The sequence below is a fragment of the Coregonus lavaretus genome (assembly GCF_964263955.1).
Source record: "Coregonus lavaretus genome assembly, chromosome: 20".
Taxonomy (NCBI): domain Eukaryota; kingdom Metazoa; phylum Chordata; class Actinopteri; order Salmoniformes; family Salmonidae; genus Coregonus; species Coregonus lavaretus.
Genome location: NC_140007.1, coordinates 14,160,072 through 14,304,250, shown reverse-complemented (window position 1 = coordinate 14,304,250; position 144,179 = coordinate 14,160,072). Strand labels below are relative to the sequence as shown.

General features: G+C 42.8%; 2 protein-coding genes across 3 annotated transcripts in view; both read left to right on the top strand.

The window, feature by feature from the left end:
* LOC311147832 (ERBB receptor feedback inhibitor 1-like) overlaps window positions 1-1,104 on the top strand; it is a 9,496-nt gene extending 8,392 nt beyond the window's left edge. For both annotated transcript variants that reach the window (XM_084184636.1, XM_084184637.1), the window contains exon 4: window positions 1-1,104. This exon is cut by the window's left edge and continues 2,627 nt beyond it. The gene's annotated coding sequence lies outside the window, so the exon portion shown is untranslated.
* A 51,675-nt stretch (window positions 1,105-52,779) lies between these two features.
* On the top strand, window positions 52,780-118,794 carry LOC311147370 (paired box protein Pax-7-like). Its single transcript, XM_084184061.1, has 9 exons — window positions 52,780-53,237; window positions 54,433-54,668; window positions 55,274-55,418; window positions 55,698-55,826; window positions 81,928-82,127; window positions 95,315-95,480; window positions 95,840-96,039; window positions 114,392-114,647; window positions 117,395-118,794. The coding sequence occupies exons 1-9, from the start codon at window positions 53,150-53,152 to the stop codon at window positions 117,508-117,510; spliced, it is 1,536 nt and encodes a 511-aa protein (XP_084040187.1). The 5' UTR covers window positions 52,780-53,149; the 3' UTR covers window positions 117,511-118,794.
* Window positions 118,795-144,179: the final 25,385 nt, after the last annotated feature.

Sequence of the window (144,179 nt, the reverse complement as noted above, 5' to 3'; positions counted from 1 at the left end):
ACTTTAATAATCCAATACGTTTTTCACGTTGATTCAACGTCATCACATATTTAAAAAATATACAACTTTGATTCAACAAGTTTTTGCCCAGTGGGAACTCCCGCCCATGCAAACCTGCTGATTAGAAGCTCCTGTGTAGGTTACATTTTCAACCAGCAACTATCAGGAAATAACACTGATCACATTTTTTACAGCGTTAGTTTCATCAGCTGTTGTACAATATGATATAAAACACAGGAAAAACACTGGGCCTTTAACAATAAATGGAGATTGGGTCACTCCTCTATTTTGAACAGCTGGTCTGTTCTATAAATAAGTCTCTCTTTCTCTTTCTCTCACTCTCATAATTGTATTTCTTTACTTTTTTTCATTTAACATTATTTATATTATCATAATTTGGCCAAGTTTAACTCTTGATTTCACATCACAGTATTTTTTTTGTAAATGTATTTGAAAAGTGCCACATTGAAGGGATATAGAATGAGGGTGTGATATTAGTTGTATAGGTTACACTTCCCTATACAGTGATTTCCCGCCCGATGATAACCAGGTAAATACTATGGATCTAAATCTGTACTTAAATTGTTATGAGTTGGTAGGGCTACTTAATATGATCAATGCAATTAATATGGAATATCATTAATTATATTATTCTTTAAGGACTGAATGTATGGTGACTTTGTAATTTGTAAGATTGTGTATTGCAGCATGCATTTATTTTAAGGGATAGAGCATTTAGATTGATAACCATTTAGATTAGCCAATCTCATGACTTAATTACCAAACTATATTATTTCAAATGGATATGGGGTATTTACCTAGTTATTTTTTGGCTATGAAGGCGCTGTAAATGGGAGTTTTACCTTTCATTCTGAAGTTCAGAAGACTGTTTACATGATATGATATTTGTTACATCAACAGACGTTGAAGTTTTTTTTAATGAAGGTTTGTCCCATAAGCAGACATGGTTAGATTCTCCTTTAAAAAGTGTTGTCATTTCATGGGTATTATCTCTACAGTATTTAAAAGTGCTTGTGTTGGACAGAAATGTTGAGTAATGTATTCTTAATCTATTTAAATAAATAAAATAACTTATTTATGAAATGTTTTTTGTGTGTTTCATTTTCAGGCTATCATATGGTATTCAATACAATAATGCTTTATGGTAAATTAGTCAACTAACCCATTAAAATCATCATAACATGCACAGTGGTTAACCCCATTCATACACAGATGGTTATTACAAACACATTTTGCTAACATTTGTACTATAGTAATGGTTAAACTTACCAGTGTTGAACATTGCTAAACAACTGGATTGTCACAGGACACTCTTTTCAATCTATACTTTTTATTAGTTTCAGTATGAGCTGAAACAGGAAAGAGAATATGTTATCACGGCCAGTGGTGGAAAAAGTACTAAATTGTCATACTTGAGTAAAAGTAAAGATACCTTAATAAAATATAATAATAATATAATATGCCATTTAGCAGACGCTTTTATCCAAAGCGACTTACAGTCATGTGTGCATACATTTTTACGTATGGGTGGTCCTGGGGATCGAACCCACTACCCTGGCGTTACAAGCACCATGCTCTACCAATTGAGCTACAGAGGACCACAAGTAAAAGTGAAAGTCACCTAGTAAAATACTACTTGAGTAAAAGTCTAAAAGTATTTGGTTTTAAATATACTTAAGTATCAAAGTAAATGTAATTGCTAAAATATACTTAAGTATCAAAAGTAAAAATATAAATAATTTCAAATTGCTTTTATTAAGCAAACCAGATGGCACAATTTATTAAACTTTTTTAATTTATGGATAGCCAGGGGCACACTCCAACACTCAGACATCATTTACAAATGAAGCATTTGTGTTTAGTGAGTCCGCCAGATCAGAGGCAGTAGGGATGACCAGAGATGTTCTCTTGATAAGTGCGTGAATGTGAAAAATCTTCTGTCCTGCTAAGCATTCAAAATGTAAAGAGTACTTTTGGGTGTCAGGGAAAATGTATGGAGTAAAAAGTACATTATTTTCATTAGGAATGTAGTCAAGTAAAAGTAGTCAAAAATATAAATAGTAAAGTACAGATATCCCAAAAAACGACTTAAGTAGTACTTTAAAGTACATTTACCTAAGTACTTTACACCACTGATCACGGCACTAAGCGAAACAGAGACACCATTGTCCAGAAAAGAGACACAGAGTTAAATGTTTGTGTTGATGTATCAACAGGACTAGTTCTCATAGGGCTATCATTGTTTAGTGGAAGACCACATCTCCTATCGTTGTTGTTATTACGAGCTGTAGCCTAATCTGGCTAAGTCAAGTGATAGTGAATATTATGAAAGTGTGTTTTGTAAGAGAGCAACACTTCCTTTCGGCACTAAGGCAACTAGCCATACAAAATGATATCAGCTTTCAAAAAACAAATAAAGCAACACCTCATGCCACAATGCCTCTCCCAAGTGACCTACTTGTTGTGTGTACTGACATGTATGTGCGACTGATAGATGCACACACACGCACACTACATGTTCATGTTTTTAAATGTATGTAAACTGTAAAGTATTTTGTCTGTAATGTCTTTTTCGTTATGTGTCTGACCCCAGTAAGACTAGCTGTCGCCATGGGGCTAATGGGGATCCAATTTTTTTTTTATACAGTTTAAATATATGCTGCAGTAGGTTACACACAATATGTAATATAGGTAATCCATACTACAATCCATTCCAACCTATAGGTTCTACTGTTTTTTCAAGAGTTACTACAACTTCTAAACGTGTGTGCAGTTCAACAACATGAGACATAACAAAACCATATTACACTAACTGCACTTGATCCCTGCTATTTAACAGGCTACTGGCTACAGTTCACTTATAGGAAAAAGCAGGGTTGAGGGGTCAATTTGTTTTCAATTCTGTCCACATCAAGCTTCCAAGCCTAATGTGGTCGATTTGGACTGTATAGGTCTTAGGCACCATCTAGTGGACAATAGTTTGCAGTGACAACCATAGAAAAACAATCTCGTTAGATCTAGAATCTAATCTAGATAGATTATATTTCAATGGTGACAATGCTGTGAAGCTACTGAAGTGGCGCATGTACACTGACGTCTCTGGTTGCCCCCTAGTGTGCATTTGTGATATGGCAAGTAAAGTGACTTTGGAACAACCATTGAAAACCTTTATTGTGTTCCATACACCAAACTCAGAGCAAACCAATCTTGAAACAAGCTAAAGACATTGAGTAAAAAGACAGCAAATAAGGAGAAATTTACCCTCTGGGGCGGCTGAACTTTCTGATTTAGCCTCTGTTTCAATTCTCCTTAGTAGGAAATGCGACAGAATCAGTGGCGGCTCCTGAAAAAATTCTCAGGGGGGGCAATTTTTCTGATGATTTAGGTGACCTACACACATTTAAAAAAAGATATGTCCAGCAACAACATGAAGACAGGGGCAGCATATAAGTCAATGCCAGAAGCATTTATTGACTGATCTCAAAAGTGTTGGCTTACAAAAGCAAAATAAGTTATCACTGTAAAAATAATCAAGGGTGTTCTTTCACATTCCTCAACACTGCATAAACAATATGCATTTCCATAAACAAATTAAATATCAGCTGAAAATACAGCATCTTGGTATTTGTTCAGATTGCAGGATCAACAAGAGCTTTTACCACATTTTTTGCCTCATGGTTGAATTGGAAATATGTGCACCTGAGCATAATTCACAACAAGCAAGCAGGAGCTTTTGATAGAGGCTACTGAAAACATTGATGCAAGTTATTGGTAATAAGAAATTTTTATAGACTTCCATATTCTGCCCTCTTGTATAGATTTGTGAAAATGAACAGTGAGACATTTTGCCTGAAAACAGAATTTGAAAATAATTTATAGAAAAGGTAAACACAGCTATCTGTATGGCTTTGTAAAAATGAACAACCATATTCTGGCCAATTGTATAGATTTGTAAATATGAACAACCATATTCTGGCCAATTGTATAGATTTGTAAAAATGAACATGAACAGATTATTATTTTTTAAAAACTTTAAAAAAAATGAAAAATAACTATTTTAAACAACATCAACTGTGAACTGATTTGGGCGTGTGTGTGTTAAAGAGACAGACAGGGAGGGACAAAGAGAGAGAGAGGCTACATTACTTGTACTGAAACTGTTCTCTTCTCTCTTTCAACGCAGCAAAGCGGTCAATGACTTTCTCATTGAAATCAGGCATGCTGAGGACTAGTTCACTCTCCATGGAAAGCATGGCCAGTGCATTCAGACGTTCCTGGCCCATTGAATGGCAAAAAGACTGTTCAGTCTCTCCAAAAGCACACTGGCGATTGAGACTGAGGTTGATTCCGAGATGGGAAGGAACTCAAAAAAGCGCTCCTGGACTTTGTGGTTGCTATCTATGTACCTCAGCACAAGCACCAGCTGTGTCTGTGTAGAAACGTCCGTGGTCTCGTCAGCTTGGATAGCTACGAAGTTCGCCGACTTCACCTCCTCCACAATATGTTCCCTCATGACCGCTAGCATACACTCCAGTTACAGTAGCTCGTTTTGAATGGTCTTTGATGTGAACTTCTTTCAAAGAGACAATCGAGTTGCACTGAAGGCTAGCCATCTTGATAGTAGTACGTGAATTGATTGACGCTGCTACCCGCTCTTTTCTTAGTTACGTTCATGGTTATGTTACGTATGACGAAAGCGCGTAAGTGCAAGCCCTCAGAAACCCATAGAGATTGTATTGAAAGCTCTGATATTTGAAAAAAAAAGATTTTACATGACAGGCTATGAGAGACTTCTGGGCGATTTTCAACCTGACTGAAATCGCCCCAAAGGGGGCGGGGCCATTTGAAGCACGACTTTAGCCTGATTGGACATTTAGTGGCAGATCAGACGTCTAGATTAGAACACTGATAACTACTGTTGCTGTGATATAATTGATTAGAAAAAAAATCCCTTCCTTTTCCCGTTTGGCAGTGCGTCGCCCATATCGCCCTAATGAACACACCGCCCCTGGACAGAATGAGATTTGGGTTTTGGAGGCGTGCTTTGATGTGGGTGTCTCTTGTGTGTGTGTTGGAATGTGGGAAACGTTTGTACTTTCACCCTGCCAAAACAGTACACAGTTACAGTCACTCACCCTTCTAGATAACTTGAAACAGTCTAACCAGGTCTTGTATCTGGAAGAAGCCTAGAAAAGCTAGCAAGCTAGCCAACTTCTTTCACCATTTAGCTTCAGCCAGCTGGTGTGCGACCTTGGCAAAATTGAATTGACTTTGGATAGCCTATTTGTGGGGGTAGTTAGGGACCGTCAAAAAGTTACACAATATAAATGGGAAAATATTTTCATGTTGCATACCTTTTAGTTGTCTTATTAAATGCTTCCAATATTTGTATATGAATTTCTACAATTTATAGTTGATTTTAGGTTTTTAAGTAATTGAAATGTGGAGCTATTGACATTTGAAAATATTGTCCCATGTACATTGTGTAAATTACTGATGGTCCCTAACTAGCCCCATAGGGATATCAAATGTCAAACCAAATTGACTATGGGCATTATGATCAGATCACGTGCAGCTGGGCTCCAAAGTGATGATTACTTGGGTTCTGCCAGCTGTGGGCAGGATTGAAATAAACCCAACCCAAGGAAAACTGTTACGGGACACAGATCGACGAGTGCCCGTAGTCATTTGGAGGTGGTCGATAAGTTAGAACAAGCTGTATCTTTGTTTGTTTGTTTTTTGGCGGATTTGGCACAACTGTACTGTGACTGGGGTCAGCATGGCGGATAGTTCAGATGGTAGCATTAGGGCAATTGACAATGATAATGATAATGATAATAAAACCAGTGATGATCAGCTATTTACCCCTTTTGTAAACAGGAGGAACAGGAGTAAGAGAAATCGCAATGAGGGTGATGGAGGGATGTATACTGCTGGGGAAACAATGAGTAGTGTTGAGAGTAGACCTGTGAAGTGCAGGACCTCTCTAGACAAAGAGGTTGGAGTATAAAGTTATAAAGTTATGGTAGTGTTCCCAGAACCAGCAAGTAAGTACTTCCATCCGTTGCATTTGACAAAGGCAATTAGGGAAGAGATTGGGGGTGATTAAGGATGCCAAACCGATGGGTTATGGGAAGGTCCTGATCATTGCAAATAGTAAAATTCAGCAGGAAAACGTTTTAATATTGAACTCACTAAATTTGGTTTGGGTGAAATGTCACATTCCCAGTACTATGTCAAAAATGAGAGGAGTAATTGCTGGGATGCCATTGGAAATTACCATGGAAGAAGAGAAGGCTTCCCTGAAAGGAGAAAAAGCAAAAAGAGTGGAGTGGAGTGGACACTACAACTGTTACACTATTATACTGTACTGTTACACTACAACTGTTACATTATTATACTGTACTGTTACATTACAACTGTTACACTATTATACTGTACTTTAACACTGCAACTGTTACAGTATTATACTGTACTGTTACACTGTTATACTGTACTGTTACACTACAACTGTTCCACTACTATACTGTACTGTTACAGTACAACTGTTACACTATTATACTGTACTGTTACACTACAACTGTTACATTATTACACTGTACTGTTACACTGTTATACTGTACTGTTACATTACAACTGAACTGTTACAACTTGAGGGGAACCTGCCAAATAGGGTGCAGCTAGGATCACTCAGTTATCCGGTTAGAGAGTGTGTGCCAACTCCACTTCGGTGCTTTAAGTGCCAATGGATGGGGCATGTTGCTAATGTGTGCACAGGTAAAATGAGATGTGCAAAGTGTAGTGGGGATCACGAGTATGGGAAATGTTGGCCTGATAAAGTTAAATGTTGTAACTGTGACGGAGAACATAGTGCAGCATATGGAGGATGTGAAGTACAACAGAAATCCATGGAAGCGCAGAGGTACAAAATTAAATAGGATTTTGTCAAGGCACAGATCTGGGGAAGGGTACCAAAACATTTCGGCAGCATTGAAGGTCCCTAAGAACACAGTGGGCTCCATCATTCTTAAATGGAAGAAGTTTGGAACCCCCAAGACTCTTCCTAGAGCTGGCCACCCGGCCAAGTATTGGTCTTCACAAAGTTTGCTGCTTCAGTGTTATGATATATTTTTGTCAGATGTTACTATGGTATACTGAAGTATAATTACAAGCATTCCATAAGTGTCAAAGGCTTTTATTGACAATTACATTAAGTTTATGCAAAGAGTCAATATTTGCAGTGTTGACCCTTCTTTTTCAAGACCTCTGCAATCTGCCCTGGCATGCTGTCAATTAACTTCTGGGCCACATCCTGACTGATGGCAGCCCATTCTTGCATAATCAATGCTTGGCGTTTGTCAGAATCTGTGGGTTTTTGTTTGTCCACCCGCCTCTTGAGGATCGACCACAAGTTCTCAATGGGATTAAGGTCTGGGGAGTTTCCTGGCCATGGACCCAAAATGTTGATGTTTTGTTCCCCGAGCCACTTAGTTATCACTTTTGCCTTATGGCAAGGTGCTCCATCATGCTGGAAAAGGCATTGGTCGTCATCAAACTGTTCTTGGATGGTTGGGAGAAGTTGCTCTCGGAGGATGTGTTGGTACCATTCTTTATTAATGTCTGTGTTCTTAGGCAAAATTGTGAGTGAGCCCACTCCCTTGGCTGAGAAGCTACCCCACACATGAATGGTCTCAGGATGCTTTACTGTTGGCATGACACAGGACTGATGGTAGGGCTCACCTTGTCTTCTCTGGACAAGGTGTTTTCCGGATGCCCCAAACAATCGGAAAGGGGAATCATCAGAGAAAATGACTTTACCCCAGTCCTCAGCAGTCCAATCCCTGTACCTTTTGCAGAGTATCAGTCTGTCCCTGAAGTTTTTTCTGGTGAGAAGTGGCTTCTTTGCTGCCCTTCTTGACACCAGACCATCCTCCAAAAGTATTCGCCTCACTGTGTGTGCAGATGCACTGCCTGCTGCCATTCCTGAGCAAGCTCTGCACTGGTGGTGCCCCGATCCAGCAGCTGAATCAACTTTAGGAGATGGTCCTGGCGCTTGCTGGACTTTCTTGGGCGCCCTGACGCCTTCTTCACAACAATTGAACCTCTCTCCTTGAAGTTCTTGATGATCCGATAAATGGTTGATTTAGGTGCAATCTTACTAGCAGCAATATCCTTGCCTGTGAAGCCCTTTTGTGCAAAGCAATGATGACGGCACGTGTTTCCTTGCAGGTAACCATGGTTAACAGAGGAAAAACAATGATTTCAAGCACCACCCTCCTTTTAAAGCTTCCAGTCTGTTATTCTAACTCAATCAGCATGACAGAGTGATCTCCAGCCTTGTCCTCGTCAACACTCTCACCTGTGTTAACGAGAGAATCACTGACATGATGGTAGCTGGTACTTTTGTGGCAGGGCTGAAATGCAGTGGAAATGTTATTTTGGGATTAAGTTCATTTTCATGGCAAAGAGGGACTTTGCAATTAACTGCAATTTATCTGATCACTCTTCATGACATTCTGGAGTATATGCAAATTGCCATCATCAAAACTGAGGCAGCAGACTTTGTGAAAATTAGTCTTTGTGTCATTCTCAAAACATTTGACCATGACTGTAGTGGTATACTGTAGATAGGTCGTGACCAGCCTCACACACCAGTACAGTAGGTGGCGGTGTATGCACCTGTCAGTTGGTTGCGATTTGCCAATAAAACATGAAGAAGAAACTGTTACATTACTTGACATACCATTTTTTCCTAATTATCTTGCAAATCTTATCCTCAAAATTATCCTATTTACACTTTGTAGTCAATTTTGACACTAGATCAAATGTTTCTGACTCATCGATGCCACATAGACAGGTTGCTTGTTTAGCAACAAAACTGATGTATGCGCAACTATGGGGCAAAACAGACAGGGTTGGCTTAGACTGTTTATATTTGTATTTGAATTTATTATGGATCCCCATTCCTGGGGTCCAGCTAAATTAAGGCAGTTATACATTTTAAAAACATTACAATACATTCATAACAGATTTCACAACATATTAAGTGTGTTCCCTCAGGCCTCTACTCTACTACCACATATCTATACCACAAAATCCATGTGTACGTGTGTATAGTGCGTATGTTATCGTGTGTTTGTATGCATGTGTTTATGTTTGTGTTGCTTCACAGTCCCCGCTGTTCCATAAGGTGTATTTGTATCTGTTTTTTAAATCAAATTTTACTGCTGGCATGAGTTACTTGATGTGGAATAAAGTTCCATGTAGTCATGGCTTTATGTAGTACTGTGCGCCTCCCATAGTCTGTTCTTGACTTGGGGACAGTGAAGAGACCTCTGGTGGAATGTCTTGTGGGGTATGCATGGGTGTCCGAGCTGTGTGCCAGTAGTTCAAACAGACAGCTTGGTGCATTCAACATGTTAATACCTCTCACAAATACAAGTAGTGATGAAGTCAATCTCTCCTCCACTTTGAGCCAGGAGAGATTGACATGCATATTATTAATGTTAGCTCTCTGTGTACAACGAAGGGCCATCCGTGCTGCCCTGTTTTGAGCCAATTGCAATTTTCCTAAGTCCCTCTTTGTGGCACCTGGCCACATGACTGAACAGTAGTCCAGGTGCGACAAAACTAGGGCCTGTAGGACCTGTCTTGTTGATAGTGCTGTTAAGAATGCAGAGCAGCACTTTATTATAGACAGACTTCTCCCCATCCTAGCTACTGTTGTATCAATATGTTTTGACCATGACAGTTTACAATCCAGAGTTACTCCAAGCAATTTAGTCTCCTCAACTTGCTCAATTCCCACATTATTCATTACAAGATTTAGTTGAGGTTTAGGGTTTAGTAAATGATTTGTCCCAAATACAATGCTTTTAGTTTTTGAAATATTTAGGACTAACTTTTTCCTTGCCACCTATTCTGAAACTAACTGCAGCTCTTTGTTAAGTGTTGCTGTCATTTCAGTCATCCGAATACATAGACACACTGGCTTTACTCAAAGCCAGTGGCATGTCGTTAGTAAAGATTGAAAAAAGTAAGGGGTCTAGACAGCTGCCCAGCGGAATTCCTGATTCTACCTGGATTCAGCTGCCCTGGGGAATTCCTGATTCTACCTGGATTTTGTTGGAGAGGATTCCATTAAAGAACACCCTCTGTGTTCTGTTAGACAGGCAACTCTTTCTCCACAATATAGCAGGGGTGTAAAGCCATAACACATACGTTTTTCCAGCAACAGACTATGATCGATAATGTCAAAAGACACACTTAGGTCTAACAAAACAGCCCCCATAATATTTTTATCATCAATTTCTCTCAGCCAATAATCAGTCATTTGTGTCAGTGCTGTGCTTGTTGAATGTCCTTCCCTATAAGCGTGCTGAAAGTCTGTTGTCAATTTGTTTACTGTAAAATAGCATTTTATCTGGTCAAACACCATTGTTTCCTAAAGTTTACTAAGGGTTGGTAACAGGCTGATTGGTCGGCTATTTGAGCCAGTTAAGGGGGCTTTACTATTCTTAGGTAGGGGAATAACTTTTGCTTCCCTCCAGGCCTGAGGGCACACACTTTCTAGTAGGCTTAAATTGAAGATATGGCAAATAGGAGTGGCAATATCGTCCGCTATTATCCTCAGTAATTTTCCATCCAAGTTGTCAGACCCCGGTGGCTTGTCATTGTTGATCGACAATAATACTTTTTTCACCTCTTCCACACTTACTTTACGGAATTCAAAATTACAATGTTTGTCTTTCATAATTTGGTCAGATACACTTGGATGTGTATTGTCAGCCTTTGTTGCTGGCATGTCATGCCTAAGTTTGCTAATCTTGTCAATGAAAAATGCATTAAAGTAGTTGGCAATATCAGTGGGTTTTGTGATGAATGAGCCATCTGATTCAATGAATGATGGAGCGGAGTTTGCCTTTTTGCCCAAAATTTCATTTAAGGTGCTCCAAAGCTTTTTACTATCATTCTTTATGTCATTTATCTTTGTTTCATAGTGTAGTTTCTTCTTCCTTTTATTCAATTTAGTCACATGATTTCTCAATTTGCAGTACGTTTGCCAATCGGTTGTTCAGCCAGACCTATTTGCCGTCTCTTTTGCCTCATCCCTTTCAACCATAACATTTTTCAATTCCTCATCAACCCATGGGGATTTACCTGTTTTTACAGTCATTTTCTTAATGGGTGCATGCTTATTAGTAACTGGGATAAGCAATTTCATAAATGTGTCAAGTGCAGTGTCTGGTTGCGCGTCATTACACACTACAGACCAACAAATATTCTTCACATCACCAACATAGGAATCATTACAAAACGTATTGTATGACCTCTTATACACAATATTAGGCCCAGCCTTTGGAACTTTGGTTTTCCTAGATATGGCTACTATATTGTGATCACTACATCCGAAGGATTTGGATACTGCTTTCAAACTAATTTCTGCAGCATTAGTAAAGATATGATCAATACATGTTGATGATTTCATTCCTGTACTGTTTGTAACTACCCTGGTAGGTTGATTGATAACCTGAACCAGGTTGCAGGCACTAGTTACAGTTTGAAGCTTTCTCTTGAGTGGGCAGCCTTATGAAAGACAGTCAATATTTAAATGACCCAGAAAGTATACCATTCTATTGATATCACATATATTATCAAGCATTTCACATGTTATCCAGATACTGACTGTTAGCACTTGGTGGTCTATAGCAGCTTCCCACCAGAACGAGCTTTAGGTGAGGCAGGTGAACCTGTAGCCATATCACTTCAACAGTATTTAACATGAGATCCTTTCTAAGCTTTACAGGAATGTGGTTCTGAGTATAGACTGCAACACTACCCCCGTTGGCATTTCTGTCTTTTCTGTAAATGTTATAACCTTTTATTGCTACCATTGTATCATCAAATGTATTATCTAAGTGAATTTCAGAGATTGTCAGAATATGAATGTCATCTGTTTCTAGCAAATTATTGATTTCATGAACCTTGTTTCTTAAGCTACTTATGTTAACGTGGGCTATTTTTTAACACTTTCTGGGATGCTTGATTATTTTTCTTGCTTTACTGGGAAGCTTAGCAGAGGTAGACATACTCTGGTTATTTTTATTAGTGCAGGTTGAGCTGCACACAGTGGACTTCCTACTAGGGCACACCACCTCAGTGCTAACAGTATTAATCTGGTTCATAGGCATATAAGTACTGCATACAATAGCTGTAGGATCAGCAGAGGCATTCCGGGCAGTAAGAGGGACTTAAATTAGGTTATTTACATTGTGTCTTCCAACGCCCCTAGGATAATGCACATTTGCTGAATCATTATGACAACTCAGCGACACAATTGTAGGGATTAAATGAGCTGGACTTGGGTCATTGATAAGTCTTTGTCTCAATGCAATCATGTAAACATTATTTAGTCTCAATTGTGATTGAAAATATTAATACGTTTGCAAAACGAGCACTTGTTGTCTCTCAAATACATTGTTACAGTCGTTGGTTAGATAGCTAGCGATTTTAATCATATTAGCATAGACATGAAAACACCTCAAAAACAAGAATTGGTATCAATAACAAGATGCAATGAGCTGAAAGTCCCCACATCGCAGCTTCTTGTCATTGTTCCTAGCTATCTGACCGTTCAGAGTCATAACAACACACGCCTTTTGGCCACATCGATGCACGCACATCATTTACATCATTTTTGTGACGTCAGCCAACCTGTCTGTCTATAGGCCGTTTTCCAAAGTTTAATTTGCTTATTATGTTCAGTTGCTCTTTAATGTAGTCAATTTCTTCATCTTCTACTTGACTATGTAAACAAACTGAAAGGGTGCATACTGCCACCTGGATTGTGTTTTCTGAACAGGTATAAAACCACGTTTGTTGATTTACTGCCACCTGCAGTTATGGAATATTTGCTCAGGAGTATAATTAATTGACTGATCTTTCCTTATGACCTGTATGGAATTATGTAACCCTTCCTTAACCCATAGAAAGTCCCACCCAATTGACTACTTAAAAAAGTCCTCAATGGCACTGCCCATGATAAATCAAGCTGTGGCGCGCTAGAGCTGTCATAAACCTTTGTAATCTCCATATGAAATCTAATTTCAGCCTTATAGTCGGGTTGGTTGTTCAGCGACACAACGGCGCGTGCACAACTATTGGGCAAAACAGACAAGGTTGGCTCAACTACACTGAACAAAAATATCAACACAACATGCATCAATTTCAAAGATGTTACTGAGTGTGAGAGTGTGATTTGAAGGAGTCAGGCGCAGGAGGGTAAATCACTGAATACAGAGTTCAATCCGTAGGACACAGTTACGCTGGATAGCGTCAACAAAATACAGGCACACAGGGAACAATATCCCCGGAAGTACAAGGTACGGGTAGCTCAACCGAGCTACACTCAACTCACAAATAACAATCACCCACAAGGACAAGAGGGGCAGAGGGAACACGTATACATGTACTAATGAGGGGATATGAACCAGGTGTGTGTAATTGACAAGACAAGACAAATGGAATTATGAGATATGGAGCGGCAGTGGCTAGTAGGCCGGTGACGACGAACGCCGAAGCCTGCCCGAACAAGGAGGGGAGGCAGCTTCGGAGGAAGTAGTGACACTGAGTTACAGTTCATATAAGGAAATCAGTCAGGCCCTAATCAATGGAGTACAGATATGCATCTGATGGTCACAGATACCTTAAAAAAAAAGTAGGGGCATGGATCAGAAAACCAGTCAGTATCTGGTGTGTCCACCATTTGCCTCATGCAGCGCGGCATCTCCTTTGCATAGAGTTGATCAGGCTGTTGATTGTGGCCTGTGGAATGTTGTCCCACTCCTCTTCAATGGCTGTGCGAAGTTGCTGGACATTGGCGGGAACTGGAACACGCTATCATACACGTCGATCCAGAGAATCCCAAACATGCTCAAGGGGTGACATGTCTGGTGAGTATGCAGACCATGGAAGAACTGGGACACTTTCAGATTCCAGGAATTGTGTACAGATCCTTGCGACATGGGGCTGTGCATTATCATGCTGAAACATGAGGTGATGGCGGCAGATGAATGGCACGACAATGGGACTCAGGATCTCGTCACAGTATTTCTGTGCATTCAAATTGCCATCGATAAAATGCCTGCCCATACCATAGCCCCACCGCCACCATGGGGAACTCCATTCACAACATTGACATCAGCAAACTGCTCGCCCACACAATGCCATACACGTGGTCTGCGGTTGTGAGGCCGGTTGGACGTACTGCCAAATTCTCTAAAATGACGTTGAAGGCGGCTTATGGTAAAGAAATTAACATTACATTCTCTAGCAACAGTGCTGGTGGACATTCCTGCAGTCAGCATGCCAATTGCAAGCTCCCTCAAAACTTGAGACATCTGTGGCATTGTGTTGTGTGACAAAACTGCACATTTTAGAGTGGCCTTTTATTTCCCCCAGCACAAGGTGCACCTGTGTAATGATCATGCTGTTTAATCAGTTTATTGATATGCCACACCTGTCAGGTGGATGGATATGCCCCTAAAAACCAATGAGGAGATGGGAGAGGCAGAACTTGCAGTGCTACGCAGACGCTCAGTGATGCGCGCGAGCAGTTTGGATTAAATGATTCAATAACATATGTGTACATTTATTTAGCAACGCTCATGCATGCAACGCGGCCGGTATGGCCAGCATGTAATTGGAAGCGCATGACGCTTTTGACGCCGTTGACGCTCACAGCCCGTCTGTTTTCTGTCATTCAGTACTGTGCATACTAATTCCAGCGTGTACACGCTCGTTTGCGTTTCGTTTGATTTGGCCTTGAGACCTTGAGATTCGCTTTATGTTAGGAATAGGTAGGTAAGTCCTGCAGGTTGTACAGCTAGACAGTAGACTTATCAAATCCCTCTTAGGTTGGCTATTTGTTGGCTAATGGCTAGTCACAGTGCCTTCTATAAAAGATCCTTGCGTCAATCAAGTAGATACTTTCAAATTGTGAACAGCAGATGGCAGTATAATATCAGAAATCGAATTACAAGCAACAAGCCAGTTAAATTGACCTGTCTGATACATCCAAATAGTCTTACATGATTTCCTCCTTTTTACCTTTTTCTTATGAGATTACTTATCTGAGAAAAAGTGGATATTTAGAATCTATGAACGTTTAGATTGTATCATGCCCATCTAGTCTCAATTGCAATATCATGCCATTTCAGATCACTAGTCACACATAAAATGAGGCTGGAAAAAGAGGCCATATAAATAAAAAATTTCAACATAGCCTTTCACAGCTGAGAGATTAACAATGTCTTCATTTCTCTCCAATCATGTATAGAATATTTGTCCTAATTAAAATGTATTGCTTTTACATTGAGTCCATTAAAAGATTTTCGGTAAGAAAGGTGCAAAGTAGCAATTATTTGTAGCAAGTCAACCAAGTAAAAAGTAATGCCATCTTCCTTACAATACGAGACATTGGCATAAACATGACCAATGATTTGCAACCTTCCCGACTCTATACAGCATATACAAGTGAAGTGTTCCGGACTGCCATCAACACCAAAAAGTATCATGTTTCCAGACTGCCATCAACACAAAAGATGATCATCCTTTGCTTTGAACCTTGATAACTAACTGACATACTGTCCCAACAGTCCCAACTGTCACAACAGTCCCAAGCTGTTGCTTTTATGATCATTATCATTTTGAAATACAACATTAAAATGTTTCTGTGTAGATTATGAATACATGACTCCACAGAGCCAGCAATCTATTTTGGTTTACTTTTTTGGTAAGGAGAGTGACTGGTTAGTGTGTTTGTTTTGGGACAAGAAGATCAGGAGTTTGGTTCTATATGCACCGTCAACACCCCAAATTCACTTCAACATGATAGATTATCAATGCATGTGTAGCAGAGATGGGTTTTGTCAACTATGCTCTAATGCCTAAACTTTAGCTCAGTGGTCTAGCATGGTCCTGAGCTGTCTGGATGACCCAGGTTCGAAATCCGGTCAGTGAAACTTGGTGACCTGTCTCGGATAACACAGGTAATGTGCCAATTTCCACAAAAGGAATTGATTGTGTGTCTGTTGTAATGTGCTTAACACCAGTGGTGGAAAAAGTACCCAATTGTCTTACTTGAGTAAAAGTAAAGATACCTTAATAGAAAATGACTCAAGTAAAAGTGAAAGTCACAAAGTAAAATACTACTTGAGTAAAAGTATAAAAGTATTTGGTTTTAAATATACTTAAGTCTCAAAAGTAAAAGTAAAAGTATAAATCATTTCAAATTCCTTATATTAAGCAAACCAGACAGCACAATGTTCTTGTTTTTGTAACTTAATGATCGCCAGTGGCACACTCCAACACTCAGACATAATTTATAAATGAACAATGTGTGTTTAGTGAGTCCGCAAGATCAGAGGCAGTAGGGATGACCAGGGATGTTTTCTTGATAAGTGCATGAATTGGACAATTTTCCTGACCTGCTAAGCATTCAAAATGTAACGAGTACATTTGGGTGTCAGGGAAAATGTATGGAGTAAAAAGCAGTTGTGGAAAAAGTACCCAACTGTCATATTTGAGTAAAGTAAAGATACCATAATAGAAAATGACTCAAGTAAAAGTAAAAGTCAACCAGTAAAATCCTACTTGAGTAAAAGTCTAAAAGTATTTGGTTTTAAATGTACTTAAGTATCAAAAGTAAATGTAATAGCTAAAATATACTTAAGTATCAAAAGTAAAAGTATAAATCATTTCAAATTCCTTATATTATGCAAACCAGACGGCACCATTTTCTTGATTTTTAAATTTATGGATAGCCAGGGGCATACTCCAACACTCAGACATAATTTACAAACAAAGCATGTGTTTAGTGAGTCCGCCAGATCAGAGGCAGTAGAGATGACCAGGGATGTTTTCTTGATAAGTGTGTGAATTAGACCATTTTCCTGTCCTGCTAAGCATAAAAAATATAATGACTACTTTTGGGTGTCAGGGAAAATGTATGGAGTAAAAAGTATATAATTTTCTTTTGGAATATAGTGAAGTAAAAGTAAAAGTAGTCAAAAATATAAATAGTAAAGTAAAGTACAGATATCCCAAAAAACTACTTAAGTAGTACTTTAAAGTATTTTTACTTAAGGTCTTTACACCACTGCTTAACACCCCTGATACAGGGTAAACTAAACATTTGGAGTGAACCTGCAGTGCGCTTTCCTTTATTTTACATTTTAGTCATATAGCAGACACTCTTATCCAGAGCAACTTACAGTTAGTTATATGCAATTGATTGAAATTACGCCATAGTCTAAAAACACTTTTTAAAAATGACATTAAAAATGTAAATCAAAATACAATACATATTTTACCCAGGTCTGATTGAAACTTAATAACCCAAAGTAGGCCTAACATTGTCGGCCACACCATTGCATAGCAAACTTTGGTTCCCAAAAGAAATGGCTCTCTAGATTGACAAATCTAAGTATTGCCTGCATCCTCTAGTTTAAGAGAACAAAAAACAGAAAAAGCTATATCTGTTTTTGTGCTACAACGATAGCAGTCAATAGACTAAAGAACTTTAATAACCTTCTTGTTTGCTCACTGACACCAAATTGGTGGTGTCCATGCAGACTTGGGCCTACTGACTGGACACACCCTTAAAGTAGATCAGTTGAGGAGAGGAAGAATACCACAGCAGTCCGTCCACAGCAATAATATAATATAACATTGTGCCAAATAAAGACTAGAAACGTTATTCAACCAAACAGTGTCATCATCACGCTGTCCACTTTTTCCTGTGAAAAATCGCCCAATGAATAGGCACTTAAGATAATTACTTAGCAAACGAAATGCATCTTGCATGGTGGATCTGCGTTGGTTGATCAACAAAATGGCTACCATTGATCCCAGAGGTGCCTCGCGCCCCTCATGGAGGTCCCATGCTCTTCTGGACTCTGAGACAGCCTGTTCCAGCAGTAATCGCCTGTGAAAAACAAGTTAGCGATGCTTGGATGGGGCCGATAACAAACCGGAGAATGGTAAAAAATACCCCACCATAAGAAATTAGCTATGTTTACGATGCTGGCTTTCTGCGAACATGAACTTTGTGTTGGGTTTAGAGTGCTCTTGATATGGCAATGGGATGTTTTTGTTGAGTGTCTAACTGAAATGTGCACAAATTCAATTTTACTCCTGTGGCATTGCATGAATCTACCAGGTCTAAAGGCAGAATATAAAATAGGTATTTTCCTTGTTTGAGAGACTGATTGATTTGGAAAATGTATCTAAATGCTATTACATGTGCTTCTAAGGATTGCACATACTGTAGACCTACTGCCGGTTCCATACTTTTATACACGTTTAGAACCAGATGACTAGCTCAACAATGAGAATGTGACAGTGGCTGTAGAGGAGATGGAAGTTGCAGAAGAAGTAGTAGTAGTGGTAAAAGCAGCAGTAGTAGTAGTAGTAGTAGTAGTAGTAGTAGTAGTAGTAGTAGTAGTAGTAGTAGTAGTAGTAGTAGTAGTAGTAGTAGTAGTAGTAGTAGTCATGGTCATGCATTGAGTGCTTCCATCATGAAGCACGGTTGCAAAATGACTGAGATGTATAACACACAAAGAATGGTTGGGCTGTCGCTGAGGTAGAAGTTGATGTCCAAATTGCTTGAAAGGGGGTATGGCAGGGTTTATGCACCATTTCTGTATCCAATACCCCACTCCTAATTGAGATTACTGGGGTTGGCTATGGTGGCCATAGGCACAGTGGCCCCTAAATCTAGCAAACGCCTCATTTAACTGTTCTCTCCATTTTCAATTGGATTATCGGTTTGCACTAACATTTGTGTTTCAGGTCGTTTACTGAGACCTCCACGCTCTCTGAAACCAAACGGTCATGACGAGACAGCCGAAAGATTGAGAAGAGCGATTTTGCCGAGTAATTTGGTCAGACTCAATGGATTACTTCCTGTCCAATGGCTTCCAACGCATTTGGACAAATGGGGGAGAAAAGTGGGGATTGAAGTCAATGTTTTGCCTCTCTAAATGTCTTGGTCTCTTGCTGAACCAGTGTTATAATTGCAATGTCAGTCTGGCCTACCATACTCACTATAAAGGAAACTATCCAGCTTTCTCAATCTAGGACCCTCGACAGAGAACAATTAACTACAATGTGACCATGTCCAGGCTCTCAATTCACAGTCAAACAAGCATAGCTATTGTGCATGTCATTTTAAACTAAGCATTTAGTGGTTGTTGAAAAAGCTTCATTTTTGCATTTATTGCTGTTTATACATATTAGTGCAAGTTGTGGCAATTTGAGTCACTTTCAACACACACTCTATAGTCCCATAAGAGAATAATGTAGAAATGAGGAAGAGCCTAGTAAATACTAATAGGTTTCAGAAGTGAAAGTTGGGTTGGGGGTGAGTGGGAGGCATTTGGGGCATCAACTGATTCACTTTTCATGGGTTAGTCACCCAGATTGATTTAGTGAAACCAATTGAGACAGCATGTAAAATTGAGGCTGTAACTTTCATCTTTGTTAAACAGAATCTTTTCTTTCTGACATTTTCAAAGGCAGCCTGTGCTAACTGATTATAGCAAAACAACCAACCAGTCTATCACATGCCAGGGACCGGTTTGTCAGGAGGGGGTCTTCAACTTTCCTCTCGTCTTGGGACATGCAAGAACTCGGATGACTTAAGATTTCATATCATGTTGAAAAGACATGAAGAAGAGTACATGTTAAATATCTATGTTCGTCGCTGTACCTGCATTTATAGTTGACACTTTTGAGAGTGCTCCATAAATAAAATCATTTTATTCATGATTAATTACTATATGCATGAGTGTGCTGTGTCTTATAAAGAGTGTAGTACAATAGATTAAATAAAATAGGTGTTGGCCCCACAGGGCTGCCCATTCAAATCCCAGTACATAGATATATGTTCTTTTTGAATTGGGGAACCTAACTTGAGTGACTTGAGTATTAATGCAAATTCAGATATTCAGTAATGATAATCATAATCAGACATGTAATATTTGCTTGAGATAAATCTGTATGCAGTAAGTGAGGATAATTAATATTCGTTTGCCTTGACAGTGTCCCATTAGCAACATTTAACTTTGTTTTACAGAAATTAATTTACAGGGATGCCCAGCCGTCCTGTGTGTTGACACAAAGGAGACACTACAGTCCTCACCATATACAGTACCAGTCAAAGGTTTGGACACACCTACTCATTCAAGGGTTTTTCTTTATTTTGACTATTTTTTACATTGTAGAATAATAGTGAAGACATCAAAACTATGAAATAACACATATGGAATCATGTAGTAACCAAAAAAGTGTTAAACAAATATATATATATTTTATATTTGAGATTCTTCAAATAGCCACCCTTTGCCTTGATGACAGCTTTGTACACTCTTCGCATTCTGTATCCAAACTTTTGACTGGTACTGTATATATATATATGTTTTACCATTTAGACATTAAAGCATTTTATGTATTTAGTCACCCCATTTGAGAAAATTGTATCATCCAAATACATATGGTGAGGACTGTAAATGTTGAGCTTCCCACCAATTCAGCTAAGTAGATCCTTGATCAAAACCTGCTCCAAGATCTGCAGAGAAGAATGGGTGAAACTCCCCAAATACAGGTGTGCCAAGCTTGTAGCGTCATACCCAAGAAGACCCGAGGCTGTGATCGCTGCCAAAGGTGCTTCAACAAAGTACTGAGTAAACGGTCTGAATACTTATGTAAATGTGATATTTCAGTTTTTATTTTTAATACATTTCTAAACATGTCTAAAAACCTGTTATTGCTTTGTGATTATGGGGTATTGTGTGTAGATTGATGATGAAAAAAAACAATTGAATCCATTTTAGAATAAGGCTATAATGTAACAAAATGTGGAGAAAGTGAAGGGGTATGAATACTTTCCGAATGTACTGTATCTATAAGGTCCCTGAGCCGAGCAGTGAATTTCAAACACAGACTCAACAGCAAAGACCAGGGAGGTTTTTCCAATGTCTCACAAAGAATGGCTCCTATTGGTAGATGGGAAAACATTTAAAAAGCAGACATTTAATATCCCTTTGAGCATGGTGAAGTTATTAATTACACTTTGGATGGTGTATTAATACACCCAGTCACTACAAAGATATAGGTGTCCTTCCTAACTCAGTTGCCAGAGAGGAAAGAAACCACTCAGGGATTTCACCATGAGGCCAATGGTGACTTTAAAATCGTTACAGAGTTTAATGGCTGTAATAGGATAAAACTGAGGATGGATCAACAACATTGTAGTTACTCCACAATACTAACCTAATTGACAGAGTGAAAAGAAGGAAGTCTGTACAGAATACAAATATTCCAAAACATACATCCTGTTTGCAACAAGGCACTAAAGTAATACTTAAAAAAAAGTGGCAAAGCAATTAACATTTTGTCCTGAATACAACGGGCTATGTTTGGGACAAATCCAATACAACACATTACTGAGTACCACTCTGCATATTTTCAAGCATAGTGGTGGCTGCATCATGCTATGGGTATGCTTGTAATTGTTAAGGACTGGGTAGCACAGTCAAAATCCTAGAGAAAAACCTGGTTCAGTCTACTTTCCACCAGACACTGGGAGATGAATTCACCTTTCAGCAGGACTCTAACCTAAAACACATGGCCAAATTTACACTGGAGTTGCTTCCCAGAAGACAGTGAATGTTCCTGAGTGGCCGAGTTACAGTTTTGACCTAAATCTATATACTTGAAAATCTATGTCAAGACCTGAAAATTGTTGTCTAGCAATGATTAACAACCAATTTGTCAGATCTTGAAGATTTTTGAAAAGAATAATGGGCAAATGTTGCACAGTCCAGGTGTGGAAAGCTCTTGGGAGTGAATACTTACAGTATGTAAGAGATATTTCTTTTAAAATTTTCAATAAATGTGCAAACATTTCTAAAAACATGTTTCCACTTTGTCATTATGGGGTTTTGTGTGTAGATGGGTGAGGAAAACAAATCTATTTAATCCATTTTGAATTCAGGCTGTAACACATTATTTTTTTGAATAAGTCAAGGGGTATGGATACTTTCTGAAGGCACTGTATGCTGTCAGATGTCAGTTGCTGTGAGTGCAGGGTAACATATGCTTATTGTCTTTACATTATATGTGTTCTTTATAGTATGAGCAAAATACATGATCTTAAATGTTTAATAGCTATTCATAAAGTGGTTATATTATTGTATATTTTATGAAACTATTTGTGTGTGTGTGTTAGCCTGGCCACTTCACCTCCTGCCCATAGGGTCTTGACCCCTCACACCCACACATCGCCTCATATCTTTTAAATGGATGGGAGGGGAGATGAAAAAGGGGCAGAATTAGACAGAGGAGTGTGATAGGATGACACACCAGGGGTCAGGGGTCAGCACGCTGAATGTTACCCCTCATCCACATGACCAGGGCCTGTATTCATAAAGCATGACAGACATCCATATAATCTTATTAATCATGATCTTAAAGGCAAAACTGATCCTAGCTCTGTGACTCTTTAGCCTTGTTCACACTGGCAGTTTGAAGTGACTCAAATCCTTTTTTCCCCTTTTTTTTTGCATATCCGATTTGAATCTGATATTTTTCCTGCAGTATGAACAGCCAAAAAGCACATGGAATTACATATTTTCAAAGCAGATTGAAACCGCATTCATAGGGGTTTTGAAATCAGATACAATTCTGATTCCTGGCAATGCGACTTGGGTCTGTGCTATCCTTGGGACTACCCTACCTCTTTGAAGTTGAAATTGAAAATGGTTAAGGTAGGGGTAAAGGTTAGAGTTTAGGGTAGGGACTTCCCAAGGATTCCGGACAGCACTGACCATGCAACTTGTATCTGAACAGTCAAATTATATATTTTTTTACTGTTATAGAGTACCACAGTATGAGTCATAATACCTATAAATCCTATCGGTCAAACATGGAAATGGTTCCAATTGTTTGTCCACCGTTCATTTTTCCCATAGGGGATTTTAGAAACACTTCAAATAAGGGCTGTGTTTCGTGTAGGCTTAACCTGGCGTGACGTTTTGATAACCGTGTAAATCTCTCGGACAAGGTGACTTTTATTAATATATTCGCCTGTATTTACCCCCCAAAAATGAAATACTAATTAGCTGTTACAGAAGAATGGCGCCGGAGGAGATGGCTGCTGTTTTACGGGCTCCTAACCAATTGTGCTATTTTGTGTGTATTGTGTGTGTTTTTCCGCATTGTTTGTAACTTATTTTGTACATAATGTTGATGATACCATCCATTGGTGGAAAAAGTACCCAATTGTCATACTTTAGTAAAAGTATAGATACCTTAATAGAAAGTTACTCAAGGAAAAGTGAAAGTCACCCAGTAAAATACTACTTGAGTAAAAGTCTAAAAGTATTTGGTTTTAAATATACTTAAGTATCAAAAGTACATTTAATTGCTAAAATATACTTAAGTATCAAAAGTAAAAGTAAAAGTATAAAAATGTCAAATACCTTATATTAAGCAAACCAGACGGCACCATTTTCTAGTTTTGAAAATGTACGGATAGCCAGGGTCACACTCCAACACTCAGACATTATTTACAAAAGATTAATTTGTGTTTAGTGAGTCCGCCAGAACATAGGCAGTAGGGATGACCACGTGTTCTCTTGATAAGTTTCAAAATTTTCCTGTTCTGCTAAGCATTCAAAATGTAACAAGTACTTTTGGGTGTCAGGGAGAATGGATGGAGTAAAAAGTACAATATTTTCTTTAGGAATGTAGTGAAGTAAAAGTAAAAGTTGTCAAAAATATAAATAGTAAAGTAAAGTACAGATACCCCACAAAATGACTTAAGTAGTACTTTAAAGTATTTTACTTAAGTACTTTAGACCACTGCTACCGTCTCTTATGACCGAAAAGAGCTTCTGGATATCAGAACAGCGATTACTCACCTTGAACTGGAAGAAGATTTAATGTTGCGAAGGATATAATGTTGCTCCCAGGCAAGGCCCAAATCCTCGTCATTTGCATGAAGAAAATAATGAAATACAGGGGGCGGAGATCAGGGTGCCTTGTGAGAATTTGTCGGCAAGTGGGTAACCCGCCTCTACCATCCGTTCTATTAGCCAACGTGCAATCACTGGAGAATAAACTGGATGAGCTCCGTTCGAGACTGTCCTACCAACGGGACATTCAAAACTGTAATATCTTATGTTTCACCAAGTTTTCTGTGCACCGGCAGGACAGAACAGCTACGTCCGGTAAGACGAGGAGTGTGGGTGTGTGTCTATTTGTCAATAACAGCTGGTGCGCGATGTCTAATATTAAGGTATAGTACCTCATGATAAGCTGTAGACCACACTATCTATCAAGAGAGTTTTCATCTATATTTTTCGTAGCCTTCTATTTACCACCACAAACCGATGCTGGCACTAAGACTGCACTCAACGAACTGTATAAGGCCATAAGCAAACAAGAAAATGCTCATCCAGAAGCGACGGTCCTAGTGGCCGGGGACCGTCTGGTCAAATGTGCAACCAGAGGAAAAAAAACTCTAGACCACCTTTACTCCACACACAGAGACGCGTACAAAGCTCTCCCTCGCCCTACATTTGGAAAATCGGACCATAATTCTATCCTCTTGATTCCTGCTTACAAGCAAAAACTAAAGCAGGAAGTACCAATGACTCGCTCAATACGGAAGTGGTCAGATGATGCGGATGCTACGCTACAGGACTGTTTCGCTAGCACAGACTGGAATATGTTCTGGGATTCATCCAATGGCATTGAGGAGTACGCCACCTCAGTCACCAGCTTCATCAATAAGAGCATCGACGACGTCGTGCCCACAGTGACCGTACGTATATATCCCAACCAGAACCCATGGATTACAGGCAACATCCGCACCGAGCTAAAGGCTAGAGCTGCCGGTTTCAAGGAGCGGCACACAAATCCAAACACTTATAAGAAATCCCGCTATGCCCTCAGACGAACCATCAAACAGGCAAAGCGTCAATACAGGACTAAGATTGAATCCTACTACACCGGCTCTGACGCTCGTCAGATGTGACAGGGCTTGCAAACTATTACGGACTACAAAGGGAAAACCAGCCGCAAGCTGCCCAGTGACGCAAGCCTACCAGATAGGCTAAATGCCTTTTATGCTCACTTCGAGGCAAACAACACTGAAGCATGCATGAGAGCACCAGCTGTTCTGGATGACTGTGTGATCACGCTCTCCGTAGCCGATGTGAGCAAGACCTTTAAACAGGTAAACATTCACAAGGCCGCGGGGCCAGACGGATTACCAGGACGTGTACTCAGATCAACTGGCAAGTGTCTTCACTGACATTTCCAACCTCTCCCTGACCGAGTCTGTAATATTTACGTTTCAAGAAAGCGAAGGTAACCTGCCTAAATGACTACCGCCCGTAGCACTCACGTAGGTAGCCATGAAGTGCTTTGAAAGGTTGGTCATGGCTCACATCAACACCATCATCCCGGAAACCCTAGACCCACTCCAATTCGCATACCGCCCCAACAGATCAACAGATGACGCAATCTCAATCGCACTCCACACTGCCCTTTCCCACCTGGACAAAAGGAACACCTATGTGAGAATGCTGTTCATTGACTACAGCTCAGCATTCAACACCATAGTGCCCACAAACTCATCAGTAAGCTAAGGACCCTGGGACTAAAAACCTCCCTCTGCAACTGGATCCTGGATATCCTGACGGGCTACCCCCAGGTGGTAAGGGTAGGCAACAACACATCTGCCACGCTGATCCTCAACACGGGGCCCCTCAGGGGTGCGTGCTTAGTACTCTCCTGTACTCCCTGTTCACCCACGACTGCGTGGCCAAGCACGACTCCAACACCATCATTAAGTTCCATGACAACACAATGGTGGTAGGCCTGATCACCGACAACGATGAGACAGCCTATAGGGAGGAGGTCAGAGATCTGGCAGTGTGGTGCCAGGACAACAACCTCTCCCTCAACGTGAGCAAGACAAAGGAGATGATCATGGACTACAGGAAAAAGAGGGCCGAACACACCCCCATTCACATCGACGGGGCTATAGTGGAGCGGGTTGAGAGTTTCAAGTTTCTTGGTGTCCACATCACCAACAAACTATCATGGTCCAAACACATATAAAGAAAGTTGTGAAGAGGGTACGACAATGCCTATTCTCCCTCAGGAGACTGAAAATATTTGGCATGGATCCCCAGATCCTCAAAAAGTTATACAGCTGCACCATCGAGAACATCCTGACCGGTTGCATCACTGCCTGGTATGGCAACTGCTCAGCAACCGACCGTAAGGCGCTACAGAGGGTAGTGCATACAGCCCAGTACATCACTGGGGCCAAGCTTCCTGCCATCCAGGACCTATATACTAGGCAGTGTCAGAGGAAGGCCCAAAGAATAGTCAAAGACTCCAGTCACCCAAGTCATAGACTGTTCTCTCTGCTACCGCACAGCAAGCAGTACCGGGGCACCAAGTCTAGATCCAAAAGGCTCCTTAACAGCTTCTACCCCCAAGCCATAAGACTGCTGAACAATTAATAAAATGGCCACCTGGACTATTTGCATTGACACTGCTGCTACTCGCTGTTTATTGTCTATACCCCTACCTACATGTGCAAATGACCTCGACTAACCTGTACCCCCGCACATTGACTCAGTACCGTTACCCCCTGTATATAGCCTCATTATTGTTTTGTTTTTACTTTAGTTTATTTAGTAAATATTTTCTTAACTCTATTTTCTTAAAACTGCACTGTTGGTTAAGGGCTTGTAAGTAAGCATTTCACTGTAAGGTGTTCACTGTTGTATTCGGCACAAGTGACAAATACAATTTGATTTGATTTATAACAGAGAACTACAAATCCCTGTCTCAAGTTTCACTTCACTCACCAGGGCCATGATGATCTGGACGAGACTGCAAAATCGAGGCAAAGGTAATAATCTCTGGAATCTCTGGATTAACTAACTAACGTTTAGTAATGAATAAATTGGCTACATTTGCTTACATTTAACAATTCTGTGAACTGTCTTGGGCAAGTTTTACATTTACACAATACATGTTATCTATTTAGCTAGCTCATGGTTAGCAACATTAGCCTGGCTAGATGGCTACATGGCTACATTAGTCTTGCTATTTGTCTAGATATTTAAATGCATGAGAAATTCTTATAAACCAACAGTTTAGCTTAGCTAACTTCAATGGTGAAGCTAGGCATTCTTGGTTATGTTTATTTGTGTCTGTGGGTGAGGGATGGGGTGTCCTACTTCCAGTAGCCTACTACTTGACTTGTAGCTACCCTAGCTAGCTGTATTATTTTGGTCTGGCTTTTTGAGAGGTTTCAGAGATGGACTGATTAGCATCTCTTGAGTCAACAGTGTGCTTACTTTAGATATTGATCTCTTTGCTGTTACCCTCCGGACAGCAGGTCATTAGTATAGCTACTAGTAAGCTGTTTCAACCTGGAACACTATTCTCCTGCTTTGGTCTGTTTCAGTCATTGCAGAAAGTCCTGAAGAGCAGGAATGTGTAAAGGCTTTTGTCCCAGCTCTAACACCTGACTTAAATGATCAACATAACGAATCACGGCGATAGGCTTTGATTTGTAATCAGGTATGAGCTGGGCTGGAACAAAAGCTTATATACACTCCTGCCATTCAGATCTGCAGATCTCCACCCTTTTAAGTCATCATTTCGATGGTATAGATATACACTCAGTGGCCAGTTTATTAGGTACACCCATCTTATACCGGGTCGGACCTCCTTTACCTCCAGAACAGGCTGAATTCTTCGGGGCATGGAAAGGTTGCTCAATTGGTATCAAGGGACCTAACGTGTGCAAGGAAAACATTCTCCACTCCCAAATAAATGCACTGTTGGTTAAGGGCTGTAAGTAAGCATTTCACTGTAATGTCTGCACCTGTTGTATTCGGCGCATGTGGCCAATAACATTTAATTTTATTTTATTTGATTACACCACCGCCACCAGCCTGTAATGTTGGCACCAGGCAGGATGGGGCCATGGACTCATGCTGCATACTGCCATCAGCATGACGCAACAAGAACCGTGTTGGTGATCGCGTGCCCACTGGAGCCGCTTCGTCTTGTTTTGAGCTTATATGAGTGGAACCCGGTGTGGTTGTCTGCTGCAATAGCCCATCCATGAGAAGGACTGATGAGGTGTGCGTTCCGAGATGTCGTTCTGCACAGCACTGTTGTGCTGCACTGTTATTTGCCTGTTTTCGTTTGTCGCACCATTCTTGGTAAACCCTAGACACTGTCGTGCGTGAAAAGCCCAGGAGGCCGGCCGTTTCTGAGATACTGGAACTAGCGCGGCTGGTACCAATGATCATATCATGCTCAAAGTCCCTTAGGTCACTCGTTTTGCCCATTCTAACAGTCAATCGAGCAGTAACTGAATGGCTCGATGCCTGTCTGCCTGCTTTATACAGCAAGCCATGGTCATTTGACTCACTGTCTGTAGGAGCTAACCATTTTCGTGAATGGGGTGGTGTACCTAATAAACTGGCCATTCATTGTATAACACATGCTCCACTCTCAAGTTGAATATGAACTTGTTGGCTGATGCTAAGACGACGGCTGCTAAGATGAAGGGAGCAGCTGCGGACCAGAAGATTGCAGCCAAGGCCGCACTGGTCCATACCTGCCCTGTCTGTCGGGTGAGTAGTATTGGTTGGTGTTGTATGTGCCTTTAGGTTCCTCTCCATGTATAGGCTATTTTACTGGCATGTGTGGTACAGTCTTTTATATGTCTAGTAGTTTTTCATCGTATTGCTTAGTTTATAACTTGTCTCAACTTTGAATTCAGTCTAAGCCACAGATTGTTAACTTCCTCCATTTTGTACTTTAGACATTCAAGCAGCACTTTGAGAGCAAGAATCCCATGTCTCCAATGGTCCCAGTACTGGTTGATGTGCAGGCCTAAGTGACCACTCACACTCAAATGGACCTACAGCTGGGGTAAGATTCTTCCATCATTCACACAGTAGACATAGTGTAAACCAACATGTTGTCAACAAAATGCTGTCCTCAATGCGTAAGCTGTATTGTGTATGGCTCAATTTGTGGAAATGCTGTGATCACTCATCATCTTTAATGTTGTGATTTACAGACACACGATGACCACGATTTGAATGCTGCAACTGAGACAGAATGACGTCGAGGAACACACGCTGAGACCCCGAGTATGACTGGACATTAGCTGGATATTTGTGACAACGACCTAAAAGGGGTGCAGAAGAACACCAGCTCCCCGTTTTATGTTTATTCCATGGTCAACCATCCCTCTAGCTACCCATTATTCCACACTATGCCTTTTATGCCCCATGGTCGCTCAACTTCAGACACCTTGGAACGCTCCATCTTATCTCTATAAACTCACCCTACCTTCACCCCATCTTCCCTATGCTGCTTCCTGACACTTGTTCTTCTCCTGATTTGATAACATCTATACTTAGTAACACATTTAAAAGTGTTGTGGTGTACTGTTTTTGCAACCTTTTTTTCACCTGTTATGCTGTGCTTATTCTGAGTTTCAGACTGAATGCATTGTTAAATGTGCTGCTTACAATTGACACCAGCAACATAGACCTTGACAAGAAGGGTGTTGATATAGCTGCGTTTAGGCATGGCTTCCTTGTTTTGAGTCTGTTAAGTGTGTTTCTAATTCTGCTGGAGTTGACCTAGTACTTTATATTAAACCCACCTTACACATTCAGTTGTTTCTCAATTTGTAACTCACCCACCAAAAATCACAATAAATTGTTTTATATTTTGTGTTATTTGTGCTGGTCTAATTCCTAAAATGGAAAAGCAGAAGAATCTGTGCGCTCTAGGATAGGAATAATAGATAATATGGTGCTCTTCAATGTCCCAGGTTTGTGCCACTGATCAATAAATCATGTAATCTTTACTTCAAATCAGATGTTGATATGTTATCTATAAAAGACATATGTATGCTTTGTTTAATATTTAGATTTCTTGAATTGAAGTGTTTGACGTGATTGATGGGTGACTAGGTGCATTCTTGTCAAATAAATATGCTTATTCATTTATGATTATGGATACATTCTGCAATGAGTTAACCTAGCTTTGAATCTGCAACATAATATGTCAACAAGTTAGTTCTGAATTGCTTTAATACAGTAGTGCATTCTGACACCATGAATTGAAATGTATTTCACCTCGTTCATATAGCTGCCATAAACTATAAGGGATTAAATATGGACCTCCACCAGCTGAAGGAGTAGAGGATCTGGTCAAATAAGGGTGTAAGGTTCTGTATTTTCTTACTCTTGTGTTCTTGAACGTAGCCCTGTCTTTCATTTTTGTTCATTGATTTCACCTGTGTTTGTTACTCACCTGGTCTCATCAGCTCCTTATTTAGTTCAGTTCATTCTGTTTGTGCCTTGTGAGGTATTGTTCGTTTTGACTCTACTAAGCCTTTTCCTAGCTCGTTTATGAGAACCAGTTATAGCCTTCAGTCCTAGTTTTGATTCATCTGCCTGTTTGCCTACCTGTGTATGACCATTGCCTGCCTGTGACCACGATTCCTGCCTTTTGCGAAGGCGAAATAAACACCTGCTGCGCTCTGCACGTGAATCTACACCTTTTTCTCCCTGAGTATTCATTACAGAATACCTCACCAAAAAATTTTATGGATTCAGCGGAGCTACAGCGGCGCCTAACCCAGCAAGAGGAGTGTATGGAGGAAATCTGCCATCTTCTCCGCCAGCCTATCCCTACTCCTCCGATGCCAGGTATCGTAATCCATAGCCCTCCTTCATTCATATCCATGCCTGGAAAGTATGACTGTTCACCTGGGAAATGTCAGGGATTTCTGATGCAATGCAGCAAATACATTTAGCACAACCCCACTAACTTCGCCACCGATGAGCAGGGTGGATTTTGTTGTCTCTACTCACAGGCAAAGTCCTGGATTGGGCCACCGCCATATGGACTGCCAACAGCACAGAACTCAGATCCGAGACCCATTTCCACACCCTCTTCAAAGAGGTATTCGATCACTCTCCTTCCGGTCATCCTATAGGAGACCTCCTCATAGAACTTCAACAAGGACGCAATTCAGCTGCCAAGTATGCCCTCGAGTTCCGCACCATGGCTGCAGGGAGTGGATGGAGTAAGGCAGCTTTACTTACCATCTACCGAAGAGGGCTCAATAGGGAACTTCAGGCGGAGCTGGCCTGTAGAGGTGACCTTCAGGATTTAAATCAATACATTCGTATGTCCATCTCCATCGACCACCTCTTCACCGACCGTCAAAGAACTCTGCCACCCAGGAACCTGAAACCTTCTCTTTCCATGATTCCGTCATCCCGTCTGAGTCTTCCAGAGCCCATGCAGTTGGGCCATGCTCCTCTCCCGCGTATCGAACGTCAAAGGCGGATCCAAGAAGGGCTCTGCCTATACTGTGGAGGGAAAGATCATCTACTCAGCCATTGCCCTGTTCGCCCCACACAGAGAGATGAGAAGGGTCCCTCCGCTGCCATGCAGGTAGGCGTGTCCTTATTTCTAAATATCTCCCAGAAGCAGTTCTCCATCCCAGTATTGATAACCGCGAAGGGGGTTACTAAGTACATAGAGGGCTTGATAGATTCGGGAGCAGCAGGTAATTTTATCGATCATCAGCTAGTACAAGAGCTTGACATTGATCTAACACCTGTCACCCCTCCCTTAAGGATTAACGCCCTGGACATTTTACATTTACATTTGAGTCATTTAGCAGACGCTCTTATCCAGAGCGACTTACAGTTAGTGAGTGCATACATTTTTCATACTGGCCCCCCGTAGGAAACAAACCCACAACCCTGGAGTTGCAAGCGCCATGCTCTACCAACTGAGCTACAGGGGACGGGCAGCCATTGGGCACCTGACACAGAGCGTCACCCTCCAGATTGGAGTCTTCCACACCAAAACCATTCAACTCATGGAACTATCATCCCCCAAACAGCCACTCATCCTCGGACACCCCTGGCTTTGTCGTCACGACCCTGCCATCTCGTGGCAACAAGGTGAACTACTGTCCTTCTACCTGCTTCACCAGTTGTCTCAGCCTACCCTGCAGAGCCACCACTATTGAGGACTCTGCCTCTGCAGTGCCACCCACTATACCATCTGAATATGCCCAGTACAGCAATGTTTTCAGCAAAATCAAGGCCGCCACTCTGCCATCACATCGCCCAGTGGACTGTGCTATTGACTTACTCCCTGGAGTGTCCCCACCGAAGGGCTGTGTTTACACCCTATCTATCCCGGAAAATGAGGCAATGGAGAACTACATTGATGAAACACTCACGGTTTCATTCGTCCTTCTTCCCCGGCTGCATCCAGCTTCTTCTTTGTTGGAAAAAAGGATGGTGGTCTCCGTCCATGTATTGATTACCGTTCCCTGAATGACGTCACGGTCAAGAACCGTTTCCTTCTTCCTCTGATCAAGTGGGTCGCGCCAACATCTATACAAAACTCGACCTGCGACGTGCATATAACCTTGTCCGTACACGTGAAGGCGACGAATGGAAGACAGCTTTTATAACTGCATGAGGGCACTATGAATACCTGGTCATGCCCTATGGCCTTACTACAGCCCCGCCGTCTTCCAATCCTTCATGAACAAGGTTTTCCAGGATATGATCAACCGCTTTCTCATCGTCTACATTGATGACATCCTGATTTTACTCCCACTCCCTGAAGGAACACATATAGCATGTACAAAAGGTTCTTCAGTGGTTCCTTGACAATAACCTTTTATGTGAAGACTGAAAAGAGCACCTTCCATGTAACCTCTGTAAACGCCCTTGGTTTCGTACTGACACCTGGAGGGGTCAGCATGGATGAGAACAAAGTCACCGCCGTCAGTAACTGGCCCAAACCCACCACCGTTAAGGAACTCCACCGTTTCATTGGGTTCTCCAACTTCTATCGCCAGTTCATTCCGAACTTCAGTTCTACTGCCGCTCCCCTCACTGCCCTTACCAGCCAAAAGACCTGGACCCTTCAATGGACTGATACCGCCCTGACTGCTTTTAACAACTTAAAACGCATCTTCACCTCAGCTCCTGTCCTTCGCCAACCTGATCCGACCCTTCCTTTCACCCTGGAGGTGGATGCCTCCGGAGTAGGAGCCATACTCTCTCAGCGGGTGGGAACACCTACAAAATCACATCCCTGTGCCTTCTTCTCCAGGTAGTTATCCGCCGCTGAGAGGAATTACGATGTGGGGAACAGAACTCCTCGCCATCAAGCTGGCCCTCGAGGAGTGGCGCCACTGGTTGGAGGGCGCACAACATTCCTTTCTCGTCCTAACAGATCATCATAATCTGGAATATATCAGAGGGGCCAAGAGGTTAAATTCCAGACAAGCCCGCTGGGCTCTCTTCTTCACACGCTTCCATTTTCATGTTACTTACATCCCTGGAAAGAAACACTTAAATGCTGATGCTCTCTTTCTCCCGCCAGTTTGACCTTCCGACCAGTAACTCAGACCCTACACCCGTTCTTCCTTTCTCTTGCATTATGGGACCGGTACAGTGGAAGGTTCACTCTGCTATACAAGAAGCCCTAACCTCAGACCCGGCTCCTCCTGCGACACCAGCTGGGAAGAGTTACGTACCAGCAGCTGTTAGACCCCAACTGATGCAATGGTGTCACACGTCCTTGGGGTCAGGACATCTGGGCATTACACGAACCACCGAACTTCTAGCCCGTAAATTCTGGGGGTCCTCACTGGCATCCGACGTAAGGTTTTACGTATTCTCCTGTCCCGTCTGCGCCCTCGTCATCTCCCTTCCGGTAAGCTTCAACCTTTGCCAATCCCTCACAGACCCTGGTCCCACATAGCTGTTGACTTCATCACAGACCTTCCTGAATCCTCTGGTAACACCACCATCCTTGTCATAGTAGACCGTTTTTCAGAAATATGTCGTCTGGTTCCTCTTCCTCATTTATCTAACGCCATGGATTTGGCTGAGTGTATGTTCCAGCAGGTGTTCCGTCTGTATGGGATTCCGGAGGACATCGTCTCTGACCGCGGGCCCCAGTTTGTCTCCCAGGTGTGGCGAGCCTTCTGTGACCGAATGGGGGTCGCCCTCAGCCTCTCCTCCGGTTACCATCCCCAGACCAACGGGCAGACGGAACGCCTGAACCAAGAAATAGGGAAGTACCTCCGCCAACAATGTTCTGCCTCTCCACACGACTGGAGTCGGTATATGGCCTTGGCCGAATACGCTCAGAACTCACTCATGCATTCATCCCTTCGCCTTACTCTGTTTCAGTGTGTACTTGGTTACCAACCCCCCATGTTTCCCTGGGAGGCGGAGCCTGGTACTGTCTCAGCTGTCGAGGACTGGTTTCGGCATAGTGAGTGGGTATGGGAGACCGCTCACCGGCATCTGCAGGAAGCCTCTAATACCCAGAAACTCTTTGCCGACACTCCGCCGACCTACGCAACTCTTTCACCCCAGACAGCGTGTGTGGCTCTCTACCAGAGACATCCGGCTCCGCCTCCCCTGCAAAAAAGTTCTGTCCTGTCCCCTTCAAGATAACCCATCGCATCAACCCTGTCACACACCGCCTCCAGTTACCCGTCAGTATAAAATATCCTCGTCTTTCCATGTGTCTCTGTTTTAAAACCGGTCACCTACAGTCCTCTTCATCCTCCAGTCTCAACCAGCAGTGCTCCCCCACCGTTGGACGTCGGAGGGGAACCTGCCTACGCCATTCAGGCCATCCTTGATTCCAAACGCCTGAGAGGTCGCATCCACTATCTAGTGGACTGGGAAGGTTATGGGCCCTGAGTATTCATTACAAAGGGCATGTTGCTAATATCATCTAGGTAGGTAGCTTCTTTGCAAAAAACAAGCATAGTATTCATGGCACATTGTAAATATCTGACTGCTACTAGGATAGTATTCTGTACAAGAGACAACGCCAAATGCATAAATATGGAACAGTAAATGAACATTTTCAATATATCTTTAGTTTTGGATCAAGGTAGCTAGTAGCTAGCTAGCTGACAACAAAGGTGTCAGCGATGATGACGTGCAGGAACTTGCAGAGATTTGTAGTCTTGCATGAGGTCTATTTTGATGCTAATTAGCATTTTCGAATCTGAGAGTAAATAGAGCCAAATATATTGATAAAACTCCCCTTGTCCGAGAGAGAGATATAAAATTGAATGGTCAAAAAACGCTTGAAACCACTTACGTGTTTTACCGCTAGGTTTTATGGGAAATACTGTGGGTCTCTACTTGGCATATCTTGTTGCTTGCTAGCTACTATGTTTACAATTTGACAAGAACATGTGGTAGTTAACTACCTTTTTATTTGTTTACAAACAAAAGTTAGTGTGCTAAACAGCTACCTAGCTTGTTGACTATTGTGGCTAGTGAAAAAAGCACTTGTTTTGAAAGTTTGATTCACCTTTTAAAAGTGTACTTACACTATTATTTAGAACATTCAAAGCAACTGGGAAACTTCCATGGCAGGCATTGTTGTCACCTTAGCTTGCTATACAACAACTTCTAAGTGAGAGGAAGCAGGAGCACCAACACCAATCAGCAATGACAACTAGTGTAGCCATGTCAGCAAATGACTACTGTCTGAACACATACACATCCAATTTGGTCACTTGTAACATGCTGTTTGGACAGTTAGTCTTCCAAAACAGATAAATAAAATTACAAATCTGAGCAGTGTCAAATCAAATTGTATTTGTCACATACAGGTGTTTAGCAGATGTTATTGCGGGTGTAGTGAAATGCTTGTGCTTCTAGCTCCGACAGTGCAGTAATATCTAACAAGTAATATCAAATATTTCACAACATATACCCAATACACACAAATCTACGTAAGGAATGGAATTTAAGAAAATATACATATATGGACAAGCAATGACAGAGCGGCATGGACTAAGATACAGTAGAATATTATAGAATACAGTATATACATATGAGATGAGTAGTGCAAGATATGTAAACATTATTAAAGTGACAAGTGTTCCATTTCTTAAAGTGACCAGTGATTTCAATAGGCAGCAGAAGCCTCTAATGTGCTAGTGATGGCTATTTAACAGTCTGATGGTCTTGAGATAGAAGCTGTCGGTCCCAACTTTGATGCATCTGTACTGACCTCGCCTTCTGGATGATAGCAGGGTGAACAGGCAGTGGCTCGGGTGGTTGATGTCCTTGATGATCTTTTTGGCCTTCCTGTGACATCGGGTGCTGTAGGTGTCCTGGACGGCGGGTAGTTTGCCCCCGGTAATGCGTTCGGCAGACCGCACCACCCTCTGGAGAGCCCTGCGGTTGCGGGCGGTGCAGTTGCCGTACCAGGCGGTGATACAGCCAGACAGGATGCTTTCAATTGTGCATCTGTAAAAGTTTGTGGGTTTAGGTGCCAAGACAAATTTCTTCAGTCTCCTCAGGTTGAAGAGGCTCTGTTGCGCCTTCTTCACCACACTGTCTGCGTGGGTGGACCATTTCAGTTTGTCAGTGATGTGTACGTCAAGGAACTTGAAGCTTTCCACCTTCTCCACTGCGGTCCCGTCGATGTGGATAGTGGGGTGCACCCTCTGCTGTTTCCTGAAGTCCACGATCATCTCCTTTGTTTTTTTGACGTTGAGTGAGAGGTTATTTTCCTGGTACCACACTCCCAGAGCCCTCACCTTGTCCCTGTAAGCTGTCTCGTCATTGTTGGTAGCCTGCAGATTCAGGCCCTGGTCGTTAAGGTTACAGAGGTGTCACAGTGGAACGTGCCATTAGGAACCAAAGTCCAACCAGAGGAAAGGATTGGAAAGTCATCTGACAAAACCTCTAACCTTTTCCTTTTCATACATTGATTATATGAGAGCCAGGGCACTCTGTCTGTCTTTTACAGATACCCAGATGTACCTTTACTCTAACGATCTTAGTATGACATCTTGATGAGAACTACTCACTGTGGAATGTTTGATGGGGACCAATATACTCAATGGTAAATCATTGAAGTGATGCAATAGGAGACCAGATTGCATGTGGTATGGAGAGAGAGTTTGAGACAGACACACACATACACAGACAGACACGCACATGCACACACACACTGTGTGTGTGTGTGTTCTACATAGTGGTTCTACATCACTTACATTCCTGGAGCCCGTTGGTGATGATGTATGGTGAAAGGGTGTAATGGCAGAACCCAGTGATTTAACACCGTTTAACACATCCAGATGGTGGGCCCCCCCATTGGCCCCCATGCTAAATATGTCATGTGGCTTCCAACTCTCGTTCCAACGATGTGGGGGCAGATTTTCGGGGCACCTGCTCTCTCCACACTCTCGGCTATTCTTTCCATCCTCCATCTTTGTTTCTCAGAGCACGTACATCCTCTCTTTCAGTGAGTCTTTCAACTCCACTGTCTATCTTCTGAGGTCTCAAGCCCCATGTATTAAGAAAACACAGTATAGCAAACTTAAATAAATATATACAGTGGGGAAAAAAAGTATTTAGTCAGCCACCAATTGTGCAAGTTCTCCCACTTAAAAAGATGAGAGAGGCCTGTAATTTTCATCATAGGTACACGTCAACTATGACAGGCAAAATGAGATTTTTTTTCTCCAGAAAATCACATTGTAGGATTTTTTATGAATTTATTTGCAAATTATGGTGGAAAATAAGTATTTGGTCAATAACAAAAGTTTCTCAATACTTTGTTATATACCCTTTGTTGGCAATGACACAGGTCAAACGTTTTCTGTAAGTCTTCACAAGGTTTTCACACACTGTTGCTGGTATTTTGGCCCATTCCTCCATGCAGATCTCCTCTAGAGCAGTGATGTTTTGGGGCTGTCGCTGGGCAACACAGACTTTCAACTCCCTCCAAAGATTTTCTATGGGGTTGAGATCTGGAGACTGGCTAGGCCACTCCAGGACCTTGAAATGCTTCTTACGAAGCCACTCCTTCGTTGCCCGGGCGGTGTGTTTGGGATCATTGTCATGCTGAAAGACCCAGCCACGTTTCATCTTCAATGCCCTTGCTGATGGAAGGAGGTTTTCACTCAAAATCTCACGATACATGGCCCCATTCATTCTTTCCTTTACACGGATCAGTCGTCCTGGTCCTTTTGCAGAAAAACAGCCCCAAAGCATGATGTTTCCACCCCCATGCTTCACAGTAGGTATGGTGTTCTTTGGATGCAACTCAGCATTCTTTGTCCTCCAAACACGACGAGTTGAGTTTTTACCAAAAAGTTCTATTTTGGTTTCATCTGACCATATGACATTCTCCCAATCCTCTTCTGGATCATCCAAATGCACTCTAGCAAACTTCAGACGGGCCTGGACATGCTGGCTTAAGCAGGGGGACACGTCTGGCACTGCAGGATTTGTGTCCCTTGCGGCGTAGTGTGTTACTGATGGTAGGCTTTGTTACTTTGGTCCCAGCTCTCTGCAGGTCATTCACTAGGTCCCCCCGTGTGGTTCTGGGATTTTTGCTCACCGTTCTTGTGATCATTTTGACCCCACGGGGTGAGATCTTGCGTGGAGCCCCAGATCGAGGGAGATTATCAGTGGTCTTGTATGTCTTCCATTTCCTAATAATTGCTCCCACAGTTGATTTCTTCAAACCAAGCTGCTTACCTATTGCAGATTCAGTCTTCCCAGCCTGGTGCAGGTCTACAATTTTGTTTCTGGTGTCCTTTGACAGCTCTTTGGTCTTGGCCATAGTGGAGTTTGGAGTGTGACTGTTTGAGGTTGTGGACAGGTGTCTTTTATACTGATAACAAGTTCAAACAGGTGCCATTAATACAGGTAACGAGTGGAGGACAGAGGAGCCTCTTAAAGAAGAAGTTACAGGTCTGTGAGAGCCAGAAATCTTGCTTGTTTGTAGGTGACCAAATACTTATTTTCCACCATAGTTTGCAAATAAATTCATTAAAAATCCTACAATGTGATTTTCTGGATTTTTTTTCCTCAATTTGTCTGTCATAGTTGACGTGTACCTATGATGAAAATTACAGGCCTCTCTCATCTTTTTAAGTGGGAGAACTTGCACAATTGGTGGCTGACTAAATACTTTTTCCCCCCACTGTATACAGTAGCTAATTCACCGGCAAAACGTTTCGTATAACTTGTTGTTTATTATAATTCATATACCAACACTAAGTGTTTATAACAGGTATCATATCGTATTTAGTAGGCTACATAATACTGTACTGTGAAGGTGGTAAGCTTGTAGCACAGATGTACAGTAAAAGGTTTCTGCAGTCTAGGGATCTACCCAACTAACAACAAACGTTCCTACAACTTTCGAGAACGTTCCCTTAAGAGTCTCATTAGGTCATTAATTAACGTTTTCATAGGAATGTTCCCGTGATGTGCAAGGATTGTTTCCAATAGACCATTCCCTTAATGTCAAATATAACTTACCCAGAACGTGGTTATTTGTTCTCAGAATTTAAGATATGAACGTTCTAGACACGTTTCATGGGAACATTGCAAGAACATTCATGTGTCCAGTTTTCAGAAGGTTAGGAGAATATTCCATCAACGTCCCACCAAACATACACAGAACATGGTTGCCATGTTCTCAAAACATACGATATTAATGTTCTAGACACGTTTCATGGGAACGTTGCAAGAACATTCATGTGTCCAGTTTTCTGTGGGTTAGGAGAATATTCCATCAACGTCACGCTAAACATACATAGAACATGGTTGCCATGTTCTCAGAATGTAAGATATTACATTTCTAGACACGTTTCATGGGAACGTTGCAGGAACATTTCTGTGTATCCATTGTCAGGACGTCGCCTGATGGTCCCAAAGAAACGTTCTCCAAAAGAAATATGTTTAATTACACATTACACCTTGTTACTGTTGCCAAGCCAATCAAGGCCCTGATTGGTGAACCACTGATCCATTCATAGCTCTTTGTCTTTTGGCAAGGTTAGGGGTACTCTCACACAGTGCTTTTAACATACACTGCTCAAAAAAATAAAGGGAACACTAAAATAACACATCCTAGATCTGAATGAATGAAATAATCTTATTAAATACTTTTTTCTTTACATAGTTGAATGTGCTGACAACGAAATCACACAAAAATTATCAATGGAAATCGAATGTATCAACCCATGGAGGTCTGGATTTGGAGTCACCCTCAAAATTAAAGTGGAAAACCACACTACAGGCTGATTCAACTTTGATGTAATGTCCTTAAAACAAGTCAAAATGAGGCTCAGTAGTGTGTGTGGCTCAGTAGTGTGTGTGGCCACGTGCCTGTATGACCTCCCTACAACGCCTGGGCATGCTCCTGATGAGGTGGCAGATGGTCTCCTGAGGGATCTCCTCCCAGACCTGGACTAAAGCATCCGCCAACTCCTGGACAGTCTGTGGTGCAACGTGGCGTTGGTGGATGGAGCGAGACATGATGTCCCAGATGTGCTCAATTGGATTCAGGTCTGGGGGACGGGCGGGCCAGTCCATAGCATCAATGCCTTCCTCTTGCGGGAACTGCTGACACACTCCAGCCACATGAGGTCTAGCATTGTCTTGCATTAGGAGGAACCCAGGGCCAACCGCACCAGCATTTGGTCTCACAAGGGGTCTGAGGATCTCATCTCAGTACCTAATGGCAGTCAGGCTACCTCTGGCGAGCACATGGAGGGCTGTGCGGCCCCCCAAAGAAATGCCACCCCACACCATGACTGACCCACCGCCAAACCGATCATGCTGGAGGATGTTGCAGGCAGCAGAACATTCTCCACGGCGTCTCCAGACTCTGTCACGTCTGTCACATGTGCTCAGTGTGAACCTGCTTTCATCTGTGAAGAGCACAGGGCGCCAGTGGCGAATTTGCCAATCTTGGTGTTCTCTGGCAAATGCCAAACGTCCTGCACGGTGTTGGGCTGTAAGCACAACCCCCACCTGTGGACGTCGGGCCCTCATACCACCCTCATGGAGTCTGTTTCTGACCGTTTGAGCAGACACATGCACATTTGTGGCCTGCTGGAGGTCATTTTGCAGGGCTCTGGCAGTGCTCCTCCTGCTCCTCCTTGCACAAAGGCGGAGGTAGCAGTCCTGCTGCTGGGTTGTTGCCCTCCTACGGCCTCCTTCACGTCTCCTGATGTACTGGCCTGTCTCCTGGTAGCGCTTCCATGCTCTGGACACTACGCTGACAGACACAGCAAACCTTCTTGCCACAGCTCGCATTGATGTGCCATCCTGGATGAGCTGCACTACCTGAGCCACTTGTGTGGGCTGTAGACTCCGTCTCATGCTACCACTAGAGTGAAAGCACCGCCAGCATTCAAAAGTGACCAAAACATCAGCCAGGATGCATAGGAACTGAGAAGTGGTATGTGGTCACCACCTGCAAAACCAGTCCTTTATTGGGGGTGTCTTGCTAATTGCCTATAATTTCCACCTGTTGTCTATTCCATTTGCACAACAGCATGTGAAATGTATTGTCAATCAGTGTTGCTTCCTAAGTGGACAGTTTGATTTCACAGAAGTGTGATTGACTTGGAGTTACAATGTGTTGTTTAAGTGTTCTCTTTATTTTTTTGAGCAGTGTACATTGTTTTCAACTTGCATATTTGACACACTTTGACATAGATGACTACATTTTGCATGTTCATTTATACAGTAATTATTATTCAAAATGTCCTCACGTGTGATTTGAAGTCATAACCTCTTGATTCACGGTTCTCCGATCTTCCCGCTACCCCACCATGTCTGTGTCAGGTATCGGTTAATCAGACTATTCTCATCATTAATTTGATTTACTTATTTCAACAATTTAAGGGCTTTCTGTATAGTTGTCTAATGTTGATGGGGCATGTTAACCTGTTTTAATGATACTTCTTAAACACTATGATCAATAAAATAGTTTTTCTTTAGTGTACTTTTAACAGAGCTGAGATTTACTTCAAAGTGCATTCACCCTATTGCTTACACCTATCAAGTTTTTCATCTACATAAGTGCCTTGGGAGGAGGTGTTAGGGTTTCTTCTGGACAGGGCCTAAATATACTGGCCCAATAAGCACATGCCCTAGAGCAGGGGTGTCAAACTCATTTTGCCCCGGGGGCAGCATTGAAGATTGGTTGTGTTTCCTCGCAGTGAAATTGTGAAAAAAAATAGTCCTATATCCATAGTTTTTGGAATTTTCTATGCTTCCTGACTGTCTAGCAGTCATTTCGGTGATTATTATTTCTACACAGTTTCGATTGGATTTTAGTCATTTTAACGTATTTTGAGTTCCCCCCCTCATAAAAATAAATAAAATCAATAATAATAATAATATATTAATTATTTCACTCAAACCACCCGAGGGGCCGGATTGGACCCCCTCATTGGTGCTGGAGGGCTGGGTTTGAGACCCGCAAGGGGAGTCCCCCTACTCTCACATTCTTAGCAATGCATTCGGGAAGTATTCAGACCCATTTTGTTACGTTACAGCCTTATTCTAAAATTGATTAAATTGTTTTTTCCCCCTCATCAATCTACACACAATACCCCATACTGACATAGCAAAAACAGGTTTTTAGACATTTTTGCTAATTAACTGAAATATTACATTTACATAAATATTCAGACCCTTTCCTCAAGCACCTTTGGCAGAGATTACAGCCTCGACTCTTCTTGGGTATGACGCTACAAGCTTGGCACACCAATATTTGGGGAGTTTCTCCCATTCTTCTCTGCAGATCCTCTCAAGCTCTGTCAGGTTGGAAGGGGAGCGTCGCTGCACAGCTATTTTCAGGTCTCTCCAGAGATGTTTGATCGGGTTCAAGTCCGGGCTCTGGCTTGGCCACTCAAGGACATTCAGAGACTTGTCCCGAAGCCACTCCTGCGTTGTCATGGCTGTGTGCTTGGGTTGTTGTCCTGTTGGAAGGTGAACCTTCGCCTTCGCCCAAGACGTGATGCTTTGGTATTCAGGCCAAAGAGTTCAATCTTGGTTTCATCAGACCAGAGAATCTTGTTTCTCATGGTCTGAGAGTCCTTTAGGTGCCTTTTGGCAAACTCCAAGCGGGCTGTCATGTGCCTTTTACTGAGGAGTGGCTTCTGTCTGGCCACTCTACCATAAAGGCCTGATTGGTGGAGTGCTGCAGAGATGGTTGTCCTTCTGGAAGGTTCTCCCATCTCCACAGAGGAACTCTGGAGTGCTGTCAGGGGGACAATTGGGTTCTTGGTCACCTCCCTGACCAAGGCTCTTCTCCCCCGATTGCTCAGTTTGGCCGGGAGCTCTAGGAAGAGTCTTGGTGGTTCCAAACTTCTTCCATTTAAGAATCATGGAGGCCACTGTGTTCTTGGGGACCTTCAATGCTGCAGAATTTTTTTGGTACCCTTCCCCAGATCTGTGCCTTGACACAATCCTGTCTCGGAGCTCTATGGACAATTCCTTCGACTTCATGGCTTGGTTTTTGCTCTGACATGCACTGTCAACTGCGGGACCTTATATAGACAGGTGTGTGCCTTTCCAAATCATGTCCAATCAATTGAATTTACCACAGGTGGACTCCAATCAAGTTGTAGAAATATCTCAAGGTTGGTCAATGGAAACAGGATGCACCTGAGCTCAATTTCGAGTCTCATAGCAAAGGGTCTGAATACTTATGTAAATAAGGTATTTCTGTTTTATATATTTTATAAATTTGCTAAATGCTGCCAAAAGAGACCAAGTTTGTATGCGGTTTCATGAACTCCATTTGTTTATTTATATGTAACGCGTATTAATGCCAAAATAAAATGCAAAACAGGCATCCACCCCGCAAAAAAATAAGATATATTTGTATTTTATGTGTTTTAGCTAGAAAGGTGGGGCTCAAAACAGGTGGGACTCTGCCCCACCTGCCCTGAATGACGGATAGCCACTGATGGCAACCCTTAAATTAAAACTGGAGTCGATTGATGCACCCGTGTGTCACAAGGTGACGTCATTTTGAATATTGAATAGCTCCCCATGTGTTTATGCTTGAGACTTACCGTTTATTGTAGTGGCTGCAGCTCAATTCCCTCTTAACGCTGATATAAAGTTGTGCCTATTCAATAACATGGGGCTTGTGAAAGCAGCCTTTTTCTACACATGAGAGGATATTTGCAAAATCATCTGTAAAACCCGAACATTGTGAGCTATAAACTAATATGTCATCAATATCGAAAGGGGAGACTCATGAACAGGACAGTATTGGTGGTTTTGCTCTAGGCCATCCACAAGCTCTAAGTCAGTGTCTGAACTCTCTGTTGTGGAGGTCCTCATTTCAAAGAGGTCTTCTCACAAAACCGACTGTCCAGCCTGAACCGTTGGTGCTACAAACTAATATGTCACCAATATCGAAAGGGTTGTTCTGCTTTATGATGCACACAAGCTTCAGGGGAGTTGTCTGAAGGTAACCCAGTACCAGGCTGTAAAAATTGCAAAAAGTGCATAGGGGGTAAAATGTGCCAGAAATAACGTGACAAAACATGGTTCTAAATCCCCCCCCCCTTCAAAACCTTGTTCCTTATGATTTATTTGACTGTCTCTTTTTCCTTTTATGAATGTTTTATTCAATGCGTTTCTATGGGATATAGCAGTAAAGGCCAAATTCAATGTTTCATCAATATATATATATATATATATATATATATATATATATATATATATATATATATATATATATATATATATATATATACAATAAGGGAAAAAAGTATTTGATCCCCTGCTGATGTTGTACGTTTGCCCACTAACAAATAAATGATCAGTCTATAATTTTAATGGTAGGTTTATTTGAACAGTGAGAGACAGAATAACAACAACAAAAATCCAGAAGAACGCATGTCAAAAATGTTAGAAATTGATTTGCATGTTAATGAGGGAAATAAGTATTTGACCCCCTCTCAATCAGAAAGATTTCTGGCTCCCAGGTGTCTTTTATACAGGTAACGAGCTGAGATTAGGAGCACACTCTTAAAGGGAGTGCTCCTAATCTCAGCTTGTTACCTGTATAAAAGACACCTGTCCACAGAAGCAATCAATCAATCAGATTCCAAACTCTCCACCATGGCCAAGACCAAAGAGCTCTCCAAGGAAGTCAGGGACAAGATTGTAGACCTACACAAGGCTGGAATGGGCTACAAGACCATTGCCAAGCAGCTTGGTGAGAAGGTGACAACAGTTGGTGCGATTATTCGCAAATGGAAGAAACACAAAATAACTGTCAATCTCCCTCGGCCTGGGGCTCCATGCAAGATCTCACCTTGTGGAGTTGCAATGATCATGAGAACGGTGAGGAATCAGCCCAGAACTACACGGGAGGATCTTGTCAATGATCCCAAGGCAGCTGGGACCATAGTCACCAAGAAAACAATTGGTAACACACTACGCCGTGAAGGACTGAAATCCTGCAGCGCCCGCAAGGTCCCCCTGCTCAAGAAAGCACATATACATGCCCGTCTGAAGTTTGCCAATGAACATCTGAATGATTCAGAGGAGAACTGGATGAAAGTGTTGTGGTCAGATGAGACCAACATGGAGCTCTTTGGCATCAACTCAACTCGCCGTGTTTGGAGGAGGAGGAATGCTGCCTATGACCCCAAGAACACCATCCCCACCGTCAAACATGGAGGTGGAAACATTATGCTTTGGGGGTGTTTTTCTGCTAAGGGGACAGGACAACTTCACCGCATTAAAGGGACAATGGACGGGGCCATGTACCGTCAAATCTTGGGTGAGAACCTCCTTCCCTCAGCCAGGGCATTGAAAATGGGTAGTGGATGGGTATTCCAGCATGACAATAACCCAAAACACACGGCCAAGGCAACAAAGGAGTGGCTCAAGAAGAAGCACATTAAGGTCCTGGAGTGGCCTAGCCAGTAGATAGAAAATATAGAAAATCTGTTGAGGGAGCTGAAGGTTAGAGTTGCCAAACGTCAGCCTCGAAACCTTAATGACTTGGAGAAGATCTGCAAAGAGGAGTGGGACAAAATCCCTCCTGAGATGTGGGCAAACCTGTTGGCCAACTACAAGAAACGTCTGACCTCTGTGATTGCCAACAAGGGTTTTGCCACCAAGTACTAAGTCATGTTTTGCAGAGGGGTCAAATACTTATTTTTATTTTATTTTTATTTAACTAGGCAAGTCAGTTAAGAACAAATTCTTATTTACAATGACGGCCTACACTGGCCAAACCCTGACGACGCTGGGCCAATTGTGTGCCGCCCTATGGGACTCCCAATCACGGCCGGTTGTGATACAGCCTGGAATCGAACCAGGGGGTCTGTAGTGACGTCTCAAGCACTGAGATGCAGTGCCTTAGACCGCTGCGCCACACGGGAGCGCCATTTCCCTCATTAAAATGCAAATCAATTTATAACATTTTTTACATGCGTTTTTCTGGATTTTTTTGTTGTTATTCTGTCTCTCACTGTTCAAATAAACCTACCATTACAATTATAGACTGATCATTTCTTTGTCAGTGGGCAAACGTACAAAATCAGCAGGGGATCAAATACTTATTTCCCTCACTGTGTGTATATATATATATATATATATATTATATACCTACAGTGGTCCTAAAATTCAAAATCAAATGGCAAAATTATACATTTTAATCACCATCTTAAAACAATTCAATTTGTTTGCTTAGTAGATATTGCGATCTAACTGCTTAGACCTACAGGGGTTAAAGTTCTATATAGAACCGAAATTGGAAGAAGAACCTCTGGGGTTCTGATCAAAGAATCCTACAAAAGCGTTCTATATAGGACCTTTAGGGGTGCCATACAGTGCCTTCAGAAAGTATTGCCTTGACTTTTCCACATCTTCTTGTGTTACAGCCTGAATTTAAAATTGATTAAATAGAGATTTTTTTGTCACTGGCCTACATACAATACCCCAAAATGTCAAAGTGGAATTATGTTTTTCGAAATGTTTACAAATTAATTAGAAATGAAATGCTGAAATGTCTTGAGTCAATAAGTATTCAACTCCTTTGTTATGGCAAGCCTAAATAAGTTGAGGAGTAACATTTTGCTTAACACGTCACATGATAAGTTGCATGGACTCACTCTGTGTGCAATAATAGTGTTTATCATGATTTTTGAATGACTACCTCATCTCTGTACCCCACACATACATTTATCTGTAAGGTCCCTCAGTCGAGCAGTGAATTTCAAACACAGATTCAACTACAAAAACAGACATTGAATATCCCTTTGAGCATGGTGAAGTTATTAATTACACTTTGAATGGTGTGTCAATATATCCAGTCACTACAAAGATACAGGCGTCCTTCCTAACTCAGTTGCCGGAGAGGAAGGAAACCGCTCAGGGATTTCACCATGAGGCCAATGGGGACTTTAAAACAGTTACAGATTTTAATGGCTGTGATAGAAGAAAACTGAGGATGGATCAACAACATTGTAGTTACTCCACAATACTAACCTAATTGGCAGAGTGAACAGAAGGAAGCCTGTACATAGTAAAGATATTCCAAAACATGCATCCTGTTTGCAACAAGGCACTAAAGTAATACTGCAAAAAATGTCCTGAATACAAAGTGATATGTTTGTGGAAAATCCAATACAACACATTACTGAGTCCCACTCTCCACATTTTCAAACATAGTCTTGGATGATTTGATTTGATTTGATTTATTAGAATCCCCATTAGCCGACACAATTGTGACAGCTAGTCTTACTGAGGTCCGACATATAACGAAAAAGACATTACAGACAAAAGACTTTGCAATTTACATACACTACATGTTCATGTTTTTAAATGTATGTGTGCATCTGTCAGTTACACATACATGTCAGTACATACACACAACAAGTAGGTCACATGGGGGAAGAGGTGTTGTGCCATGAGGTGTTGCTGCATCATATTATGGTGTGCTTGTAATTGTTAAGGACTGGGGAGTTTTTCTGGATAAAAAAGAAATGGAATGCAGCTAAGCACAGGCAAAATCCTAGAGGAAAACCTGGTTCAGTCTGCTTTCCACCAGACACTGGGAGATTAATTTACCTGTCAGCAGGACAATAACCTAAAACACAATGCCAAATCTAAACTGGAGTTGCTTACGAAGAAGATAGTGAATGTTCCTGAGTGGCCGAGTTACAGTTTTGACTTAAATCAATTTTAAAATCTATGGCAAGACCTGAAAATAGTTGCCTAGCAATGATCAACAACCAATTTGACAGAACTTGAAGAATTTTGAAAAGAATAATGGGCAAATGTTGCACAATCCAGGTGTGGAAAGCTCTTAGAGACTTACCCAGAAAGACTCACAGCTGTAATCACTGCCAAAGTTGCTTCTACAAAGTATTGACTCAGGGGTGGGAACACTTACAGTATGTAAATGAGATCTTTCTGTATTTAATTCACAATACATTTGCACATTTTACTAAAATTGTCATTATGTGGTATTGTTTGTAGATGGGTGAGAAAGAAAGTAATGTAATCAATTTTGAATTCAGGCTGTAACACAACAAAATGTGGAATAAGTCTAGGGGTATGAATACTTTCTGAAGCAAGCAATATAACCTTTTTTTTTCTAAGAGGTCTCGAACCCAGGCCACCCCCTTCTATGAAGAACCCTCTAACCACTGTCCCAATAAGGGATGCCTCTAAGACATGTGCTTATTGCCCCAGTATAGTTAGGCACTGTCCTGTCAAGCAGAAACCCTACCCCCTCATCCCTAGACACTTGTGTAGATCTGAAACAAATTGATAGGTGTAAGGATGTGAACAATAGGGTGAAAGCACTTTGAAGTTAATCTCAGCTCTGTTAAAAGTACACTCATGAAAAACGTTTATTGATCATAGTGATTCAGGAGTATCATTAAAATAGGTTAAGATGCCCCATCAACATTAGACCACTATACTGAAAGCGATTCAATTGCTGAAATAAATTAATCAACTCAATGATGAGAATAGTCAGATTAACCACTAAAAGACACAGACATGGTGGTGTAGCAGGAAGATTGGTATACTATGGACCCAGAGGTTGTGAGTTCACATCCCAGGTGAGGACTGTTGAATTACAATTAGTATATCAATTAACATGTCAAAGTGTTTCAAAATCTGTAAGTTTAATACACTGTATGTTAAAAGCACTGTGTGAGTATCCCTAACCTTGCCAACAGACAAAGAGCTATGAATGGATCAGTGGTTTGCCATGACTGGCTTGTTAACAGTAACAAGGTGGGATTTGTAATGAAACCGTTTTTTTGGTTCCATCAGGCGAAGTCCTGACAACTGATAAACAGAAATGTTCTCATGAAACGTGTGTAGAACAAAAACGGTTCTGCAAAGGCTTCTCCTAGACCTATGGTGACAGCCAAAGAACCCTTTTAGGTTCTAGATAGCACAAGTGTAGTAGATCATTAATATTGTATATTCTGAGAACATGCTATCCACGTTCTGTGTATGTTCTGTTTGACATTAAGGGAATGTTCTCCTAACTCTAACGCAAAAACATGCAACAAAGGTTCCTCAGAAGGTTTTTGCTATCACAGAAAGAATGTTCCCCTAACAGAAAACTGGACATTCAAACATTAGGGGAACATTATGTGTAGCATTACAAAAACGTTCTCGCTGTAGGAATACAGCCACCACTTCCTTTTACATGATATTCTATACACACTCTTTCAGAGGCCTGATCAAACAATTCCCTTAAGGATGCGCTAAAACATTCGAATAATGTTGTGCAGATGTGAGCATGCCACGCTGGGTTGACATCCAGTCTAACCCTAACACGCTGTTGAGGTAGGGGGGGGGGGGGGGGGGGGGTTGGGGGGAGAGAGAGAGAGAGAGAGACTTATTTACAGTTTTCAACCATAATGTAGTATTGCTTGGTTTAATTTAAATTAATTCCGTGGCTGTACCTCCATCTTTTGGAACATAGTCTCCCTCCAGTGGTTGTTTCATGACATGGCGCTTAAGCCCATACAGATAACTGACATCAATTATTCGGATACCAAGAGTGCACGTCAGTTCTTCAACACGTTTTTTTATTAATTGGATTGGATTATTTGCAAAAAGGCCCACCAATTAAGAATTTCCATGTGTTATTATTAACAACTCTCAGTGTTTCAAAAAATATGGATATTTGAATCCTGCATAATTATAAATGTAGGCCTATGGATAAAATGCTATGCATCGGTGAAGATTGTATATGTCTAGGATGGTCATATTCAAAGTGTGATAGTCAAGAGGTGTGCTGGTGCCATAAAACCCGGTGATAGGCATAGGCTACTTTCGCGCCAAACACTCTATGTCAAGTGGCGCGCAGTTACCTCCGCTCCCTCAACCCTGCCACGCGAAATCATGAGGATGGATCAACAAGTCTGGTAGGCTAGACCTAAGAAGACGAATTCGACTAGGCCTAATTCACATTTTCGCTAATGTTTTTGAAAATGTTATGAGCAAGGTATAGGCTATGATAACAACATAACAAACAGGCCTAACTATGTGCCTACTACCCACTTCAGGACGGCTCAATCAGGTAACTGCCGAAATAAAGGAAACACTTGAGTAAATGAGGGATACAAAGTATACGCCCATTCAAAGCAGGCGCTTCCACACAGGTGTGGTTCCTGAGTTAAGCAATTAACATCCCATCATGCTTAGGGTCACAAGCATTTCGCTACATCCGCAATAACATCTGCTAAATATGTGTATGTGACCAATAAAATTTGATTTGATGTATAAAACTGCCCAGTTGCCCAGGATTTTGGCTACCATGGCAAGAGATCTCAGTGAAAGAGAGGTCTCAAACGTGCATAGGGGGTTTAAAGGGTGTGTGTATGACGAGATCTCAACCCAATTGAACACTTATGGGAGATTCTGGAGTAGTGCTTGAATGTGTTTTCCACCACCATCAACAAAACACCACATCATGGCATTTCTTGTGGAAGAATGGTGTCAATCCTTCCAATAGATTTCCAGACACTTGTAGAGTCTATGCGAAGGCACATTGAAGCTGTTCTGGCTAGTGGTGGCCCAACGCCCTATTAAGACACTGTATGTTGGTGTTTCCTTTATTTTGGCAGTTACCTATATTTTCTTCCATGTTCATTATTGCATAAGCCCATCACTAGGTCTATTTATTAGTAGACTATTTATTGATCGAGGTCAAACTTACAGAATAGGGCAGGCTATAGGCTTATAGGCTATGCAGGTGTCCTACGCATTGAAGTACAAATAGGCTATATGTAGCCTATCCTATCTCCAACTCAAGGCCAGTTTTTTTTTTACTTAGCCTATGCATGATGCTTGACTTTCCGGGAGGGCGACAGGGCTTTTGTGGTTCCCAATATATCCTACACTGAGTATACAAAACATTAAGAACACCTGCTCTTTCCATGACATAGACTGACCAGGTGAATACAGGTGAAAGCTATGATCCCTTATTGATGTCACTTGTTAAATCCACTTCAATCAGTGTAGATGAAGGGGAGGAGACAGGTTAAAGAAGGATCTTTAAGCCTTGAGACAACTGAGACATGGACTGGGCATGTGTGCCATTCAGAAGGTGAATGGGCAAGACAAAACATTGAAGTGCCTTTGAATGGGGTATGGTAGTAGGTACCAGGCGCACCGTTTTGTGTCAAGAACTGCAACGCTGCTGGGTTTTTCACACTCAACTGTGGCAAGCACTGGAGTCAACATGGGCCAGCATCCCAGTGGAACGCTTTCGACACATGGTAGAGTCCATGCCCCGACGAATTGAGGCTGTTCTGAGGGAAAAAGGTGTTCCTAATGTTTGGTATACTCAGTGTATATGTCAATAGCCCCTAGATGTTTTAGTAGAACAAAAACTCGGAACAGAGTCCTTTTTAAATTATTATGACCAACAACATGTGTATTCCAATTAGGCTAATAGTATATATATGGTTTAGTATTTGGTAGCCTATAAGGACGTTTACTAGCCTATAAGGACGTTTACTTTGCCACTTGTATCTCTAACCTAATGAGTTTATTATGAGTTATTGTTATTCGAGGTAAGAATATGTTCCCCGTCACATCCATATGGCACTAAAGACCGTAGAATCTATTGCATATCATTATCATAATTGCCATTTAAAAGCATCATTGATATTATCGGTTCAAACTCGTTCATCAAGCAAATGCAATGAATGTAGGCCTATTAGAACAATGTCTTACTTTCCAAAAGTGGACATCTTCGACTTGGTGTGTTCAGAGCAAACTGGAAATGAATGAGACAGTCATGTATTCTAGTTGTTTTGAACAAAAAGCGTTTCCTGTCTATATTCTCATGCAATTAGATTAGAGATGACAATACACATAGCCTGCGTCTCTAAACCATATGCAACTAAAGGCCTATAGTAAATGAAACAACAAACGACATACTTAAATGCTGAATTGAGTTTACTTCTATGTCCAAAACACACTGTATTTATCTTATACTGAAGAAGAATCACCAGGGCCCAGTGGCAGTTTAATCTGAAAGGTTGTGTTGGTTTTGAAGCGGCATGCAATGAATGGGAAGGCACAAAATGTGTTTTACGTCGCATGCCGTTTTTTGTGATTGGTGGAGAAAGCTTGGCTGTACTCCGCTTCCCCTCATGAATAAAAGAAAGCTCAGACCAAGAGCCTATCGGCGCGCGCGACAACCCGTAGGCCGTGCACCAAAGTTATCACTTAAACTACTCCCAGCCTCCATGCAGACTTTGTCATCAAAAACTAACAGTGCTTTTAGGAAAACGCTGCAAAGAATGAAGTAACCTTTGCCCACTTGAGATTTAAGGAACACCCTCCTCCCTCTGTTCGCACACAGTGTACCTTTTTCGCAGCAGTCCTATTTCGCTCATCCTCCCCACCGTGCGACATCAGAAGTAAGTGTGTTTTACCGTTTTGGGGGGTTTCGTTTTCAGAGATTCGTCCGTTTGGATGAGTATAGGCCTATTTGTCCTTTTTTAAAAAAAATTCTGAGCGGACTGCACTTGTTTTTTCAGCGTCAAAACAATTACCACAAACAAGTCTCGACTTAGTTTAGCCGATGAAATATTGGCCTTGTTTTGCCTGCTACTTTTAACTGTAGAATGCAGTCGTCTTTGCCAGGAACAGTACCTCGAATGATGCGACCAGCGCCTGGACAAAACTATCCCCGCACGGGCTTCCCTTTGGAAGGTAGGTGATGCATGCAATTCACAAACATCTATCATTGTCGAAATTACTGTATCATTCCAAGCAACATTTATTACTAATTTAAAGCACTTTGTTTATTTAAAAAAAAATGCATTTGATTTTGCCCTTTATCCTCAATCACATTTGAAACAGCAAAATGTTGGCTATAATTAGACAAAATGAAAGGACAAGTTAGGCTATTCATTATTTCATACACCTTTGGCCCTCTCCGGAGAGACTTTGTAGACTACAATAGGTTTTATGAAAGTCAAACGTATTTCGCAATGGCCATGTCTGGGTGCTCGATTATGTGAATGTTTATGTAAATAGGCAAACGTGTGAATAACATTTACAGGCACAAATTATTTGCATTGATTAATCGTCCATGGGAGCGTCTCCCAGGCAAGGTTCGTGCTCAAGTAGCTCCAATAAAATCTCCGAGAACACGAAGCTTGCAAGTGATCCTAGATCCGGGATTTGTTGAAGTGTCCTGGTGCTGGAAATAAAAGTAAAATACACATCAAAACGACGAATCAAAGGATTACATCAATATTTGTACAGCATGACGGTGAATAATGAAACCGGACGAAGCCACACACTTCACAGCCTCTTCAATGCCGGATGGGACATTCAAGTGCCATCTGGCTAATGACAAATTCTGCCTTCAAATCAAGCCTTTTTTCCAAAAAGAACTTGTCGATTCTGTTGTAAAATGCCTATTTTTGTAATTTGCAATTTCAGTAGGCTACGGATTCATCCACTTCACGCATTATTGGAAATGTGTCCAATTAGTTTGAATGTAGTAGTAACAGTGGATTTAGGCCTTTATGTTGACGTTTTTATGGCTACATTTCATTTCTGAATAAGATAGCTTATAGGCTACATTCATTTATGTGTATATATAGGCTACATAAATATAGGCCTAGCCTACATTGTGCAATAGCCTTCCACTAGGTCGTATAGCCTAATAACATTTAAATTAGGCTACCACATATGCATATTAGCCTATCAAAAAATCTTCGAATGCCACAAAAATATGCTAAATATTCAGACATAAAGCCTATAGGCCTAAAGATCAAACAGTCATCATAATTTGCACTGTAAAACAATATGCATTCCGAAAAATGTGTTAATGCCAATGTTGCATTTGGTGTGGACACGAAATGTTTTCACAGTAGGCCTTCTTTCTTCTGCACAGTGTCAACTCCCCTGGGTCAAGGTCGGGTGAACCAACTCGGTGGAGTGTTCATCAACGGAAGACCACTGCCAAATCATATCCGACACAAGATTGTGGAGATGGCCCACCACGGTATCCGTCCCTGCGTGATCTCTCGACAGCTACGAGTTTCCCACGGTTGCGTGTCCAAAATTCTTTGTCGGTATCAAGAAACAGGATCGATCCGACCCGGGGCAATAGGAGGAAGCAAACCCAGAGTGAGTTTGAGAAAAGTTCACCTCACAAAACAACAACAACAACAGCCGTTATTATTACACGCTAATAGCCTAAAAATATAAAAATACATGTAATATTATTATTATTATTATGATTAGCCTATTCTTATAGTTATTCTTATAGTTATTATTATTATTATGATGATGACTGTTTACCGTTATGGACCTGAGTTTTCACACCACCAAATATTCAATCTGTAACGGGACATCCAAGGCATTTCTTGCGGATATTGTATTCCATGCCATGCTTGTTGCGTACCTATTTATTAGCCTGCTATCGAAATTGACAAAAACTTTGAAAAGCAATTTCGTAGCCTATAATTCCGGTGCTTTGAGACTTTGTAGTTTACTCATTTAGAAACAAAAACGGAATTAGTTCATTCAGATATAATTTTTCCAATTCTGCATTCAACCTGTACTGAAGTTTTTTTTCTCGTGCTCTTTCTCCTCTTCTTTACTCTTTTTGTATTTTATTTTCTATTCTTCGTTTTCTATTTTCTGCATTGTTTCTGCTTCTCATTTTCTTTCTCGCTTTCTTTCTTTCTCTCTCTGTTCTACTATCGTGCTGCATAAATTAAACCCAAAAGCAGGTAGCAACGCCTGATGTGGAGAAACGGATTGAGGAGTACAAGCGCGAGAACCCCGGCATGTTCAGCTGGGAGATCCGAGACAAGCTGCTGAAGGACGGGGTGTGTGACAGAAGCACAGTTCCTTCAGGTGAGGCCTCATCTGGTAAGCAACCCTTTTTACTAGTGATGTTTGCTCATATATATTTTGTTCTACTAAATTAGTTCTCCATAATAGTGGTCGATATGAAACCATCAAAAACATTATGTTGATGAAATAGTTAGAACTACCCCCATAGTTTTATGTCGGCCAAAAACAGTCATATAGTGTCACCTGGACTTAATTGTATTAGGTTATTATTTCGATTTTAAAAAATGTGGTTTAGCCTGTCTGTAATGACTATGCAATTACCCTAGGCCTACCTTGTTTTTCTTATTCTTGTAGTGAGTTCCATTAGTCGTGTTCTGAGAGCTCGATTTGGGAAGAAAGATGATGAAGAAGATTGTGATAAAAAAGATGAAGATGGAGAGAAGAAAACCAAACACAGCATCGATGGCATTCTTGGCGATAAAGGTAGGCTAATTTAATTGGATTACATTCGCGTTTTAAAACACCCTCTTATAGGTCTATGCACAATATCCTATGTGCTCAATATGTTGCAATATTTTGTTCAGCATTGTGTGTTTTGCAGGTGTATGCCTGAGATAGTGTTGCCTTCTTGTTCATGGAATACACTTCATTAATTTAAAACGGACCTAATTGCTCTTTTGCACACATTTGTGATTTTTTTCGTGATGTTAAGCTGTTTGCCAATACAAGCTTAACTAGACCTGCTTAATTATTTATATGAGCCTTGACGGAGGGTATTTGTGACTGCATTCATTTGCACAACAGACTCCTTTGGTGCTGGTAAATGGTCCCTTGAAACGGCAACTGACAGATGACCGATGTGACAATCAATATCAATTACGACCAGCAGGTTGCAGCGATTCTTGATCCTGGACATTAGCCTATTTAGGTAGCGCGTGTTTACTGCTTCATAGCTGGGTATTCTCATAGGCCTATAGGCTAAATAACATGTAGCCTAAAATAAACCGGAAGCTAGTGATTTGCTAAATAAAGATGAATGTCCCCCAATTGTAGCCTAATTCGTTTTTTTTATTAGGATATATATTCATTTGTGTTTAGACCTAGGCCTATTTGAAAACGGCTTATTATTTGTTACACTTTTTAAGTTGTCATTTTTTGGGTCAATTTTAAACATATATATTTTTGTGTGGAATATTTAGGCTACAAAGAAGGGTTTTGTCTTTTGTCCTGGCGCTTTTTTGAGGGGACCTCGGTATTATCTAGTCAAAATACATTAGATCCTGTGTCTGAAAAAAGACAGGGATTTCCAAATAAAATGATCAACCATTTTGTAGCCTATCTGTTGTTTAAACGGTCGCACAAAAAGCCTTTCTCTAAAGCGACAGCCTCTCTAAACTTGAAGATGAACTTCAGTTTTCAAGACTTCCACTCCATTGAAGGCAAGGATTCTGAGGTACAAAGGCAAAACCCTCCAAAGCAGGGCAGCGAAAGGAGGAGTGGGACGTTTTTTCACACTAAAAAAAACGTAAAGAAAGGGGGAGAAAACTTTGGACAAAAGGCCAAGAGGAGAACGAAAGGCGAATGAATTATTCAATCCACCCTGCTGGTAGATAGTTTTGTAATATTATAAAATCGTCTGTTGGAATAGATTAAGCAATGGAGGGTGCAAAATGTGTTTGGATTGTTGTTTGGAAATGCATATGCTTTTTGGAATCGAGCTATTTTGTGTTCTAGCTGAACCCTTACTGATGTTTTCTCAATGAAAGGGGTGGGGTAAATGGGTCTGTAAGTGAATGTAGACTAGCCGATAACATACTCTTAATTTATTTCACAAAGCCATTAATTGATAGATGTTTATAGTTTGTTGTCTATGGGGTCGTGTCATGAAATGGCCTGTGTTGTTGGTTTATCTCGAGCATGAAGTGCCTGCACCTTGTTAGTAAATCTGTACATAACTGACCAATGGGACGTGACACCAGTTCATTATGGACTACTGTTTGTTTTACGTATCGCTGTGTGATAATGTCGTTTGCAGACAGAACGCCTCTCCATGATAGCTCGACAGCCGTGTTAAAACGGGTTCCACTGCCAACAATTGACCCGCCAACAATTGACCCGATTCAGGGGCCAGCGGGTGCTGTAGTGCTTTTGATTAAACCACAATTCTTCGTTAGAAATCTTTAGCCAGATTGGCTTCAAACCACGTTGTCATAGGCCTATTTGTCAGTAGCCTAGACCATGCATACACCGTGTGAAAGTGACTATGATTAGGCTGTATAAGTTATGGATTGATGGCCTATAATTTACATTAACCCATAGGCCCCATTGTAGCTTCTGTGTTCTTTTGGAAATTAAATGGTCTCACAAACCCTCTGTAAATGTTTTGCCCACGTTTGGCTTTTGATGGCGACATGTTGAAACCAGGCTACCAACTGTCCCATTTTTTGTTTAATTCTTAAAAAGACTCATCTCTGCGCTTGTTTCATTCTATCATCCGGCTGGCATTTAATAATGTTAAGACTTATTACAGCTCGTAATGAAACCGGTGTCTGTTGAATGGGCGTCTGTGTTGGAGAGGGGTGTAATAGCTCGCAGGCATGGTAAGAAATGTATTTATCCCCTATCAGCCCTCACTCTTGGAGTTTCAAGCACAAACGTTATGTTGAAGGGTTTTAGAGCAGATTAAATTGAGCCTTTTATTTCTTTTCACTTTCATCTCTAAACGGCCCACTCTGCAGCTAGCCCCAGGCACAAATTCATGAGATTTTAGGTTTCTTTTATAGGCTATAGTTGTCGAGATTGTATTCATATATTTATTTTGTTTTATTTCATTATTATTTGGGGATTGCATTGGCGCATATAACTCTTAACATGCCAAACTCGAATCTGGTGATGGAAATATCAATTTTGAGTAAATTGTACAGTTTATATTGCAAGCAAATTTCTAGATGCATAGGCTTATTAGAGTACAGCGGGGGTGGTTTCGCCAAACAAGGGGTCATCGTGTTTGAAGTCTGAGCTTTTCAAAAATAACCGCTGCTGTCCATTCAGCTTTTTAAGTTGACTGCTAATGTTTTGGGTTTTGGGGGAAGAAAAGACTGCAGTTATGCACCGTAAAATAGTAGACCTAATGTTTTCCATGCATGCTGATATTGACAGATTGCATTAGAACGTATTTAAACACTGCGTGAGTGACATGTTTGCCAAGTTTAGAAGGAGACTGCTGATAGTGGCATACGTTGCCCCTTCCAAAGAGCTTATGTTGACATGTAAATACTTATGATATGATGTTTTGTTACACTAGAGTAAACTGATTATAAGGTAATAGTCTCAATATACATTTACAAATAGATTGTAGGTAATTATGATCAAGATCAAGGATTTATTACGTTATCATATCAATGATTAAAAGATTGCATTCAACCGTTATAAGGATATCTGCATTGCTCATCCCATTGGCATAGCTATTGTCTATGGTCGATGAGTGACCTAATTTCAAATGATGCATTGGTGCTGAGAAAATGCACACCTAAATGGTGGCTGGAAGGAGTGTATCAGTCAATTCATAAAGAACAATTGGTTTTGTTTAAACCAACACGCACCATCTTCAGCCCTCATGCGTGATAGGGGCAAATGGACACTTGAACAAACGGTCGGATTACCTGAGGTTCTCAATCTAATCAAACAGGGGCCAGGCGGGATTTGTGACTGTTGGGAGTGGGATCAGAGGAAATGATAGAGGCCACAAGGAGATAGCGAGATGTCAGTCAACCCCAGGCCCCAGACACGGCCTTTCTCTGTATTCGATTTCAAACGATGTTTAATACACGTCTTAAAAGTAGACATATAGCCTAGCAAACGCGTTTGGAAATGATAGATTGGCTATACCGACAACTCAAAGAGCGACCGAAAGTACCCATAAACGCATGATATAAATGGTCTACTTATTTAAATGGTTATAGAAATGAGAGGAGCTATTGAGCCACATTGAGGAGTCATGCAATACTGAATAAAAACAAAAGGCTGCCATATTACATATTCCGGAGCATGATCTGGCATGTGTGCTGCTTTTTCTCCGAGACAGTTGTAGAAAATCGAAAATTATATTTAGGAGTCCGAAATAGCCTAAGCTTCATTGAAAGAAAAAGGATGCCTGGATGTGTCGAAAGACCACTTCAAACAAATCCATCTAGAATGGTGAGAGAGATTTAGTGAAAGTATGGGAAGTTATTTAGCTATTAATAAAAAAAAATGTCCTCAGGCATCGAGAGTGACTCCATCTGCACTTTCTCGCAGCTATTTGAAATTGAGGGAGACCCAAATGTTGGGTAGAGATAACACAATCATCACAGCCTTGGTCCTGTGCAGAGCATCAATGTATTCAACTCGGATTAACCTCCCCTTTTCCCCCTCGCTGCCTCTCCAAATTTCATTGGAATTTACATGGCGAGATTTTTAAGGAACATAGCCTATAAAAAGCAAAAAACAACAGGCTGCGTGAAATCTTTTAATAGCAGGGGGGGTTGCATCAGCTGCCATAATAATCACTAATAATAATGATAGCCCAATAGACATAATAATAATAATAATAATAATAATAATAATAATGATAAAAATGATAATAATAATGTATGCTGGTTTTATATATTTTCATATAACAATTATTTCATTGTAATAGTATGCTGATATTACGACATTCTGCACACTCGTACTTAAAACCTTTCGATTGGGTAGGCCTATCCGTGACGAATGCAGTTAATGTTGATTGCGTTTCTCCCTTAAACGTTTCAAGACAGAAATAATAATTATATGCCATTTAATTCCACTGTTGGGGCAAGAAATATAGTGTTTTAAAGGTTTAAGAAATGTGCATGGGTAGGCTATAAACCCGTCGACAAGAAAGAACTCTATTACACGGAATCCCGATAAAACAAGTGACATAATTCGTGGAACAAATCAAATTAGCCAAACCAGCAACAAATGACCATAATTTACTATTTAAAAGTATTTGTTAAGCAAGTTGCATCTCTTTAATGCAAGGAATTATAAGATACCCCATTCATCCGGTGAACTAGGGGCCTAGTCCTTTTTAGGCCACATAGGACCTATACTAAAAATAAACATGGGGAGATGTCAAAATCACTCATTCCCCAAACGAGATTTAAGAGGCAACATAATTCTTCTGTAATTTATTTAAATCAGTTTTGTTAAGCCTGCTTCCTTGACATCAAACAATATTTATATACGTTCATTGAATAAGGGGTCATGGTTTACATGCTTTTGTGCATCTTACAGGCAGCCCAACACCTTCACATTCCCCCAAGAGCATTCCTTAGAATTTATTTAGATGATCATTATTTAGCAAGAAACCCCATGGGGGGTACTGCAGTAAATTAGTCTTAGATTAGGAAAATGATGTTATGAGGGCGACATATCTTTTTCCCTTCTACGACTTAGGCTATAGCCTACATCAACATCACAGCAGCTGATTTAGCACATTTTCTAAATGGACAGGGGGAAATCTTACATTGATGACACATTTTGTTCTGTCAATTCATAAGACATAAGACATATTGAGAAAGAACGATCTTAACGTAAGCCTCTTCATCACGTCGAATATTAATGTGCAATTATACCCCAATGCTCGGGTGACCCGCTAACCTGAGGCAGACCCTGGGGTTGTCATGAAGGGGATTTCGTGTTGTGTGTTTCAGACATTTTAAGAGAAGAGAGGAGGAAGAAAGTAGGTGAGGAAAAGTAGAAGCGGCTAGAGGAAATTGAGAGGCTTATAGTCTTTGATCCTTGGGTGCTTTTGCTTATCAGAAACATTTGTGGTGACACCACCACAATGGGAGTTCATCATATTACAGACTGCCAGTGCTGCTTTCAAGCCTGCCTGTCTATTAATTAAAGAACTTTTGCCATGTGGGACAGGGCCTATATGGGCGCACATGCTACCAGCAGCGAATACTTCTCGAATCTCTGGTGGGTTATTTAAAGGGACAATCTCCCTTTTTGGGCGACTTAGGAAAATTCCAAGGTCTACTGTAGACTACATGGGGATTTTTTTCTCCTCATATAAAGGCAAGTACATAATCCTTTCCTGCTCAATAACTTTAAAGGAATTAACTCCCCCCTTCCCAAACATTCACCAAATCTCAAGGTGTAGAACTTTCACATAGTTATTCATTTTACTTTAAAGTAGGCTTAACTGTCCAGTGAAATCTCACTTTTAAAAGTTCATATTCTGTTAACTCATACCCAAATAATGCTGTTGACTCGTCTTATACTCGTATTTGTGGTCAAAGCATAAATTGGAGATAAAACACTTTTAAAAAAACATCTCAAACTTGTATCTCAAACAGACCATTTAAAAAATGGAGAATGATGTCATCCTGCCTCATTGGCTGAGCTGGCCAATCAGTGGTCTACTGGCATAAATATTTTTAATGACCACACCATTCTATTGTTGGAGTATGCCCACACCATTCCAACACAGCAAAGCTGCTTTTTAACATACTTAATTGCCATTTATTTTAAGGAAAAGTATTTCGCTCATATTCTAATTAATTGGAATTAACACTGGACAGTTACTTTAAATTGATGTATAATGTTACATTTAATTTCAAGGTTTCATTGACATCAATTACATTGAAAAACAGTTATAGTTGGTCGGGGTCAGGGATGCACTGGGCAGCTTGGTGGGGGACATGGCCCTGCAAGATCTGAGGAACAAATCGGACAAACGACAAGGGAAAACTCCTGCTGACACCAATAAAAGTATTGGCCTCCGGGCTTCCTATGTGGTGTCACAAAAAGTGTTTTTGATACCACGACTCGCCATCAGTCTATTGTTGTACGCTGCCCATAAAATTGGAAGGCCAAGGAACTCTTGTTGACCCCAAATGAAGACCGCTCATCAGTTTATGAGGAAATGGGCTTATGTCTAGTCGTGCATGGTCATTCATCAGATGTACAGGACTATATGCCTTTTAACTATGAAAGTTAGTTAATATGGCCTATATTAATATCTGATATTGAATGTTTAATTCAGTTGAAAACATGTAAATACATATGACCAAACTGAAGCACAAATATTCTCACTATTGTAGTAAGAAAATATATAGCCTAGGCTACTTGTTGATTTTCCTTCAATTCTTCATCACTTACAACTGCATCAATGGCGTCTTTGAGAAAACAAATATATAGGGGCTACTAAACTGGGAAGCGGTTTTGAAAGAGAGAATAGCAGCCCACTTCTTTGCCATGGAGTGTTCAGTAGCCATTCCTTAATCCTGCTTTCATTTTGCCGACAAATGCCAAGAATCTTGTTTGGCGACCCAATGGGAGACTGATCAGCGAACAAAAGGGAGGCATTTCACAAAGCAGAATGAGCAAAGTGAGGTTCAGGGCAGTCAGAAGCCTTGGGCAACCATTAAGCTCCGTTTGCAAATGATAGCCAATGGGACAAAGGAAAACACAAAAATCTTAAGCTATACAAATATGGCTAAACAAATGGATTGACAATGTCACCAAATTGATTGACGGTTAATTGAGCCTTTGGTGAGATGCATGGTGATTTTGGAGATGTCTTATTGTGCAGGGTCATCAAGGGTGTTTTGTCATATTTGAAGTAGCCTACTTTACTGATGGGGCATTTTGGGGATTTCTCAATAAGATATAAAATCAGTAAAGTATTGCAACAAACACATAAAGTCATCGAAAATGACATGACACCTACCGAATGACCATTGATGGTGCAGAATGTGGCGGGGCTCAAAGGTGTGATGTAACGGTTCAATATCGAATCAGGATTTTGGACTATGTACTTAATTTAGAAAATAGGTCTGGATCATATCTTTGAGTAAAACATGTTAAATTAACATCGCCAGATTCTACTAATCTATTTTTTTTTGTCAGTTTCAAGTTACATCATTAAGACCAGGCATGTATCCTACAAAGAAAATCAGACCAAATAACCACCTACAGTAAAGCCTATGAGTGTTGACCACGCAATAAAGACCAGTGGTTTCCTTTTCGTTTGCCTGTCTGCTGTGTTAACTTGATATTTTGTGCATGACTGGTTTATTATACACCGCATGTGTGGGGATTTGACAGCGGCTCCTGGGGTTTGGATACCTTCAGTTAAATCCAACTCATTTCGCTCTCTCATGTAATTCATCCGGGGAACCTAGGGAGACGGCCCATGGTAGGAGAGGTATCTTAAACCCTTTCATCTTAGCCTATAATAACTGGACCATAACAAGCTCTCAATGCTCAGGTTGAAACCATATCATCATTCCATGAGATCATACCAGCACAAGGTTAATTAAGGTAGAGACTGCTGAGTTTACCTAACATAGTAGTTAAGACCGCCTACCCTTTTAAAGTAGCCTATAGTAGCCTATAATTTGGTGAATAATAATAACGGTATATTTATTTAATAACCATAGAATCATTTATAATAACATTATTATTATTATTTAAAAAATCTGTAAAATAAGCATTTTGCTGCACCTGCGATAACATCTTTAAAATACAATTTTATTATTATTATTATTATTATGTAAATCAAACCGTTATGAAAGAGGGTTACACAGTGTTTGCCAAAAGGATCATAATACAAAGGTACTGCATATGATAGAATGTTAATTATGTATTGATAATGCACGTTTTTGGGGAAATGGTTGCATGTTGGGATGTCGTAGCTAGCTCACTCTGTGCAAGTTAATATTTGTGAGTTTGCTGTGGCCCATTTCCAAGAATGTAGATCAAGTTGAAAGTGACAGAAACAGGATTTCAAGAATTGAATCAGAGAGGAATGTTAATATGAAATGTTCTCTCACACACCAATGGGACCACGTGTACTTTTGACCAGGTGGACCTGTAATGAATTGTAGGTATAATGACATCTTAGTTTGTCTACACAGGCACAAGAAAGTCATTCTACAAGTGTATTTGTCTAGGATTCGACTCCCTAAAAGCAAACCCTGTTCAAAATGCACCAATCCATTCTAATTGGGTATGAAATGACCCTAAATATATAGAGATTATGCAACCATTAAGCCCCTACATTTTCTTCTAAAATAAACCTTCAAGCTGTTGAAAGGTATGAAAGTGGATTAATGGTTCTTTATAAGTCTTTGCATTAATGTAATTTGTGCCACTTATTTTACATGCCATCGTAAAAAATATACGTGAGAATATATTTAACCAACTAATATTTAACCAACATCAAATCATTTATGTTCACTTTAATGAAAATGATGTATTTTTACCCCCTAAAGTTATCATTGTACACTCAAAGCTATAGTTCTGGAGAGATTGAGGTTATGCACTGTAGGCCCTAACTATCTTGCTAGGCCATGTTAAGTGTATGTTGTCTGCCCAATCATTAGTGTCTGTTTGCATTATATATATGTACTTTCAGGAAAACACAAGTTAAAGTTAGAGACTCATTGTAGGTTGTATCCAGGTTGTATCTATGTTATAGTTCATAACTCCCTCTGTTAGTGTCAGTGACCAAGGAGCTAAACGTCAATTGTTTGTTATTTGCCTTTTAAAAGCCTGCTTTGTAGCTAAAGCAGCTTTTTTGGTTTGGCCTGAAATCACCCTGATGTGTGTCTACCCACTCAGTCTATTGATATACAAGCAGTCACTTAAAAAGGGAGAGAAAGAAAAAAAAGTGAATGGGGATAGAGAAACGTCTGTTATTTTGTGTCTTTGGCCCCGCACCATTGGCTATTCAGGCGAGTTGATGAACTCCTCCAAAAGTTTATTAAGGGGAAGGAAACAATACAAACCAAAGGCTTCAAGCGAACAGGCTGACAGTTTATAAACTAGCTTCCATTGAGCCTCAAAGGCAGATGCATGAATACCTTTGAATGGGCTCCCTCAAACTGACACAATCGAGCTAGACAACAGCCATGTTGAAAAAGGAGGTTTTTTTTCTCTTCGGTGCTGCTGCGGTGCCGATTGGTATTTCCATGCATTAATGTACATCTGCAGTGGGAAGGCTCCAATCTGGGGGTTGGTTGGTTGGTCTGGTCGAGTCAAAGCGTTGGTTTTTGCTGATCTTTTTGCTTGTGTTTGAAGTAAAGCCTTGTGTTCCGCACGCCCACTCTGGACAGCAGGTGTCACGACACTGAGAGAAATATGCTAATCGCAATGAAAAAGAGAGTGAGGGAGAGAGAAACGTTTTACTTATGCTCCCTCGCTTTTTCACGGTATGAACCGGAGCATTTCTCATCCACATGCAGGTTGAATGGGTGATAAGTGGCTTTTTGCGATGATGGTATTCCTTTCAGCTAAAACAACTTTGTTCTCAGTCCAAGCAGTAGTTCCTGCTTGCCAGATCAGTCAGTGAGTGCGTTGGTTCGCTGTGGGTTCAGTCGTTGAACATAATTGCAAAGAAAACACTTCTCTTGAAATTAAAATGAGGTTTACCAGCCAGAACCTTGCTGAGCAGTGACTGTAGAATCAACAACCTGAGGAAACGCTGCTCTTACGAAATGCACAGCCTAAAGTTTGTAAACCCTCTCAACCCCGGCCATTTACCTCATTGGGGCCTAAGATTTGTGAGTGTATCCAGCCCAGACGCAATGCTCCCTAAGTGGGCACCGCCCGGGAGAGGTGACCCTGGACAGCCTGGGGAGTGTCTGAATGCACTGCGGACCCAGCCTATAACATCCATCCCTAGCAGGTGTCACAATTAGCAACACAATCAGTCTCCCTGGACCGTGGTCATCGGGCGTCTGTTCAACCAAGCCGGATCTAGGGGGACAACACAAGGGGGTACACGGAGAGCAGGGACAAGAATAGGGCCTGATTACCCTCTGAAACTGCTGTTAGAGAGGATCACGTCTCAGGAATCAAAAGAAGTGGAGAAGAAATATCAATACTTTGTTAGTTTTCCAAACAGAGACTGGACAGCCCCCTCGGTTACACTCCGCTCCGCTTTCTCAATCACTTGTTGTTTATATTGGCTGTCAGTGCCAACTGTTGCTGTTATTGTTATGAACATATTGGCGGTGAATTGGAAGTTCTCTTTGTGTACTCTGAAAATGTCTTTATTAGGCTACTGTCTGGCTTACTGGGCAACCTCCCTGTCTGTTTGTTTTATGGAGAGATGTTGTCATGGTCATGTGGAGAGCTGACAGTACTGTGTTGTTGGGTGTTGAAGCCTGGGGACAGCCTTATTGGTGTCCGGGTTTGAGTCCGTTTCTGTTCAAACTGATATATATATATATTTTAAGAAGCCTCTCTTTTCACTACCACAAGAGTGCTCTCCTTGAATCCTTGGGATCGCAAAAAGGGGTTATTGAAAAAAGATGAGTGCTTCCTAGCGCTTTTTAGAAGCAGTGGGCAAATGTTGCATTAAAAACAATTAGAGTATTACTCAATGTGATTGATATGTTTTGTGCCGCTGTCTAGTAATATAAACATACTGTACTTATTTTGGATGGTGTCACACCACTATAAATACCCATATAAGTGAAAACTATTCTGTGTATATTGTCTGGATTGTCAATATTTATTTTAAGATACTTGTGAGCACTTAAGTTAATATATTTCCGCTTGTGCTGTTTTGTGTGCGTCTACATCTCAGTGGAGGAGCGTGGGTTGATCAGATAGGAGTGCAAACAGGCGTCTCAAATTAAAAGCTTTTATTTGACTGTAAACCTGTCCCTTAAAATCTGCTGCTTGCTTATGGAGTAGATCACTTGCTTTACTAGACAGACGTAAAAGGACGATGAAACTAAGGTAATCAACACCTGTCTGTGTTCTAGGATATCTAAACATTGCCACAACAGACACCCTAACCATATTGCATTTTGTTTGTGGGTCATTTTAAGTGAAGTATAATTTTTTTTACAGATGATTGTTTTAAGCAATAAGGCACAAGAGGCACTATGTAATGGCATTGTTCGGCCCGAGGCAAAGCGGAGGGACAGTCAACCCATTTACCTGTGTCTATATTCATTACATAGCACTGACTCGTGTGCCTTATTGCGGTTATAAAAAGGTTACCAATATTTTCAAATAACAATGAGTGACATGTGTTCATTAAAAACATTATTTTGATACAATTTTCATAAAATGTAATTCTTCCACTAGAAGATATTGTCCGGACAAACATCTGGTCATTAGTTATTTTGGTTATGTTGCTACAGACGCGCTAAAGTCGTTAATTATTTTTGCATTGTTGCTTTGTAAAAGGATTGGTTGCCCGTATTTTGTTGTTGTTGTTGCTATACAGGCTGACTAACGTTCTTGTCACTTGCTAGCTAGCTAGATAGCCAACTTCAGCTAACTCAGTCACGTCAAACATTGAACCTGAAATGACAGTACACTAGCTGCATTGTTGTTTATTTTAGCTTTTTTTCTACTTGGATAGTAATAATAATAATAATAATAATAATAATAATAATGACGTTGATGTGTGATTTCACCTGGCTCAGAAAAAGTTGTGTCGTCTGGGCACCGTTCAGTATGGTACAGAGATCAAAATTCTAAAGTGAAACATTGTTACCGAGGTCAGACAGGCAGACAGCGAGGCTTATATGAACCACCACACTAAATGCTAGGCTAGAAGCAAGGGGAAATAATGTGCGAGTTGAGATAAATACAAGAGATGATTTGGACAGCAACGTAAACATGACAATATTCTTATTAAGGCGCAGTGATAATTTAGATGGAACTTCTAGCAGGCGTAGGCGTGCCTGTGTCGGCGAATTCAGCATGGCTTGGAACGCTGCTCATCCAAACAACTCATTTTATAATGTTCCTGAGAGCCCTGACCACTTCACAAAATGGTTGATGCTAACATATTTAGTGGCAAAGCTTAATTCAGTTGGCAGGGTTCACAGGTCTCTGTGGTACTGACTTATCCTGGCCTTGAGGCTACAGCCAGGTCATTCTCTGTCCATTAACACCCCACCTAACTCGTCCTCATCATCACTTTTCTCCACCGTAACTGTCTTCGAGGCAGCAGTGAACTGAGATGAACCTTTCTATAACCTAAGAAAATTGCTCCTTTGAAACATTTCTTGGGGCTCACTTTTATGGATTCAATTGACAATTCCCTCCCATTTCATGGCCTAATACAATGTTAGCCATTTTATGAAGGACAAACAAATTTCAGTCAATTTTCTGATTCAGTATTACTTCACAATGTTCACCTATTTATATAAAAAAGTTGCTCTCACAGATTGTATGTGCTCAATTAGTGAGTAGCTAGTCAAATGTCTACCATTCTGTCCAAGAAGTATGTTTAAAATGAACAACAATCCTTTCGGGCTAATTCCACGACAATGGAGGCATGACATATATAATTAAGTACACAGGCATTTTCTCAGTCTCACAGCACTGATTAGTAGTTAACAACATGGTCCAATAGTTTAAAAATCACCATCAGTCCACGCCACTTATGGCCATAAAATCTCCCATTTTCTGCTCCTTAGCAGCTTCACCCCAGAATCTCTGCCCTTGCTTTATTTATATGTGTGTTTTGCCAAAGACAATAAACCAGAGTGTTACAAATCAGAAATTTGCTCTGATTTTTTTTCCACCGACTTTAATAGTGGATGCGGTGGCCAGTGTGTGAACAGCAGTAAGGCAGGCCAGCTGCAGGAGAGAGGTAGGGAGGGAGGGAGAGGGGGAGGCTGTTCTCCCCCAGCTTCAAACAGGGGGCTTGTCTTACAGTTGTAACTAATGGTCTTATTTATGCATCCACTGGCACTCTCACTTCAGGCTACCCCCCCCCCCCCCCCCCCCCCCCCCACACACACACACTCACACACACACATCTAACACCAAATTATTTCCCTCTCTTAACACCAAACTCAATTTTTCCATCCAAAATCCAGAATATGCTGTTAACATTTCAGAGAAGTCATTACATCATGGTTTATCTGCCAAAACGGAGTAGTTTTCTGTGTTACGATTCCCACACAAAGTCATTGTGTTCATTTTTATTTATAATTTATTTACACATTTTCTGCCATTGAATTTGAGCCGCCTAAGTGAAAGACAAGTTTCTTGTTCCTGTTTTAGACTTAATTTGACCAATGTTTCACCAAGTGGATATCAGATCTGCTTGGAAAGGACAGCCGCCACACTGTCGATTTTTCATCTTGGTTTTAAAAGGATGCACTCCCAATGGAAAGGCACCAGATCAAGCTCTCAGCTATCTCCCCTCTCTCACATAAACATATGGGTTGCATTTCAAAGCACCTTTTAACCGTAATCTTTAAATAGACTCAACAAGTCGAAATCACTTATTTTGTTTGCAGGGGGAGAAAACCCTCTTCTATGATTATTAATCTGCTTTTATTCAAAATAAGATTATTCTTTGCTCTTATAAAACTTTTGGCATTTTCTTTTTTAAGCCCCGAGCTGTCCACTAAGGGCTTGCATTTGTATATCTCTAATATAGCTTTGTCTTGAATATTATATTTCCACCCCGTCATAATCTAACTCTGTGGTTATATTGACAGTCAGCATTTTGTTATTTATAAGGCCGTTTTTTATCAGTAAATGAGACATATGCATGCCACAGCTGGGGGAGAGAGAGCAGATAAAGACTTTGCATTTAATAACCGCTAGTTTGCTAAGACGTAATGCCTTGATAAGGCGGACGTATTTGTGAGGGCTGGATTGAGTTCAATACCAGTTCTATACAACATCTACTGAGAGGACAGAGCCGGGCTACGCTGTGTCCTAGCCTATACAGTGTATGTGTGTGTGTGTGTGTGTGTGTGTGATGATATCCATGATATAATGAATTCTCTGAAATATTAGCAGCATATTGTGGATTTTGGATGGGAAAATGTAGTTTGGTGTTAGGGGTGTGAATTTTAAGCTATGCACGACTTTTCGTTCTAAACGATTGAATTATTCTACTTGGCAAAAATTTCTAAAACACGAACAAATTAAAAATACTGTATAGTTCAACAAAACCTTACAACCTATGCCACCATTCACTGTATGTTTTGGTGTAACTATACATTTTTGTGTGTTTTTACTCAATTGTGGTCATTGTGTTGCAGTCACTGTGGGATGATGGCTTATTTATTGGATATTGGATGAGTTGGATGAATACAGCTTTGTAGGCTACTCTATTTGGAGTGTCTGTGGTTTTTATTCATGGTCCTACTCTCTGCTTCAGTTTAGTTTGGCCTATTTTTTGGATTTGAGGGTGTTTGTTGGGGGATCAGATTCCGATGCCAATTGGCAGAGTTTGCCAGCTTCCCTTTTGTGGCTCTTTCATAATTGTATTACTTTCGCTTTGACCTCAATTAGCGAGGTATTTATATCAGGAAATGAAAGAGCGCCGTCGGGTACAGACGAGGGAGATCTGTTGAAAATTGACACCTGCTCTTCAAACGCCAAGCAGCCTTCCTAATTCTGGTAGGTCAATTTAGCACTCTTTCCAATTTCTGTTGACAAAGTTAGCTCAGCGCTTCCTTTCAAAATGGGTGTTCATTGTTCACAGTTTCAATAGCAAATGAAAATGATTCAATTGGAATGGAGGGTTTTTCCTCCATGCAAGTGTGAGTGGTTACACAGCTGTGCACCTCAGGATGACTGTACAGTATGTATTATGTGTGAGGTTTAGATACCGAGATAATATTTGTTGCGAACCACAGTACTCCCATAAGTCTCTAGTACTTGTAATGTGTTTATGATCAAATACTGTACATCTATTGAAGCCCTCCATGTTGTTCTTAAATTACTAGCTCCCTCTATTGTCTCCCATACTTAATTTCAAATTAAATTAGCCATATAGAGGTGCATCACACATTGGGCAACCTTTAGGCTTACATTTCCTCAAGACATAAATCTTTTAGGTGCTAAATTCCAAACACTGCTCTATTCCCCCCCCCCCCCCCCCCCCCCCCCCCCCCTCCCAACATTATACCAGCCCTACGTTCCTGCAACCCTCCTCCACCACCATACCCCACCCATCCTCCAACCCACTTGGTGCAGTCCATGCTCTGTCCCGACCTTTTAATGGTTTAATATGCAGTCAGCACTTAGGTGTGCTGTTCGGCTACGGAGAGTCAATATGTCAGCGTTTATTGATGCCCCACAGAGCTCTGCTGGGTTGTCAGGCTCTCTTTTCAGGGCCAAGCGGCCCCCTGAGGTGCTGTTTCTATTGGACCTGAAAGGACTGGGAGGCCCTGAGTCCCTCACACAGACTCGGTGGACATTCTTCTTCTTCTTCTTCTTCTTCATCTTCTTCTTCTTCTTCTTCTTCTTCTTCTTCTTCTTCTTCTTCTTCTTCTTCTTCTTCTTCTTCTTCTTCTTCTTCTTCTTCTTCTTCTTATTTTCTTCTTCTTCTTCTTCTTTTTCTTCTTCTTCTTCTTCTTCTTCTTCTTCTTCTTATTTTCTTCTTCTTCTTCTTCTTCTTCTTCTTCTTCTTCTTCTTCTTCTTCTTCTTCTTCTTCTTCTTCTTCTTCTTCTTCTTCTTCTTCTTCTTCTTCTTCTCCTTAGTATTACCGCAACCATACATTGAGACAAATGTGAATCAAAAGAGAGAACTTTGAGAATTAACATTATTATTACATACATGAATTTGGTGCAATGACCATTAAGTTGATATGTCATAGGAAGTGAGTCCTCCTGATCCTCCCTATCCATCCTCTCTCGCATCCCATCCACTGTGGTGTTCTGTAGACAGTGAGTACAGTGAACTTAAGATCTCTTGCAGCGAATGGGGGTTGATGCAGGTTTGGATAAATCTAGCCCCAAGGCCTGAGAGACTGTGGAGAAACAGATGCATGTCAGAGATAACGCAGTATAATGGCCTGTTTGTGCAGTGTTTTTCTCTCTCTCTCTTTAAATTGTCAGACAAAGAGAAGGGTGGCACAATGGCAACAAAATGCACACACGCATAAGGATAAACTTGTTCACGAAATAGACAACGACAATACACAGTTATTCTTGAGGAAGGAATCAAATCAAAAAAGCTTTGTAGACAGTGACGCATGGCATGGAGTTATTCAGTTAGCTGAAACTGGTCAATGCTTGTGTAAAACTGAAAGTAGGGCTTGATTGTAAATATACTGGAACTAATATGCTTTTCAGAATGACCCATAATGAGTGCATGCTGCTCTCTGCAGAGCTCTGTCGCTCTTTGTCCCTCTGTCTTGGTCGACGTCCGGGACAAACAAACTCATGTCAACAGTCAACAAACCATGGATGTTTCCCCAATGTTTACATTTACTTTACATTAGACATGTAAACGCTCTTGATGTAAAGTCCATGAAAGTAATTAAGGTGTTAAATGCAGAGAAGTACAGGGTATTTACAAAGTATTGATAACGTGCTCATGATACACTGCTAATAATACCCGCACAAATGTCAATACAAAGTATTGATAACATTGTCTCAGTGACATTTGAGGGTGATTGAAACATATTATAAGCTGACGTGTAGGGGAATACAACATGACAGCATGATATGCTGTGCGTAAAAAACGTGTTCTCTAGTATTACAACTAGGGCTGTCAAAGTTAACACGTTAATTAGAGTTAACTTTTGGAATCTTTCACACAGCTAGCAGCTACTGTAGAGCTGTCTGCTTCTTTTGTGGAGCTGAAATCATCTACTATGCGCTCAGCTTTGAGCAATGAAGTTAAAGGAAAACTTCAAACCATAAACACTTTTCCACGCGTTTCTTTAGATAACCAAAAAAACTTAATTTGCACAGAAGTAGCTAGCCAGTTATGTTAACGTTAGCTAGCTAATCAAACAAGAATGGCTGAATGCCTCTAGATTCAACACAATTTATTTTATTGTTTGTTGTATTTTACCCCCTTTTTCTCCCAATTTCAATCTTGTCTCATCGCTGCAACTCTCCGGGAGAGGTGAAGGTCGAGTCATGCGTCCTCCAAAACATGACCTGCCAAACCACACTCCTTAACACCAATGTGTCGGAGGAAACACCATTCAACTGACGACCGAAGTCAGCCTGCAGGCACCCAGCCCACCACAAGGAGTCGCTAGAGCACAATGAGCCAAGTAAAGCCCTCCCCTAACCCGGACGACGCTGGGCCAATTGTGCGCCGCCCTATGGGACTCCCGGTCACGGCCGGTTGTAACACAGCCTGGGATCAAACCCGGGTCTGTAGTGATACCTCAAGCGCTGTGATGCAGTGCCTTAGACCGCTGCGCCACTCGGGAGGCCCAGAACACAATGATTTTAGTCAGAACAGAACTTCCATTCCATTTAGCTTCTGTTTTGGTTGTAGTTCTTACTCAGGTCAAAAGATTAAAGCAAATTATCCCAATTCTAGTACAGTAGCAGCTTGTGACTAGTTCATGTTGAACATTGATAAGAAGTAGCTTAGGCTAGATCTAATAGCTGTATGATATTTTACATTCACTTTTATATCAGACCTGGCTGTTATTGTCTTAGAATACAGTAGAATATGTTATTGTTGTCTTAGAATACAGTTATTTTTTTTGTTTTCTATAATCAAAATATATTATACCAACAAACCAATGGAAATAGTTTAAAATAAAAACATATTTAATTAGGATCAAATTGCGATTAATCGTAGTTAACTACAGAAAACCAATGCCATTAACTTGATTAACATTTTTTATCATTTGACAGCCCTAATGATAACTATATATTATATTTAGTAGTTCATTTCCTTTACATGGGTAATTGTACACTATCTTTCTAGACAATGTGTCAATGGCTTTGTGTCACTGAGACTAAAAGAAAGACAGTCATGTTCTGTCTCCCTTTGGACTTCACAAAGAGATGTTGAATCGTAACCGGACGCTATGTGCTAGAACTGTTCATCTAGAAATGGGCGGCAGGTAGCTTAGTGGTTAAGAGTGTTGTGCCAGTAACCGAAAGGTCACTGGTTCTAATCCCCGAGCCAACTAGGTGAAAAATCTGACGGTGTGCCCTTGAGCAAGACACTTAACCCTAATTGCTCCTGTAAGTCGCTCTGGATAAGAGCGTCTGCTAAATAAATAATAATAATAATACCAAAATACAGTATGGTCTGTGGCGTAGCAGAGCGTTAGCTGCCTCCTCACACTACTTCCTAACAGGCAGCAGTATCTCCAATTGATTGCTCTTATCACAACAATATGATCCCATTGGGAAACACCAGCCTCCAATATAGCTAATTAACAGGCTTATTTAATTATAGTCAAATGAGACAATTTAGCTAATGTTCGTTTTGATTCCTGTTTCAGATTGATTCCTCAATTAGAGGGAAGGTTGCAAATGTATTTTTTTGTGCAAACATATGGCATTGGAGAATTCTGTGGACCCTGGAGGAGTGTACACACTCCCAGATACTTAATTAGCCTCTAATTTGGTGATAAACGCAGAGCCTCCCCAAAATTGTATCACTCTCCCCAGAAATTTCACATGGAATTACAGCTATCGTTATTTAATCATCCAAATGTCCCCGATCACTTCAACAATGGAGAACTGCCTTCAATTTTGACCCTAAAGTGTTAATGAGATTTGTTTTTGTGTGTGCGTGTGCATCTGTGTATACAGAACGTAGAATGTGATATTTCTGTGCTAAACAGTGCCTTCAGAAAGTATTCACATCCTTTTACTTTTTCCACATTTTGTTGTGTTACAGCCTGAATTTAAAATTGATTAAATTGAAATTGTGTGTCACTGGCCTACACACAATGTTCCATAATGTCAAAGTGGAATTATGTTTTTAGACATTTTTACAAATTAATTAAAAATGAAAAGCTGAAATGTCTTGAGTCAATAAGTATTCAACCCCTTTGTTATGGCAAGCCTAAATAAGTACAAATTTGCTTAACAAGTCACATAATAAGTTGTATGGACTCACTCTGTGTTCAAAAATATTGTTTAATATAATTTTTTTATGACTACCTGATCTCTGTACCCCACATATACAATTATCTGTAAGGTCCCTCAGTTGAGCATTGAATTCCAAACACAGATTTAACCACAAAAACCAGGGAGGTTTTCCAATGCCTTGCAAAGAAGGGTAGATACCAACAACAAAAAAATCAGACATTGAATATGCATTTGAGCATGGTGAAGTTATTAATTACACTTTGGATGGTGTATCAATACACCCAGTCACTACAAAGATACAGTACAGGCATACTTCCTAACTCAGTTACTGGAGAGGAAGGACATTTCCAGGCTGGTCACTAGGAACACAGGTTGATTTCGGATATTTGAAAAGGTCCTGAGGACGTTGATATATGCCGTCCTGGGCACTCACCAAAAACATAAAAAAATTATGGCACAGCTCTGGGCTCAAACTCAAAACACGCAGAGTCAGAGTGATTGTCTAGCAAGCAGGGAGAGTACTTGATGATACTAAATGGAAACAGTGTTTTATGCTTTCCCCAAACCATAGCCCTAACCTTAACCACTCAGAATGAATACCTAACCTTAACCCTTTGAGTTGTTTCTGTTTTAACCCTGTAACCACGCAGAATGAATCCTGTAACCACGTGCAATTAATGGGTAAAAAATCGATGTTCATCCAATTATGTCAAATCCCGAAGTGAAACTATGAGATCAGGTTGGGATTTCACCATGAGGCCAATGGTGACTTTAAAACAGTTATAGATTTTAATGGCTGTGATAGGAGAAAACTCAGGATGGATCAACTAGTTACTCCACAATACTAACCTAAATGACAGCGTGAAAAGAAGGAAGCCTGTACAGAATACAAATATTACACAACATGCATGCTGTTTGCAATAAGGCACTAAAGTAAAACTGCAAGAAACTTGGCAAAGAAATTAACTTTTTGTCCTGAATACAAAGTGTTATGTTTGGGGCAAATCCAACACAACACATTACTAAGTACCACTCTTCATATTTTCAAGCATGGTGGTGGCTGCATCATGTTATGGGTATGCTTGTCATCGGCAAGGACGACTCTTAGAACAAAGGGTGCTATCTAGAACCTAAAAGGGTTCTTCAGCTGTCCCCATAGGAGAACCCTTTGAATAACCCTTTTTTGGTTCCAGGTAAAACCCTATTGGGTTCCATGTAGAATCCTTTCCTGGAGGGTTCTACATGGAACCCAAAATAATTGTACCTGGAACTGAAAATGGTTCTACCTGGAACCAAAAACGGTTTTCCTATGGGGACAGCCGAATAACCATTTTGAACCCTTTTTTCTAAGAGTGTAGGGATGTTAGGATGTTAGTTTGTTAGGATAAAAATAAACAGAATAAAACTAAGCACAGGCAAAATCCTAGATTGAAATCTGGTTCAGTCTGCTTTCCAACAGACACTGGGAGACAAATTCACCTTTCAGCAGGACTATGACCTAAAACACAAGGCCAAATATACACTAGAGTTGCTTACCAAGATGACATTGAATATTCCTGAGTGGCCTAGTTACAGTTTTGACTTAAATCAGCTTGAAAATCTATGACAAGACTTGAAAATGGCTGTCTAGCAATGATCATCAACCAACTTGACAGAGCTTGAAGAATTTGATAAAGAATAATGTGTAAATATTGTACAATCCAGGTGTGCAAAGCTCTTAGACTTACCCAGAAAGATTCACAGCTGTAATTGCTGCCAAAGGTGATTCTAACATGTATTGACTCAGGGGTGTGAATACTTATGTAAGTGAGATATTTATGTATTTCATTTTCAATACATTTGCAAACATTTCTAAAAACATGTTTTAACTTTGTCATTATGGGGTATTGTGTGTAGACGGGTGAGGGAAAAATAAATGTAATGCATTTTGAATTCAGACTGTAACACAACAAAATGTGGAATAAGTCAAGGGGTATGAATACTTTCTGAAGCCACTGTATGTATCCCATTCAAAAGGCAGAATTGTCATCGTTATAATCAGCCCTAGCACTGTCTGTAACAGACTGGCTCTTCATAGTGAAACCAAAACACTTGGGCAGGCAGCATATGTCTTTTATTTATGCCGTGACACATTCGCCCGTTGTCCCCCTGTATTGGGGGTGGGGATCTGCTTGTCTGCCTCGCCATGGTCCTATTTGCGTGATAAGACCTAGCATGCCAATCATGGGATCTGGCGTAGAGACAAAGATGAGGTCCAGGTTGAGTCTCTCTATCGACCAGCAGCGTCTGCTTCATTACCATAATCTCCCTTTCCATTATCGGCAGAGAGGCACTGACTTTCCAGTTCCAGTGGGCTACTGTCAAACTTTATTTCCTTTCATTTGGCGGTCATTGTTCGCCACGGTCATGTGACACGGGGTGTAAAGCGACGTTAAGGATGTTGCCGTCAGATCAGAACACAGCGTGGAGGTGTGGTGGTGGAACACCTTGCCAGCCTCTTCACTGCATGTTTAGATTCGTCGCCTCAGCTTCTGTTTAGTCAAACACACAATAACATAGAAAAATACATTTGAGAGAGAGAAAGAGAGAGAAAGAAGGGGGGGGGGGGACTTAGGTGGTAAGGTGATTCAAAACATGAAGAAGATTGGTCTCTGACATTGGGCCAAATCCTCTCACAGATAATCATGTGGGATGACAGAGAGAGAGAGAGCGAGAGAGAGAGAGAGAGAGAGAGAGAGAGAGAGAGAGAGAGAGAGAAAGAGGGGCAGAGAGGGACACGGAGAGAGAGGGACACAGAGAGGGGGGGGGGGGGGGTGGGGGAAGAGAGAGAGGGAGGGAAAGAGAGAGGGTGAGAGAGAGACATAGAGGGAGAGCGAGAGGGTAAACAAAGTGATGCAAAGAGAGGATGGATACTGTGCCATTCTGCCCCTCCCCCTATCCTCCCTAAATCCAACAACATGCAGAATGGAACAAATAAATTCCATGCTGTCTGTGGAACGAAAGGCTGCAGCCACCAGCCACCCCGAGTACTCCAAGGTGCCTCTGGAAAGTGATCTGTAGGCCCACTGCACCGGCCTCAAATGTTGTCATGGCGAGTTAACGGCAAATCGCTTTGCACCAACCCCCCAAAACCTCCCCCGAAACAACAATAAAGGGATATACGATTTATGTGTAGATCTTTACTTAAAAATCTATTGGCCACTTAAAAAAACTAAAAAAATCTTTATGTGAAGGAAATTGGCACTAGGAATTTATTTAATTAATGCGGCCTCATGTCCTGCGGCCACATGTAATCTGTTGAGAATTCTCAAGCGTGAGCTTTTGGGGGTGTGAGGGGGTGTGAGGATGGGGAGAGACAAAAAGACATCCACCGTGAGACTCCTCCAGTGGCCTGTAATGAGAGTCTCCATCTAATCCCATAATTCCTTGTTTAATTAAACCACCGAGCCTGCCCATAGTCCAAACCAGGTTGATGAGCCTTTTATTTCTTGTGTGTTTGGTCATTTTTTCGTGGCACTTCACTTCACTTCACAGGAATAAAGTCACATGAACAAACAAATGCATAGAATTAATGTGCATCCACCCATACGCTCCTATGGCTAATGCCCAGAGATGCTTGCATCATTCCTGGCCTATGTGTCTTGATGACAGTAATATTCAGAGTAAGACTACTGTATCTAGAAGTGTCAAGTGTCATTACCGAAGTCAATAAGTATTTTGAAGCCTTTAAATGCATACCAGCGTTGTTTTTCTCGCAGTGTTGAAGTTTATTAGTGCTGTTGGCGTTAGAGCTGTAAGAGTTGAATGCCACACCCAGGTTCTGCACTTCTCAATTGTCCCCCCAGGGCTTTCATCAGAGCACTAGAAAGGAGCAGACAGGAGGCCCAATCTGACACATTATTACTATACAGCCCTGCTAACCCTCTCAAGTACCTCAACGCTTCTCATCACATCTGTTACTCGAAAACCTCCCAGGTTTCACATGGTACACACACACACACATACACACACACACACACACACAAATACATGCATACTCACCCACCCATATGCCCAACCAACCACCCATACGCACAAGCACACACATTCATCCTGCTTTGTAGGACATCATCTGAGGATTCTGAATGAGTTTATAATCAGTGACAGTGACACGAATGTAGATTCACAGCCGTCATTCCGAGATCTGAATGGAAATATCGTCCAGAATCACCCTGCCAGTTTGAGTCCACATTTGACTGTTGTCACTTCCTGTTATCGGAGAGGTCTGATTTGAGCGCCCGTCACGGTTCCTCCATAGCCATCCTTTCCTGTAGCACAGGAATTGTGTTACACTTGATGATTTGAAATGCAGCGTATCCACGTGTGGTTGAATTCTGTTTTTAAATTGGTAAATAAATCAAATGTTAAAAAAAGATTCTGGCCAGGCACCACCCTGCGTTGCTGAGGCCACGAAACAGCAGCGGAAAGAGAAAGGAGTCTGTCATAAGGGAGAAGGCATGTCTGTCAGACAGACCCAGACCCAGACCCCAACCAGACCCTGACCAGACTAAGACCCAGTCCTGGTAGGCTGGAAGGCTGTGGAGGCAAACAGGGTCAGAGGCACGGTACTAAAGCGTATCAGCGCTGAAAGGGAGGCAAGGAGGAAGCAGGGACACTGACCTCCCTCATCTATCCCACTCTCCCCTCCCTCCCTCACTCCTTCTCTCTCTCATTCTCTCCATCCCCTCTCCCCGCCACTGCAGAGCCAGCGTTGCCACCAGCCTCAACTCCCCCCATAATCGCCTGGCCACTGATGCGGCAGCCTGGGACCTGCACCCCTCTCTTCCCCCTCCCCTCTACCCCTCCTCCTCTATCTCCCTTCCTCCCCGGGCAGGCTCTGCTTCTCATCTCCCCTCTCCTCTCCTATCCTCCTCTTTCCCCCCCTCTCCTTCCTCCATCCCTAGCTCCATGCATATCTATGAGAGCAGCGAGAGGCGGCTGTGCAGCCATCCCTAATGTGGAATGGCTTAAATGCAGGGAGAAGCCATGGGGAGGATTAGGGCCCTGTGTCTGGAGAGCTGAGCCTCTTCAGGCGGCCGGGGGTGTGGAGGGCCATTTGGAGAAGGATCAGCCCCCATGCACACTCACTGCCCCCAAACACTGTCAATAAATATATATAGCCTTAAACACCCAGGGAAATGAGAAAGAGGGACCCTCGTCGACCCTCTCTACTGTCCGCAAGGGTGGGGGGACGGGAAGACCTGACTGTCAGTGTGTACTCAAGTGTACACTGTGTCCACTTCGAACATGAGTGTTTTTGATACAGTTAAAGAATGCATTACTATCATTATGAATATGGTTTGATAGTGGCACAGTGTGTTGAGTAGTGTGTCGACATTCAATCGTGTCCAACTGGCCAACCTGAATGAATGTGTTTGGTGAAATAGCTTACATTTAATTTGAAACAGCATGTATGGAACCTCACCACTGTGAAGTCACTCACATGTTGTCACTGGTGTACATACAGCCACAGAGATCCTATTAAATGATATATGTAATTCTATGCATACGGCATCACATTACCAGTAACCACTTGCTCTATTTACACCCCTATTTACACATTTCATTAGAGACAATGGCGTCACAACTTCGCAGTTTATCCTTTGCATGCTCTCCCCCAGCACAATGCTGAAGCCGAACCGTAATTAAAACCGATGGCTGTACGTAGCCGATAATCTGCCACTGTGGTTATTTTAAAACACCAGCATGGGTATATTGTATATTGTGTGGCACTAATTTCATTCAATCCCCGCCACACAATAATATATTGGCAATATTTACACGCTGCCAGTTTGTTGTCGCGCTGAGCCCCAGGCCATGGTGGAAGAATAGTGCTACACGGATCGCCAAGGTGGTCTGGAGAGATTAGCGCCCCCCTCCAATCTGAGCTGCCCGCCCCAGGGCATTATGTGTACTGATGCTGGATTGTGTTGACAGAAAAGGATCTCATATAAATAACCACACAGTGAAGTAAATACAGTCGTATTCCCTTTAGAGTGAGCCATAGGAGGGCATGTCACTGGAGGACACAGCCATCCTCCCCATCAATTAACCACTGCCTCCCTCTGTGAACAACATCTCTCCATGGTTGTTACTTTAGAAAACTGCTATTTTAAGGAACATTTTAATTGTGTTTTGAAGGTTTTACTTGATTTTGATAGGTGGTTGTTTTACATACCTGAACGCACTGATTGCAAGTCGGTCTGGATAAGCTTGTCTGCTAAATGACCTAAATGTCCATTTGAATGTAATATTTCAGTAGACATATATATATAGTGATGGATTTCTCAAAATATGTACATTTGAATGCATTTTCGCCGTCGTAAGTTGTCATAATGCTTTCATAACCTTGATATTCCACCTGCTATAATGGTATAACATGACATGACAAAGGTAATTTTATTTGGACATTTGATTGCTATGACCAGTCATGCATGTTAACAATCTGCATCATCATAGCCAAGAACCAAGAATGTATGCTCCTTTTCATTGTTCATTTATCTGTCCGGCTTGGCTTAAAGTTTTAATAGAAATCATACAGTCAAATGCATTTTCAATGGAGTGGTACTGCCATAAATGTTTTATAAACAACGTAAAAAGAATGCATGTGAATTTAGACTGGTGAACTGCATTTCCCTTCAACAGTATGGTACGGTGTCCATCAGTACTTATCCCGTCGACTGAATTACACAAGAAGACCAACTGTCTGTCTCTGTCCCCGATGCAGGTAGCCGTATGGACGAAGGCTCAGATGTGGAGTCGGAGCCAGACCTTCCCCTGAAGAGGAAGCAGAGGCGCAGTCGCACCACTTTCACGGCCGAACAGCTGGAGGAGCTGGAGAAGGCCTTTGAGAGGACACACTACCCTGACATCTACACCAGAGAAGAGCTGGCCCAGAGGACTAAGCTCACAGAGGCCCGTGTACAGGTAGGACATGCTGTAGACGCATGCACGCACACCAACACGTCCGGGTAGTGTGTCCTCTCAAAAGCCTTCTCCAGCTCCTTCAGTTGCTCACGCAGCACACACACACACACACACACGCACGCACGCACGCACGCACGCACGCACGCACACACGCACGCACGCACGCACGCACGCACGCACGCACGCACGCACGCACGCACACACACACACACACACACACACACACACACACACACACACACACACACACACACACACACACACACACACACACACACACACACACACACACACACACACACACATTCAACACACCTCTATACTAGTACTAATCACAAGCTCAGAAGTCTTCACATAAAGGTACCTTCTTGTCTGAGAGTCTATGGGTCAAGAAGAACAGAAGAGCGTGTCAAAGCCAGCACCTACTCCTCAACACTTGAGAGAGCACAGCGGGGATGACGATACCCTATAGGATTAGTCCTCTCTGTAGGGAGTGAGTATGGGTTTCAGGGTGAGAGTCAGCCATAAGGGGAGATGTCTGAGAGCACAACACGATGTCATCAGATCTACTGTAATGCAGTGTGTGGAATGCAAAATAGCTGGGAATGTTTCATCATTGTGGCCTTCCTTCCAAATTCCGTAATTGTGGAGCATCCATGCGAGGGGGGTGGGTGCAGTAATCCAAACATGGCTGTAATAAGTGCAGAGTGGGGCTGTAAAATGAATAGAACAATTATTCCATTTCAATTTGGGATACAGTTTGCTTTTCATATGTCATGGAACTAAAGCTCACAATGTAGGTGATATTGTTGTATGACTAGCCTGTGGAGTAGGCCTATGCACCATGCTAAATGCTGGATGTTTATGGAGGGTTTAGGGTTTTTAGTAGTCAATGGTGTTTGTTGGCTTTCTTTAGCACCCAGTTGTTGTTGATGAGTGTTATTGCTGGATTTCTTTTGGCACAGACAATTGTTTTGTAGTTTTCATTTTTTTTTTTCTGGGGGGGGGGGCGGGGGGGGCTGTTTCCCGTGGATATCCACAATGGCAGCTATGTCCTTCTCAGTAGTGGGGGGATTCTCAGCCAGGATTGGCACCGCTTTTGGCATTTTCTGGCACCATCCTCGTTCTTCTCGCACGTCCCCATATTTTCAAGCCTAATGTTTTCGCACACCCATTTCATATTTATCAAATGCGTCCAATTTTTTTTATTCCGACATACGTAAAAGGGGCTCGCAAGACTTCAGCTGTTCCAAGCCGGCCAGAGAGCAGTTCTTTCTTCACACTTAAGTACGTTTTGACACCTCTGTTCTCTGTAAGTTCCTTTTTCCTTCTCTAAGTAACACTGAAGGGAAAATACAGTGGAGTTATAGCAACAGCTGTTGGGTGCGAGTGAGGAGGGGGCTTGGGGGAGATAAGTCGGGGTTGCATTCCTGATGGATTTCTCACTCCTCATACTCTTGGCTGGGATCGTTTCTTCCCACCACTTTCAAGCCCACCGCTCCTTGTAAAATTCACTGCATATTAGAGAGGATCTCTCACCCTCTCTCGGGAGCCCCTAGTCCACCACCAGAAACATGAATCAATCAAGGGCTTGTTTTAAGACAAAAAAGAAGAAGAAGAGGAAAAAGAATGGACCAGGAGTGTCTCTCCTTTAGCCGTGAGTCCTGTCCTCATTCTCGTCTCACTCCTCCCTGCGGCCAGTGTTTCACTTTAGCACCACCAGTCTACTGCGACACGCAACAAACAGAAGTTCGACGACAAGATAGTCTTTGTCTCTGACCATTCAATGTGAACAATCGTAAACAACGCATGTTTTCAGACACCTCATGCCCATTGGACATGGTAGCACACCTCTGTGCTGCAGTTGGATATTGGCAGGGTTGGTTAGGTTACTTTCCAAATGTAATCCGTTACAGTTACTAGTTACCTGTCCAATATTTTCATCAGTAATGTAACCTCTGGATTTCCCAAACTCAGTAACTAATCTGATTACTTTCAGTTACTTTTGGATTACTTTCCCTTTAAAAGGCATTAGAAGAAAAACAAAAGGATCCATGAAACGCATTTGGTGTGTCATCATAGTGGTCTCTGACTTGTGGTCAGACTCGCTCAGGTGGAACAAACTTAAACTTGAGTATTTTTTCAATGCTGAATTGAATATCATTGAGAAAACATCCCATACATACCCTACAAGACATGCCACCAGAGGTCTCTTCACAGTCCCCAAGTCCAAAACGAATTCACGGCAATGTACAGTATTATACAGAGCTATGATTGCATGGAACTCCCATCTCCAATTACTCAAGCAAAACGCAAAATTACCTTTAAAAAATGGATAAAACAACATCTCATGGCACATTGGGGACTGTGAAATGACACACAAACCCACGCACACACAGACAAACTCTATCACACTCTAACACACACAATCTACACATATATTATTAGTTATATTAGTTATATTGTTTATATCGTTGTATTTAACATTTGTGTGACTGTCCTTGTCTGTCAGTGTATCAGTGTTTTGTTACTTGTGTTTTATGTTTTTGTGTGGACATTTACATTTACGTCATTTAGCAGACGCTCTTATCCAGAGCGACTTACAAATTGGACCTCATGCATCATTTGTGGCTGAAATGACAAATAGACTGTAGCCTGTGACATGTTGGAATATTTAGATACTTCAACATGTGATTCACTTCAAATCAAATCAAATCAAATCAAATTTTATTGGTCACATGTGCCGAATACAACAGGTGCAGACATTACAGTGAAATGCTTACTTACAGCCCTTAACCAACAGTGCATTTATTTTTAACAAAGAAAGTAAAAATAAAACAACAACAAAAAAAGTGTTGAGAAAAAAAGAGCAGAAGTAAAATAAAATAACAGTAGGGAGGCTATATATACAGGGGGGTACCGGTGCAGAGTCAATGTGCGGGGGCACCGGCTAGTTGAGGTAGTTGAAGTAATATGTACATGTGGGTAGAGTTAAAGTGACTATGCATAAATAATTAACAGAGTAGCAGCAGCGTAAAAAGGATGGGGTGGGGGGGCAGTGCAAATAGTCCGGGTAGCCATGATTAGCTGTTCAGGAGTCTTATGGCTTGGGGGTAGAAGCTGTTGAGAAGTCTTTTGGACCTAGACTTGGCACTCCGGTACCGCTTGCCGTGCGGTAGCAGAGAGAACAGTCTATGACTAGGGTGGCTGGAGTCTTTGACAATTTTGAGGGCCTTCCTCTGACACCGCCTGGTATAGAGGTCCTGGATGGCAGGAAGCTTGGCCCCAGTGATGTACTGGGCCGTACGCACTACCCTCTGTAGTGCCTTGCGGTCGGAGGCCAAGCAGTTGCCATACCAGGCGGTGATGCAACCAGTCAGGATACAGCCATACTGTCAGCTGTATATTTTTGTACTACTTGTTAATTGTTGTTTGTGACTGTGTTTTTGCTGCTATTGACAGGCCAACCTCCCTGTTAAAACTATTAATGAAGATTAAATTACAATTTTATTGGTAGTCTGGTGAATTTTGGTAAACTTTCATTGGTAGTCTGCAACAACAGACCTCAATGTTAACTTTTCTTGCACTGAACATTCCACATTCAATCCATTTAAAATAGTAGTGCAACCATACATTTACATGTCTTTAAAATTGGATTGTATTGGAGCCTAAACTGGAAGCCATCTACAACTGACAGACAGAATGCAATTTCTGCCTGGGTTAATCACTGATCAAAATTAAAGTGGATGCGCTGATCCACCGTGGGCTCTGCCGCCTCAGCCATACTGACAATCTATCATCAACACGTCCACTCCTATTTATAGAGTTTATCTCGTGATCTCGACAAAACAACTTTATTATGACGTGATCACGAGAAAATTATATTGTGTTCATATGTCCTCTCTGGACTTCCATACTGAACAGCATTTGGTGTCATCTTTTTCCTGTCTTAAAAGCAAACATCATTGGGACAGTGGGATTGGTCAGCCACGGATCATGTGATGTGATTGTTGTTGGCAGTCCATATCAGAGGCTCTGTTTAGCTTTCAGCCATGTTAGTAGGTCAGCTCAATGTCCCATTCTCTTAGTACAATCCCCACGGGGGAATTTGGCCATTATACGTATTTATAGCTCACTGACTGATTCAAGTAAAAATATGACAAAAAGGGACATTTTTCTTTTTTTGTCAATAATGCGGCTAAATTATGTCATGTGAAAGCCTGAGGTATTTGAATTGTGGCAGTAATTCCGTTAGGCGACTTTCCTTATAATCCAATTCTGGGAGGCTTTGAAAAAATCTCAATAAGGTCAGTGCAAATGTAATTTTTGAAAAGGTCACTGAAAAAAATGTCCAGGACATGAAAATAACATAAAGAACGATGTTGTGCTTGTGTAGTGCTCACACAATATGTAGTGCTCACACACGTGTTTGTGGACAAAGATTGCAAATGTAGTTTACAGTTTGGCCAATGGACAAAGCGATTCCAAAGATTGAGAAATTGTTCTTTGTCGGATGTCATGCGTGCTCTCTTATTGCGAGGATGGATGGCTGGGTGGGTTTATGGATGGATGGGAGGCTGGGTGGATGGATGGATGGGAGGCTGGGTGGATGGATGGATGGGAGGCTGGGTGGATGGATGGATGAGGGTGAGACACAAATGTCATATTTTTAAATCTTGTCCACATTGAGCTGAAGTCAATTATTGGTATACCCAGGACAAAGTCTTAGAAGTTTCTGTACTCTTTTCCATCACCCTTGAATATACAACTGACCATGCAAGAGACATCAGTCAACTACTGACTGGACCCCAAGTTAAAACACATCTCTGCCAAATATAACAGCATACTCCCCTTCCAGGGTGGGTTCCATGGGGCGAACTCTACGGTAACAAAGGGCTTCTTTCAGTCCTCCATCCACAAAGAAACTGAAGAAGAAGGTCCCACCTGAGTTAGTACTCTACTGTACGTCTTAGAAACTAATTGGATGTACCAAATGGGATCCCACTTCTGACACCTAATGTGCCAATCACAATTAGTGCTCATTCAAAGTAAAGTGGTTCATGGGAGATGATTAACGGGACCAGAAGCTGAGCACCATTGACTCCCAGTCATGACTCGGAGCGTGTTAAAAATGGCTCCCTTCAGGGCACCCACTGAGTGGGGCTGTTTTGAACGAGTCAGACACCCGGTGCTTCTGGGGTATCTCTTTTAATGCAAGCCCTCGACAGTGCAGACAGGGACCTAGGGGGCCTAGAGTCAGGCACCTGAGGAGCCAATGGAGAGGGTAGACAAAGGTGGCCTGAGCCTCTTAGCTTGTGCAGCACCCCGTGGCCTGGTTGTTGACCTGGCTGGGTGCAGCTGTTGCCTGCCTGCCTGACATGGTATCCAGATGTCTGAGAGAGGGTGAGAAACAGGGCTGCTGTGGTGTGTATGTGTGTGATGGGGGGGGGGGGGGGGGGGGGGGAGGCTTCTATGAGAGGGGGAAGTCTTCAGCATCAACAGATTTCTCATTTCATGTGGTTCTCATAGAGAGAGACACACACAGAGAGAGCGAGAGAGAGCGAGAGAGAGCGAGAGAGAGCGAGAGAGACAGAGAGAGAGAGAGAGAGAGAGAGAGAGAGAGAGAGAGACAAACAAACAGCCCATCTGTCTTCATCAGCCACCACCACTCCGTAATTACATCAAACCAACAGCTTCTCTCCACACACGCACGCACACACACACGCATGTACACACACGCATGTACACACACGCATGTACACACACGCACACTCACTCACTCACTCTCTCACACACACACACACACACACACACACTTTTACAGTCTCTGTTTGACAAATGAACGGCACTGATATGTATCTAGCCCAACGACAGGGATGAGTACTTCCAGATCTTTAGGAATGAGCCATGGCTACCTGTCTTACTGAAAACCAGGCGCATGCACGCTCTCTCTCACACTCACACACACACACACACACACACACACACTCCCCAGATACTGTACACATGTTCCCCTGCTGACAACATAACCACACTCTCCAACCCACAGACAGCGATAAAGAACATGATTCCCAGTCACACAGAAAATTGATGTTTTCTGTCAATGGGAGTGACAGGTTTGTGAGGCTGGAGTGGTGGCTGTATTCCAGTTGTGTTGACCACACGGTTAATAGGGGATATGGAAATTGAGAATGTATATCAATGATTAGCTATACCCCTTACATGCGAATTGTCAAATAAAAATCCAGATTTTCCCACAATTGTCATACTCCTCCACATTACACCTACACGTAATATGTATTAGCCTAACTCATACTTCACTGCATTACTTATTCATTCCATACATAAATACATCAAATCAACAATACACGGTTTCAAAGTATATCATAATACCTAGATACGGCGATACCTTGACTCGCTTAGATCACCTCGGTAGTGGAGCTCGCTGACAACGGAGCTCTAGGCCTAAAGCTTTGTAGCCTTGTAGTGCAACTTGCCCTGCTGCTACCGTTCAGAGTCAAGTCAAAGCTGCTCCTCCGAGTCATTTGTTTTGTGCGCCACAAAAGAACAAATGGGATTTGTGTCGACTGTAGAGTTGGAAGCAGTGGCAGTGTACCCGCGCTGGTGTTCAAACAGAGGGGTTTATTATTAGAATTTAAATGAATTTCTTTCAGTCTCTCTTTACTCCTGATACTTATCGGCCTAATCCGCCCCTCCACTCCCCGATTCACACTCCCAGCTACTTTAATTAGCATAGCACCAACCCGGCTAGCAGACAGAGAGATCGAACACGGGGGAGAGAGATACAGGGAGAGAGAAACAGGGAAGGAAGGAAGGAGGGAGGGAGAGAGAGAGAGAGAGAGAGAGAGAGAGAGAGAGAGAGAGAGAGAGAGAGAGAGAGAGAGAGAGAGAGAGAGAGAGAGAGAGAGAGAGAGAGAGAGAGAGAGAGAGAGAGAGTGAGAGAGAGAGAGAGAGAGGAGAGAGAGAGAGAGAGAGAGAGAGAGAGAGAGACTATGATCAGTCTGGGGCTAACTGGGAAAATCCTCTCTCTTGGTCTTTTGTTCTGATCTGTGACCATCGTTGCCAGGTTACTGGTGTCACTCCCCCTGTTGTAGAGTGGTGTCTCATTAAACCCTAAGGAATCCAGAGAACTCTGGACACAATCGAGGCCTATACTTTTCTAACAAGACATTAAGAATGGGAATACCCTACCAAAATGAGATGAGGTCCATGAATAGGAAGAACATGAGCATCTTTGTGACTGTGTGTGTGTGTGTGGTGTGTCTCTGCATGTGTGTGTGTGTTTGTGTGTGTTTACATGTGTATGTGAGTGGGTGTGTCTACATGTGTGTCTGAGTATATGTGTGTGTGTGTGTGTGCGTGCATGAGTTTGTTTGTATGTGCGTATATGTCTGCACGTGTGTGTTTCGTGTGTGTGAGTATATGTGTGTGTGCCCTGGTTCATGTGGACCATCTGTGGGCAGTAAAACAGCATATCTCTGTGTGTCTCCCCATCTCCAGTGGAAAGAGAGAGAGAGAGATGCCCCGTGGCCCTCTATCAGGGCTTGACCTCTGGATGCCAATGTCATGTAACCTCAGCCCTTCACTCTCCCCAAAAAATAATAATAAAAAAAACTCAGCTCCCTCGCCCTCGCCCTCACCCTGCCACCTAGAACCAGACCACTATCTCTGCCTTAAAGACACAATCTGTCACTTTCAGCCCCCTGCACTTGTTTGTGAATTGTGATGGTGGGCCAAACCATACCTCCTATCCATTCACATCTCTCATTCTCAGAGAGAGAGACAGCGAGAGAGAGAGACAGCAAGAGAGAGAGACAGAGAGAGAGAGAGAGAGAGAGAGAGATGAGAGAGAGAGAGAGAGAGAGAGAGCTACAGAGAGAGAGCTACAGAGAGAGAGAGCTACAGAGAGAGAGAGAGAGAGAGCTACAGAGAGACAGAGAAGAGGCTACTGCAAGAGAGAGAGAAGAGATTGATGTTGGTCTTTTTCATGCCTCTTAGTCGCTGTTATGTTGGACTTTTTGGCTGTGAAATTCAATCACGTTATCCAGGTTTTACTCGTCATCGCGCCCGTCTCCCGGTCATTCCCCCCGCCAGCTAGCCCAACAGTAATCCCAGACGATATCTCCCCAACTGGAGAACATACGCACACACATGTAGGCAGGTATACAAACACACGAAAATAGAACAGAATGGTTTTTAGCTCTGTCATGAGCTAAGCTAGGGAATTTACTACAGTCTTTATTTAGAGAGAGAGAGTGAGAGGGGGAGGGAGGGAGAGAGAGAGGGAGGGAGAGAGGGAGAGAGAGAGAGAGAGAGAGAGAGAGAGAGAGAGAGAGAGAGAGAGAGAGAGAGAGAGAGAGAGAGAGAGAGAGAGAGAGAGAGAGAGAGAGCGGGAGGGAGAGAGAGAGAGAGGGAGGGAGAGAGGGAGAGATAGAGGGAGAGAGAGAGAGAGAGAGAGATCCTTCCAAGGTGACATTGCAGTCAGATTCCAGAGCAGAGTATCAAGTCCTTCTCAGTGGCTGGTGGTGCTCAGAGCAAGCCTCTTAGGAAATCCGCTGAGCCCTGCAGCCGCACTCACACAGAGCAGTCTTACAGTAAACACACAGTGAAAAATAGAAATAAAACCTACAATGTGACTTAAATGCTTTCGGTAATGATTTTATTCATAAGGAGTGGACGTAAAACCTGTCATGAATGTCTTATGCAGTTGTATTAAATCAGTTGTATGTATGAGATTCAGTTGTAGTGAATATTTTGTACATCGTTGATAATACACACGTTACAGTGTCAGTGTTAGCATTGGTGTTGCTAACTGGCTGCCATTGGTGGTGATTCTTAAGTGAAGCAGGGAAAAGGTTGGTGAATCGAAAAGTGTCTTAGCTCATCCCTCTCACTCTTAGCACCTAGGGCAAACACTGCCTAGTGTAATTATTAGAGTCTACCCTTCGAAAATAGAACTCCAAATTATATTCTACACTTGAAAGGCACACTTGAAAGGCATGTTTTTCATTTGCACAAATGTAAAACTTCAAATGTAGTCAGTGAGGAGAGGAAGAAAGTGGGTGGCCTGGGGCAAAGTATAGGTGGTGTGTGTGTACTTTCACTCACTTTAATTCTCATATTGTGTGTGTGTGTGCATGTATGTGTGAGCGCGTGAGTGCGAGCACGTGTGTGTGTGTGTGGGCATGTGTGTGTCTGTGCATGCTCGTGCGTGTTCGGGTGTGGTGTGTAGGCTATCCATCTGCGTGTAGGCCCGTACTTGTACAAGGCTTTTCTCTTTTACTAGCCACGTTTAATTAAGACCCAGCAATTAGTGTCCTGTGGAGTTGAAAGAGGGGTCATTTGTGCCTGTAGCCATGCACTGCTCTTTCATTTACCAATCTGCTTAATCTGGGCCTATGGGAGTGGAGAGGGAAGCTGACAATACAAGAGGGATAGGGGGGCTGGAAGAGCTATAGCTGGGGGAGTGGGTGAGGCCGAAGTCCTGCTGAGCCAGAAGCACCTGGAATATCAGTTTGGGCCTAACACCTTTGCATATATCAGTTTGGGCCTATCACTTTTGCATATACTGTAGGTTGAAAATGAGATTAAACTTTTTGCTAAGCATAAGTCATTAATTGATGTCTATGGGAGAATGGTGTGTAGATGTGGAGTTCGACACACTTATCTGAAGTTAGGATTCTCTCACAGTAATGTTATTCTGCAATCACGCAAGAGAAGCATCTGTGTTTCAGACCCGATCTGGCCAAGCCATATGGACGCGTGTGTGTGTGTGTGTGTGTGTGTGTGTGTGTGTGTGTGTGTGTGTGTGAGCAGCGGAGCACAAATGTGCATCCCTGTCCCAGGCCATCCATCCGTTGATCCATGCGAGCCAGCTGAAAGGCAGCATTGCTGGGGCTGAGAGTGCCTGTTTAAAAGGCCTCTTTGTGGCCCATTCAAGCCAAGCCTCCATTGTATCCTTGTTTCAGTGGCCCTCTCAATGGTCCGGCCCATTTGGGAGACAACAGGAGATTAACTGCACAGACAGTGTATTAAGTGTTGATGAATTGGCCCCAAAAGCCATAGATCAATGACACAGGCCTGCTTTTTCCTACCGCATATATACAAACATACATACAGATTTAGGATCTTAATTTGATCACCCTGTTGCAGGATAACTTTCCTGCAATGCAGGACATTTAAAACTTGTAGTGTATTTGAGGTTTTAAAAGGCTCCTTAAGTTTGTAATTTCCACTTTGAAATTTCAGACTTGATTTTCCCTTACGAAAAATAGATCAACACCTATACAAATTTCAATAAATCATAATTCACATAATAATTCACATTTGCTGTTGGTGCAGGATTATTTTCCTGCTGTAGCAAACTGGCTCAAATTAAGATCCTACGTCTGTGCACAAGCCCAGAGCCTTTAACTGGTTGGTTTAAACACACATAGGTATGTTAGGGAGGGGAAAGATCCCTTACTGCCCATTTTAGATGCATGACAAGATTCATGTTCCCCTTGAGTGTCTGACGTGTGTTTGTCTTGATGGCCGCAGTTTGAGACAACATTGACTAGGTGCTCAAAGACACAATGTTTGTTTATCAGGAACACCTTCCTAATACTGAGTTGCACCTCCCCCGTTTGCCATCACAACAGCCTCAATTCGTCAGGCATGGACTCGAAAGCGTTTCACAGGGATGCTGGCCCATGTTGACTCCAATGCTTCTTACAGTTGTGTCAAGTTGGCTTGATGTCCTTTGGGTGGTGGACCATTCTTGGGAAACTGTTGAATGTGAAAAACCTAGCAGCGTTGCAGTTCTTGACACAAACCAGTGCACCTGGCACCTACTACCATACCCCGGTCAAAGGCACTTAAATCTTTTGTCTTGCCCATTCACCCTCTGAATGGCACACATACACAATCCATGTCTCAATTGTCTCAAGGCTTAAAAATACTTCTTTAACCAGTCTCCCCCCCCCTTCATCTACAGTGCCTTGCAAAAGTATTCATCCCCCTGGCATTTTTCCTATTTTGTTGCATTACAACCTGTAATTTTAACCGTTTTTTATTTGGATTTCATGTAATGGACATACACAAAATAGTCCAAATTGGTGTAGTGGAATGAAAAAAATAACTTGTTTCAAAAAATTCTAAAAAATAAATAACGGAAAAGTGGTGCGTGCATATGTATTCACCCCCTTTGCTATGAAGCCCCTAAATAAGATCTGGTGCAACCAATTACCTTCAGAAGTCACATAATTAGTTAAATAATGTCCACCTGTGCACAATCTAAGTGTCACATGATCTGTCACATATATATACAGAGTCTGCAACACCACTAAGCAAGGGGCAACACCAAGCAAGCGGCACCATGAAGACCAAGGAACTCTCCAGACAGGTCAGGGACACAGTTGTGGAGAAGTACAGATCAGGGTTGGGTTATAAAAAAATATCTGAAACTTTGAACATCTCACGGAGCACCATTAAATCCATTATAAAAAATTGAAAGAATATGGCACCACAATAAACCTGCCAAGAGAGGGCCGCCCACCAAAACTCACGGACCAGGCAAGGAGGGAATTAATCAGAGAGGCAACAAAGAGACCAAAGAAAACCCTGAAGGAGCTGCAAAGCTCCACAGCAGAGATTGGAGTATCTGTCCATAGGACCACTTTAAGCCGTACACTCCACAGAGCTGTGCTTTACAGAAGAGTGGCCAGAAAAAAGCCATTGCTTAAAGAAAAAATAAGCAAACACGTTTGGTGTTTGCCAAAAGGCATGTGGGAGACTCCCCAAACATATAGAAGAAGGTACTCTGGTCAGATGAGACTAAAATTGAGCTTTTTGGCCATCAAGGAAAACACTATGTCTGGCGCAAACCCAACACCTCTCATCACCCCGAGAACACCATCCCCACAGTGAAGCATGATGGTGGCAGCATCATGCTGTGGGGATGTTTTTCATCAGCAGGGACTGCGAAACTGGTCAGAATTGAAGGAATGATGGATGGCGCTAAATACAGGGAAATTCTTGAGGGAAACCTGTTTCAGTCTTCCAGAGATTTGAGACAGGGACGGAGGTTCACCTTCCAGCAGGACAATGGCCCTAAGCATACTGCTAAAGCAACACTTGAGTGGTTTAAGGGGAAACATTTAAATGTCTTGGAATGGACTAGTCAAAGCCCAGACCTCAATCCAGTTGAGAATCTGTGGTATGACTTAAAGATTGCTGTACACCAGCACAACCCATCCAACATGAAGGAGCTGGAGCAGTTTTGCCTTCAAGAATGGGCAAAAATCCCAGTGGCTAGATGTGCCAAGCTTATAGAGACATACCCCAAGAGACTTGCAACTGTAATTGCTGCAAAAGGTGGCTCTACAAAGTATTGACTTTGGGGGGGGTGAATAGTTATGCATGCTCAAGTTTTCTGTTTTTTTGTCTTATTCTTGTTTGTTTCATAATAAAAAATATTTTGCATCTTCAAAGTGGTAGGCATGTTGTGTAAATCAAATGATACAACCCCCCCAAAAAATCTATTTTAATTCCAGGTTGTAAGGCAGCAAAATAGGAAAAATGCCAAGGGGGGTGAATACTTTCGCAATTAAAGTGGCAAAACCTTAAGCCCAAACCTATTTCCACATCAAATTCATCTAATTTTGTCTTTGCCCCAAATGGCACCCTATTCCCTTTAATGCACTACTTTTACAATGGCCAATAGATCTCTGTTCAAAGGTAGTGTACTATAGGGAATATGGTGCCATTTGGGACGCACCGTTGTGAATCAGTCTTTCAACCCAGCCGTTCCATTATTTAATAATTTGATGTATTCCAACACCAGCACATCTGAAACTAGTAATCAGCAAGCCGCTGTTAATTGAAGCAGGTGGTTTTTAAACAGTAATTTTGCCCATAGTGTGTAGGGTCCTCACACTGATGGTGTTAATTAAGATTTAAGTGTGTTTGATTGACGCTTTAGCGATTATCACCCCCAAAATACCACTGGGTCAACCAGTTTGAATGAACAGTTAAACAGTTAATTGCAGGTTCTCTGCCTTGGTCTTCCTCCCTCCCTTTTAATCTTTGAAGTCTTTGTTTTCTCTCTTTTTCTCTGTCTCTTTTTCTTTTCCTCCTTCCTGCTGTGCAGTCTCCCATTCATTCATGAAAATCCTCTGTCTCTCTAGGTGTGGTTCAGCAACCGACGGGCCAGGTGGCGTAAGCAAGCGGGAGCCAATCAGCTGGCGGCGTTCAATCACCTGTTGCCGGGTGGATTCCCAGGCAGCGGCATGCCCACGCTACCCACCTACCAGCTCCAAGATTCCGGCTACCCCACAACCACGCTATCACAAGGTATAGACATATCTACCACCACCTGCAAACACATGGTCCTAACATGTAGTGTTGAGGTACCATTGTCAAAGTTGGTTAGCCACGTAGTGCTAGTTTGAGCTAATTTATTTGAACCTTGTCTGAGACCTGAAGACACATGTTACAGTAGCTCCTTGAGCTAATGCCTAGGATTTAGGTCAGTGGGCTAACACGGTCTCGTGGCGCGTAGATGACATCTGAGTCACATACATGATTTGACCTGTTACAAAACACCCAGTAGCGCTAAGATGATATTACATGACTATGGTGCTGTGTATGTGATCATCACCCATGATCTTAAATGTGATTTCTCCCTGGTCCCCCTTCTGTCGAAATCGCAGACGGTAGTGGCACGGTTCACCGCCCCCAGCCATTACCACCGTCCACCATGCACCAGGGAGGGCTGTCGGGCGGGGACAGCGGCTCGGCATACGGCCTGTCGTCCAACCGCCATGGCTTCTCCAGCTACTCTGACTCCTTCATGAGCCCCTCGGCATCCAGTAACCACATGAACCCCGTCAGCAACGGCCTCTCCCCACAGGTAAGTGCTGGGGGTCAAAGGGTCGCATGTCAGGGTGTGTGGATTTGTGTGTTTGTGTGGCGGTATTATTCCACTGCTCTGAGGGTGTGTGTACAGGTCGTGTGTGTACAAGTCGCGTTGGTGTGTGAGGACAATTCCTCCGTAGTAAGAAACGTACCTGCAACCTATAAAAAAACGTCCCATTCAATAAAAATAAAAATATTGTGCGGTAAAGAAAAGGACTATTCAAATGTCGACTGATAGGTTCTTTCTTGTCCCACTGTTTATTGTTATTGTTTATTAGGATCTCTAACAAATGGTATCATTGTTGATTGCATAAGTCCAAAACATGCATTCTCGCAACTAGGAGAAGAGTTGTGTTTTTGTCGTACCTCGGAAACCCAGTTTCTGCTTTTGATAGATTAATGCCCAGTGGCTTGTCTCTGATTAAGAGAGTCTCTTGTGGCTTTGACTGTAAACGTTTCAAGTACAGAAGATACCAATATCCTCTTGCTACAGGGGGATTTTGGATGATAATGTTTGACAATTAATTTCATCCCACATCCCTGAGCCTCAAATCAAATGAGGACGATTGTTCGACAAGTGGATTCTAAATGAATTAGAGTTTGAACTTAAAACCTACAACCATGTTAGACAAATCCTTCGCTCGACTCAGTAGGCACTACAGGGAAACAACTAATACGAAGATATCCTAGAAAAGAAAAGACGTAATCACACTAAACTAATGAGTCTTTTCACGGAATTGTCGACTGTGTCTACCGACATCATTTTCGGAATTAATAGACGTCGCTGTCAAAGCACTCTGTCCTAATGTATTGTAACTGATAAAAATAAGGCTTAGCTACCCAAGACAAACTTCCATAGACTAATATTGCATGGTAAATGACCTAGGGATTCAGTATTTTTCACTCAGAAAATAGATTTTAATGTATCATTGAAAGTTAAGGCATTATTCTATGAGGCAGGTATACCATTTTAATGTCATAGAGCTTCTTCCTCAGATTCTAAGTGATAACTTAATAACTTGATGCTAACAAGCCTGTTCTTCCTCTTCTGTGGGAGGTCCATCAGGTTTTTACATTTTAGGCTTTATTTTCTTGGTCATCTCTTATTAGAGGACAGTGGACTCGATAAGGGAATGTTACACCGCTGTTTCCTTTCCCCTCTATCATCCGCAATGCTATTGTTGTGTGTGCGTGCGTGTGTGTGCGTGTGTGTGCGTGTGTGTGGCATGCAAATAGGAATTGTCCACCTTATCCTCTCATGGCATCTTGAACAATAACCATTGAAAATTAGAATTTCTGATCGGGTTTGATTCTTAACAGCCACAGAATAGAGTACTAGGGTGGATATTGATGCAAATCACTGGTGAGGAAATTATATGCCATTACTCACCAAAACTGGGCAGTCCAGCCCACCCGGAGCAACAAGATCTGACTAACAAGCAGAAAATAAGATTGAAATGGTATTTAAAGAGTCTAAAATTTAAATTAATGCCACATTTGTCCGCAATTACCCCCGCATTCACACATATTTTATTGCGATTCCCCCCCCATCCCACCCCCCTTTAAATATTTCTCAAAGCAGATTGAGAAAACTGGTAATACTTCCTCTCTTTTTTTCGGCGGAGAAGAGAAGAAAGAATGAAGGATTTGGGTGACAAAAAAGAGATTTTCTCTTGTACTGGAGAGTTGGGGGATAACAGGCGCGTTCCTCAGCGTTTTCTGATTGTTAATCGTAGTGGTGGGGCTTTGGGAGGCTAATGCTTAGCGCTGCAAACCTGCATAAATATCAGGGACATGGGTTGGCTTTTCCTTATGATTATTAACGTGACTCCCGCTCTCCCTTGCTTGTTCGCCGGTAGAACAGATAAAATAACAAGACTTCCCTGTTTTACATTAGGGATTACGACGCTATAGTTCCCAAGCCTACTGTATGGGCAAGAAGAGATTTTTCTATTAAGAGGGGCCTTTACTTAGATTTTGCATACGTATGCGTTTATATATTAGCAATGGAATTTGAAAGTGATTTTTAATTCAATTTTATTCTAATAGGAAATAACTGAACTCCAGTATATTGTAAATTAATTTCTAATAACATTACTCTAAGAATTTAAGAACACGTGTTTCATTTGCATTTGAAGTGACAGAAACATTTAAATAACGTGATGTTAATTCACTGCAACTCATATGCAACTCATATGAAATCCATAACAATGTGAGTTGTGTCAGCAACAGAGAAATTAGTTGTTTAAGCAGGTGGGTCAGTGATTCACAATCACAACCCATCCATTCTAATACGTTGCTCTACATGGGTGTTGCGTAAAGGTGTGTGTGTGTGTGTGTGTGTGTAAAAGGGTTTTACATTTCTCCAGTCTTAGCAACTCTATCTAGCTCTTCTCAACTCCCCCCCCCCCCCCTCTCTCTCTCTCTCTCTCTCTCTCTCTCTCTCTCTCTCTCTCTCTCTCTTACCCCTTCACCCTGGTCGACATGTGGCAATCCCATCAACCTCTCATTGTGGGAGAAATTAATGTCCTCCCTGACAGCAGGACTATCACAGTTCAGCCCTCCAGACCACCACACTGCGCTCTGCACAAGCAACCCCTGGCCGTGCCCCTGCAGACACAAATACTATTTTCTCCTCCCCTTCTCTCCTCCCCCGTCTCCCCCTTTTCTGCAGGGAAGGCTCATGGCATCTGCTGAAAAAGCTGCCCGCCTCTTTTTTTTCTCTAAATCGAAATTCCTCCTCCTCTTCTCTTTTTTGATCTCCCTCACTCTCTCCCCAAAATGTTCTGCTTTTCCCATCTCTCTCTTTCTCTCTGTGGAGTATTTTTCTCTGTCCTCAGTGTAGGCTACTATTTCCCCAACCCTTCTGAATGCCTTTAATAAAGCGTTCTATATGCGCACAGCAGAGAGAATATTTCCTTTACAGCAGGCAGGAACATATGGGGGAGATGGAGCTTTCCCCAGTATGATTATCCCATACAGTGCCAAAGCATGGGAATATATATGGAAATGTACGTGAGTGTGTGTGTGTGTAAATAAAATGATTTTGTTGTGTGTTATTGGGGATGTGAGCAGAGGAGCATTCTCCAGCCAATCCAGCATTTACAACTTCTTCTTCCCCAAAGGAACGTTTCTGTTCCAAAGTGGTTGTTTGTTCATTTCCTTTCCTCGTTACAAGACTAAGATGTTTTAGTGAGTTTGTGTCTTGTTGGTTCTAATTGGTTTGACAGAGCTTGCAATGGAAAGAGCTTTACTTTGATCCAATTGTGGTTTATGCAACTAACAGCAGCCCCACAAAATATTTATTCCCCCCCGTTTTTGTACCAGTACAAGCATTTTGTCTCGAAGCGATACATGTATTTGCTCATATTCCTTACTGTCCCACACAACTTCCTTATAGTGGGTTGGTGTTAGTGTACAAATGCATACTATTGAGGTTTTTCAATAACTTTTAAGACCCCACCTTTGTAGCTGGGCTTTTAATAAGTGATTGTTTTGCTTTCTATGTTATTTTATTATTGTTTTAATGTAAAGTGTGTAGCGATTCTAAATGCACTTTAAATAAAGTTTGATTTGATGTTGTCAACAACAGTAAACAGCACTTAGTATTGCCTAGTAGTGTACTGTAGATGTAAACACAGGTCAACTGCACCTTCTTTTCCTTCCCTTTTGTGCACTACATGAAAAACCTGTTCCAACCACATTCTATTGCTTATTTAATTCCCCCATTCTGAAAGAACCTGTTATAGACAATAGCAATCTGCATACTGCATACCTCAGACTTAGATGACCAAGACCAAGTCATTACTAGTCAAGATTAAATAGTCCAAACTGAAGATATTAACTTAATATGTTCTAGTAGCGTTATGCCAGAGTTGAACAGGTTCGTTCTCTGTGGGTGTTGTTGTGTTTGGTGTCGATTGAATGTTACTGGAGGCTGCCATTCATTGAATGTTACTGGAGGCTGCCATCCATTGACTCTTACTGGAAGCTGCCATCCATTGAATGTTCCTGGATGCTGCCATCCATTGAATGTTACTGGAAGCTGCCATCCATTGAATGTTACTGGAGGCTGCCATCCATTGAATGTTACTGGAGGCTACCATCCATTGAATGTTACTTGAGGCTGCCATCCATTTAATGTTACTGGAGGCTGCCATCCATTGAATGTTACTGGAGGGTGCCATTAATTTAATGTTACTGGAGCCTGCCATCTATTGAATGTTACTGGAGGCTGCCATCCATTGAATGTTACTGGAGGCTGCCATCCATTGAATGTGCCTGGAGGGTGCCATTCATTGAATGTTACTGGAGGCTGCCATCCATTGACTGTTATTGGAAGCTGCCATCCATTGAATGTTCCTGGAGGCTGCCATCCATTGAATGTTACTGGAGGCTGCCATCCATTGAATGTTACTGGAGGCGGCCATCCATTGAATGTTACTGGAGGCTGCCATCCATTGAATGTTACTGGAGGCTGCAATCCATTGAATGTTACTGGAGGCTGCCATTCATTGAATGTTACTGGAGGCTGCCATCCATTGACTGTTACTGGAAGCTGCCATCCATTGAATGTTCCTGGATGCTGCCATCCATTGAATGTTACTGGAAGCTGCCATCCATTGAATGTTACTGGAGGCTGCCATCCATTGAATGTTACTGGAGGCTGCCATCCATTGAATGTTACTGGAGGCTGCCATCCATTGAATGTTACTGGAGGCTGCCATCCATTTAATGTTACTGGAGGCTGCCATCCATTGAATGTTCCTGGAGACTGCCATCCATTGAATGTTACTGGAGGGTGCCATTAATTTAATGTTACTGGAGCCTGCCATCTATTGAATGTTACTGGAGGCTGCTATCCATTGAATGTTACTGGAGGCTGCCATCCATTGAATGTTACTGGAGGCTGCTATCCATTGAATGTTCCTGGAGGGTGCCATTAATTGAATGTTACTGGAAACTGCCATTCATTGAATGTTACTGGAGGCTGCCATCCATTGAATGTTCCTGGAGCCTGCCATCCATTGAATGTTACTGGAGGCTGCCATTCATTGAATGTTACTGGAGGCTGCCATCCATTGAATGTTCCTGGAGCCTGCCATCCATTGAATGTTACTGGAGGCTGCCATTCATTGAATGTTACTGGAGGCTGCCATCCATTGAATGTTACTGGAGGCTGCCATTCATTGAATGTTACTGGAGGCTGCCATCCATTGAATGTTACTGGAGACTGCCATCCATTGAATGTTACTGGAGGCTGCCATCCATTGAATGTTACTGGAGGCTGCCATTGATTACCGCTCTTATACCAAACCTATACAAAACTCAAATTAAAATGATATCTCCCTCTCTCTCTCCCCCACCCTCTATTGTAGTTATATCTAGCTTTGTCCTGGTAAAACTGATGGCTGGTATGGCTAAGACTTAGACTAGTTCCATTAAGCCCCCTTTGGCCCTACCAGTCAGAGGTAGGGAGTGATATTCCAGCCTTGAACACGTGTCTCTAACTCTCCATATCTTAGTAGGTGTTAGACAGCCTATCATCTTATACATGAGCCTGTCCAGTCTGAGCTCAGGGTAATAAGGCTTATAAGACAGGTTTCTCACCACAATTTGTTGAATTTTTATAAAGTATGAGCAATGTGATTTAACCACTAGAAATTCCATAAACAACAAAATAATTGTATATAATTTATTTTAAATTAAATAATTTGTATTGTTTTGATGACATGAAAACATGCACTCTCACTATGAGCAAAGAGGGGTTGAAATGAAAAGCATGAGAAATAAATATTTTTGAAATGCAGTTTATGGTATCACTGCATTAGCGTTTTCATTGCGAGATCAACCATCTTGACCCCTCCATCATGTTTCCAATCATTTACATGAGATAACAATGTTGGGAGTATTTCCAAATAATGAGCTTGAAAATAGCATAACGTCCATGCCCTGTGACAGGCAATAATTCAATTTGGATAGTGCATATTGCTTTTGGCATCTGATGCACACACAAGACGTTTTGTGCCTCCCCCCTTTCAAATTGAATACGAAAGAATTACTGACTTTCATGTAGGAAACTAGCAGTAGAATGCAGCCAATTCCAAGTCTTATTGAGTGAGAAAATTACAATATGAAAATGCTAGCCTTGCGATGGGAAAGTGCATTTGATATGTATACACTCCCTCTTCTTCTCGCAGCCTGGCTCCCAGTCATTCTGTTACAGCCTCGGATTCTTGATGAAATAAAGCTGATCTTATTGAACCACGTAAAAAAAAAATCTGTTGGGCTATTTTCGGTCATCCCATTGTCAGACTGTTTTCTATATGAATTGTCAGTCAGACAGGCACAATGTTGGTCCCCTAATCCCTCGCTGTCAGGACACACAACTTGTTGACCTGTCACAGATAAACAAACAATTACCCACAAACAAACCCCAACTAAACCCATAAATTCATCATAAAAGTCAACAAAAGCACACACACAAAAAAACGGAGAAAAAAGTCAAGGTTTTTCCTTCTCAATTTCCATTGCTGTGGTGGAGGAAGATTTGTGTTTTGGAATGGCGGAAGAGCTCTGGCTAGCATTTGATGTCGGGGAGTGTGTGTTTGTGTGTGTGTGTGTGTGAGCGACTAAGGCTGGGGTTTCAGCACTAGGGGATCAGAGCCACTGTAGCGCTCTCCCTTTGATCCATATCCCTAGGCCTGCCTGCCTGTGCCGCGTGCGCTAACTCAGGCCTCACTAGTGATTCCTGACAACTGTCTGCCCGAGATAAGGGGAGGGGGCCTTCTCCTCTCCCTCCCTCCTGTTCTCTCTCTCTCTCCCTCTCTCACTCCCTCACCCCTCACCACAGCACTTCCATTAGCACAGCAGCCACTTTTTTAAAAAGGGGATGAATATTTAAGAATCCTGCACAGGGGTTGCCAAAAAAATAAACATTTACCAGGGGAGAGAAAAACAAAATGTTTGACAAGACACTGTGAGAGAGCGAGAGAGAGAGCGAGAGCGAGAGAGAGAGCGAGAGAGAGAGAGAGAGAGAGAGAGAGAGAGAGAGAGAGAGAGAGAGAGAGAGAGAGAGAGAGAGAGAGAGAGAGAGAGAGAGAGAGAGAGAGAGAGAGACTTGCGCCTTAGTCTCCTACGTTATGAAAACTTGGGGGTATTAAGCTCCTTCACTGGGCACCGTGTCAGCTGGCAAGCTCCGGTGTCAACAAATCAGAAAGGATGAATGCATATATTTACATCACTTCCATACTTAGAGAGAGGGAGAGTGGGGGGGAAGGGGGTACATACTTGTTAATTAGAACTCATCCTAAATACAGATGCTGTTTCAATTTGGGGAGAATAAAAAAAAAAGTAAGAAGCTTTAGAAGAGAAAAAGATGAGACCTGCCAAGAAAATCAGGCGAATTTAAATCATATCCACTGGCGGAATGTTTTTTTTTGCATACATTTACTTATTTATTCATTTTGTCTTCTTCTTCTACCAGCGCTGGAAGCGTGAAAATAAGAAAATAGGAGTCTTCCTGGTCTGGTAATAGCAATTGTAGGTAGCATAGTTTCAATGGTTCGGATGAGTGGAAAGCTCTCCTCCTTCCTCCTCTTCTCTTTCTCTGTGGAAGAATGGACTCAATAGCCCTTAAGCCCCTTAAAAGGTGTTTGAGCCTCCTGGTGGTTAGGCAGGGCTATCGCTAGCCCAAACCATCTGGAGGTAAAACTATTCAGAATACAATACAGTACAGTACTGAACAATGGGAATTTGAGCGACCAGACATAGTGGTTATGGCAGGTGCATGGATAACAAAATGATAGGATGTCCTTGTGATTACTGAGAATACAGATGCATCATGTGAAATTTGATATTATAAGGACTCATTGGTTAACTTGGTTGCTCGTTCATTTACTTTGATTGGCTTTCTGTTGTCAAATAGTACTTGGTATTATTGGACCTTGTCAAATCTATTCTTTGTATTCCTGACCTCAAGATACTATTATATTATTTATTTAGATTTTTTATTGGATTTCTCTGTTGACAATTGGACATCTCTCTCCCTCTTTTCACATTCTCTCCAATTCACTCTTTCTCTATCCCTTTCGGTCTGACATCACCTCTGTCTTTCACTCCTTCTTTCTATTCACATTTCTCTCCTCTCTCTCTCTCTCTCTCTCTCTCTCTCTCTCTCTCTCTCTCTCTCTCTCTCTCTCTCTCTCTCTCTCTCTCTCTCTCTCTCTCTCTCTCTCTCTCTCTCTCCCCAGAGAGGCAACATTATTCCCCCTCTCATAGATGAAAGGCTAGAGAGGACAATAAAAATGCTATTTAAATGCAAGGTTGTTTGTGTGCGGGTGAGAGATATTTTTCCTGCTGAAAGTGAGGATGCTGTTGCATCCTGATAAATAGCAAATATAAGGGAATGCGATTTACATTTATCTTGCAGAGGCAGCCAATATGAATTTCAGTAAATCCTAGAAGATGAGGATTTAAGTGGGGTGGTGGAGACCGAAAAGCACACTGTGGGACCCACGCAGTCGCAAAGGCCTATTAGATCAGGAGCTGTGTTTCTTTATTACACTTTATGGGCTCGGCATTGACAGTATCTTGAATACTGATCATATAGGCATATATACAGTATATACACTGAGCATACAAAACCTTAAGAACACCTGCTTTTTCCATGACATAGACATATTAGGAAGGTATACTCATTGTATATACTGTACATTTACATTATTTCCAGAAGAGACTTCATTATAGAGGTTCTGAGTTAATTTTAACAGCTATTTTCACAGCCTTTTATCTAAACCACAGACAGTAAGTAAACAATGGCTGTCATATAGAATAGAATATATGAATGGACACCTAACCCTATTTTAGGGATGCAGGCAGGCTACAGCATACACTAACAGCCTTGGAGAGGGATTTTCTCAATCTAAATCACCCTTTTTTCATATAGTATTCCTGCTACTGTAGGACAACAACACTACCTCAATTGTTCCATTGACCAGTAATAGAGTTCAATTTCAATCAGAAACAATTTCACAAAAAAACTATGGGTACAGATTGGTGTTCTTATTGTGCCATCATCTCTGTGGGTCTTTCTTGTGACTCGTTGGGCCTTTCACAAGGTGGAACTGTCCTGTCAAAGGTCAAAAGGTTGGAAGGTCACTGGCCACTGATGTGAACCTGCACCAGACACCCAGAGGTGAAAGATCAGCAGGGTGCATGTGCTTCCTGTTGGTCACAGATACCACTCTGACAGGTGGGGAAGCCGTGATTGATTAGTCTGGATGGTGAGTGTAGCGTTTAGTCTGGTTTAACCAGGCTAGTAAGTTATTGATACCCCTTAGAATAGCAAAAGGTGCGACTGTCACTCCGGTCAATCAGACCGTGTTGGTGTCGGTCCAATGTTACTGTACCGTAGGCTGACAATTCACCATTGATTAACAGCCTTTCCGTTGCTGCTCTTTTACGAAACGTATACAAAACTTCAGACTGAAAGTAACCCATTTTTTCAATGATAGACTATCTCCCTCTCTCTGTCTCTTTCTCTCCCTCGCTCTCTCTCTCTGCGCTGCGGTCCCCAGCTGGCTCGTGCTAACAGCAGCCCTCTCCCACTCGGTCTCCAGCTGAGAGCCATTTCACTATTTATTTGCATGTAATTATGGGCTATGAGGTTCCAATATTAGCACTGTCAAGAACAATTTGACCTGACATTCTTCACTGGGCCAACTCCCCACTGTTTTTAGCAAACAAAACTCCCCCCTCCTTCCCCCTCTCTCGCTTCCTCCCTCGCCTCAGTGAGTTCCCATTTCCCACCATCCGGTAGCGGCACCAGCTCTCGTGGGCTGGTCGGTGAAAAAAGCCCACTCTGGCAAAATCAAAGGCTGCCGTTTAATTTGGCGGAGGCGGCAGAGTGGAGAGGCGAGACGCAGGGAAGGGGTGGCGGGGAGGGGGCAAAAGGGGGCGGAGAAGTGGAGAGGGGTGCGATAGAGGAAAGCTTACCTTGTTCCTGGCGTTCCTGAATCTATCCCGGTACCATCTCTGTCATATTACCCAGAGAGGGAGAGCGGATTGCTGCTACTCCTTCCCTGCGATGTGAGCCCCATAGAAAGCATTAACCTTTGGTTAGTGAGGGGCCTTGTAACACTTTGGAGTGGTTAGGAAGCACCGACGGGTTTCTATACCACGGGTTCACTCTACTGAGCCAAGGCACACACATACAGAGCAGTTAGCAGTGCAGGCCAGAAATGTCCACATGCGAAATAAAAAAACATGGCAAACCAATGCAGAAGATGAATAATGACAACGCTACAGTATCATACTGATATGGCTTTAGTGATAGCTCATTTACATAATAAATAAAAAAAAGCTGATAAATCACAAGATGTACATGTATTGTTTCTGGGGGCTTTTGTCAGTCAGGCATGCTTATTTCCATTCTTGTGATACCTGCATTACAAACCATTGTCATTTCGTGTCCATCTGTCTGGTCGTGTCCGAATACCCATACTTGCAATTTTAAATGCCAGGATGTCATACTCATTTCAGTTTTTCATCTAGTAGAATTTGCTGCATGCTATTGAGGAAGAGAATCGTATTTTCAGACGCATGTGTGTTTGACAACAGCTGATAATCAGCTGATAATGTGATAAGGGGATGTGCTGTATCAAAATCAACAAATGGCGGGAAATAACGCAATTGCACATCTCAGTATGGGCATTCTCAGTATGGGTGAGCCTAGAATGTTGATATTTGTTGCTTACTGAATACATTTTTACTAAACAGAATGTTCTAAATAGTATGTATAACGATTAGTACACAGTATGTGGTTTTAGTAAGTAGCAGGCAAAACAGATTCCGGACACGGCCCATGTCTCACTGTGTGGTAGGAAGTGTGTGTGTTGCAGATCACTGAGGGTTAAAGGAGCCATATGGCCAGTGTTTCCCATAGCTAAACGTGTTGTGGTAAAACGACAGCTTGTTTAGTTACACGCTAATCGCTGTCATCTGGGCCTGGCTTGTCCCTGCCCAGTTCCTGTCACTGTCAATCAAACGCCTAATTTGAATCAATTAAAGACTTCCAACAGAGCACCCTTCCTCCCTCCATTTCTCCCTCTATCGCTTTCTCCTCCTCCCTTCCCTCCTCTCTCCTTCTACTAAACTGCTGCACTTTTCTCAGTCCACCAGCCAGCCCCAGCCTCAGCCCCAGCCTCAGCCCCAGCCCCAGCCCTAGCCCCAGCCCCATCCCCAGCCTCAGCCCCAGCCTCAGCCCCAGCCTCAGCCCCAGCCCCAGCCCTAGCCCCAGCCTCAGCCTCAGCTTCAGCCCCAGCCTCAGCCTCAGACTCAGCTCCAGCTCTAGCTCCTACCCTTCAACATTCCTCACCCACGCCTCCCATCGTTTGTTGTTTTTTTGGCCAACGCCGCTTTTCACTTTCAATTAATGTGCTGCGCCCAATTAAGGCGCTGACATGCGGCCGGGAGCCCCAATCAGCACTCATCTGCTCCCTGCCACCCTGCCACCACCCCTGTGTCTGACAGAGAGAGGGATAGAGAGATGGAGAGAGAGAAATAAATAGAGAGAGCACAAGAAGGGGGAAATAGTGAGAGAGGCAGGACAGAGAGGAAATAAAGAAATGGAGAGAGAGAGAGAGAGTTAGAGAGGGAGATAAAGAGAGAGCGATAGAGGGAGAGAGGTCCTGTCCTGTTGGCTGCTCAAAGACAAAGATGCTAATTACCCAGCTCTGTCTCCATGGTGACAAAACCTGCTAATTGTATTTATGCATTGGCTTTTACTTTGAAATAGACACTTAGTGACTAGACCTAGACTACCCATCTTGATGGGGGACTGGGATACAGTATTAGAATAGGGGTGTTAACTTGTAACTGGGTTGCAGTATGTATTAGAGTTGTGCAGTTTTTGGAGACACCCATTTTATTATTTTCTATCTTTCATGCCATGGACCTCTTTTTTGCAGATTTTAAATTTCAATATTTTAATAGAATTTCCAGCTGTTCATACGGAGCTGAAAAGGTTATATTTTTTCAATGCGCGAACATACTTTCACCTGGTGGCCGTGACTGATTCTCCTAAATAGCAAATAGTAGCTACTTCATTTAGATTACAATTGAATACAGCAATATAATCTAAGGTCACCATTATCTGTGTCTTGAGTTGGCATGCGATTACATCAGATATGCCAAAATTATCTATTTTTTCAACAGCAGCATTGCTCGACGAATACATTTGTTTTTCATTTGGGGTTGATTTGTTTGCGTACAACCCAGGCTTCATGACATTGAAATCTTCTTTTTTTCAATGATGGGGGAGTTGGGATTTCAGGATTATTGCCTTTGACAATGAACCCATCTGCTTGCCGTAGAATAGCATAAGCTGATCTTGTAATTACTGATGATTGCATCAGATATTCACAATTCAATACTGTCATGCTTCTTAATTAGCTGTTTTCATCTCCGCTTCATATAGTTGCACCGGTCGCTGAGTTCATTTCCATATAGGCGACATAGTCTACATTTATGTTACGTTAATGAGATATCAACCTACATTGAAAAACCTTCAACAAAGAACCCAGTATGAGGGTTGTCAATGGGAGATGTCATTCTGTGGCCATACAGATAACCTGGTGACATTTGGAGGGTTACAACCTTTGTTCAACCTACAACCAACATATCAACCTACATTGTAAAAGGCTACAACCTACGCTGAGAAGCCTTCGACAACTAACTCGAACCACCATAAACTGGTACCAGGGTTGGAGATCAGGTGGTGAGTGGGAGATGTCATTCTGTAGACTTGAACCTGGTGACATTTGGAGTTCTCCATCTTTGTTCCACCTACAACCAACATAATATCAACCTACATTGAAAAGCCTGGAAAAAGACTCTAGCTAAGCTGGCATCAAGGTTGAAGATCTAATGGCGAGTGGGAGATGTCATTCTGTGGCGTTCAGATAACCTGGTGACATTTGGAAGGCTCAATCGTTCCCACTCTGCACCCGACCCCTCTACCTGCCGACCACTGAGGAGCATAAAGGCACCATTTGGGGGAGTTTGAGTCAGGGTGAGAGGAGAGGCTTATCCAGTCTCCTCCAGTGTGTATTTGTGTGTGTGTGTGCGTGTTTGTGTGTATTTGGAGCATGGAGTGGGCTGATGGCACTGGGGTTGGCTACAGACAGACAGAGGGTCCTATCAGCTCTGCAGGCAGGCAGGCCCGCAGGCCTACACAGCAGTCCTACAGGGGCCTTTGTTACTCATCCCTCCTCCATCCATCCCTTTCTCTCTCTCTCTTTCTCTCCCCTCTTTCCTCCTACACCCCTCTCACCATTCCTTTCCATCATCAGACCTGTGCTGTGAGGGGGAGCGGGAGAGGGGAGGAGGGAGGAAAAGAGAGGGAAAGAGGGAGGAAGAGATGTGGGCCAGGTGGAAGAATAAGATTTAGAGTGGTCTTTAGTGCACAGTGTGATCTATACTCCCACGTGTGGTTTATTAAGACAGCGTTTCGTACCTTGCCAGTTTACAGTGTCTCTCTGTAGGTGGACTCCTGATATGAAGCCTTACTCTGGGTAATGTAGTCTGTCGTATTGTTTTGAAGAGGGGAACTTTATTCACAATGACAATGAGAAATATTCACAATATTGCAGTACAGGTAATGAACACGTTCAAATGCCAGAGGATTGGGGACAGAGTAGAAAGAAAAATAATTGTTTAATTATTATTAATCAACCTTGAAATGTGTACATGCCAATACAGTATTTAGACATTCCGTCGTATAAGTTATGAGGGCACGGCTTGACAGCACGTCACACTGAAACCAGCAACGTGTTCATTCCAGATGAAATAGGACATCTCATTACAATGCAAATAGTGTGTATCAGTTCCAGTCTTGTGAGACTACCACTCTATTTTGGGTGCTATTAGAAAGAGAAGGCCATTAAATTGGTTCTATCTCCGCCTCCGTAACATTTCCACTTCGCTCCAGCGGAGAAAAAAAACTGCCGCAACCGGGTCTGTCTGTTTCGGTGCCGGAAACCCAACAAATAGCGAGCTCCCGTCTAACAGTCACACAGAGACAAAAAATATAATTTAACAGTTCAGGAAATTAGGATTGCATAAAAGGCAACCTTTTTGTGTTGCAAATGTGCTATTTATTTATCTGAAAGGATGCACATTGTATCAATTTACACTTCTCCGTTTACACGGCCGGAGGCTAGTGAGCTCAGAAGTTGAGAGAATTAATTACTTGTTTTATTCTTATTTATAAAGTAATCTATCTGGTGTGTGTGTGTGTGTGTGTGTGTGTGTGTGTGTGTGTGTGTGTGTGTGTGTGTGTGTGTGTGTGAGAGAGAGAGAGAGAGACAGAGAGTGGGAGGCAGGGAATACCCTGAGGCAGTGTCCTTTAAACTAGGTCCTGCCTTACATTATCTCCCCTTCCAGAACTCGCACAGACAGCAGACAAATGAAAACCAAGCTAGTAAAGGGGATGTTTCCCAAAATGAGAGAGAGAGTGAGGAAGGGAAGGAGGAGGGGGATGAAGGGGTAAGTAAGGGGGAGGGAAATAGAAGTGAGAAGGGTGGCGAGGGTTGAGAGGGCTGGAGAGCCACGGAGAGGAGCACATTGTTAAGAAAAGTTAAGTTTGTTTTTCGACCAGGGGGTGTTTTTGCACCACTTCAGAGAAGCTTTGTCCCCCTCTCCCCCCTCCCTTCATCTCTCTCTCCCCTTCTCCCTCTCTCTCCCCTTCATCTCTCTCTCCCCTTCTCCCTCTCTCTGCCCTGGTCGTGGTCTTTGAGTTGGAGAGTAGAGAGCCTGGGGATATTGTTTGTCAGCCGGGTTGATTGGCAAACGTTCTCTGCTTCCTCCCAGCAGTCGTATCAGATACTAAGAGGTTACACTCGAACATGTGGAAAGAATATTGATTTTTACTTAGTGACGGTGGTAGTGGAAGCGCAGGAAATAATAGATTACAACTGCAACCCATGGCCGAGGTCTGGACCTCACTGTGCCTACACTCCCCTCCACCAACCATCTCTGTCTGTCTGTCTGTCTCACACACACACACAAACATGGAATGAACACAGGCAGTGTGGCTAGGCTCACAGCAGAACGTGTCCCTACACTGTGTGGCTTCCACAACTGTAGAGAGAGCCAGTCACTCACATCACAGAGACAGCCTTCCATTGGCTGCGCGACTGGAAGAAGCTGGAGAGACCGAGCCGACAATATCCCACCACATCTCTCCATGAGTCTCACATAAAGGCTTTGGCTATACCTCTCGCTGCGCTCTCCAAATATTCCCTACGATTCGCCGATTTAATTGATGTCAATAAGGTTATGCTAAATATGAAGATTTGAATAATTTGGGCTTTCACTGCCTCAATGGGCTCGCAATGGTGACAGAACGCTTACCCGCCGCCCTGAATAGAGGTGTCAGGCCCCCTTACCTCATCCCCCTTGTCCCCCACACGGAGGCTTTGACACCTCCCGGGTCGCCTCTACCCCATGTAGGGCTCTAAATCGCCTTCCTGGGGAGACTCAAGCCCCTTAAACGCTCCACAGACACACGCTAATGCCCTCACCGGGCGCTGGGGGAAATTACGTCAAATTAAGGAGAAAATGGAGTCCTGGGTCGGGCAGAAGAATGAGGATTGAGGATTACAGGTACTTTACTAAAAGAGTTCTTAACGTTTCGTTATGATGTGTCCATCTTGGAAAATGAAAAATGTAAAATTGAGAATTTCATACTTGGCCATCATTAATGACTTTTTCCTCTCTCCAGAAAGACTAAAAACTATGAGATAAAAAATGTATATCAGCCTATAAATACAGTATAACACCATTAAAAGAATTACCCCTTTTTTAAAAGGAGGGTCATGACTGTTGAGGAAGTGTGCGCGGAATGTGGCATGAATTCTAATTGGAACCACTAGATTTAGCATGGCACTGATAGCATTGCGTTTAATTTAAGGGACAGATAAGAGAAGAGTGGAGGAGAATGGAACCGCAATGAAGCGCCTGTTAAGTCCCTCTCTCTGCCCTCCAGCTGCTTCCCTAGACCCCCTCGCTGGGTCCCCTGTCCCCATACACTCATGTTCCCTACACCCTACTCAGCTAGCACATAATGTTCTGAGAACCATATGTTTCTTAGAGCTTGGTGAGAGCGTGGTTGCCCTATGGTTATTTTACATACAACCTTCCCACAACATTCTGGGAATGGTGCAGGATACCCAGCTAGCACATAACGTTCTGAGAACAATATTTCTTAGGTGGGAAGTTCAGTACTTCAGCATAATGTTTTCTGCAGGTTTCCTCATGGTTCTATTTAAAGTAATGTTCTCAAATTGTTCTGAGGATGTTAAGAAACAACGTTCTTCTATAGGAATTTCAGTACTTCAGCATAACGTTTTCTACAGGTTTCCTCATAGTTCTATTTAAAGTAATGTTCTCAGAACATTAAGAAAACTTTCCATCAAAACCACAAGAACACATTAGTAACGTTCTATGAATGTTATTTTAAAACATATACATTCCTTTCTCAGCATCAACAAAACTCTCTCTATCCTCTATCATGTTTGCATGATTAATGCCTAAGCAAATAAATTTCCATGTGTCGTATCCGTGCTTGGAGTTCAAAACAGTTAACCCAAACTAAGCTAGCAGTATTATTAAAAGTCTTATTGTTCTCAGAACGATATTTAATTACCTTCAAATAACCTATAATTTCTGTTCTCAGAACGTTAATATAGCCTCCCAGGAAAACTTTCAGGGAACCATAGTAAAACATTCACAGAGCCTCCCTGCAAACTAAAAATGTACATTCCCAGAACAGGTGGAATGTTCACTTCTTTTTCTCAGAACGTTTAAAAAACGTTCTGTTTTACCGGTCAGGAAACATATGGCTTCGTTCCCAGAACCAATGGGAAACCAAAAACATACATTCCCACAACTTCCAATGAATCAAATGTTCTAGCTGGGTATGTAGTCTACCATTGTCCCCTACACCCTACATGTAGTGTAACCTTGTTCCCTACACCTACGGTGTGTACCATTGTCTCTTATGTTTTGTACCCCTCTCCCCTACACCATATGCACACGTAAATGCATGCAAGTGTGTGTGTCTGTGTGTGCACTTTGAAGGGCTGATGCGTCTGTCCTGGTCTTGGTAAAGTAGCTGGTGACCTCACCCTCCTTCAGAGACCTCCCGTGGACCTTATTTAAAACGGACAGGTTCTGGGTTTGGGCTGAGGCTGCATGTGGGCTTGATTGTGTGGCCCGCTCTATTACTGGCTAATTGGTTTAGCAGCAGGAGTGTAAGGGAGCCAAAGGGCACTAGAGCGTAGCAGAGACACAACAGGAACCTCATGTTGTAGCTAGAGGAGGCTCAGAGTGTGTGTGTGTGTATATTTTGTATTGTGTGCCTTTCCCTCCCTTTATCCAATGCATCTCCATTCCTATCTTAGCTTGTCTACATACTCTAATGTCAAGTTCAAACAGCTGGGTTGTTATATATGTGTGTGTGTGTGTGTGTGTGTTCTACCCCTCATCATGTTTTGCATATTGAAAACAAATATTCTGATCGCGAATACACTTGTTTGTACAGTTCAGTAGAACCATTCTTATTACACCAGAGTGTTTAATAATCCATAAAAAACAGGTAGTTTCTCTCAGCTGACCCTTACATTCTTACTATCGCTATGATGATCACCATGGCTGTGTCCAGAATGACACCATATTCCTTATATACTACACTACTTTTATAGGGTGCTATTTCAGACGCAGCCCGTATTTTCATGACACCAAACCAGGCAGTTTGGCATGTCATCACCTACAGTGTGTTATCTGTGCCGATCAAAGCTGAAGGAAGACATAGCTGCTGTGTCTGTCTGCTGTAGTCTCCAGAGGCATCTAATGGAGACTCCTTAGGATCTTATTTAAACAGTGTGAATCATTCATGAGCTCTGGGAGACAGAGCTGCTCTGGGAGAGCTGCAGGGGCTACTACAGATTAGGAGGGCTCCCCAAGCGCTTGTTGTGGAGCAGGCCCCGGGACGAGAGGTGTCTGTCTCTGCCAAGAGAACCCCCCATCTTTATCTTTATCTCTACATCTCTTTCTCTGCCCACCCTCCTCTTGCTAGTGTCAAAAGGAACACTGCTTGCCTCAACATTAGTTCGGTCATCCACTTAATAACTCCCACTATTATAGACTGAGCAACTCCCTATATTTTGTCAAGTTTGTTATGCAATAGTTGAACCCTTTGCCTATATATACTGTACCATTGATCCACAGCACACTGATTGAGCTTCTCCTCTCCCCTTCCCCCCTCCTTCCCTCCATCCCACCAGGTGATGAGCATCCTGAGTAACCCCAGCGGCGTGCCCTCCCAGTCCCAGCATGACTTCTCCATCTCGCCCCTCCACGGCAGCCTGGAGTCCTCCAACTCCATCTCGGCCAGCTGCAGCCAGCGCTCCTCAGACCAGTCCATCAAGACGGTGGACAGCATGGCCTCCTCCCAGTCCTACTGCCCACCCACCTACAGCACCACCAGCTACAGCGTGGACCCTGTTACCGCAGGCTACCAGTACAGCCAATACGGACAGAGTAAGTAGTGGGTTACTAGGGGTAACGACATACAGGGCTTTAGGATATATGTAATTTGAGAGACACCATCACCTCTTCTGTTGTAGCGCAAGACATGAAGTGCTTGACAGCTTTAGTCTTGTGCCATTAAAATGGCTAGGTGTGTATGTATGTATGTGTGTGTGTGTTTGTGTACGCCTCTGTGGGTACACACCCATCTAATGGAAGAGGTTTGGAGTGTGTGTGGTTTGACTGGGTTTTATTTAAGATGTATAGCTTGGGGTGACAGGAGAAAAGAGCTTCCCTTCGAGGGTGTGGAGTTATACAGTGCCGTGAAAAAGTATTTGCCCCCTTTCTGATTTTCTCAATTTTTGTTCATATTTTTGATACTGAATGTTATCAGATCTTCAAACAAAGCCTAATATTAGATAAAGGGAACCTGAGCTTACAAAAAACACAATCAATTGATACAATTTATTTATTTAACTAACAAAGTTATGCAACACCCAATTCCCCTGTGTGAAAAAGTAATTGCCCCCTTACATTCAATAACTGGTTGTGCCACATTTAGCTGCAATGACTGCAACCAAATGCTTCCTGTAGTTGTTGATCAGTCTCTAATGTCGCTGTGGAGGAATTTTCACCCACTCTTCCATGCAGAACTACTGTAACAGCAACATCTGTGGGTTTTCAAACATGAACTGCTCGTTTCAAGTCCTGCCACAACACCTCAATTGGGATTAGGTCTGGACTTTGACTAGGCCATTCCAAAACTTCAAATTGTTGCTTTTTAGCCATTTTCATGTAGACTTGATTGTGTGTTTTGGATCATTGTCTTGCTGTATGAAAACCAAACAGTACATTCCATGGTAAGAACCGCATACCAACGGTCAAGCATGGTGGTGGTATTGTGATGGTTTGGGGATGCTTTACTGCCTCAGGACCTGGATGTTCTACATGGAAGAGTGGGCGAATATTCCTCCACAGCGACATGAGAGACTGATCAACAACTACAGGAAGCATTTGGTTGCAGTCATTGCAGCTAAAGGTGGCACAACCAGTTATTGAGTGTAAGGGGGCAATTACTTTTTTACTAAGGGGAATCGGGTGTTGCATAACTTTGTTAATTAAATAAATAAAATGAGTATACAATTTTTGTGTTATTTGTAAACTCAGGTTCCCTTGATCTAATATTAGGTTTAGGTTGGAGATCTGATAACATTCAGTATCAAAAATATGCAAAAATAGAGAAAATCAGAAAGGGGGCAAATACTTTTTCACGGCACTGTATGTCTCCCCCCGCTCACACACACACACACACACACACACACACACACACACACACACACACACACACACACACACACACACACACACACACACACACACACACACACACACACACACACACACACACATGCACACACACACACACACACACATCCCCCTCCCCAGCCGTCAGGGTGACTGACAGGTCGGCGGACGTCCTCCCCGCCCACAGGTGTGCCTCTCCTACCGTTACACCTCTACTCCTGACAGCTTCCTTTCTCTACTTACCGTCAGCCCCGTCAGCACCCCTGACAGCAGTCTGGCACAGTCTACAGTAAGACACACACACACACACACACACACACACACTGTGCCCCTCTCCTGTCACACACCCTCCACTTCCTCCTCTTTCTACAAAAGAAGGGGTTCAAATCACCTGCAGCGGGGAGGAGCATCAAAAAGAGCGACAGACTAGACATGTTTATAAAAAAGAAGGAAAGACGTGCCAATAAGCCCTAATGCCAGCATGCTAATATCCACCTTCAGCAGCCTGGCTGTCTGTGCCATGTCTAAGGCTATATAAGCTGGCCTCCGGTTGGCTCCTTTGTTCGACTATGACACATGTCCTCCTAATATCAGTCATTTGAATTGGACACAACTCAAAAGAGCCAATTGAGGCACGCACATAATAGACGGACAGATAGACACAGACATCAATGCAGACGTGCACATAGAAAAGACAGAAAGACAGAGCTACACACAATCTATTTCTACCTGAACCTTCCATAATGTTGTTCCCTACGTGGCCCATCACTAGGATAGAGGGTTAAATGGAGGGCTTCCTTAGTCTTGCCCCCTTGTTCCTTCCTAGTTCTCCTGTCCTCTGTTTGTCCCCCTGACCCCCAGTCCTGCGGCCTATTGGCTACACCTCTGCATCAACCAATCAGCCTCTCCTAATGTCTTTTTAGCTTGTGTGGGGAAATTGAAACAGTGTGAGGTGTGAGCTAGATCAATACCCAGCCCCTGGTTTGTCATGGGGGAATGTAGGTAGTTGGGGTTTGACCCCATGACCCAGTGTCTGCCCGCAGGTGAGAGTATACACGTGTTCCTGATAAAGTTATATTCTAGTAATCAGTCAGTCAATTCAGGAGAGCGGAGATCCGTCCAGTCACAGCAATGCCTGGTTGGATGACTGGCCGAACCCTGGGGGCTGGGTTAGTTAGTTAGTCACACCGTGGCCGTGTTGAACAGGATGTGTGTTTTGAATGGGAGACACACATGCACACACAGACAAATGTTTGTCTCTGTAACACACACGTACACACGCACGTACACACAAACGGGTAGCAAAGGGTAGAGAAACCATTTTCAGGCTGGGAACCAAATAAAGCCCCAGGTTGCTGTTAAATACAGTACATGTGCCAAATGTATTTGTAAAAATCTCTATAAAACACAGTAGGCTAAGTATGTGTGTATTTGTCCTATGCTTCCATCTGCAGCTGCTGTGGACTACCTGGCGAAGAACGTGAGCCTGTCCAGCCAGCGGAGGATGAAGCTGGGAGACCACTCAGCTGTCCTGGGACTGCTCCAGGTGGAGACGGGACAGGCCTACTAGATGAGTCGCACTCTACAGTCCCTCGTCTCCCCCACACTAGCCCCTTGACCTGCCACCAGCGCCTCTCTCTCACCCCTATCTCTCACCGCCACCTCCATCACCAACGGGAGAGCCACAAGTGTGTGTGTGTGTGTGTGTGTGTGTGCAGACGTGTTTCTGTTTTTGTGTGTGTTTGTGGGAGAGAGACAAGACAGAAGATGAAAGCACTTGTAGTCTCGAGGAGAGAAATGGACTGAAATTGAAGCAGCCATTCCAGGAGGAGGAGGGAGGGGAGTTGTAGCTACAGTCTCTTCCCACTGTTCCACCATTCCACAATTCCTCCTCTCATCCCCAACCAAGAGACCCTCACAGGGTTATGGAGAGCTAGAGGGGAATGAGCTCCTACTGTCTTGGGCCCGTATCGAAATGGCCTGCCCGCCCGACGCTACCAAACGTTAGCACATACAGGCCAAACAAGTGTAGCTTATCTTTCATTCCCAGGTTTTTGGACCATTTCATTTGTTACGGTACTTAGCTACTGGTGTTATAATTCTATTTGTCATTATAACTGTGGCTGTTCTTATTGCTGTTCAAAATTATAATTATTGTTACAATGTTGTTTACTTTCCATTTTGTCAAAGATTTAATTGGTGTTCGCTGGTATTATTTGAACAGATGATTTAGAGGAGCTTACAAAGAAAGAAGGGAGGGGGAGAAAGAGAGAAAGAGAGGGAGGAGGTTGAGAAGGTCTGATAGCAGCTTGCTACTGTAGTCTCTCATGTCATGGATTTGACCTTCCCACTCTAATCTCGTGCCCGACATTTCTAAAGGAACTTAAAGGCTACTCTGTGGGACGTCGAGCTCCTCAGAATCATCTGGGAATGATCGGCCAATGGGAAACTCCCAATTCCAGAGGTCCGCTTCACCCAGCCTCCCCCAGGCATTGATTGGCCACAGGGACCAGAGGATTGTTTTGAGGGGAAGAAAATGTTCAATGTTCAAGGACATCCATGTGTTTAGCTAACGCTAGGTCAATCATTACTTGCCATTGCCATTTCGAGGTTGTTTGGAGGTCTTTTCATGGGTAGTGGCAGTTTTAGTGTGTCATACTTAATGTATGTGTGTCTTACAAAATTATGACCAATATATTTGCATTATTTCTCTCTAAAACAAGAGTGGTGCAGTATTCCAAAATCACAAAGTACTTGAACTATGGAATTTTATTGTATTTTTTTATTTTACATTATTTCGTTGAAAACCATTCCAAGATATGACAATTTTAATTGAATATTTGTGCCATACAATCTGTTTTCTTAACTGTATCTCATATATTATGCATCACAGGAAATGACTCTAAGCTCTTAAAAGGTGTAGTATTCACATCAGTCTGATAGAATATGAAATAGCCCCCTATAAATAACAGATGTAAAATAACAAAGTCCATAAAACGTAAATATGAAAACTGTAGAATCTGAGCGTATTGGATCCAACCGTATTTTGGTTAAGTAAAAAAAAACCCAGTGAATATTACATTCACAATCTGATTGTGTATGTGTTGTTTATATGAAAACATATGGTTTGTACTAAAACATAACGATGATGATGAGGTTGATGGGGATGATGGTTGAGTGAATGCTGCATCTCTTGAAGTCTTACAATGTATATTTGTGTTACATTCCTGAATATTTGTTTGTTTCATTTGCTCCTTTTACTATGTTGTATCGATGTAAAAAAAAAAAAAAGAAGAAAAAAAAGATTGTATTTTAGCTTTTGCTCTTAAAAATGATTGATGAAAATGAACAATACCACTCAATTCACACATTTTTAAAACTAGAAAATATGATTATTATCCAATATCCACTGATCAAGAGAACAGGTGAAACATTTTCACATGAAAAAGTGTATCAGAGCAGAACTATTGAATTGGAACTCAGACCTGAGAGAAGAAAGTCATTATTCACGATTACATTCCTATTGGAAGTTGATTCTTCTTCCATTTTAACAGACATTCCCCTCCTGTTGGGACCAATGGATTGTTCCTGTCAGCCCTCACAGACGACATCTTACTTTCCCCCACTTACCTATCTCTTCCTGTGGCATAACATGAGGCGTGGACTCTGACCGTTGAACTTGCTGTGGGGTAACATGGCCTCACATTCTCATTTTGGACACACACATACCTGAATTACCTGACTTTCCAGGACCTTAAAGGGATACTTTGAGATTTTGGCAATAATTTGTGTTTACTTCCCCAGAGTCAGATGAAATTGTGGATACCATTTTTATGTTTCTGTGTCCAATATGAAGGAAGTTAGAGGTAGTTTTGTGAGCCAATGCTAACTAGTGTGAGCACAATGACTGGAAGTCTATAGCATGCTAGCAGATACCCATAGACTTCCAGTCATTGCACTAATGCTATTTAGCAATTGTACTTGCGCTAGTTAGCAACTTACTTCAAACCACACGCAGAGACATAAAAATGGTATCCACGAGTTAATCTGACTCCTGGGAAGTAGATCATTGCCAAAATCCTGAAGTATCACACCCTCTCATCCAAACCAGTCCAATCAGTATCTTCAGGAAACCCACAGACTATACGGGTGCAGTGCCAATCAGCGCTCGCCACAACCCTTCCAATTTGTGTATTTTCTACGAAAAGAAAACAGAAAAAAATATATCCCTGACCTTTGGTACATATGCTTGGCCTCGTCCTGCTCCCCCGCTACACCAGTTGCCCCAACAACCCCCCCCCCCCCCCCCCGCTTACCTGTAGTTTTTTTTACTCTTGCTTTATTCTATTTCTGTTCAGCATGTGTGTATATTACCATGGCATAATTTATTCTACTGTATGAAGTATTAGAGTAGTGGGAAACTTGTATTGGCATTTACTACCCTCAGCCTGTTGGTGTGTTGACTGTAACACTGGCGTAACTGTTATCGATTAAAGCTCTAAAACTGGACCAAGACCACTGCTCTCTTTGTCGACTCTTTTCTTTCACTGTCCATTATACTTATTTAGTACTTTATACAGTACCTAAATACTATACATTTGTATAAGTACTACTGTATATTTCATACGGGATCTGGTCCTGGTTTACTGTGATCAAATAGTGTTGACCTCTGCTCCTTGAAAATACTGTTTATTTTCCCCATTATAATCAAATCTTTAAACATAATAAGCAGAATAGCATAGCAATTTAAGGCAGGCATTTTACATTCAGAAATTCTCATTAGCTCATAGGACAAAATACCCGATCATAATATCCCCTTTTTACTACATTCCAGAAAGCTTTGATGTCAAGTGCATCTCTAAAGTAACAGTGATCAGTGATTTAAGATCCCAAGAATCCCCGTTTGTACAATCCAGAGTTGAATGAGCCAGTGTTACCAGGGGCAGCATTACAGCGGGGACTTTCTTCGTGACCTCACAGAGGAGCCAGTATGGGGATGTTAGGCCCTCGGGGCCTTGGGGCCCTCGTTATTTGTCGGACTCCAGTAAGACTAGCTGTCGCCATTGGCGTCGGCTAATGGGGATCCTAATGAATCAAATCAAAGTCTCAGACCTGGGCCCATATAGACAAAGCATCTTAGAGTAGAAAATTGGTGCTGAGAATAGAAACATTTTACTCCTACTGTTATGGGTAAAAATAAAAGCTATGCATGAAGCCTCTTTAGTCATAAGAGTCCCACCTAGTCAACAGATATTTGGGAGACCTCATGAACTGTCCAAACCAGTTAAGAGTTACCAGGAGGGGTCTTGATAATAGAGAAAGGCAGTGAGTTTTGCACCACATGCAATTGCTTTGGAGTTGTTAAAATAATGTTTTGCACTTTTGACAATCATTTCACGAGGCCTATTTCACATGATATGCCTAAATACTTCTAACCACTAGCTAGGCTAATCAATAATCACATATTTTTATTTTTATTATTGAATTAACCCACATCATGTTATTTCAAGTTATCCTTTTGGAGCACAATATCACATTGTTAAAAAAATATGCCTAAATTGGGCATGCCTATAAGTTGGGCAGTTGAAGCCATCTAGGGCGTATGTTAACTTTCATTGTGGTCGATGAAAATTATAGACCTGTCAAACGTTTTATGCAACATTATCGGCAAGTGACTTGATGCCTACTGTGCCAAAGCAATTTAGAGTTGTTAAATGGGAGTGACAAGCGTGACGAGTGTGATATAACGGTAATATTATAAAAATTCTGCTTTTAACAACTATCAGAATTGGTTAAAGAAAGGTTATGCATACCAACATATTAGGCAAGGATTAAAAGCAGGCAAAGTGATCGTATCAGGCGAAAATGATATCAAACATTTTACCATTGCAACATTGATGGTTTGTCACGTTCGTTGAATGACGGGTCAGACCAAGGCGCAGCGTGATATACGTACATGTTTATTAAACTAAATAAACACACGACAAAACAATAAACGAAACGTGAAGTCCAAGGTAGAACACACAACATACCTTACACGGAACAAGATCCCACAACTAGACAGTGCCAATAGGCTGCCTAAGTATGGTCCCCAATCAGAGACCACGAGCGACAGCTGCCTCTGATTGGGAACCACACCGGCCAACATAGAACTATACATACTAGATCACAAACATAGAAAACGCACAACAAGGAATATACACACCCTGACTCAACATATAAGCGTCCCCTGAGTCAGGGCGTGACAGTACCCCACCCCAAAGGTGCGGACTCCGACCGCACAAGATAAACATAACAGGGTAGGGGCCGGGTGGGCATTCCGCCCCGGAGGCGGATCCGGCTCGGGTCGTGACGACCTCTCACTCTCCGCCTCCCTGTTGCGCCCCTGGTCTGGTCTGGTCTGGACCTCGGCGCGCTGCTTCCCCTCTCCTTCCTCCCACGATACGCCAGGCCCTGTCTGAACCCTGGTGTGGGAGACCCCGAACCTGGAGAGGGGCTGACGTCATGGTCTGGACTGGAGCCGCTGACCGGAGCTGGACTAGGCACCGGTGGAGCGGACTGCTCTGGCTTCGGAGTGGAGCCGCTGACCGGAGCTGGATCAGGCACCGGTGGAGCGGACTGCTCTGGCTCCGGAGTTGAGCCGCTGACCGGAGCTGGACTGGACCCCGGTGGAGCGGATTGCTCTGGCTCCGGAGTGGCGCAGCTGACCGGAGCTGGATCAGGCACCGGTGGAGCGGACTGCTCTGGCTCCGGAGTGGAGCAGCTGACCGGAGCTGGGTCAGGCACCGGTGGAGCGGACTGCTCTGACTCCGGAGTGGAACAGCTGACCGGTGGAACGGGCACGGGCCGTGCCGGACTGGACAAACGCACCACTGGTCTGGTGCGAGGAGCAGGCACGGGCCGGACCGGACTAGGAACACGCACCACTGGCTTGGTGCGAGGAGCAGGAACAGGCCGGGCCGGTCTGGCGACGCGCACCACTGGCTTGGTGCGAGGAGCAGGAACAGGCCGGGCCGGACTGGCGACGCGCACCACTGGCATGGTGCGAGGAGCAGGAACAGGCCGGGCCGGGCTGGCGACGCGCACCACTGGCTTGGTGCGAGGAGCAGGAACAGGCCGGGCCGGACTGTGGAGGCGGACTGGAGGTCTGGAGCGGAGAGCTGGCACAACCCGTCCTGGCTGAATGCCTACTTCCGCACAGGATATGAACTGGCGCAGGATATGCGGGACCGAGGAGGCGTACTGGAGACCAGGAGCGTTGAGCCGGCACACCCCGTCCTGGCTGGATGCCCATCTTCGCACGGCACGTGCGTGGTGCAAGCACAGGACGTACAGGACTGTGCCGGCGCACTGGCGACACAGTACGTAGCTCCGCATAACACGGAGCCTGCCCAGTCATACGCTTCCTCGCGTGAGTACGGGGAGTTGGCTCTGCTCTGACACTAGGCTCCGCCAACCACCCCGTGTGCCCCCCCAAAATGTTTTATTGGGGCTGCTTCTCGGGCTTCCTCCTCAACCGGCCTCCTCCGTGTTGCCGTTGCACCTCTCCTGCCTGGGCATCTACCTTAGCCCATGGTCCTCTCCCCGCAAATATCTCTTCCCATGACCACAATTTGCCCACCTGTGACATGGCTATTCGCTCCGCCTGGGCACGCTGCTTGGTCCTCGTTTGGTGGGATCTTCTGTCACGTTTGTTGAATGACGGGTCAGACCAAGGCGCAGCGTGATATACGTACATGTTTATTAAACTAAATAAACACACGACAAAACAATAAACGAAACGAAACGTGAAGTCCAAGGTAGAACACACAACATACCTTACACGGAACAAGATCCCACAACTAGACAGTGCCAATAGGCTGCCTAAGTATGGGCCCCAATCAGAGACCACGAGCGACAGCTGCCTCTGATTGGGAACCACACCGGCCAACATAGAACTATACATACTAGATCACAAACATAGAAAACGCACAACAAGGAATATACACACCCTGACTCAACATATAAGCGTCCCCTGAGTCAGGGCGTGACATGGTTGTCTAAAGCGTGTTATAGAGTCCACAGCTGGCGATGCCTCAACGCAATTGGTTATTCCCCATCACCCACATGAAAAAATAATATAGTGTATACTATGGTAGGAATACTATAGTGTTCACTGTAGTGTTTTTGCGGACTTTACTGTAGTATTCTCTAAAGTGTTTTTGCAGTCTTCAGTCTGCAAAAACACTACAGTGAATACTGTAGTATTTACAGTTGAGTATAGTATAAATACTGTAGTAAAAAAAACAGTAGTATATACTATAGTAATTACTGTGGTGTTTTTGCAAACTGTTTTATTATCTTTGACATAGAAGTGGGGGGCATTCTCCTTGAGGAAACCTACTGGAGAAATACTAAAAGAGCAAATATTCCATATCCTGTAGGTAGGACTGGGTTCTTCATGGAGTTCAGCACTTCTGCTCTTTCCTATAACCATAGGGAACACAATACAGTGAGGGAAAAAATTATTTGATCCCCTGCTGATTTTGTACATTTGCCCACTGACAAAGAAATGATCAGTCTATAATTTTAATGGTAGGTTTATTTGGACAGTGAGAGACAGAATAACAACAAAAAAATCCAGAAAAACGCATATGAAAATTTTTATAAATTGATTTGCATTGTAATGAGGGAAATAAGTATTTGACCCCCTCTCAATCAGAAAGATTTCTGGCTCCCAGGTGTCTTTTATACAGGTAACGAGTGTCACGCCCTGGCTCTGGGGACTCTGTTATGTTGAGCCAGGGTGTGTAGAGTCTATGTTTTGTGTTTCTATGTTCAGGATCTAGTTGATGTGTTTCTATGTTGGCCGGGGTGGTTCTCAATCAGAGGCAACGTGAATCAGCTGTTGCTTGTTGTCTCTGATTGGGAACCATACTTAGGTAGTCGTTTGGCATTTGTGTGGTGTGGTATCTTGTTCCGTGTTGGTTTGTGTATGTACCCAAGGACTTCACGTATCGTTTTGTTGTTTTTGTTCGTGTGATGAAATAGAAATAAAAGATGTTCGCATTCCACGCTGCGCATTGGCCCGTTTCTTCAAATGACGATCGTGACAACGAGCTGAGATTAGGAGCACACTCTTAAAGGGAGTGCTCCTAATCTCAGCTTGTTACCTGTATAAAAGACACCTGTCCACAGAAGCAATCAATCAATCACATTCCAAACTCTCCACCATGGCCAAGACCAAAGAGCTCTCCAAGGATGTCAGGGACAAGATTGTAGACCTACACAAGGCTGGAATGGGCTACAAGACCATCGCCAAGCAGCTTGGTGAGAAGGTGACAACAGTTGGTACGATTATTCGCAAATGGAAGAAACACAAAAGAACTGTCAATCTCCCTCGGCCTGGGGCTCCATTCAAGATCTCACCTCGTGGAGTTGCAATGATCATGAGAATGGTGAGGAATCAGCCCAGAACTACACGGGAGGATCTTGTCAATGATCTCAATGCAGCTGGGACCATAGTCACCAAGAAAACAATTGGTAACACACTACGCCGTGAAGGACTGAAATCCTGCAGTGCCCGCAAGGTCCCCCTGCTCAGGAAAGCACATATACATGCCGTCTGAAGTTTGCCAATGAACATCTGAATGATTCAGAGGAGAACTGGGTGAAAGTGTTGTGGTCAGATGAGACCAACATGGAGCTCTTTGGCATCAACTCAACTCGCCGTGTTTGGAGGAGGAGGAATGCTGCCTATGACCCCAAGAACACCATCCCCACCGTCAAACATGAAAATGGAAACATTGTGCTTTGGGGGTGTTTTTCTGCTAAGGGGACAGGACAACTTCACCGCATCAAAGGGACGATGGACGGGGCCATGTACCGTCAAATCTTGGGTGAGAACCTCCTTCCCTCAGACAGGGCATTGAAAATGGGTCGTGGATGGTTATTCCAGCATGACAATGACCCAAAACACACGGCCAAGGCAACAAAGGAGTGGCTCAAGAAGAAGCACATTAAGGTCCTGGAGTGGCCTAGCCAGTCTCCAGACCTTAATCCTATAGAAAATCTGTGGAGGGAGCTGAAGGTTCGAGTTGCCAAACGTCAGCCTCGAAACCTTAATGACTTGGAGAAGATCTGCAAAGAGCAGTGGGACAAAATCCCTCATTAAAATGCAAATCAATTTATAAAAATTTTGACATGCGTATTTCTTGATTTTTTTTGTGTTATTCTATCTCTCACTGTTCAAATAAACCTACCATTAAAATTATGGACTGATCATGTCTTTGTCAGTGGGCAAACGTACAAAATCAGCAGGGGATCAAATACTTTTTTCCCTCACTGTATATGGTCTATAGTTGGCATGTATGTTTCTCACTTACGGGTGGCACAAATTGTGATATGGGGGAGGGAATGGGCAGGGTATATGCAAATTAAATAATGTGATATTTACTATGATTAAAAAATGTAGTGTTTTCTTCGGACTGTAGTGTTTTCTACAGTGATTCCAAGGACCTTTTCTGAGATGCTTTATGGATACTGCTACTGACCACAGAGGCTATTTCTGGGCAGCATGTCTCACCTTTTGGGTACATTTTTGTAATTTAGCAGACACTCTAATCCAGAGCAATTTACAGTAGTGAGTTCATACAATTTCTTGAACTGGTCCCCCGTGGGAATCAAACCCGCAACTCTGGCGTTGCAAGCACCATTCTCTACCAATTGAGCCACATGGGACCACGCAAATACAGTACAGTATAGTGTCTATAGTGTTTATGTGTGTGGTGTGTGTGTGTACTGAGTGTGTGTGTTTGTTTGTATTGAATGTCTCTTCTTAATTTCTGTACTGAAAATATTGAAAGTGATCACACTTAAAGGCGCACTCTGTCACTTTCATTTCTGGTCAACTTTGTTTTGGTAAATGAGGTGGGTCTTGCCGAGTGTGTTTTCTGCGCAAATTCTAAGCCAAATGTGTTTGTAGTAACTTCTGTTATAGCTGCTTGGGAAATTAAAGTTACAGATTCTACCTTAAAAAGAATATGAACATATTTGCCTTTGATCTTCTAATTGATTAAAGTGAGGTACTGTACATGAATGACACTTGGGAAAGAGGAGCATGTAACTGCCCATTACATCGGATCCCATCCATCTTGAAGGGAACCCTTGGCTAAAATATTCAAATCCAGTCAACAATCTAAAACCTGGCTATGGAGTGAGGGCTTTGACCAGGGGGGCTCAGCTCACTGGTTCTCTTCTCTCCATGACCCGGCCCTTCTATCCTAACAGACTACTGTTCCTCATGACTGATAATGGGTTAGGGTTGGCTCTCAGAGCAGCCAGGCTGCATCCAGGACCTTGGTCGGTTCACCCTTCCCCTGGGTAGTCTGATTTAACCAGCCACTCAATGCATTCTATTTAATGGAGACATGCCCATAATGCCAAACTGGATCAAGTCACCATAGTTTACTTTACTGACTTTTTTGTCCCAGGGAACATTTGTTGCAGTTTCGTTGATATATTGATACAGTCAGCAAATCTAGGTTCTTCAATGAAACGTCAGGAAAACGTAATGATCACACACACGCCCATCATTGGGGAAAACATTGGAGGAGTCTCAACAGGGCCAATCAAATGTGGCCAAAATATTGTAATGTTACATATTACATATTCCATGTACAAATGTAATGGCAATGTATAGTAAAGTTGAATACGTTTTTTTGAAGATATGTTTTAATTTTCTTTTAAGATGTTTTTTTAAAATTATGATTAATTACTGCATGTATTGTATTGGAGTTCTGGTCTGAGAGGACAAAAAATATTGGCGCTTAGAATTCTAATTATACAGAGACAATATATTGAAAACACTTGGCAAGTGAGTAATCTATTAAAGCAATTAACCTGGGAGCCGAAAGTACAAGGTCCCACACTTTCTCAGTAATGAGTATTTTGGGTCAGTTCAATGTTATCATTACGACAGAAGGAAAACCGCCAGGAGGTATGGAATGATTAAAACATGTTTGAAGAAGTTTTGAGTGCCGCTCTCCCGCCCTGGCCTTTCCTCTCCTTCCCTCTTTCCTCTGCTCCCTACTCCCACCAGCCCCCTGGGGTATTGTGTCGTTCGGAGTCTGCTGTGTCAAACACTTGAAAATGTCACAATGAAAGCACTTACAAAGCCTAACATCTCCCTAAATCCTATAATTATTCCAGGATACATTATGTACCTGAGCCGCGGCTCTCTGATGGGCACTGAGGGGATTCCACTGGATTCCAACATTCCCACAATCAGCTTACAGAGACAGATCGCCAGGATTTGCAAATAACCTGGAATGGTAAGTAGTGCGCTTAAGCCGGGAGAGATTGTTTGGGAGAAGAATGTATCCTTTTTAACTAACACTGTCATTCCTGGGCCACCTTTTATTTCGGTGACAGATTTTATTCTAGCTGACTACAAAAGGGTACGAGGCAACACTTTCAGAACTACCCCCCCACCCTTCCACCCACCCTTCTTAAATGTATAGTTTCTTTTAAAACCTCCATCTTTCATGTGCTAGGCCTATATCATCAATCCCCTGAATGTACGATTACAGTCGTCAATATCAACCTCTGGTGTTATGCACCCTACCCTCTCCCCCTTACCCCCTCCCTGCCCTCTCCTAGAACCCCATTCTCTAATCCCCACACTCCAGCATCACTCTCAGTATTAAGCTGGGAGGAAACTGGAGGTCTTTACTAACCCCACTGCTCTCCGAAGACACTCAATCAGCCTCATTGATGAAAAGAGCCCAGTCGACACATTTGAAGCAAAAGTCTTTAGCCCCATCTGTAAACTCTTCCTTTCAATGCCAGATGAAGTGTCAATACCACCACCCTCGTCGCCTGCCGTCTCACCAAGGAAAAAAAGGGGGCAAAGAAAGAACGCCCTTGGGATTTTAACTTAAAAAGAACCTTAAGTTGTTGAATGCAGAGAAGTAAAAATATGAGATAAGATAAAAAATGCAGAGGTCTTTATTTACATAAATAAAGATCAGTTGAGTTTTAAGACCAAATCATATCAATGCCAAGTATGTAAATGAGTTGAGACAGTGGCAAACCCAAATAAAGAAGAAACCCCACCAAATATTTAGTCAGGGAATACGTACATAAACCCTTTTTAAAAAGAAGGGAGCTCCTAATAGGCGTGAAGCCTGGGCATAGACTAATACACAGAGACAATTTTTCTAGATAATAGCCTATCATGCAGGATACAATTTAAATAAAAAAATGTAATTTTCACCTTGAAATGAACAAATGATTACAATTTCTATACAAATTAAGGCATCCAGGCTGTGCCTCAGTACTGTGCCGGGGCCATGAAACTTGACATAATTACCATGAAATACATTTTCAAATATTTGTATTTTGTCCATCGTTTTGCCTTCTGCAAGCTTGTGATCTCACCTTCTGGGGATGATACAAAAAAAGAGAGAAGAAAATCATCTAAGATGAAAACCCCCTTCAACAGATGAGATAACAATTTGAAAAAGGGGGAAGAAAAAACAAACAGTAAACTGCAGCGGTTGAGCCTGGCAGCCCCTGCAGTTATCTCTAAGAGCCAAATGATGACTTCTTATCGTGGGAATCATATCTAATGGTTATCTGCTCAGATGCTTCTCTTCTCACCCCCCCCCCCCCCACCCCCCCCACCCTACTCTCTTGCCTCTTCTCTCAATCCACACCAAAGTAGTTGTTTATACCTGATTATGAATCCGCCTGAGAAGAAAAGATGTTAACTTGTGCGTTTCAGATTGAGAGTCAGAATAAATTGGGAGCTATATGAAAGGAGAGGCGTTTAATTTCAAGGAGAGGCGTTTAATTTCTTGGCGGGTAGAGGAGCCGCGGGGGGCTCTGGGTGATGCATACTGCTGTTTGTTCAAATGACAATTTCATTTAACCGTATAACTAGAATGTTTGCTATTGCTTCTCCACTGATGAGGCAGGTATTATCACATGTTATGACATGATAAAGTTAGATACTGTTTCCTTAGCTGTGGTTGACATCACACCTACAGGTCCCTATTCCTTCCTCCTCAATATGTCTGTCAGATTCCGGGACCCGAGAGACAGACGTACATCAGATCTCAGCACTTGACCCCGTAATACCGGAGGTCAGTGCCACATCGCTGGCGATTTCACACCCGAGATGAGAAGGAAATGAACAGTGAGGCCCTCTGAAGCAGTGGCTTGTGGGGGAAGTGGCCATGCCACAGGCTTCCTTACAGCTGTGCTCCTCTTTCACTGTGGGGCCACAGGTACAATGGAGAGCTGCAGAGACAAAAAGGCAGAGAGAGCGAGCGAGAGAGAGAGAGAGCGAGAGAGAGAGAGCGAGAGAGAGAGAGAGAGAGAGAGAGAGAGAGAGAGAGATCGCTTTGCCTCAGCCCGGCCCCCCATGGCCCTCTCTCTACCCCCACTCCACGGGTTAGCGGGCACAGCTGGAGAGCAGCTCCTTATGCATTCATGAGCCGACGTTGCGGCTAAATAAAAAGCATCATTACAACGTTAAAGTGTTACTAATTACATGTACCTGCCACCCGGCAACCTCCGAAAATCTAATGTGACACACTCAAATGGAAAATCTATTCCTCCGCACTGCGCCCCTCTGCTCCGTGGAAATTTCCCTAACCTCCACCCCACCCATTTTAGTGCTCCTGATATTTACTATTCTGTTGCCATTATGTCCAACCAAGCCCTTTGCACTGTCTGTCATGACCCTAATATTAGCTGAAAATTGGACTTTGCAAACTTAACAGGGGAGGAGGTGAGGGGGACTGGGGGAGGAGAATCCCAGTAGGGGGGCCCAGCCACATCAACCCCCTTCTGAGAGGAGGCAGAGAGGAGGAGAATCTCAAGTCCACTGGTGTTTACTTTCACTGACAGTGTCTGTCTGTGTGGCATTAAGCTAGCTATGCTTAACTGAAGGCGTGACGTTGTCGAAATCCTTTCTGGCATTTCAACACAACACAAATGTGAGGTCAAGTATCATTGTTAATCAATTCCTTGGAATGAATTGAATAAGGGGTCGGGAAGACGGACAGATGAATCAAATAGACATTTTGAACAACAAAAATACGAACACCTAATTCCTGTGCTGTTCTTGTCTTTCTTACTCGTACTGATTTGGCTAATTGCTGCTTTTCTTATACTTGCAATGACTTCGATGTGGTTGTCTTACCTTGATTGCACCGACTGTAGGTCGCTCTGGACAAGAGCGTCTGCTAAATGACTTAAATGTAAATCCATTGTGGTCAACTAATTTTAGGCTCTTTCCATGGATCATTTAGCTATTGGATTTGGAATTTTAGGACCCCTTTAAGGTATAACATTATAATTTTTTTGGGGGGGGGGATAAAATATTGAATTTGGCCTACTATAGCCCATAGAAACGCATTGAATAACACATTCATAAATGGCAAAAAAGACAGTCCAAAAATACATCATAAGGAATAAGGTTTTGAAGTGTCTGTCCTGTATCTAGGAGATATAAGAAAGCTCAGGAAATATATTTGTTTTTTTGGACACATATTTAACCCCTTATTTTTGTTGGCACAAAACACCTCCATACTTCCATTCGTTTGTATGTGTTACCTTCAGACGAGTCCCGTGACACTTGTGGGGGTCATGGAGCAAAACAGAGACACCATGGTGTTTGTGAGAGTCTCCCCTTTCCATAGAGTAATGGTTTGTAGGCCAAACCTTTCGGACGCTACAGACGTTTTCGTGACAAGACCAATTTGTGGGATGTCTCATTGTCTGACAAACACCGCTGTAGCTCGGCCACCTTCCACCGCAGATGCGGAAGGCTGACATAGGCGGATGTGGTGGATTGAGAAGCAGCCCATGCAAAACTTGATTTAGCTAGCTTAAACTGATGGATTTTGATGGGGATTTTTAAAATGATGTTATTTAGATTGACACACGGGTGCGTCAATAGACTCTTATTAATTCTAAACTCGGAAGGCACTGGTGTCTTCTCAACTTCGATCGCTTTGGAATTTAGGAAATGCTACGTTATTGAATTAAATAAATGTTTGTGTCATGAAATAATAAAGAATATATACAGTATTTACTGCCATCTTTTTGGTTTCTGATATTCTCTCATTGATCAAGACAGGTGAGTGTCACTTAAAGTGATGCTTGATTTCTATTGTAGTTGACAAGACAAATAAGAATACAAAGATTATTTGGTTAGCTGTTTAGATGACACTAGTTTCCAGGTGTCTTACAAAAGCGTCTCTTATCATGTGCACCTCATCATTTGGTGGGCCTTGGTGTGGATGGCATGGTGGCTGTGCATCGTAGAGATTCTCTTCTTGGTGCTCACCAAGACCCGGTTGGAGAAACCTCTGCCTCTCCCCCTTGCAGAGGTTGTGCAGCACACAGCATGCGAAGACCACGGTTTTCATGAAGGTGTAGTGGATGTCGGAGCGTTTTTGTTAGACGATCATCCATCTCCCCTTGAGGCGCCCAAATATGTGCTCCACAACTACTCGGATGCCATTCAGGCAGAGGTTGAAGGTCTCCTCCTCTGATAGGTTCTGCACAGAGAAGCCCTTCACCAACCACAGGAGGAGAGGATATGCAGGATCTCCTGCGATCAGGAGAGGTACTTGCACTCCTTCTACATCAACGTCAGCCTGGGTTCACGTCTGAGGGTATTTGTACAGGTTGGATGTGCCCAAGACAACGTCCCTGTTTAGGTATTTGTTATCCACAACAACCAGTCGGATGATGGATGGCCAGCCATACACAAAAATGTATGCACGCATGACTGTAAGTATTTATATTATGTTAACCAAATCCCGGTATCCCTCTAATGGGGGTAGAATTGGAATATGAATCCCGTCCAGTGCGCTGTAGACCTGTGGCACACCATGTGTCAGGTAGTTGCGACACGTAATCTTCTGTGCCTCTACAACTCCAGGCTCCTCATTATCCTCCTTTTGATGGCTGTACAGACAGCGTACACAAACCTGTGGACTGTGGTCTTGCTGACTCCAAACAACTCTCCAATCACCCGATATTCGATGCATGTGGCAGCTTGTACAGTGCAATGGCAATGCACTTACTGGTGGGTACAGGAGCACGGAGGTTAGGCAATATCGGTCCAATAAATGGTCCTATGATCTCATACAAATTCTTAAATGTTGGTTGAGACATTCTAAACTGTTGAAGAAGGCTCTCCGTGAAATGCCCCTGGACAACCACCTCCCGGAACTGCCTAACACGCTGCCGTTGCCAAGGGTTTGGCAAACGACACAGTGGCGGGGCATTCACATAATCTGGTGAAAGGCTTGATTCTCATTCTGACATCTAAGGACGATAGCATGGACCGTGGCGATAAATTCGCTCATGAGAATTACTAGAATATGTCAAATATTAGTCAATTCTTGCATTCCATCCATGCTGGCTTTTGTATGCTACCTGAGACATGAAACAGATAGGTGGGAGGGCATACAGGCTGTGGCCAATTTACTAATGCACAATTAGCCTAAATGGATAATGGAAAAACTTAAACCACAGTGTTTCTTTATTTTTACATCCAGCTGTTTTTACCGACACAAGACAGATGAATGGAAACGCACCGTAGCAGGTAATTGTCGCAATTACTTTTTTTAATGCTAACTTTCTAAATGTCGTGGTTGAAGTGTTTCCATGATCCACTTAGGCAAATTGCGCAATAATAAATCACTGGCCACTTTAATAAATGGAACACTAGTAACTTTAATAATATTTACATATCTTGCATTACTTATCTTGCGAAAGTATTCACCCCCCTTGGCATTTTTCCTTATTTGTTGCCTTACAACCTGGAATTAAAATTTATTTTTTGGGGGGTTGTATCATTTGATTTACACAACTTGCCTACCACTTTGAAGATGCAAAATATTTTTTATTTTGAAACAAACAAGAAATAAGACAAAAAACAGAAAACCTGAGCGTGCATAACTATTCACCCCCCCAAAGTCAATACTTTGTAGAGCCACCTTTTGCAGCAATTACAGCTGCAAGTCTCTTGGGGTATGTCTATATAAGCTTGGCACATCTAGCCACTGGGATTTTTGCCCATTCTTCAAGGCAAAACTGCTCCAGCTCCTTCAAGTTGGATGGGTTCCGCTGGTGTACAGCAATCATTAAGTCATACCACAGATTCTCAATTGGATTGAGGTCTGGGCTTTGACTAGGCCATTCCAAGACATTTAAATGTTTCCCCTTAAACCACTCAAGTGTTGCCTTAGCAGTATGCTTAGGGTCATTGTCCTGCTGGAAGGTGAACCTCCGTCCCAGTCTCAAATCTCTGGAAGACTGAAACAGGTTTCCCTCAAGAATTGCCCTGTATTTAGCGCCATCCATCATTCCTTCAATTCTGACCAGTTTCCCAGTCCCTGCCGATGAAAAACATCCCCACAGCATGATGCTGCCACCACCATGCTTCACTGTGGGGATGGTATTCTCGGGGTGATGAGAGGTGTTGGGTTTGCGCAAGACACAGCGTTTTCCTTGATGGCCAAAAAGCTCAATTTTAGTCTAATCTGACCAGAGTACCTTCTTCCATATGTTTGGGGAGTCTCCCACATTCCTTTTGGCAAACACCAAACGTGTTTGCTTATTTTTTTCTTTAAGCAATGGCTTTTTTCTGGCCACTCTTCTGTAAAGCCCAGCTCTGTGGAGTGTGCGGCTTAAAGTGGTCCTATGAACAGATAATCCGCTGTGGATCTTTGCAGCTCCTTCAGGGTTATCTTTGGTCTCTTTTTTGCCTGTCTGATTTTTGCCTGGTCCATGAGTTTTGGTGGGCGGCCCTCTCTTGGCAGGTTTGTTGTGGTGCCAAATTCTTTCAATTTTTTAATAATGGATTTAATGGTGCTCCGTGGGATGTTCAAAATGTCGGATATTTTTTTATAACCCAACCTTGATCTGTACTTCTCCACAACTTTGTCCCTGACCTGTTTGGAGAGTTCCTTGGTCTTCATGGTGCCGCTTGCTTGGTGGTGCCCCTTGCTTAGTTGTGTTGCAGACTCTGGGGCCTTTCAGAACAGGTGTATATATACTGAGATCATGCGACAGATCATGTGACACTTAGATTGCACACATGTGGACTTTACTTAACTAATTATGTTACTTCTGAAGGTAATTGGTTGCACCAGATCTTATTTAGGGGCTTCATAGCAAAGGGGGTGAATACATACGCACACACAAATTTTCCATTATTTATTTTTTTGAATTTCTTGAAACAAGTAATTTTATTAATTTCACTTCACCAATTTGGACTATTTTGTGTATGTCCATTACATGAAATCCAAATATATATTTTTTTTAATTACAGGTTGTAATGCAACAAAATAGGAAAAATGCCAAGGGGGATGAATAATTTCACAAGGCACTGTATATACTGTATTCTATACTATTCTACTGTATCTTAGTCTATGCCGCTCTAACATTGCTCATCCTCATATTTATATGTTCTTAATTCCATTGCTTTGCTTAAATGTGTGTGTATTGGGTATATGTTGTGAAATTGTTAGATATTACTTGTTATTGTCAAGGGGTGCTGAAGGTGGGTGTGGTGCATGAATCAAGCGCAGGACGCAGAAGCTCAGTCCAAAAGACTTTAGTGCAATATTCACGTAGAAAATAAGCACAATAAGCCTGAAGGCGAAATAACGGCGCACACAGGCGTCAAACAAACGACGCACTAACATGTGCGAAAAACCTCTCCAAAACACTGGAGGGAAGTACGTAGCTCCAACACGAAACAGAAGAGCAATCACACACAAAGACAAACACACACAACGAGAACTAAATAGGACACTAACGAGGACTAACAAGACACAGGTGTACAACATCAAGACAAAACCAAACGAACATGAAATATAGATCGGTGGCAGCTAGTACTCCGGGGACGACGACCGCCGAAGCCTGCCCGAACCAGGAGGAGGAGCAGCCTCGGCCGAAACCGTGACAGTACCCCCCCCTTGACGCGCGGCTCCAGCCGTGCGCCGACCCCGGCCTCGGGGACGACCAGGAGGACGCGGAGCAGGGCGCGCGGGATGGTCCCGGTGGAACTCCGACAGGAGAGATGGGTCTAGGATGTCCCTCCGCGGCACCCAGCACCGCTCCTCCGGGCCGTACCCCTCCCACTCCACGAGATACTGGAGACCCCCCATCCGGCGTCTTGAGTCCAAGATGGACCGAACGGTGTACGCCGGAGCCCCCTCGATGTCCAGTGGGGGCGGAGGAGTCTCCCCTATCTCATTGTCCTGGAGTGGACCAGCTACCACCGGCCTGAGAAGAGACACATGGAACGAGGGGTTAATATTCTTATACTCAACAGGTAGATGTAACCTATAACACACCTCGTTCAATCTTCTCAGGACTTTAAAGGGCCCCACAAACCGCCGACCCAGCTTCCGGCAGGGCAGGCGGAGGGGTAGGTTTCTGGTAGAGAGTCAGACTCGATCTCCGGGTGCGTACACCGGCCCCTCACTGCGGTGGAGATCGGCGCTCGCCTTGTGACGAAGGACAGCCCGCTGCAGGTGGACGTGGGCAGCGTTCCACGTCTCTTCCGAGCGCCTCATCCAATCATCCACCGCAGGGGCCTCAATCTGGCTCTGCTGCCAAGGTGCCAGAACCGGCTGGTAACCTAACACACATTGGAAGGGGGTTAGGTTGGTAGAGGAGTGGCGGAGAGAGTTCTGGGCCATCTCGGCCCAGGGAATGTACCGTGCCCACTCCTCCGGCCGGCCCTGGCAATACGACCTCAGAAACCTACCCACATCCTGGTTGACACGTTCTACCTGCCCGTTACTCTCCGGGTGGTACCCTGAGGTAAGGCTAACCGAGACCCCCAAACGCTCCATGAACGCTCTCCAAACACGGGAGGTAAACTGGGGGCCTCGATCAGACACTATATCCTCGGGTACCCCGTAATGCCGGAAGACGTGGGTAAATAGGGCCTCAGCGGTCTGTAGGGCAGTAGGAAGACCCGACATAGGGAGAAGACGACAGGCCTTAGAGAACCGGTCCACAACGACCAGGATGGTGGTATTCCCCTGAGAGAGGGGAAGGTCTGTCACAAAATCCACCGAGAGGTGGGACCATGGTCGTTGTGGAACGGGCAGGGGTTGTAACTTACCCCTGGGCAGATGTCGGGGCGCCTTACACTGGGCGCACACCGAGCAGGAGGAGACATAAACCCTCACATCCCTAGCCAAAGTGGGCCACCAGTATTTAGTGCTAAGGCAATGCACTGTCCGGCCAATACCCGGATGTCCAGAGGAGGGTGACGTGTGAGCCCAGTAAATGAGTCGATCCCGAATCTCGAGCGGAACGTACTTCCGACCCGCAGGACACTGTGGAGGGCTGGGGTCGGTACGCAACGCTCGCTCAACTTCGGCATCGACCTCCCACACCACCGGTGCCACAAGGCAAGACTCCGGTAGTATGGGAGTAGGCTCAACGGACCTCTCCTCCGTGTCATACCGCCGGGACAGCGCATCTGCCTTACCATTCTGGGACCCAGGGATGTACGTGATTTTAAATACGAACCTGGTGAGAAACATACTCCATCGAGCCTGGCGAGGGTTCAGTCTCCTCGCTGCCCGGATGTACTCCAGGTTCCGATGGTCAGTCAAAATGAGGAAAGGGTGTTGAGCCCCCTCAAGCCAATGCCTCCACGCCTTAAGGGCTTGAACTACAGCTAACAGCTCCCTGTCCCCAACGTCATAGTTACGCTCCGCCGGGCTGAGCTTTTTTGAGTAAAAGTCACAGGGGCGGAGTTTAGGTGGCGTGCCGGACCGTTGAGAGAGAACGGCCCCTATACCAGCCTCAGACGCGTCTACCTCAACCTGAAAGGGTAATGCGGGATCCGGATGCGCCAGCACCGGAGCCGACGTAAACAGGTCCCTCAGTCTCCTAAAGGCCCTGTCCGCATCAGCTGACCACTGCAGGCGCACCGGACCCCCTTTCAGAAGGGACGTGATGGGAGCTGCCACCTGTCCAAAACCCCGGATAAACCTCCGGTAGTAATTCGCAAAGCCCAAGAACTGCTGCACCTCTTTTACAGTGGTTGGAGTTTGCCAATTACGCACAGCGGACACACGATCCACCTCCATTCTCACCCCTGACGCGGACAACCGATAACCCAAAAAGGAGACCGACTCCTGGAAAAACAGACATTTCTCTACCTTGACATATAGGTCGTGCTCCAACAGCCTCCTCAATACACGACGCACCAGGGTTATATGCTCGGCTCGGGTAGACGAGTACACCAGAATGTCATCAATGTACACGACCACCCCTTGTCCCTGCATATCCCGGAAAATGTCATCTACGAAGGATTGGAAGACTGATGGAGCATTCATCAACCCATATGGCATGACGAGATATTCGAAATGACCTGACGTGGTACTAAACGCTGTCTTCCATTCGTCGCCCTCCCTAATGCGCACCAAGTTATACGCGCTCCTGAGATCCAATTTTGTGAAAAACCGCGCTCCATGCAATGACTCTGTCATGGTCGCAATCAGAGGGAGTGGATAACTGTATTTCACAGTAATCAGATTGAGACCACGGTAATCAATGCACGGGCGCAACCCTCCATCTTTCTTCTTCACAAAAAAGAAACTCGAGGAGGCGGGAGAAGTGGAGGGCCGAATGTATCCCTGTCTCAAAGATTCGGCTATGTAAGTCTCCATAGCTTTTCTCTCCTCTTGAGACAAAGGATACACGTGGCTCCGTGGGAGCGCTGCTCCTGCCTGGAGATCAATCGCACAATCCCCCTGTCTATGAGGAGGCAACTGCGTCGCCCTAGTTTTACTAAACACAAGAGCTAAATCCCCATATTCAGGCGGAATGTGCAGTGCGGGCACTTGGTTTGGACTTTCCACCGAAGTCGCCCCCACGGAAACACCCAGACATCGCCCCTCGCACTGAGCAGACCACCCATCGAGAGCCCTCTGTTGCCACGAAATAGCAGGGTTATGGGTGCTTAACCAGGGAATTCCCAGCACCACTGGGTGCGCAGGAGAGTCGATCAGATACAGCTGTATAGTCTCTTCATGACCCCCCTGCGCACACATCCTAAGTGGTGCTGTGATCTCCCTAATCAACCCCGACCCCAACGGGCGGCTATCTAAGGCATGAACGGGAAAAGGTTTGTCAACAGGTAGGAGAGGGATCCCTAAATCTAAACAAAACTTCCGATCAACAAAATTCCCAGCTGCGCCTGAATCTACTAGCGCCTTATGCTGGGAATGAGGTGCAACCTGTGGAAAACACACAGGTATACAAAAGTGCGCAACAGAAAGCTCTGGGTAAGTGGGACGTCTACTCACCTGGGAGGCCCCCCCAGTGCGTGGCCTGTTGTCTTCTCCCCCGGAGAACCCTCCCCAGCACCTGGCCGCAGTGTGCCCTCCACGACCGCACTTGGTGCAGGAGACAGGCCCCCTTGGGCTCCTCCTCCTCCTTTCTCTAGCGCCGGCACCCCCGAGCTCCATAGGGCTCGGCTCGGAGGTGCCGGAGGGCGGAATGGACGGACCCCCCTCGGGACGTCCACGGGTGGCCAGCAGGGTGTCCAGATGGATGGACATATCGACCAACTGGTCGAAGGTGAGATGGGTATCCCTGCAGGCCAACTCACGTTGAACGTCCTCCCATAGGCTACATCGAAAATGGTCGATGAGGGCCCGTTCATTCCACCCTGCGTCCGCCGCTAGAGTCCGGAACTCTAGAGCAAACACCTGTGCGCTCCTCCTCCCCTGTCTCAGGTGGACTAGACGCTCCCCCGCCGCTTTGCCCTCAGGTGGATGGTCGAACACGGCCTTGAAGCGGCGGGAGAACTCGGCGTAGGAGATGGTGTTGGCGTCCATCTTCCTCCACTCGGCGTTAGCCCACTCCAACGCCTTGCCCGTGAGACAGGAGATGAGAGCGGAAACGCTCTCGTGTCCCGAGGGCACCGGGTGTACAGTGGCCAGGTAGAGCTCCACCTGCAGGAGGAACCCCTGACACCCGGCAGCTGTTCCGTCATACGCCCTCGGGAGCGAGAGCCGAATCCCCCTGGGTTCCGGACCTGGGACTGGTGGACCGGCCGATGGGGTTGGCAGGGTAGGTGGAGGTGTGGGTACCCCGCTGGCCTCCCATCGGTGCAGGGTGTTGATGACGTCCTGTAGAGCAGTCCCCAGTTGTCGTATCTGGTCATCTTGACCGCGAACATGCTCCTCGAGCGACTCAGGCGTAACTGCAGATCCTGCTGATTCCATTTTGGTGTGTGATTCTGTCAAGGGGTGCTGAAGGTGGGTGTGGTGCATGAATCAAGCGCAGGACGCAGAAGCTCAGTCCAAAAGACTTTAGTGCAATATTCACGTAGAAAATAAGCACAATAAGCCCGAAGGCGAAATAACGGCGCACACAGGCGTCAAACAAACGGCGCACTAACATGTGCGAAAAACCTCTCCAAAACACTGGAGGGAAGTACGTAGCTCCAACACGAAACAGAAGAGCAATCACACACAAAGACAAACACACACAACGAGAACTAAATAGGACACTAACGAGGACTAACAAGACACAGGTGTACAACATCAAGACAAAACCAAACGAACATGAAACATAGATCGGTGGCAGCTAGTACTCCGAGGACGACGACCGCCGAAGCCTACCCGAACCAGGAGGAGGAGCAGCCTCGGCCGAAACCGTGACAGTTATATATTACTGCACTGTCGGAGCTAGAAACACAAACATTTCGCTACACCCGCATAACATCTGCTAAACACGTGTATGTGACCAATAACATTTGATTTGATATTCCTTTGAGCCAGACCTTTTTGCAGATGTGAGAGCTAACGGTGATGTGAAACGCTGTCATGTGAATCAAACCTTAATTTAGTTTTATGTGGGGTCAGACATAAAAACATTCGGCCAATTGCAACCAACGGGCAGAACTTAACGTGTAACTGGATTTTTAAAAACGCTACTAACTGGAGATTACATGCATGTTAAAACAAATTTGCCTGCAACCAAAAACCCACAAGAATAAGCCAGCATATCAGTTGATCTCATGTTGTTACCGTGTCAAGCGAGTCTGATACCAGACAGTTGTGTCTAGGTTCTCTTCTCCCACCCCCAATGAAAATCGCAAATGACACAAAATTGAAAATTACAGAAATTATATTCCAATTATGTTTCATTTAATATTAAATCTTAGTAGGAAATATAATCCTAAATTCTTACTAGTATTTTAGATGAATTATAAGCCTTGCAATTTTTTACGTTCCTGATAGGTCAATATTTAATTGAGGGCGGGAGTAGAGAACTTGAAGCAGCTGTCTGGTATCAGACTCGTTTGACACGGTCACAACATGCGATCAACAGGGCCTCATTTATAACCGTTGTGTAAATTTCACGCAACATTTCTGCTTTCACCATTTCTGAAAAGTCTGAGCACATACAAAAATATTGAGATTTATAAACTTGCCGCATGCCATACATACGCATGTTTCCTGTAAAACTGTGCACGCGTGAACAAGCATTAAAACTCCACCTGGAAAACACCATCCGTTCACCTTTTATGGTGACAATAACGCCCTTTATTTACTGTATCATTTGAAACTATTGAAATTAAGGCCATGGCATGCAGTTTCTATAAGAAAGAGCAATGGCAATTTGTATCACATTTCTGTAGAGGTGTGGGCAGAATGTTTAGATATTTTGCAGTGACTTTCAGTGGCGTGTATTCATGGATGCCAAGGGAAGCCAGACTTCCCCCCAAAAAACTGACCAAGAAAAAAAGAAAAAAAAAACATAAAATAATTGATATTTACTCTCTATGTTTCATAATTTTTCTTCAATTCACAAGAGGCTGAATGTATCTCACCAGAGAAAGCATCCGAGCGAGCGAAACAGCGCCCCTCTGTCTCTATATGTGTAAGCCATCTATCTGATGCTGTCTGGTCAAAAAGAGTATGACATAGTTGCCCCCCATTGAATGCAAGGGAAGCCAGCGAGCATCTGGCCTCCCTTGCTAAAAGAGGTATAAAATAATAGCCAATCAGTGTTGAGCTAAACTGAGTGAGCTCAATTGTGAATGGTCCTGGCGCACCAAGAAAAGGGTCAAGGGAAGCCAGTTTGGATTTGGCTTCACTGAATCACATCACATCGAGAGCAAACGTCATTGACAGAAACTTGAATTGTTGCATGTTGTTGTGTTGTTGTCCTCCGGTGGCTAGCTAGCTAGCTAAAATTATCCCTTTCCTAAATTAGCCATGGATGGAGATAGGGATTTGGACTTGTGGTTTTACTTAATTCTCCTGTACTGGCCAATGATTATAACCAAAATTCTGATCCAACCATAAATTCATACATTAGCTTACGTTGATTGGACAAAATTGTTTTTGGTATCTTTTAGTTGTCACTGTATTAGACTAAGCATAACTGATTTGATTTGATGATGTTGAAATGTTGAAGTTGAAATGGTGCTGGAATAGTGGAGGCAGCTCCTGTTTTCTTTGCGACTTGTGGTAACTCTCCATGGTTCTAAATCAATAGTTGTTTAGTAGTCCGGAAATATTGGAAACATTAACCTGCTTGACCATGCTGTAGGTCATGTAACTGTTTGTTACATGCAATATGCTTTGTGGACTTCACAGGACAGGGGTTGCTCTCCAGTTTTGTGATGAAACAAAGGTGTGGTTGAGTGTATTCTGCCACTGTGTCTTCTTATTGTCTCGGCCTTAGCCTATATATCAGCAAGGCTACTGGTGACTTTTTCAAACTAAACATCCATGCTGCCTATATAGCGAGTGCCTGTCCGCACATTCTGCAAGATTGATTGTATATTCAAAACAATTTCAAAGTAGGCTAAATGCTACAGCCCACACTCCTTTGCAAAATACTAATTGTTCAATATTTAGTTTATCAATAGATTATTGGGTTTCTATGTCCTGCCTTGGTATAGGCACTCATATCGCACAGCAATTCTGTAGCCTACCCATACTGTCAAATATTTTACATAAACTACCGGTCTATTTACTGTGTTGGCAGAATATTTTAATATTTGTATGCTGTATCTGGCAAAGGACTGTGTCACTTTCTATAGGAGAAAACAATGGCTAATTGTTGTGGACCTGTCAGTAGAACGTTTGAATTCAACAATGTTTTGCATCAACTTTTTCCTCAACCTAAATCTATTACATTATTTACAGTATCATAGGCCTTACATAGCCTACTTCAGTGGTTCCCAACCTTTGTCGATTATTGTACCACCAACTGAATTTTGCTCTGCCCAGAGTACCCCTAAAGTACCCCCTCATGTGCATTTTTACCAGTAAGCTTATGGTCTCACCAGTCTTCTCATGTAACCCCTATGGATAAACCAAGTGCCCCCATGGGTCCTAGTACCCCTGGTTGGGCACCACTGGCCTACTTCAATGTAAAATATAAACTGTTCACCTGTTAAATTTGACTGTATAATATTAACCTATGGGATTGCAAAACTTGAAATAGTCTACATATTGCCTACCTATTTATTAGGTGACTAGGTCCAATTAAATGAGAGATGCGCATGGTATCATTGATACAGAGCATGGTAGCTTTGTTAGCCAGCATTGCTAGCAGGCATCCATTCAGGAGCCTAGGATTTTGTGGTGACTTGCCTGTAAATGTCATAATAAATGTTGTGTTATGTCATGTTAGGCCTATGCAGCCTTGTCATTTGTTTATTCAACATGTCTGCCTGTTTGACTGATAAATTCATATGATGCCAAAACCAATGTTCTGCGTTGTTCTAAATGTTACATCAGTGGGTTGAGCCCACTTTGGTATTCATTGAGCTCTTTTATGGCCGTTGTTTGTCAAACATTAATACCCCTATAAGGAGCGGGCTTCAAAAAGTCTGCCATTCATCCATCTGACACATCATTCATTATTATGGTAATAATAGGTACAGTTGAAGTCGGAAGTATACATACACCTTGGACAAATACATTTAAACTCAGTTTTTCACAATTCCTGACATTTAATCCTAGTAAAGATTCCCTGTCTTAGGTCAGTTAGGATCACCACTTTATTTTAAGAATGTGAAATGTCAGAATAATAGTAGAAAGAATGATTTATTTAAGCTTTTATTTCTTTCATCACATTCCCTGTGGGTCAGAAGTTTACATACACTCAATTAGTATTTGGTAGCATTGCCTTTAAATTGTTTAACTTGGGTCAAAAGTTTTGGGTAGC

What these genes read in the sequence shown, in the direction of transcription:
- LOC311147370 (XM_084184061.1), top strand. Translation starts at nt 53,150, where the DNA reads ATGCAGTCGTCTTTGCCAGGAACAGTACCTCGAATGATGCGACCAGCG. An exon ending in CACGGGCTTCCCTTTGGAAG is followed by an intron (nt 53,238 to 54,432) that starts GTAGGTGATGCA and finishes TCTTCTGCACAG; the next exon opens with TGTCAACTCCCCTGGGTCAA. An exon ending in TTCAGGTGAGGCCTCATCTG is followed by an intron (nt 55,419 to 55,697) that starts GTAAGCAACCCT and finishes TTATTCTTGTAG; the next exon opens with TGAGTTCCATTAGTCGTGTT.